The 121,896-nt window shown below is 42.6% G+C and overlaps 3 protein-coding genes across 14 annotated transcripts; 2 read left to right on the forward strand and 1 right to left on the reverse strand.

Annotated features, from left to right (window-relative positions):
- Window positions 1-18,643: 18,643 nt before the first annotated feature.
- On the reverse strand, window positions 18,644-37,048 carry TOR1AIP2 (torsin 1A interacting protein 2). 4 transcript variants are annotated; one of them, XM_088673711.1, is made up of 5 exons: window positions 36,423-36,693; window positions 31,455-32,219; window positions 29,429-29,521; window positions 24,915-25,490; window positions 18,644-22,265 (listed from the first exon to the last, which is right to left on the reverse strand). In XM_088673711.1, the coding sequence occupies exons 2-5, from the start codon at window positions 32,179-32,181 to the stop codon at window positions 21,475-21,477; spliced, it is 2,187 nt and encodes a 728-aa protein (XP_088529837.1). In that variant the 5' UTR covers window positions 32,182-32,219; window positions 36,423-36,693; the 3' UTR covers window positions 18,644-21,474. The 4 variants fall into 4 exon arrangements, with proteins under 4 accessions (XP_088529837.1, XP_088529838.1, XP_034979749.3 ...); XM_088673712.1 differs by having other exon boundaries at window positions 36,380-36,693; XM_035123858.3 differs by lacking the exon at window positions 24,915-25,490 and having other exon boundaries at window positions 36,423-37,048.
- A 3,387-nt stretch (window positions 37,049-40,435) lies between these two features.
- TOR1AIP1 (torsin 1A interacting protein 1) lies at window positions 40,436-55,094 on the forward strand. Its single transcript, XM_035123472.3, has 7 exons — window positions 40,436-41,719; window positions 44,526-44,600; window positions 45,393-45,437; window positions 47,037-47,120; window positions 47,883-47,951; window positions 49,676-49,714; window positions 51,361-55,094. Exons 1-7 carry the CDS (start codon window positions 41,257-41,259, stop codon window positions 52,179-52,181), a joined length of 1,596 nt encoding a protein of 531 aa, XP_034979363.3. The 5' UTR covers window positions 40,436-41,256; the 3' UTR covers window positions 52,182-55,094.
- A 590-nt stretch (window positions 55,095-55,684) lies between these two features.
- On the forward strand, window positions 55,685-114,400 carry CEP350 (centrosomal protein 350). 9 transcript variants are annotated; one of them, XM_035121771.3, is made up of 39 exons: window positions 55,685-55,708; window positions 64,799-64,884; window positions 66,205-66,248; window positions 68,476-68,590; window positions 71,530-71,653; window positions 72,572-73,155; window positions 73,868-73,981; window positions 74,280-74,396; window positions 74,601-74,747; window positions 77,183-77,826; window positions 78,794-78,915; window positions 79,851-80,833; window positions 81,209-81,362; window positions 82,525-82,676; window positions 83,012-83,198; window positions 83,936-84,144; window positions 84,258-84,421; window positions 85,094-85,204; window positions 85,871-86,011; window positions 86,271-86,404; window positions 87,642-87,755; window positions 88,283-88,446; window positions 89,539-89,732; window positions 90,195-90,379; window positions 91,696-91,783; window positions 94,230-94,376; window positions 95,005-95,156; window positions 98,828-98,950; window positions 101,514-101,713; window positions 103,689-103,867; window positions 104,205-104,349; window positions 105,033-105,193; window positions 106,398-106,534; window positions 106,796-106,878; window positions 108,293-110,007; window positions 110,424-110,816; window positions 111,315-111,461; window positions 112,165-112,287; window positions 113,562-114,400. In XM_035121771.3, exons 2-39 carry the CDS (start codon window positions 64,812-64,814, stop codon window positions 113,724-113,726), a joined length of 8,934 nt encoding a protein of 2,977 aa, XP_034977662.2. In that variant the 5' UTR covers window positions 55,685-55,708; window positions 64,799-64,811; the 3' UTR covers window positions 113,727-114,400. The 9 variants fall into 9 exon arrangements, with proteins under 9 accessions (XP_034977662.2, XP_034977661.2, XP_034977665.2 ...); XM_035121770.3 differs by lacking the exon at window positions 55,685-55,708 and adding an exon at window positions 57,998-58,289; XM_035121774.3 differs by lacking the exon at window positions 55,685-55,708 and adding an exon at window positions 57,998-58,289 and having other exon boundaries at window positions 79,851-80,452.
- Window positions 114,401-121,896: the final 7,496 nt, after the last annotated feature.

Below are 121,896 nucleotides of genomic sequence, written 5' to 3' on the forward strand. Positions count from 1 at the left end.
TGCATAAAATAGAGTGTGTCTCCCCTCCTCCCACTTTTATTGTATTTCTGCAAATGTGGACCTGAACTGTCAACTTTTTATAGATGTTTGTACATCATGTTGCCTGGGCAGCCCAGGCTTGTACCCCAGAGGGGTCACTTTGGTGCTGCTAACAGCAAAAACAATGTAGTTGGCAGCAGTTTACGAATTACAGCTACAGCGGGCGCTGTGATTCCCCAGTGGTTTGACTTCACCTCCACAAATGCACTCCATTGTCTCTTGAGATAGACGAATGCCAACCAGCATTCCCAACATTAACTGGACGTTGCCAGGAACCAAAAAGAAGAAGCTGGAAGCAGAAACATTTTGGCAAATTTCTAGTGGTTTCTTTCAATCCCTGAAATTAGCGATATGGTTAAAAGGAATCTTGCCATTTGTGTACAGAGGACCACTGTGGCAAAGAGCTGTAGTTCAAAGGTGAAGCAACTGTCTTTGCAGGCCCCTTGTTCCCTCTTCAGGCATGTGTGGCAGTGGTGAACCTACAATTTTGGGCCACGAAGCTTGAGATGTTATGGGGGCCACTCCCGTCACAACCAGCAACAAGGTCTGGGAAACCACTGTTATCTTTTTCAATGGGGTTGTTCCACAACAGATCAGCACAAATTTCCCGCAAGTTTGCATTTTTGGTATCCACGTAAATTAGGGTTGCCATGTTTCAAAAAGTGAAAATCTGGACACAAAAGTTTTCCAGCTATTTCTAAGGCTATACCCTTTGTGCTTATGGTTCACCCTCTTCCTTTGCTTCCCCCCCTCAAAACAGCCCTGTGAGGTAGGCTATGCCAGGCAAATGGCCTTGGTCCAGTATACCTGAAGGAGCGTCTCCACCTCCATCATTCTGCCCGGACACTGAGGTCCAGCACTGAGGGCCTTCTGGCGGTTCCCTCGTTGCGAGAAGCCAAGTTGCAGGGAACTAAGCAGAGGGCCTTCTCAGTGGTGGCGCCTGCCCTGTGGAATGCCCTCCCAACAGATGTCAAAGAGGAAAACAACTACCAGACTTTTAGAAGACATCTGAAGGCAGCCCTGTTCAGGGAGGCTTTTAATGTTTAATAGATTATTGTGTTTTATTCTTCTGTTGGAAGCCGCCCAGAGTGGCTGGGGAGACCCGGCCAGATGGGCGGGGTATAAATAATAAATTATTATTATTATTATTATTATTATTATTATTATTATTATTATTATTATTATTAATTTGCCAAAATCCAGACTTTCGATATGGGTTGCCATAGTCGGGATTTTCCTGGACATTTCAGCATTTTCTGCCCGGACACTCTTTCCGACTGCCATTTTCTGGCTATGTCTGGGAAATTCCGGACGTATGGAACCCTAATTTAAATACATTTGTGAACTCATTGTTATTCTTCTAGGGTCTTGACCTCTGTTAAAAAGGGGGTGGGGAAATTAGCCACAGCAGAACAGCCCACTTTATGCAACATTCCACCTTTACAACATCTGTGCTACTGACTCTCAAACTTTGGGATTGTTGAGATATATCCAACAACAACAAAAGAATCGGTTTGAGTCATGCGACTCAAATTGGGTCTTTTAGACCCCAAAATTTCAAGCAAAGTTGCTTCTGGGGCCCTGAAGCTTAAGCTCCATTAGTTTCAAAGGAGACCCACCCCGATGGCTGGGAATGCCATTTCTCTGAAACTCTGTCAATGAGTATCTGAAGAAGTGTGCATGCACACGAAAGCTCATACCTATGACAAACTTAGTTGGTCTCTAAGGTACTTCTGCTTCATTGACTATGCAAAAGCCTTTGACTGTGTTGACCACAGCAAACTATGGCAAGTTCTTAAAGAAATGGGAGTGCCTGATCACCTCATCTGTCTCCTGAGAAATCTTTATGTGGGACAAGAAGCTACAGTTAGAACTGGATATGGAATAACTGACTGGTTCAAAATTGGGAAAGGAGTACGACAAGGTTGTATATTGTCTCCCTGCTTATTTAACTTATATGCAGAATTCATCGTGCGAAAGGCTGGACTAGATGAATCCCAAGCCGGAATTAAGATTGCCGGAAGAAATATCAACAACCTCAGATATGCAGATGACACAACCTGGATGGCAGAAAGTGAGGAGGAATTAAAGAACCTTTTAACGAGGGTGAAAGAGGAGAGCGCAAAATATGGCTCAACATCAAAAAAACTAAGATCATGGCCACTGGTCCCATCACCTCCTGGCAAATAGAAGGGAAAGAAATGGAGGCAGTGAGAGATTTTACTTTCCTGGGCTCCTTGATCACTACAGATGGTGACAGCAGTCACATCACAAAATTAAAAGACGCCTACTTCTTGGGAGAAAAGCAATGACTTCTGCACAAGGCAGTGTCTTTTGTTCCCATGTGTAGTGTCATTCATACATTAACCCTTCTCTGTTTGTGAACTCTCTGAGTTGGTTCACAGATTTTTTGGGGGGGGGGCATGTGTCCCATGTTTCAGAAGACAGCCCTCTGAAAGGCTGCCTTGTCCTGATTTGATTTAAAGATAAGAGAACCATAAGAAGGGAGAGCAGAGACCTTAAAACTTCCCTCCAAATGTTAGCACCTGAACAGCATATTAAGGAGGCACATTAAGTGTCTCCTGATGACACTCTCCTGCCCTAGGGTCAGATGTATTGGGTTTCTTTGTAAATATTAGTAATTGTTTTGAAAAGCACAGATAGACATAGGCATTAGCATATGCAAATATATGCCTTTTTTTTTAGTAATGCATAAGTGTCGTCCCACCACCACCACCCCACCTCACCCCACCCCCATGCAGGTAATCACTTGATTATACTTGATGATTGACACAGCTGAATGTGTGAACTAACTCCATGGAAAAGTTCTTAATACAGAAATAATAAAAAGTATCTGGGTATGTAAAGATGGTGATATGGCCAGCCAAGCCATCTTTGTGGCTGGAGAAACCCCATCAGATGGGTGGGGTGTGAAGATGATGATGATGATGATGATGATGATTTTGAGTTTACTTAGCACTGGATATGTGTGTGCATGTCTGTATTTTACCAAGAAAGGCTCCCTATACATCTCAAAAGGGTCATTGGGAGGATGAATGGGATTATGCCACAAAGCACTTTGCACAGTTAAAGAATTCCATCAATTACTAATAATAGCAAAGGCTGGAAAGGAAGAGGGATCTGCTTGCCAGATGTAGTGTTGGCTGGTGCAGGAAGTCGGTCTAAGCCTCACCATCTCCCCCCGCCTCCCCCCAAAAGGTCTTGGCCTCATAGACACAGCAGAAAGAAAGATGAAAGATGTTTGTGGGGATCCTACGTCGGAAGGAGGCGATACTGGAAACCATCCGTCTGAGGGATGTCCTGGAAGCCAGTGCTGTCCGAGAACAGCTGAGAACAGCTTCTCCAAAGCTGTTCCTAAACCGATAAATTAATTCATCTGCCCTATGCTGTCTGATACCAAGCAACTCGTTTGCTCCTTAAACCTCTCCCTGCTCCATTTTCTGCTACAAATCCCCTCTTTGTTCTTCACCCGGTCCAATGCAAAACCCTATTAAAATGAATGGAAGTGGCAGAAGTGCAGTCTTGTGCCGTGCATTTTAATGGAGCTTGGCTTGTGCCCGAGATCTTCTTGGTAGATTGTCTCTATGGATCCTAAACCCACTGGATTTTCCCAAAGGCACCAAATATATATGGTCAGATGGAGTTCATTTATCTGAGTATCCCTGAAGATAGAAGGAAAACATCACCCTACCTGGCGTGGAGATATTTTTTATTTTATTTTATATTATATTACTAAGCAAGTAAAGTTGGGCTAGACTACAATCAGAGTGAGTGTTATCCACAACTTCCAAATGCGTTTGCCCCATCATTTCCCTTATCCCAAAAAGTCCAGCATTTTGAGGAAGCAGGTTTGGTGTCCAATCTAAATTTGCTGTCATGTGATTGAATGCCACCTGAAAATAGTGGCAGTCGGGAAGCATCCTTTGTGTCCCAAAATGGTTCACATCAGTGCGATGATGAGGCTTAGAGACTAAAAAAGAGACAAGACACACAAGGCAAAAGGGAATAGAGGGGGAAATGGGAGCCTTTGCCTTCAAGGCCAGGCCAAACTGCTAAACTATGGACTTATTTGAGAGATAATTAAACCCTGCAACTTTATTCCAAATGAAGATTTCTTTACCTACAGTGTGCACGCAAAGAAAACACAAAGTTCAACCCTAGACATGTTTGCATTGAGTTCAGACCTGCTATTCATCCCACGCAAGCATGTAACCTAAGTTCATGATGGCAGCCTTCATTTTGGACCAAACACCCTGTCCTGCCATCCAGCTCACAGTTGCAGCTATAGAGGGCTCTCTGTGGGCATTATAATCTGTGTGCAAATTTGAAGTTGTACACTGCTAAGAACATTTTCCAAAGAAAAGAAAAATAGACTGTGGTTCCCCTCCCCGCCCCGGCTGTTCTTTAAAAACAGAAATCAAAGAGAGTTGCGCTGCATGAATGCACCGTTACAAGATCAAGAGAGCACAGGAGTCTCAAGAGCTGGGCTCAAGAAGGACAAAATATTTCCGGAAAGAGGCCTTCAAGACCTTGAACCAAGACCTGGAGGACTCTATAACGTCTGGCTCACTATGCTACACCACGCCAAGGATTCCCTGCCCGAGCTGCTTCAGGTTGTGGCGGATGTTCTCCTGGAGACACCTAGTTTGGTTGTCCTAGGGGATTTTAACATCCATGCCGACACAGCCTTACAAGGGGCCGCTCGGGACTTTGTGGAAAGCATGGCCTCCATGGGGCTGTCCCTGAATAAGTCTGGCCCAACTCATAGCGGCAGACATGCCTTGGACCTGGTGTTCACCACTATGGATGTTGGTGATCTGACACTAAGCAAAAGCGAAACTAAAGAAGTGCCATGGTCAGATCACTACCTGGTGCAACTGGACTTCTCGGCGACCCTTCCCCTCTGCAGGGAGGTGGGACCGATTCGGATGGTCCGCCCCCGCCACCTAATGGATCCAAATGGTTTCCAGAGAGTGGTAGGGGATGCTTTATCCCATGTTGATGGCCTTTCAGCCGATTCCCTGGTGGCCTGCTGGAATGTGGAGTTAACCAGGGCTATTGACTGTTTGGCTCCGAAGCACCCTCTCCGATTGCATAGAGCCCGGACAGCCCCGTGGTTCTCCACGGATCTGAGGGCAATGAAACAATCGCTGAGACGGCTAGAGCGCCGGTGGCGGATAACTCATTCTGAAGCTGACCGGACACGGGTTAGAGCTCAATATCGAGCCTACCAAGTGGCGGTAGCGACAGCGAAGAAGACTTTCTTCGCCACCTCTATTGCATCTGCGGAAAACAGCAGCAGGAAACTCTTTCAGGTGGTTCGCAATTTAGCGGAACCACCTGCGCCATCGGGGCCCAGTACGGGCCACATGATCTCCTGCAATGATTTTTTTTTGCAGATAAAGTCGCTCAGATTCGGGAAGAGGTAGACTCCACTGTGGGAGCAGGGCCAGGGCGGGGGAGTGCTGGAGTCCTGTCTAGTCAAGTTGTGTGGGATCAATTTCAATCTGTTACCCCCGAGGATGTGGACAGGCTGCTTGGACGAGTGAAACCAACCACCTGTCTCCTTGATCCTTGCCCATCCTGGCTTATAAAAGCTAGCCGGGAAGGGCTGGGCAATGGGCTTCGTGGGTTGGTGAATGCTTCTCTCTGTGAGGGAGCCTTCCCAGACCCGCTGAAAGAGGCGGTTATTAAACCGCTTCTGAAAAAAACATCTTTAGATGCGGCCAATATGGCCAACTATCGCCCAGTCTCAAATCTTCCATTCCTGGGCAAGGTGATCAAGCAAGTGGTTGCTGAACAACTCCAGGCACGCCTGGAAGAAGCGGACCATTTGGATCCCTTCCAGTCGGGATTCAGGCCTCATCATGGGACTGAAACTGCCTCGGTCGCACTGGTCAATGATCTCCGGCGGGCTAGAGATAAAGGTGAGAGCTGTTGTTTCCTAGTCCTGCTGGATCTCTCTTTGACACCATCGACCATAACATCCGTCTAGAGGGTTTGGGAGCTGGGGGCACTGTCATACCGTGGTTCCGCTCCTTCCTCCTGGGCCATGTTCAGAAAGTGGTGGTTGTTTTTTCTTGAAAATGATCAACAGGGTATGTGTCCTATCCAGGGAGGCTTCTTATGAGGTGCAAGTCCATCCCAGAAACTATCTGAATCCCTTTCCTCACTAAACTGGTTTACTCTTGAAAGCCGAGGAGCCAAATATCTGCCTTCTCAATGCCTGCCTCAAGCATATAAGCCTGCAAGGTGTATTAGGATTTGACAGCAGCCGGCATCAAAGTTTATGGCTGCCAATCCATGCGACCCTAAAGGATTGGAAGAGAGTATTTTTCTAATGAGTCCTGATGGGATTTCCTTTCCCCAGGGCCCATCTGGGCATTCCCAGATGTGAAAGGTCTTCAAAAAGCATTGCCCTTGGATTATAAACATTGGAACTCCTTGAGCTGCACAAGAGAATTTAAATGGTACCTATAAAGCTCTTTGGGTCCATCATTCTTGGCATTCAAAGCACAATGTCTCTGATTTTTAAACGCCGCTTGGGAGATGCCGGTCTTCCTTTCTTAGCAGGTTTAACTTTCCGCTCTCCCTTTCCTTGACTCTACTTCTGCTTTCTGTTCTTCTCATTCTTGGGGAGATGCAGTTTCCAGAGCCGTCATTTATACATAGCAAAACAAGGAGGGACCAATTTCAAAGCTTGAATGGTTTCAGCAGACTTTGGCAGACTTTGGCCCTAAATGATCCTATGTTCGGACATTGTTCACACCCTTTCAAACATATATTGGTAACTTTACAGTCTTAGAAATCTTTTTTTTTAATAATTAAAAGCTAGGATGCATGCAGCTTTGAATATAGGTTGGGAGCTAGCATTGATTGTTCATGTTCTGTGATCTGACTGGGCAAAATCTCCGCAAAATCTAGTCTCTGTGGCACAACTGAGATGACGGCTCTTGGTTTCCATTTAAAACAAAGCAAGTGGCTAGTCCACATGATGGCTGGCATATGTCTGGAGATGTAAAGGTGGTGAATGCAAATAGTTCTGAGGAGTCCCTGCTTCTCACTGCCCCTCCCCTTCAAAACAAGGCCTAGGATTTCAATTCCATTAGAAGTGTGACTTCCTCATACCTTTTCTCATGTAGATCAGCATTAATTAGTGCTGACACGGTTATATGTACCTGCTGTTTTTTGGTAGATTTTATGCATCTCCTCAGTCCATGGGGCGAATCTAAATACATTCGTTAGTTATAATGTAAGAAATGTGTTATGAAATGTGACACCAGGAGGTGATCTGCCGGCAATGTCAAAATGCATTGAGCATTATATAACATTATTTAACGTTATTTTTAATAATGTTTTTACAGATCCATGTAGATCCAGCCATGCATGTATACGGATATCTCAAGGAGTTCTGCAGTTTCATACACCACAAGGATCCTACAGAGCCAATATGTGCAATGACCAGTGTGTGCATTCTCTGGGACCATTCTATTCTCCAAAGAATGACTGGTGTGTGTGTGTGTGTGTGTGTGTGTGTGTGTGTGTGTGTGTGTGTGTTTCAAAACCAACTCCTTCACAGGTGGTCCGGCTCCACAATAAAGGTTTGTATCATTTTGCAGTAAAGCCTTTAAAAAAGAGCGTGTGTGTTTCAGGCACAGTGCTGCATGCAAACATGTGCGCCTACATATTTTATAACTTATTGCATGCTGTATCCAAAATGATGTAACATTTCAGGCAACCTGGGAATATTTATAGTCTCTTTATGAGTGGAACTGTCAGCACTTTACCAGACTGACTGTGGACAGCCAGCTGGCCATTTCCGTTGCAGAATCCTGATAAGATTTGTGTGCAAAACAGACCTATCCTCCCTTTCGTAGGGAAAGTAAAATATATTAAGGCCAACCCCAAATCACAATGCAGTAAACAAACACTTGAGTTTCCCAAAATTCTTACGTGGGCTATATATATATATATATATATATATATATATATATAAAGACAATTTATTAAATTTTCCAATTAAACACATTTAAACAAAAACAAACCATACAACTTCAAACACAACACAACACAACAACACATAAACAAAATAAACACAATTTTTTTTTCATCTTAACATCTAATCAATTATTACAAATTTCTTTGCTCTGCCGAGCTTTGACTTCCCTCCTTCCCCCCCCAATCGGTTTCCTTATCCATTCCTATCTCACAGTTTCTTTATTCCTTCTACTTAAAGTCAATTCGTAGGATTTATTTCAATCCTGCAAGTGTCTTTAAACTTCTACAGTTCTTCTCCATATAGTCCACAAATTTACTCCAGTCCTTTTGGAACTTTGACTCTCCCTGGTTTCGGATCCTACGTGGGCTAGATATTAAGCAAAGGAAATAAAATTAAACAACCAGTCTGGATAAGAGTTTGCATGAACTTAAAATGAACCCGCCATATTGTGATTTTGAGTTAGTCCTAAAGTACTACTGTCTTACAATCCCTGTATGGGGTTCCTCCCCGCATTGGACAAATACTACTCCAATCTGTACTGGACTGTGGAGACAGCACCCTTGAACTACCTTAACAGCTTTTAAAGGATTTGGCGCCAACTTGGCTGCAGGCGTTGCTGGAAGGAGGTTGCAAAATGCCATCCAACCGTCTTAGGAATTCCACTCTGGATTTGTATAAGGTTTGTTCCTTAGCCTTTTATTCTGCCATAGACAGCAGGTATAGATTTTTCCTCCAGGTTTACTCATGGATGAGTAAAGCTGCAAGATAGCAGAGGTTTAGAATCAGAGTTTTCCTTTTCCTAAACCACTGATAAAGCATCAACTGACCATCCCAGGCAATTAAGCAGTAATTGCCTAACATAGGAATTGTTAATCAGCCACCATAACAATATCCTTATTATGCTTAGTAAGAGTGGGTGGTGACAGCAGTCACGAAATTAAAAGACGCCTGCTTCTTGGGAGAAAAGCAATGACAAACCTAGACAGCATCTTAAAAAGCAGAGACATCACCTTGCAGACAAAGGTCCGTATAGTTAAAGCTATGGTTTTCCCAGTAGTGATGTATGGAAGTGAGAGCTGGACCATAAAGAAGGCTGATCGCCGAAGAATTGATGCTTTTGAATTATGGTGCTGGAGGAGCCTCTTGAGAGTCCCATGGACTGCAAGAAGATCAAACCTATCCATTCTTAAGGAAATCAGCCCTGAGTGCTCACTGGAAGGACAGATCCTGAAGCTGAGGCTCCAATACTTTGGCCATCTAATGAGAAGAGAAGACTCCCTGGAAAAGACCCTGATGTTGGGAAAGATTGAGGGCACAAGGAGAAGGGGACGACAGAGGATGAGATGGTTGGAAAGTGTTCTGGAAGCTACGAACATGAGTCTGACCAAACTGCGAGAGGCAGTGGAAGACAGGAGTGCCTGGCGTGCTCTGGTCCATGGGGTCACGAAGAGTTGGATACGACTAAACGACGGAAGAAGAAGAAGAAGAAGAAGAAGAAGAAGAAGAAGAAGAAGAAGAAGAAGAAGAAGAAGAAGAAGAAGAGTGGGAGGTTGTTTAGTGAAACCTTACTGAGAAGTTCTTAGGTAATTTTAGACCCTGGCTTTAATATGATTACAAATCACTTCATTTCAAAATATGGTAAGCCAGCCCTGCTGCCTTTGAGGACCTTCCTGTTCCTCCTTCTGAATGTGGTCCTGGACTTCTGCTCCAAAACCTGCCCTAGCAGAACTGCTGATTTTTTTACAGTGTTGAAATTGGTTGCTGCTCATGGTTCCTTTCAGGTGGAAACAAACCACCAGCTCTGGTTTACACATCACACAAAACCAGTCTTTGGTTTGTTTCCTCCCTGGCATGCTGAAGGAAGAAGGGAGGGGAGCAAATCACTGTAGGGACAGCTGTAGCTTCAAAAACAACAACAGCTCCTTTGGCAGTCGAAGAAAAACATAATAGTAAAAAACATATATAATTTTGTCTGCACATACAACATGTAGACTGAGTCTCCAAGAACAATTAATTATAAATTCAAAGTGACAATGATCCAGCTCTACCCACCTACCCCCAAAGAACATTCATACCCCCCCCCCAGCTTCTCAAGGGAAAACTCTTTCATCCCAGTCCTCTGGTCCATCACCTCTTGAGTGAAGAGTTTCCATCTGCAGAATCTCAAGGACTCTCAGTGCTGGGGAAATAATGAGAAACACAATGTTTTGTCTAGCCTTGAGAGGAGTAAAATGTTACTGGGTTGATTGCTCAGCTGGTAGAGCATGAGACTCTTAATCTCAGGGTCGTGGATTGGAGCCCCACATTGGGCAAAATATTCCTGCATTGCAGGGGGTTAAACTAGACGGCCCTCTGGGTCCCTTTCAATTCTATGATTCTGTGATCTATGATTAAGAAATCTGTTGCGGCATATACAACAACAACAACAACAACAACAACAACATATTACTTATACCCCGCCCATCTGGCTGGGTTTCCCCAGCCACTCTGGGCGGCTTCCAACAAGAAATTAAAAAGACATTAAAGCACCAGTCATTAAAAACTTCCCTAAACTGGGCTGCCTTCAGATGTCTTCTAAACATCAGATAGTTGTTTATTTCTTTGACATCTGATGGGAGGGCATTCCACAGGGTGGGCGCCACTACCGAGAAGGCCCTCTGCCTGGTTCCCTGTAGCTTTGCTTCTCGCAACGAGGGAACTGCCAGAAGGCCCTCAGCGCCGTACCTCAGTGTCTAGGCAGAACGATGGGGATGGAGATGCTCCTCCAGGTATCCTGGGCTGAGGCCGTTTAGGGCTTTAAAGGTCAGCACCAACACTTTGAATTGTGCTCGGAAACGTACTGGGAGGCAATGTAGGTCTTTCAGGACAGGTGTTATGTGGGCTTGGCGCCCACTCCCAGTCACTAGTCTAGCTGCCGCATTCTGGATTAGTTGCAGTTTCCTGGTCACCTTCAAAGGTAGCCCCACGTAGAGTGCATTGCAGTAGTCCAAGCGGGAGATAACTAGAGCATCAGTCCACGGGCAGGTAGGGTCTCAGCCTGCGTACCAGATGGAGCCGCCCTGGACACAGATTGTTAGCTTCCGTGCAGATATCGACACTACATTTCTTGCAAAAGGGGTTCATTTGGGCTCCTGTTCTTTCCCTGTTTCATAGGAAGTATACAGGAAGCTGCCTTCTATTGGATCAGGCCACAGGTGCATCTAGCTCAGTATTGAGTACCCTGACGGGCAGTGGACTCAGTGGACTGTCAGTGCCAGTCCCAGCCTGCCCCAGAGATGCTGTGGATGGAGCCTGACTCCTCCTGCCTGCAAAGCAGATGCTCGATCGCTGAATCATGGCCCTTCCCCCAAACTTCAAGGGGTCCTTTCTTTCCAGCACCAATGGCTGAGAATCTATCCCAGACTTCCTCCTCTAGCTGGCCTCCAGATGTTCTTCAGCTCCAGCTCCCATCACTTGCAGCTGGACTCCAAAACATTGGGAGGGAACCAGTCTGTTGGAAAAACCTGTAGCACTGGGTACAGCAAATGGCACAGGGTGCTGGATTTTGGGACCTGCTCAGAGAGGAATAGGATAGGGTTGCCCTATTTCAAAAAGTGAAGACCTAGACACAAAAGTTGTATGTCTTTGAGCTTTTTCTGGCATAGTTGTTGAGCTTTATTGCAAAATCTCCAAAAGAAACGCCTTAGGTCTCAGAGGTAAGATATACATTTTGAAATGTTGTTTAGTCGTTTAGTCATGTCCAACACTTTGTGACCCCATGGACCAGAGCACGCCAGGCACTCCTGTCTTCTTTTTGAAATAAACATATCAATAATCCTTTTTAAAAAAAAAGCAGGAACATGCCTGGGCCATAATAATAATAATAATAATAATAATAATAATAATAATAATAATAATAATTTATTATTTATACCCCGCCCATCTGGCCGGGTTCCCCCAGCCACTCTGGGCGGCTTCCAACAAAACATTAAAATACAGAAATCAAACATTAAAAGCTTCCCTAAACAGGGCTGCCTTGAGATGCCTTCTAAAGGTCTGGTAATTGTTGACATCATGCCATGACATCATGCCGTGTGTGTGTGTGTGTGTGTGTGCATGCGTGTGTGTGTGTGTGTAATATGGAGGTTTTTTTGTATCCCTCTCTTCCTCCATAGATGTCAGGACTAACAATCATAGGCTAATTTCCATTTTATTCTTGTGAGAATCTTGTGAGGTAGGTTAGGCTGAGCAATAGTAACTTGAAACTTAGCCATTCCAGTTGTTCATTTCACTTCAGTGACTGAGCTGAAGAGCTTGGTCCTAACAGGGGAAACAGCCACATTAGCTTCCAAAGACTAATCCATGTCTCTTCTTTTCCTGAAACCCATTTAGTGCCTATTTAGACCTAAACAAATGCAAGATTCTCCACACTTTCAGAGTTTCCAATTCTAAATATAGCGCTAAAACAAAAGGGACGCCAAAGGAGAAGCGTGTTTAGAGGGATTTAACATGGGATGACAACGATCGACTCAAACCCTTTATCATAATTCTGACTCTAAGCCGTTAACCAAGCTCAAACTTCTTTTCTTCTCTGTTCTACGCATTTTCCAGAACTCTTGGAAATTGCAAACAGTAGGCCTGCTGAAGAGGGTAGAAGTGTTTCCCCCTCTCTCTTTTTCCCTCTCCTGTGCATTTAAGAGGAAATCTAATCAAGTCACCCACAGCCCCAACTGCATATGGGAAAATCATTATTGGATTAGATGGCTGACCTGCAAAGGTTGATGGGTTCGGCATGTGTGGTCCAGGAAATAATCCATAATGCAAAACAAAACTTGGATGGCAAGGCATTGTGTCCTTTAAAGGGCATCTACATCAGTTTGATTAATGGCACTTGCCTGCAGTGCCCTTTGTTCTTTGGCTTACTATTGGCAGCTGCTAGGGTACATTATCCTCAAAAAAAGGGGGGAACGGCATTGGTTGGTTTTGCCTCCCCCTAGTATTCCCTAAATACTACCGGTAGGATCCTAGTATTTAGGTAGGATCCATCAGTGGGGTGTTTTTGCTGCCAGTTGAAGACATACCTGTTCACCCAGGTTTCCCCTGGTCCTTCATCCTAGTCATTACCACGATGACATTATTGATTTCATTGCTGCTGATTGAGATGGTTCTTTCTTTATTATTAATATTGCGTGAACTGCTTTGGCATCTCTTTTGTAAATCTGGGATGGGGAACCTGAGGCTCTTTTGGAGTTGTTGGGACTCCCATCAGCTGGAATAGCTAAGTCAGTAGAGCATGAGACTCTTGATCTCAGGGTTGTGGGTTTGAGCCCCACGTTGGGCAAAAGCCCATGTAGGGGCTTAGACTTTTTTTTAAAAAAAATCATTTTTATTAATTTTCCAATAAAAATAGCCACTCCTCCTCCTCCTCCTCCTCCTCCTTCTTCCTCTTCCTCTTCTTCTTCTTCTTCTCCTCCTCCTCCTCTTTATTTCTGCTGTGTGTTTTTATTTAGCTTTTTAGTTTTGGTAAAAAGATATTCAATATTAATCTTTGTATTCCCCCCCCCAAAAAAAAATCAATATTTTTTTTTAGAGACAGATGCCAACCAATGTGTGTGAACTTTATTGTCTTTTGTAGGCTACTTTGGGAGGTTTTTGCCCTGAAAGGTACTACTGCCATACTTAGATAAATAAATACAGTATTGCAAAACATGTGGAGTTGCAATCCCACTCATAAATTACAGGGTGTGGGGTAGAAGCTCCACTGAATGCAGTGGGATGTTGAGTAGACATGCATGCTGTTGGAGGAGTTCAAGGGTTTAAAAGGGGGGGGGAATACCATGATTTATCTTTGTGTTAAAATAAAATATTTTCCTAATTAGCTATGGGAGCCTTTCGGATCTGAACATGCTAACATGCAAGCACCATAGCAATAGACCAGAGTTTCTCTGCTTCCTGATGCTCTCATTTGTTCATTCAGAAATAAGCAGTTTTGTTTTGCTTTTAAGCAGAGGAGCAGGGTGCCCTCTTGTGGGCAGACCTGCACAGCCCATGTTGATGGACCTCCTGACCTCCACAGGAATTTCCGTTGTGTTGCATGGCTGTGCCACCTGTGCCTCTTCGATCTGTTATATCTTTAACAGTGGAAGCTGCTTGGTACAGGTCCAAATCAAAGGACCAAAATAGGAATGGAGTCAAGTGGCTGGAGCAGGGTACAGTGAGCCCTGCAAGGAAGCATGCAAACCCTGCTTTGCAGCGGAACACTTTTCAGATCGCTTGATGAGTGGAAGGGAGCTGACCTCTGCAGAAGCTATGTTTTGATCTCATTTTTAATACGCATGTTCACTCATTTTAAAAGCATAGGAAAGCATAAAACAGTGGGGGGGGACATTCCATTACAACGAGCAAGCTACATGCAGAGCGGTATTATGGTTACGTTGCGAGAATGTAAAAGTTGTGTGTGTCAGCCTTTTGCAAAGTACTGGAAATCTGCCTGTTGCTGAGAGGGTGATCCAGGCTAAGAGGTTCCCTTTTTCACCCTTCTTACAAATGTTTACTCTTCTGTAAGTGGGAACTGTTTGTGATGCTAGTAAAATGCCCACCGTTGAAGTAAGCCCCTGTGAACTCAGTGGGGAGACTGCCGTTCTTAGACTGCACTGCAGTCTTAGCATTATTTGCTGTTTCCTCTCTAAGAGGCATGCTGTTTGGCAAGGGTTTTCCTCCCCGTTGCAGCGCTGGACTAGGAGGAGAGAACGCACATTCACCAGGATCAATCAATCAATCAAGCTTTATTACGGTCATATAAAGGTAAAGGTAAAGGGACCCCTGACCATTAGGTCCAGTTGTGATTGACTCTGGGGTTGCGCGCTCATCTCGCATTATTGGCCGAGGGAGCCGGCGTATAGCTTCCAGGTCATGTGGCCAGCATGACAAAGCCGCTTCTGGCAAACCAGAGCAGCACATGGAAACGCCGTTTACCTTCCAGCTGTAGCAGTTCCTATTTATCTACTTGCACTTTGATGTGCTTTCGAACTGCTAGGTGGGCAGGAGCTGGGACCAAGCAACGGGAGCTCACCCCGTCACAGGGATTCGAACCGCCGACCTTCTGATCAGCAAGCCCTAGGCTCAGTGGTTTAACCACAGCGCCACCTGGGTCCCTATTACGGTCATATACCAGCTATTAAAAATAAAAATGCTTTACAAGGCTATGGGGGTTGTCATTCGGGGTGGATCTAAGAGTCTATAAGTCATTCACCAGGATCTCCTACCCCTTTTCCCTTGAACGTGGGAGGCTAGCAGTACCTCAAACTTTCCAGGGACAAAAATGCTGCTAATTTCAAGCAAGTTGAGCCTATAACAGGGCATCAGTTTGATAAGAAAATGGGAAATTATTATTTTTAGACTATATATATATATATATATATATATATATATATATATATATATAATCAAAACATATAAAAAACAATCTAACATATCATATTCGAATCACAAAAACAAGAAAAAAATTAAAACATGAAAATACATCACTCATTCTTATACTCCCTTTCTTTGTCGACTTCCTCCTTTCCCTCCCTTCTACGTTTTTATATATCACTTACTTAGCACTTTCTAAATCTTAATAACATTCTATTTCTTAATTATCTATTCCAAATAATCCATTTTCTATCAAAAATTTCCGAAACCTCATGATATAATTTTAGTCTTAAGAGCTAAATAACATCTTATCATATAACTAAATCTTAACACATAATACAATAATCTGTCTTACTTCTGCAACCTCCTTATACTTCCAAATCCTTTATTAAATCTAACTAATCTTACAATTCTTTTCTAAATAAACTTTAAATTTCCTCCAATCTTCTTCCACTATTTCTTCTCCCTGGTCCCGGAGTCTCCCAGTCAGTTCAGACAGTTCCATGAATTCTATCAGCTTCATCTGCCAATCGTCCACCGTAGGTATATCTTCAGATTTCCAATTCCTTGCTAATACAATTCTAGCTGCTGTTGTGGCATACAGAAAAAAGGTAACATCTTTCTTAGGTAATTCCTTTCTTGTAATACCAAGTAAAAAAGCTTCTGGATTCTTAATAAACGTGTTTTTAAACACTTTCTTCAACTCATTACAAATCTTCTCCCAGAAGCTCTTTACTTGGGGACAAGTCCACCACATATGGTAAAAGGTTCCTTCCACTTTCTTACATTTCCAGCATTTATTATCTTGTTTATGATAAATCTTAGCTAACTTTACTGGTGTAAGATACCATCTATACATCATCTTCATCATATTCCCTTTTAACACATTACAAGCAATCAACTTCATATCTTCTTCCACAACCTTTCCCAATCTTCTATCATTATATTGTGTCCTACATCTTTTGCCCACTCAATCTTAACCGATTTTGTTTGTTCATCTTTAGTATGCCACTCCAACAACAAATTATACATCCTTGAAAGGTTCTTACTTTTTGGCTCTAACAATTCTGTTTCCAATTTTGACTTTTCAATTTGAAAACCAATTTTTTTATCCAACTTATACATTTCATTTATTTGATGACACTGCAACCAATCATTCAAGTGACTTTTTGTTCATATTGTTGTATATTTATAAAATAGGACAGAAAGGTAAAAGTAAGGAAGGATGGATTAATGCCAACCGTCCATCGTCATTCATTCATTTCCTCATCGTCATTCATTCATTTCATGAGGGTGTTTGTTGGGCATGCTATTTTATGTTAATTTTTGCTAGTTTCTTAAAAATGGGATCTTAAAAATATGTTTTTGGGTGTAAGAAAATCTGCTATTATTTTTGTGATTGGACAACATTTAGCTTGGTAAATCTACATTTCATGAAAAAGCACATATGGTAATCTACGTATTTATTTATACACACTGCATACAAAGGATTCATTGCGTCCTTTCTCTCCAGTGAACAGGCAGGCCAGAAGCAAAAGTACAGTGTAACAGTACACATAGCAGAAGAGATAAGACTGTCTTCCATTCCCACACTCTCCCAGACAGGCATGTGAATTACACCAATCACACCTGCAGCATTGGAGGCATGAAATACTAACAAAAAGGTGCCAATGTTCACCATAATTACAGAAAGTGCCACACTTTTGACACTTTTTTGCATACCCTCGAGTACCACCAGAAACAAAGCACTGGGCAGGAAGGCATGTAGAAACTATCCTACAGAGGGGGGGGGGGGAATGCATATTTCTTGCCAGTTTCGCCTCTGGCCCTGTCTTTTTCTGAAGATATGCCTGTGTAAGCAGATACTCAGTTTGTTTGGGGCAAAAATGTGTGGTCTGCTTGATTGGACAGCGCAACCCTAGACGACGTCCCAGGAACCTCCACAATGTTCAGGGATTCTGTGGCAAACATGCAGGAGCCCCTCAGCGGAAAAGTTCAGATGGGAAGAGGGTTCCCTAAAAGAAGGAAGTTTGAACACCGTGCGCTTGACACTGCAGACTTTAAAAAATAAAACATTAAAAACTTGCAGTGACTTTTTGCACAGAGCAACAGAGCTTTTTAGCTGATGCAGCAGCTAAAAAAAGCCAATGCAATTCTGGGCTGCATCAATAGGAGTATAGCATCTAGATCAAGGGAAGTAATAGTACCACTGTATTCTGCTCTGGTCAGACCTCACCTGGAGTACTGTGTCCAGTTCTGGGCACCACAGTTCAAGAAGGATACTGACAAGCTGGAACGTGTCCAGAAGAGGGCAACCAAAATGGTCAAAGGCCTGGAAACGATGCCTTATGAGGAACGGCTTAGGGAGCTGGGTATGTTTAGCCTGGAGAAGAGAAGGTTAATGGGTGATATGATAGCCATGTTCAAATATATGAAAGGATGTCATATGGAGGAGGGAGAAAGATTGTTTTCTGCTGCTCCAGAGAAGCGGACACGGAGCAATGGATTCAAACTTCAAGAAAGAAGATTCCACCTAAACATTAGGAAGAACTTCCTGACAATAAGAGCTGTTCGGCAGTGGAATTTGCTACCAAGGAGTGTGGTGGAGTCTCCTTCTTTGGAGGTCTTTAAGCAGAGGCTTGACAGGCATATGTCAAGAATGTTTTGATGGTGTTTCCTGCTTGGCAGGGGGTTGGACTGGATGGCCCTTGTGGTCTCTTCCAACTCTATGATTCTATGACTCTATGATTCTAAGTGCAAAGAAGGGCAGAGAGGGTTCTCCCTGTATCTTTCATGGCTCTGGGGAAGAGGGACTTTCAGTAGGTGAGAACAGCCTTTTTCTGCACAATTATTTAAGGGTCAGGAAATCTGTCCTCTTTTGCTTCTGGCCAACACAGGGCAGGATTGCAGAGCTTCCAGCCTGCAAAACCACATCCTCCCCCCGCCCGCCCCCCCGGTCAAAAACCCCCACACCTGTTCATCAGCTGATGTCACTGTGTAGACTCAGCTGATAGGCAAGAGTGTAGCCTGATTTCCTCCAACTTCTTGAATTATCCTCATACTGAGCAAACCCAATTTTACAGGGGGAAAGCATTGAGAATGGTGTTGTCTGAGGGTAACGTCATGTATGCAGATGAAATGGGTGCAAACACACAGAAAACTGTGGACAATACCGAAGTGTCACCAGTAATATGTGATAACTTCCACTTTGAATTTTATTTCACACAAAGATCAAAAATATTTTTAGTGCACTTCATTCTTATCCTTTATTAGCTCATATTTATTTGACTAGATTTTCAGTGTTACTTAAAATGACACATTAATTGTACTTCTTTATTTGCTGCCCAGTAGTGTTGCCAACTGATCAAAACCTAGGTGCTTTTGTGCCTCCACCAGCAGCATGATTTGCAGACATCGGAAGGCAGTTTTTTACAGGATGGATGTGCTCGTTGCTACAGTTCAAACTCCTGTTAGGTTGGCAATGCTATTCGCAAGTGTGGCTCCTTCAGACTGCAATTCCATGTTCTACTTTAAATCAAAAATAATGAGTAAGCCAAGAACCTGAACTTGCCTTCTGAACAACTCTAGATTGGAGACACAAAACAGCTGGATTCAAGCTATTTGGACCTTTAAAGAAAGCAGCATGCACAGTCTTAATGATCTGTGATGGTTCTCCTTTCTACTGCAAGCGAGGAGACAATAGTCGGGTTGTATCCAACCAAGTTACACTCACTGAAATTAATGAACTTAAGTTAGTCGTGTTCAGGAATTCCCGTGGGTTACTCTGGGTATGTCTAATGTTGGACATACCCTTTGTTTCCCAGGAGACAAAGCCAGGTAACAGAAGGAAAGAACGTTTTTTTTATCTTATGCATCCTTTCCTGGAAATAAGCTCCACTGAATATACTGGGACTTGCTTCTAAGTAGACATATGTAGGATGGCACTTGTGAGTGCAAATGGTGCAGATGTGAAGCAACTAATGTAGCAGTTAATACAGGGGTGAAATATGTTTGAAATAAGATTGGATGGTGGGTGCTGATGGAACTCAAGCTATGGAACCAGCTAGCACCTATAGCAGGTGGTATTCAATGAACTAGTTCCATCAGCACAAGGACTTTGGGCTGTTTGACAGAACTTCTCCTCCCTCTCCTCATGCACCCCCTGAATCTGTTTAGGGGTCCCCCCCCCACCCTCCAGAGCAGATTTTGGGAGGGTGCAGGGCACATGCAGGGAGAAAATGGGAGAGTTCCACAGGAATTCTTGAGCTCGTGGAAAAGCGTATTGAATACTGCCCCAGGATTCTACCAGCAAATATCCACTAGGATTTTAAAAAAAGGAGACACTTCTTTTGGTATGAAGTTTGTTCTCTGTTACTTTGGAACAGACAGATTTGCCTTCCTGAGAGATTCTCCTATACAAAGACACAGTCCTTTTAAAAAAATTCTTCCTACAGTTTCCCTCTCTCACTCGTGACTCCACTTACCATTTGCCCTTTTCTGCTTCCAGCATTTACCTCCTGCATCCAGACTAGCTTTGTTTCTAAAGAATGTATTATTCAATGGAAATGTGATGCATTTTCACATGGGTAAATGACAACTGCATTTATCTGCATCCTGTGGTTTCCGCATAGCACACCTGCCTTGCAATACTGTCTGGGGACATGATCACTGCTAGATTAAAGGTAAAGGTAAAGGGACCCCTGACCATTAGGTCCAGTCGTGACCGACTCTGGGGTTGCGTGCTCATCTCGCATTATTGGCCGAGGGAGCTGGCGTACAGCTTCCAGGTCATGTGGCCAGCATGACAAAGCCGCTTCTGGCAAACCAGAGCAGCACACGGAAACGCCGTTTACCTTCCCGCTGTAGCGGTTCCTATTTATCTACTTGCATTTTGAGGTGCTTTCGAACTGCTAGGTTGACAGGAGCTGGGACCAAGCAACGGGAGCTCACCCCGTCACAGGGATTCAAACCGCCGACCTTCTGATCAGCAAGCCCTAGGCTCAGTGGTTTAACCCACAGCGCCACCTGGGTCCCCCACCGCTAGATTATCAACAGTTAAACTGAAAAAACAACATTTCCCTCCCTAGCTACCCATGCTCTCCAGTTCTTACAAACATGACTTGCTTTTCCACTCATCTCACTACCTAAGAAAGAAAACTGTGCAACTGGCTAAGGCACACCCAAGACTAAGGTTGCATCATTCTTCAGGAGTTTTCCGATTTATTGCATTCAACTGTGTGAACCCCCGTACCCTGAGTTTAGCCTGTACTGGCCTCCCCCCCATAAGTACAACAGATGTGAACCATATTGAGGCCGGCTCAAGCAACACCATTTGCTTCTTCTATGTATTCTTTATGGTATTCTTTCTATGCTTTTGATTTACTGCCAGCACCAAATAAGACATACAGGATGATCCTGTGCCAATATATATTGCAGGGCAGACAGCCTTCCCTGTTTTACGGCTGGTCACAGGTGTAGGATTCATTGCTTTTTCTTTGCTTGTGAAGAGTTAATAGAAACTGCTAACGAGGGGGCTTCCAAATTTCAGGTACGTATTACAGGGTATATTCCCCACCCCTGCACACAAGGATTTAATCCATATAACGGAAAGCTTAGGCACACTGTGACATCAAAACTAACTTTTAAGAAGGGCAGAGTTTGCTAAGGGCAATTTCCTGGGTCTCTGCATCCATTCTGTTTTCCTTCAGTGACAAAAAACATTCTGGATGTGCAATGTGCAAGAGATAAATACCACCCACCTGTCCATTAGTATTTTTTAAAATTGTCCTTTGATTGCATCACCAAATGCTGAAATGGCTACAGAAGTAGCACAGTTAATATACTTGTTATTTTGTCAATCAATAGCAACATCAAAATGTATTATTGATATAAAATCAGCCAGCTCCTCATTAATGCTTCTAGACCCCTGCTTGGCTCACACAGTCTTGTAGAGAAAAAACAAGTTTCCTTGATTGGTGCAAATCCTTCAGAGCTTTTTGGCTTTCCTCGGAAACCCACCTTATTCAGCCCTGGGCTCTAGTTTGCAAAGGGCAACCAGCATCATCTATGGCTTGTACTGGGTAGACTGGCAGGACCAGGTGGGATATGCGGCTCCACAACCCACTCAGTTTGTCCGTGTCCATGTGGTCGTAGGATGTGGGCATGTCTGAGTTTGTGAACTTGGCCGAGAGGAAGTCCCGCACGTTTTCTTCCACAAGCTGCAGGCCAACATTAGGCTCCAGGTTCTCATCCTCCAGCAAGACTGTCAAAATGAGCGCCACGTCTCTGAAAGCTGCGCTCTCGTGGTCGCAGTACTTGTAAAAGATCAGGGTGGAAGCCGCAGGCAGCGACTCAAACTGATGCACCACGGCCGCCCTCCCCCCTCCACGGAAGCCAGAGGTGAGCTCCTCGTCGACAGCCAGCTTGGCCCTATCGCTGCTGAGAGTGGATTTCGATGCTCCATCCACCTGGACCGTGCTGCCGCCGAGGGATGAGGAGTAGGTATCGGCAATCTGGGAGCTCAGGCACTTCAAAGTTGCTTTGCCTTCCTGAGCAGAGGCAAGGAGCAGGATAGCTGGCTCCGTGTGGTGGGAAGCATTGAGGTGTTTCTGCAGGACTTTCCGGACCCGTCCCCACAGGTAAGGTCTCTGACCCGGGAAGCTCTCCTTCAGTGGGTCAAATCTCGACAGGAAGGCCTCCACAACTGGGTTTTGGGGCACATTCAGGGTGTGAGAAGTGAGGTAGCCAGAGGCGCCTATGAAAACAGCAGCCAAAAGCACCACAGCTCCCAGAATAAGCCCATAGGACACAAAACCTGATGACCATGAAAGACAGAAAAACATTGTTTATTATAAATAGCTCCTATACCTTTTGCAAATTTCCCCCCAAATCCTAAATTTACTATACATTTTTTCATAAATATCCATAATATTTTATCGAATGCTTTTTTGGCACCCAATAATAAAGGGGCCGCTTTTTTATTGATCTTAACACTCAAATATTCCAGAATGTCTATAATATTCCTCATGTTATAATACATTGCCCTCTTTGGCAGAAATCCTGTTTGATCTCTATTAATTAACTTTCCTAATATATTTTTCATTCTGTTTGCCAATATATCTGCGAATAATTTATAATCATTGATTAACAGGGAAATTGGTCAAAATTTTTTAATTTGTGTTATATCTGAATTAGGTTTGGGAATTATTGCAATATAAGCTTCCTCCCATGATTTAGGGATTGTCTCTTTTTCTAAAATGTTATTCATTAGTAATTTTAATGGTTCTAATAATACTTTCATAATTTTTTTATAATATAATGACGGCAATCCATCCACCCCTGGTGATTTTCCAATTTTAGCTCTTTTAATTGCCTCCTGGATTTCTATATTTGAGATGTTCTCATTCAATATTTTCCTCTTTTCCTCTTCAATTTTAGGTATATTGTTTTATATATATATATATACTTCCACCTTTAGGTGATCTAATTTCTCATCTGAGTATAATTTTGAATAGAATTGCGCAAATGCTTTCAAAATTTCTTTTGGATCCATTATCATCTTACCACCTTCTAATAATTTCATTACAATTCTTTCTTTCCTTTTTTCTTTTAACTGCCAAGCTAGATATTTTCCTATTTTATTAGAATATTCCAAACTTCTTTGTTTTAGATACCTTATCTTATTTTCTATTTCCTTATCCAGTATCATAGATACTTGATTTTGCAATACTTTAATATTCCTTTTCAAATCCTCTTTATCACATTTATTCGCTCTCACTAAATCTAATTCATTCTTCCTGATTTCTTTCAAAAGATTACTTAATATCTCTTCTCGTTCCTTCTTTTTCCAACTACTTTGAATCCCCTGATTACTGCCTTCCCCCCATCCCACACTGTATTAATATTTATTTCTTGGTTTAAAATAATTTCCAAAAATTCTTTTATTACATTTTCAGTTTTTTTAACTACATTCTCATCCTCCAATAACAATTCATTCAATTTCCATTCCATCGTTTTATTATCTTCTCTATTCCCGCTAATTCCATCAATAGGCTTTTAGGTAAAATATCAATTTTCTTACATTTCAATAATATATCTTTGGTTGTCCAAATCATATCAATTCTACTTTCTGAATTATTTGTGTGGGAGAAAAAGGTAAATTGTTTTTGTGTTGGGTGCAGGCATCTCCATACATCTATTAGGTCTAATTTATCTACTAGTTGAAAAAAGGCTTTGGGAAGCCTTCCTTCCTTTTTCCTTTTATCTTCATTTGATTTATCATACTCTGGAGTTACCACTCCATTTAAATCCCCCATTATGATGATTTTTTGATCACTGTACTCCATTAAAATATTCTCTAATTTTTGATAGAAAGCAGCCTTATTTTTGTTTGGTGCATATATTCCTGTTATAAATATATTATCCGAATTCTTTTGTATTTTTACAACAATAATTCTGCCTTCATTATCTTTATAAACTTGCAAAGGATTAAGTTTGGGGTTTATATACATTACAACTCCTTTTTTCTTTGTTATATCTGAGGAGATAAATTCCTCTCCTAGTTTTTTATTTATCAATAATTTACGATGTTTTTTAGCAATGTGTGTCTCTTGTAGGCACACTATGTCTAACTTTCTTTTAGCCAGCAGATGTTCCACTCTATTCCTTTTCACTTTACTATTGAGCCCATTCACATTCCATGTAATAATTTTTAGGTCCATTATCATTAACTCTCCCTTTAACTTGGTTTATACAAATTGTTTATCTTTATTCGTCCTTACTTTCAATCACTTAGAGTAAACCTTTAATTAACAAAGAAGAAAAAATATCACCAAGAATGAAAAAGAAAGAAAAAAGAAAAGAAAAGAAAAGAAAAGAAAAGAAAAGAAAAGAAAAGAAGAAGAAGAAGAAGAAGAAGGAGGAGGAGGAGGAGGAGGAGGAGAGAGAAATATATAAAGAAAAAAGAAAAGATAAAAGGGGGGATATCATCTACATTTTATCTCTACAATTCACTTTTTGTTTAAAACCCATTAGACCACATCCGATCCACAAAGAACCTAAGAGTACTTAATTGATGTCCTTTTTGTATCAGTTCAGTCCTTGTCACTATCCGATTTATCTTTGTCCCCTTTCTTTTCAGCCATCCCCCCCCCCCGGAAACTTTTCATATTTTCTCCAGAACTTATCCACTTCATATTCTGAGGATAGTTTTATCCAGCTTTGCTTGTACGTAAAGGAAATCCCTTCCGGGAATTCTCATTTGTAGAATATTTTATTTCTCTGCAGTGCCTCGGCCAGCATTTTATACTTAGATCTTTTCCTCAACAATCTTTGCAGCACCTCTCTCATTATTACAATTTCATTGTCCTCGATTTTCAGTTTCTGCTGGGTTTTTTTGCTGCATTATTCTATCCCTCAAGATTCTAGAGTTTTTTAAAAACTAAGCAGTCACTGGGCCATTTACCTGATCTTGCTTGTTTGGACTTTGTTCTAAATGCTTTGTCCACACAAATGGACACGTCCTCTTCCGCCAGTTTTTTGATGATAATAGCTTCCACATTTTCATTTGGGTTTTCTTTCAGGCCTCTAAATCTCAATGTCAGGTCGTTCTGTCGAAGTTCCTGCATCGCGAGCGCGTCCCACATGGACTCTTGCATGTCTTTTATTCTCTGTAATTCTTCTTTCACTCTTTCTTGGTTTCTTTTACATTCTCTGCGATCTTCTGTGTTTTTTTTCACGACTTCCGCCTGTTTGTTTAATTTTTCAGTCAAGTCCTGGGTAATCTTTTCCATCTCTTTACTTTCCCCCTGTATTTCTTCTTGTTGTTTATTCAGATCTGCTATTGCCTTAGTGTTTTGTTCAATCATTTTCAAATTTTCCTCTATCTTGCTTCCCATCTTATCAAATTTCTCATTAAGAGAGTCCATTTTCTCATTAATTTCTGATTTCATGCCTAATAGCAGTTCTCTTATGTCTAAGGGTTCTGTATCCACTGCTGATTGGCATCTCAGATTTCCTGATGCAGTGATGGTAGATTGACCTTTAATTTTAAATAGCGAATTAACAGAAGAAATCCAGATACAAAGGGGAACCAGGCAAGGTTGCCCTCTCTCCCCCTTCTATTTATTTTATGTATAGAATTTTTGTTAAAAAATTTAAGGGAAGATGAAAAGATTAAGGGAATTACAATTGAGAAAGATACCCATAAATTAAAGGCGTTTGCTGATGACGTTATACTTACATTGGAAGAACCAGAAGAGAGTATACCTCAGGTATTGGAGAAAATTAATGAATTTGGTGAATTGGCAGGGTTTAATATAAATAAAGATAAAACGAATATTTTAGTTAAAAATTTAAGGAAGGAGGAGATTGATAAATTACAAGAAAAGGTAGGCTTGAAAGTGGTACATAAGGCTAAATATCTGGGAATATGGATCTCTAATAATACTAACAATTTGGTGAAAGACAACTATATAAAAGTTTGGAATAATGTAAAAAAAGATCTAGAAACATGGAAAGGCTTAAATCTAACACTCCTGGGAAGAATAGCAACTATTAAAATGAACATCCTACCCAGAATGTTATTTATGTTTCAAATGTTGCCAATTCTGGGGACAGGAATAAAAATTTTCCAACAATGGAATAAAGACTTAACAAAATTCATTTGGAATAACAAACCAGCCAGAATAAAATTCAAGTTATTAACGGATATAAAGGAGAGAGGATTGGGGTTGCCAAATTTAAACATATACCATGACGCTGCAAGCTTTCTTTGGATAAAAGAATGGATCACCCTGGAAAATCAAGAATTATTAGATTTAGAAGGATTTGAAAATAAGTGTGGCTGGCATGCCTATTTGCAGGATGAAAAAGTAAAAGTACATAAAGGGTTCAATACTCATATTATTAAAAAAAATCTCTATTCAAGGTGTGGGAAAGACACAATTGCTTGATGGAACCCAAGACACCAAAATGGCTGTCACCAATTGAGATAATGAAAGGATTAAACAATGATGGGAAATGGGCAAAATATAAAGATTTAATAGAGGAAGAAGAGGGGGTAATCAAATTTAAAAAGTATGAGGATATTAAACAACATCTGACAGGGTGGCTCCAATTCTATCAAATACACAGTCGATTCCAAAAAGATATGAAGAAAAAAGGGTTTATGTCTGAATTATCTCTATTGGAAAGAAATTTATTACAGAGTGAACGGAAAATCATTTCAAAAATGCCATCTTAGAGTGGGAGGTGAAGGATGAAACGATTAAGGAGACAATGATGAAATGGGCGATGGAGCTGGGAAAACCAATAGAAATGGATAGGTGGGAAAGACTCTGGAGAGTAACATGGAAATTTACGGTGTCAGAGGCAATAAGAGAAAACTTAATAAAAATGTTTTATAAGTGGTACCTGATGCCAGTAAAGATCCATAAAATGTATAAAACCAAAGACAATTATTGTTGGAGGTGTCCAAAGGAAACAGGAACTTTTACATATATGGTGTCATTGTACTAAGATAAAACCTTTCTGGACTGGGATACTAGAAGAGTTAAAGAAAATATTTAAATATAACATTAAGAAAACTCCAGAATCTTTCCTACTAGGAACGGTTGATGAAGAATTGGACAAAAAGGATGAGAAGGTATTTCTGTATTCAGTGGCGGCAGCAAGAATTCTTATTGCTAAATTATGGAAAAGTCAGGATGTTCCTACCATTAGAGATTGGCAAGAAAAGGTAATTAGCTATATCGATCTGGTCAAATTGACACATTCGATTAGGGATGGTTCAAATAAAAAAATTAATAACAATTGGGAAAAATTTGGAATATATTTGAAAGAACTTGGGTTTAAAACAAATATTCTGTAGAATTCCTATGATGAAAGTAAATGGAAGCAGTAGGAAAGTTAATAAATTTGAAGTCAGGGATGAAGAGAAGGGGAAGTCGATCTGTAAAAGAAGATGTGAATATCGGAATGAAGATGTATAAGTAAAATAGACAAAGCATTGTAGAAGATAGGGTAAGTGTTGTTTGAATTTATATTGTTGTTTATTTGTGTATTTATTTTGTTTGCATTTTAGTTGGATGTCTTGTTTTATATTTATTTTAAATCTAATAAAGGTTATTTAATTAAAAAAAGAAAAGAAAAGAAAGACAGAAAAACATGATTCAGAAAGGAGCCCAATACACCACAAAATGCCTTATCATCACTGATATTTGTACGCCACTCAAGGAAGTCTCTCTCCCCAATCCCCAGCTGAAGAGCAGGATAAAAATGCTATCTATTAAATTGCTGTCTGTTGCACTGTGAAAATCAATAAAAAGCTTTATTTTAAAATCAATAAACGTCCATCAATCCACATGGCAATAGATTCAGGGTAACACATGGCTGACGGTATAGACTAGATTCACCTCGTACTGAAAATATTTCATGCTACAAAGGCTGTAGCCACCTCCTAACACACGCACACCAAGCTCCGTTGGCAGCAAAGTTGCCATCAAACTGCAGCTCTACCCCATGGCCAGCTTCCCAGGGGCCACATGCAAGTGGTGGGCAGGGCCAGAGAGAAAACTGGGGGGCGGGGGCAGCAATAAAATGAGCAGGGCAATGTCTGTGGCTCTTATTTTTCTAGCTGCATGAAAACACACCTGACCTCTGATCAGTCTTGTTACTGCTGCTTACCAGGAGGTAGAGGGAAGGAGAGGAGAGGTGTCGGTGAGGTAGGAATGTTGCAAGCGAAACAGCCAAGCCAAGCCAGGGCTTCTGTGGCAGAGTTTGAACTTTGCCAACCTCACCTCCACCCTCTTCTCTCTCCCTCCTGGTAAGCAGCAACGCAATTGACCAAAGGTCAGGTGAACATGGCACACCCACCATGCCATCCACTGCTTCCGCCTGGGCAGAAGCACTGGGGATGGTATAGGGCTGGGGTAGTAATAATAATAATAATAATAATAATAATAATAATAATAATAATAATATTTCTACCCCACCCATCTGGCTGGGCTTCCAACAAAGGATTAAAAATACATTAAGAATAGAAATAGAAATACTTTATAATAATTAATAAATAAATACTTTATTGCCACTGTACCACTTGTTTACAGTGAGATTAAACGAGCCCCACATCCCCCCCAGCAATCTCTCAGTCCTTGTTTCACTCTGTGTGCTGTCGTACGACCACCAACCTCGAAAGTCAGCTGCAATGTTGCTGTCTTCCATTCAGCAGCCTCACGGCCCAGGGGTACCGGTAGAAACTGTTCTTTAACCTGTTGGTGTGGCTTATCATGCTTCTATATCTCCTGTCCGAGGGCAGGAGATTAAAAAGGTGCTGGCCAGGGCGTGAGTCATCCCTGATAATGTTCCTCGCTCTTCTGAGGCAACGGTTTCCCGCAATAACATCTAGCAGACTCAGGACAGCCCACGATATCGTGTGCTGTCTTCACCACCCTCCGTAGGGACTCTCTGCCCGTGGCTGTCAAACCAGCATACCACACCGTAATGCAGTATGAGAGAACGCTTTCTATCGTGGAACGATAGGAGGAAATAATCAGTTGCTGTCCAACCTTGTTCTTTCGCAAGACCCTAAGGAAATGAAGTCTCTGTTGGGCCTTCCTAACCACCTGGGCTGTATTGACCTTCCAAGTTAGGTCTTCACTAAGATGGACTCCCAGGTATTTAAAGGAAGATTAAAACACTAAAACTTCCCTAAACATGTGGCCTGGGGTCCCAAGGGCCAGAGAGAGAGAAGGGTTGGTCTGGAAGACCACATTCGGCCAGTGGGACAGAGATGCCGCACCCCTTTCTTACACAAGAAACCCTGGCTGAAAAGGAATACTAAGAACTGGAGTAACATTCCCAATACAAGCACTTTTAACCCATTTTCTTGCAAAGAATGCAATTTCCTTTTTTGTCATTTCTTAATTGATATTCATTTGATCAGCTTTGTTGCTATGTAGAGAACAAAGGTATTCTCACCATTACCATGCTGCTCCATCGGTCGTTCTCTTGCGCTCTGCTGGCTTGCCTCTTCTGACCAGGGCTCAGCCTCTGGTTTGCATCCCGTGTGCCCTGAAAAGTACATCAGTGTTACCAGAAATAGCAGCAAGGAGGAAGGCCAGCCAGCCCAAAAGCAAGACCAGAAGAAAAAGAAATCATGCAGAGTTGCAGCTCAAACGTGAGGGCACTTGTCCCGAAAGCTCCCTTCTTGTAAATGTGGTGGTGAGTCAGCTCAAATTCTTGCTTCTTGGATTTACGTAGGGCGTAAGTTTCGTTTCCAATATGGCAATGCTTTTAACTACACTCTCGTAGCACACCTCTCTCCCCCTTTCCATCTTGCACTTAAATGTCATTTCTGCACCAGGTAAAGTAATTTTTAGCCCTACCCCACCCCACCCCGTCCTGACCTGTCACGTATTTTTGCCCAACCTGCCCTTTATTTTGCCCAACCAAACGGGGCAACCCTATGGTCCGGACATAGATAACGTTCATTCACATTTCATAAGAGCAATGGTTACAGTCAACATGGCACAAGCCGTATTCCACTCTCAACAGAATTTCAGCAGAATCTGTGCCAACTTTTAAACGCTTGCTGGAAATTTTTCTATTCTGCCAGGCATATGCAGGCAATCAAGAGTACAATCCACACACAATCTCTGTTATTAACAATCTCTGTTATTAACCTTTTTGTTTTTCTGTTCTTTTTGCCTTTATTGTACGGTTTTCTCTTAATTGCTCCAAACCACATTTGATACATTTTTGTGATATAGTTGTATATACATATTTTTTTTATAAATAAGTGAGCAAGCAGAAATCTCTTCTGCAAGCGGGGTGGTCATGTTGGATAAAACTCATGGATATTTTGGCCTCGTGGTTGCAGACAAAAGCCTGAAGGGATTTAGTACAGAACAAGATTACAAAAAGTCAGGTCAGGAGTTGTAATGGTGTTGTTGCTTCTGCTCTTGAGTAAAGATGCTCGACTCTGCTCTGTCTTTAGTAGTTTTATTGTGCATAATATTTACAGTGCAGAGAAAGCAGAAAACATGACCTATCAGTCACTCGCAGAATCCGGGAGTGGACGTTTCCGGCTGCATGACCAGCATAAGAGTTTGGGCACCCCGAAACGCCTTCTCCCGACCTTACGTTTGGTGGCGTGCCTTAATTCGGGCGCCGGAAGGGGCTGCCTGTTCCCCTTCACCTGTTGGTCAGGGCGTTGCAAAGGCTCTCCAACATCACTGAGCCCCGACACCTCCGTCCCGCTAACTTCCTGATTCCCCTCACCTGACCCGCTGCTGCTGCTCTCACTGGGCAAAGCGCTGGTGAGCAGGATGAGGGAGGGGGTTCCCTGTAGGGAGGTCCCCGGACAGGAGTGGTATGTAATTCCTCAGGCGTCAGCAAACTTTTTCAGCAGGGGGCCGGTCCACTGTCCCTCAGAACTTGTGGGGGGCCGGACTATATTTTTTGGGGGGGGATTGAACTAATTCCTATGCCCCACAAATAACCCAGAGATGCATTTTAAATAAAAGGACACATTCTACTCATGTAAAAACATGCTGATTCCTGGACCGTCCACGGGCCGAATTTAGAAGGCGATTGGGCCGCATACGACCCCCGGGCCTTAGTTTGGGGACCCCTGTAATTCCTTCTAGTCTATTCCTCTGACCTCCAATTCTAACAGCTAACTGCCTGTTTAAAATATGTGAGCTTTTCCACTCTAGTAACAAACAAACAAACAAATGCACACCAACCATCACCCATTCCATGCTGGAGCAACTTTTTAAAAATAATCATGCAACAATAATCAGTTTTATACTTTTGTGTACTGGTACTTTATTCCAGGTGCTTAATTTAAATCTGCTGGTCCTGACCCGTTTCTTTCGTGCGGAATTTTAGACTGGTCTCTTTCATATGTGTATGCAGTCAAGGTTAGTTACCATGGAATAGTTACTATAGAACAGTTTTAAAAAACGGTTGGATTTTCTCATCAAGGAGGCTACAGTCTTACCTTCAGTCAAAGATCTTTCCACCCCAGGGCCTCCAGGCTTTTGAACAACTGTTTCTCTTTCCTCGTCCAACAGATTCTCTTTTGCATCACGAGGGTCGTCCAAGGAGTGTTCCCTTTGCTGGCTCTGTGAACTCACTTTTTCCTGAGGGATGGTTTTGGGTGAACTGTTCTTCTCTTCCATTGGAGAATCCTGTAGGGCAACTTGGGTTGAACATTCAGCCCTTTCATCTGAGGAACCTGCTACATCTTCGGGTGCAAAACTGTCTGATAAACTATCTGTGCCCGAGGAAGGCAATACCGGTATATTACATCCTGGAGGACCACCTTTCTCTATTTCCTGGAAATTTCCGTCAGAATCTAATTCCTCTTTAATTCCCTCAAGATGTTCCAAGGAGTGCAGGCTTTGCTGGTCCTCTGAGCTCATTTTTTGTTCTAGAGTAGTGTTGAGCAAATTGTTTTCCTCTTCTGTGAGAGAATATTGCCGGGTAACCTGGGTTACACACGCAGTCCTTTCACCTAATGGGTTTACCACATCTGTATCTTCGGAACTGCCAGATATGCTAAACGAACCTGAGGAAAGCCTTGTGTTGCATCCCGAAGGGCCACTGGGCTCCATTTTCAGCAGAACTCTGTTAGACTCCGAGGGCTTTTCCTCTATGGTTTCTTCCGTTTCATTTTGTAGAGTATTGGGTGGGATATCGTCCATATTTGGGGGCTGAAGAGTCATCTTCCAGTGTGTTATCAGCTTCTCTTTTCCAGGGAAGCCTGTATGGGCCACAGAGAAAAATGACTGGCTGTTGTGCAATTATCAGGTGGTTCTGAGTTGCAACTTACTTAGAACCTCACAGGGTTCTTGTGAGAATAAAACAGGGCAAAAGAGAACCATATATGCCACCTTGAGTTCCTTAGAGGAAAGGTGGGACATAAATGTGATAGATAATAAAAAATAAAATAAAATCAGAGTCCCTTTGTATTAAAGAAATTTTTACAGTTCCATGCTGCACATCCAGTAGATTGCTACAAACCACAGCTTCTAACAGGCTAATATTTATTGTTGTTTTATTTTTATTGCTTTGTTATTCATTGTATGGTATGTTGGGGAGCCTTTGGCTGAAAGGTGGCCTGAAAATATCTTAAATAAGCCCAATAAAATAGTATCCAGTGGCAAAGCCAGCCCTATTGTTCACAATTTTATCCTGTCCTTCCTTTAAGGAGCTTTATTCCGTTTCACTTTCTGACTTCCCAGGATTACTCACTTCCCAGAAATGAGGTTACAGGGAACCAAGCAGAGGGCCTTCTCAGTAGTGGCACCTGCCCTGTAGAACACCCTCCCATTAGATGTCAAGGAAAGAAACAACTATCTGACTTTTAGAAGACATCTGAAGCTAACCCTGTATCAGGATTTTATTTTATTTTTACCATTTTTTATGAACTGTAAGCTGCCCAGAGTGGGTGGAGAAAACCAGCCAGATGGGCAGGGTATAAATAAAAATATTATTATTACCCTGTTACATCGCCACTGGTTCCAAATAGAAGGGGAAGAAATGGAGGCAGTGAGAGATTTTACTTCCTTGGGCTCCTTGATCACTGCAGATGGTGACAGCAGTCACGAAATTAAAAGACGCCTGCTTCTTGGGAGAAAAGCAATGACAAACCTAGACAGCATCTTAAAAAGCAGAGACATCACCTTGCCTACAAAGGTCCGTATAGTTAAAACCAGCGCCGTCTTAAGCGCCCCTGTCGCCATGGTGCGCCGCGTTTCGCGGCAGGCGGGTGGGCAGGCACAGCGCGATCTGTCCGGCGCCCTCCCGCCCCGTTTCCCAGCGCGGTGGGCAGGTGGGCGCCGCGCGCAGCTGCGCAGCAGACCGGCGGGCCGGCGCCATGGTGCCCTGCGCCACCGGGGGTCTACGAAGAGCCGGCCCTGGTTAAAACTATGGTTTTCCCGGTAGTGATGTATGGAAGCGAGAGCTGGACCATAAAGAAGGCTGATCGCCGAAGAATTGATGCTTTTGAATTCTGGTGCTGGAGGAGACTCTTGAGAGTCCCATGGACTGCAAGAAGATCAAACCTATCCATTCTGAAGGAAATCAGCCCTGTGTGCTCACTGGAAGGACAGATCGTGAAGCTGAGGCTCCAATACTTTGGCCACCTCATGAGAAGAGAAGACTCCCTAGAAAAGACCCTGATGTTGGGAAAGATTGAGGGCACTAGGAGAAGGGGACGACAGAGGACAAGATGGTTGGACAAACCAAACTGCGGGAGGCAGTGCAAGACAGGAGTGCCTGGCGTGCTATGGTCCATGGGGTCACAAAGAGTTGGACACGACTAAACGACTAAACAACAACAACATTGCATGGTTTACTCCAGGTGGAATATTCCACTCACTGCAGCACATTGGCTCTGAGGGCATGGTCTTCCAGGGCCCACACTGCAAGCTCGGTCCTTCAGGTTGAGGGGTAAGACTAGCTTGGGGCTGGCAAAGACCCAGGTTATAAGGAGCTGCTGATGTACCCACCCCATATTATGTGTCTGTCCACACCCACAACTGAGTTAGAGGCACTGCAGAGAGTACCGTGAATGAAGTATTTGCCTAGGTTCCTGCTTGGGTGCTTGCTATTTTCCAAACTAGGAAAAGCCCCTGTGTCTTTTAGGGCATCGCCATATGGAAGACCAACCAAGGTAGGCCATTTTCCTTTCTTTGACCTGTTAAGTAGCCATTGTCCAACTCTTATTAATTACAAAATAAATAAATAAACTGAGCTCAAATCACTTTTCTTGTATATTTATTTATTTGTATAGGCCACCCAATAGCAATGCTCTCTGGGCAACTTACTAGTGACAGAACAGGATTTGCCGAACTTGGGTCTCCAGCTGTTTCTGGACTACAACTCACATCATCCCTGACCACTGGTCCTGGTAGCAAGGGATGATGGGAATTGTAGTCCAAAAACACCTGGAGACCCAAGTTTGGCAAACCCTGCAATGGAACATTAAAATAAAATAAAACAGGAAAAACAGCATACAAATTTGTCTGTGACAAAAGAGTTTTTTTAAAAAAATATCTTTTTACAATTAGAATTAGAATAGTATTGCACTTTAAGATTCCTACATTTTAGGTGGCATATAGCTAATGTTTTTAATATATATTTTAAACTATAAAGTGGCACCCACTGCAAAAATTATAGGGAATTTGGGTTGAGCTGCGATGGATTCACCTGCCTGAGAATACATTGTCCCTGTCAAAACAAAACCCTACTATTCAATTCTTCAGAGCGGGGAGGGAGGAGAAGTTGGACTTAGATCTGAGAAGAGAAGGAAGAACCGCAAAGCAAATACAGGATGTCCTTGACTGAATGACAGCTTTATGTGGATGGTATGTAAAAAGTGAGGGAACAAGGCGTTGGAATTCCATTGGAACTCCTAGTGTGGAAGCAACCACAGTGAGTTAACCAGTTAATAATGGCTGACAACACACGAGATATGGAATATTAGATGTTAGTTGTGGGGAGGGGAGAAAATGGAAGGAAGGAGAGAGAGCATCCTTGGGGTAGGGTGTAGGGTTGTATCCAGGAGACATACACTCTGGATACACTAAAACACTATATTTCAGGGTGAAGGAAAGGGGAAAGAACACCTTTTTCTCAACCCTGCTCTCCAGAATTGCTACCCCTTCTTTTCTGCATCTCAGTAAAATGCTCAGATTTGGGGCTCACAGCTTATAACACAACAGCACGGAAAGTCCTACATGTGTATGTGTCCACCTGTTATTCCTCTCCTCTTCCTAATTTTTTCTTGCAGGTGGCACTTGTACCATAAAATACTGGGGCTGACTAGGTCAGTCACCAGAGGAAGCATATGTACGGTATGTCTCTGTATGTATCATAATGTTTACCCTATAACTAGCTTACTGGATTTCGAAAAACCTGCCTTCACAAAGACAATTCTTGAACCAGAACAATCTGAAGGCATAATGTTAAATTTCAGAAAGCAGCATTTGATGAATAACACTCTCACAGAACCCCAGCCCTGTCCAGATCATATGGCAAATAATATTCTACAATCAACGCCGGCAAAATACATTTTGGCACCTGAAGCAAGCCCCAAAATGGAGTGCCCCCCTCCCTGCCAGGAAAAAACAGGTGAGTGAAGATTGACATCAGGAACAGGGGGAGGGGGGGTGAAAGAAAGATTGGCAGCAGGAACTTATGTATCTGGCAGAGCTGTAGCTATGGGGGTGGGGGTTAGCCAGGTTTTTTGCCCTGGGTGACGCCTCCAGAAGAGTGCCATTGAGGCTCCCAGACTGTGCATGTGCGTACGCAAATGCACGTGAGTGAGGGTGCCAAACTGGTTCTTTGACCAGGGTGAAGTAAAGCTTAGTTTCACCTCTGCCCTGGGTACCCTGTTGCCAGAGGTGATCGCCTCATCTGACCTTATGGATGGGCCAGCCCTGTCTACATAGTGTATGTAGATGGAAGGACGTTTCTCTTGATAAAGAGAAATATATATAAGGGTGGAGGAACGGGGGCCACCCAAATGCTGGACTCCAGCTCCCAACAGCTCCACCAGACATGATGGAAACTGTAGTCCGATAACACTGGCGGGGGGGGGGTCACAAGTTGTTCACCCCTTCAGGGCACTCACATACACCCAGACCTAGGTGCTCACGCTGAGAGCCAACGTTGGCAGGCATTTTTGCTCGCACTGCTAGTTCGTGGAGAGGGTTCCCACCTCAGCCCAGCCCCGTTTCTTGCCTGCTTCGCGTTTTGTTATTTTCAGCACAACAGACTTGTTCAGCTAACCAAGCGCTGCAGAGGAACTCCCGGCCATGCATTTGGGAGAGCCAGGGGGTGGTGAAGAAAAGCGGGGCGCTCGCCTCGCGCGCCCCTCTCCCCCTGAACGCAGCGAATGGCGCGACCGAAACCCACCTTTCACGCGCTTTCCAAGCGTTGGCTATTTCTTCTCTCTTACCTCCTTTTGCGCTCCTCCTCCACTCTCTGACCAGGAAGTAAAGATGAAAACAGACTCTTTCCCTGTAGAAATTGACTTCAGGCAGGCCTTCCTTGTGTGTGTGGTGTGTGTGTGTGTGTGTGTTGTTGCTTACAAGAACGGGGTTCTTTTTTGCGCAGAGAGAGCCTCCCCAAACTTCCTAGCAGTTCCTACTGGTCCTGGAAGCCCAGCAGCGCAGCGCACTCGCGTCCAGGACTTTCTATTTCTACCAACGTCAACACCATTCATCCCTAATGGCACTAGGTCCCCCCCACCCGAGGGATGCTGGGATATGTAGTTTTCTCAACCCTCCGTGATCGATTTAATGAGAAAAGGAAAGCAGGTTGTTGACGTTTCCCGGTCGAGACTCGAGGAAGGAGCTGCAATAGGACCCGGGCAGTGTTCCTTCCAGCTTGGGAAAGTCCCTTTTGTTTGCGCTCTCCTCCTGCTGTGCTTTTGTGCTTTATCTCTCGAGAAAGAAGGAAGAGGAGGCCTTAAAAAAACCCTGGTCGCTTTGGTTGGAAGGGCAAAGTACTCCTTTTTTTGTAACAAGAAGAAACGAGGCTTCCTCTCTTCTGTTAAAAACTCGCGCGATGTTTGGCACAGCAAGTCTGGAAAACAATCCGAGCATAATAAATGGGATGGGGAGAATTTGCGAGGGTTTCTCCCGCCCACATGACATGACAGGCACAGTTTGATGGGGATGGCAAAGGAGAACGGCTGTCTTTTACTTTTACTTTTTGTTATTACGTTGTTTACTGCTCCGAGGTTGCACAAAAAAAGGGCCTTTTGGAATTATTTGGACATGGGCATAATCCTTCCAGTGAAACCTATGAGACTTTAATGAATGCATAGAAAGTCTTTGAGTGCTTTTGTCCAAATGCTCTCAGCTCTCCTCCTTCTCCGCCTTCCATGCCTGACCCACCACGCACTGCTTTCCCACCACCACCAACAAAGAACCAACAACTCAGGGGCTGCCCAGGCTCATGGAGAAAGGAGATAGAAGCCTCGGAGGAAGGGGAAACATGGCAGTTGAGGTCAAGGCGGTGGCCGCCCCTCTGCCACCGCCATCGCTGCAGCATCAACATCCCAAACGTGTGGTATTTTTTAAAAAAAAATTAAGTGTCCCCGGATTCATTGAAAAAAAATATGGTAACCTTACATTAGACAAGGAATTAAAAACAATCAATATGGTGATGCATTTGTACAAATCTATAATGCAACTGTGCTTGGCTTGAAATACAATGTTTCCATCGCTGCTTCTGAAAAAGGATATTGTGAATGTGGAAAAGGGTATCCAAAATAGTGAGGGGGCTGGAACAATGCCCTTATGAGATGGTTACAATGTTTTTGGCTTTTTTTTGTTGAGGAGCAGCAAGTAAGGGGGGCATCCCCGGCATATAGTCCGGCCCCCCACAAGGTCTGAGGGACAGTGGACCGGCCCCCTGCTGAAAAAGTTTGCTGACCCCTGGTTCAGAGCATCAGCACTGCAAGAAGGTCCTGTTTCCCCATAGGCACAGCAGCATCCTTGCTCTGTTGCCCTGCTTTCCAAGTCAAATCCCAGCCTACTCTCCCCACTATTCTAAAATCGAACCTCACCTAAAACACTGGCATTGTCTTTTTCAACTAAACTCCCAGTTGAGGGAGGGAGGAAATCCACCCATTTGCAAATAAGGTTTGTCCTTTCATATTTTATCTTGCTAACAGCTCATTACCCCAGGCTCACACCTCACTGCAAGCAGGAGGCTAGTCCTGACTTAATTAAAGGATTAGCAAAGTCTAGCACAAATACACACATGGAGCTAGCAAGCACCTCACACTGGAGACTAGCCTGTCTCAATAAGCTTCTAACACCCCAATACTTAACTAAATTCTAACACTAACTTGATTGGGAATTTAGAGTGTCTTGCTCCCAAAGATTCCTAACATTATGTTCTAATAATAATAATGATAACAATTTATACCCTGCCCATCTGGCGGAGTTTTCCCAGCCACTCTGGGGTGGGTGGCTCCCAACAGAATACTGTGCAGTATTAAAAACACAATAAAACATCAAACATTAAAAATTTCCCTATAAAAGTCAGATAGTTGTTTATTTCTTTGACATCTTATGGGAGGGCATTCCACGGGGCAGGTGCCACTACCGATAAGCCCCTCTGCCTGGTTCTTAACAGCAACTTATCACCTTTCCTTCTGTCTGAAAGTTATCTTATGGACTTAGGACTTCTTGCTCAGCTGTGCTCACTAGATTTAAACAAGAAAAATGACATCAGGATTGCACTTTCAGCAGTTTTGATACTTTTGGGTAGCAATTGCTGCTAACATGTAAGTAATTTGCTTGCTTTCAAATTTTATTTAACATTTTAACAGTTTAATTAAACATTTTAACTTGGCACGCTGCTTTGAGGGCTTTTGACCCCCCAAAAATAACAACACATCAACAGAGTTAACAGTGTTTGTTTGTCTGTACAAACTGGGCTCCTTTGGGAGGAGGGCCTGGATATAACTTTTGACAAGAATAATCAGGGCTTTTTTTCAGCCGAATTCGCCTGAACTCAGTTCCGGCACCTCTCAGGTGGGCACTGTGATGGGAAAGTGTTTTCTTTTTCTTTTCCCCTGCCAGCAAACGGTTAACAAGTGGCAGCCTCTGATTGGCCGGGGCTCCAGGAGAGGGGTTTGAAAAGGAGAGGCTTTGGAAAGACAGTTCTTTAGGTTGAGATAGAGGTTGGGAGATAGGGAGTGAGAGGAGAGGGATAGCTGGTTCTGGGTAGAAACATCCCCTCTGAGGAATATATCACAAGCTAGGAGCCTCTGAGCTTAGTGTGAAGAACAGTGTATGGTGTCCTGTAAGAGTAATTACGATAGGCCAGGAATTAACTGGGAGGCTGAGCTAGGAGAAGTAGAAGCTGTGAGAATGCAGTCTACTTAGGTCTCATTCCAGTCAGGAGGGGAGAGATTCTGCTACAAAAAGAGGAGACTCTCAAACCAGTTAAAAGGGTTGTGGAGACCCCTTGGGTCTGTTACTTGGAGTACCTCAGGAGTAGGGTTGTCTAACGGGTGTGTGACTGACAGAAAATACCACCTTGTTTAAGAACCAAAGTATTAAGCGGCAAGCAACAACTAAGAAAGAACTGAAGTGAAATAGCATTATAATATGAAGTATCCTATGTTTTACCCACTTGTGTCATAAACTTCCTTTGTTTAATAAAACCGTTCTTGTTTATTTGATCAAATCCTGCCTGCGACTCCAAATTATTAAGTTTTCTCTCACACAAGTCCCCCACAAGATAATCTGGGGTAATTTGTAGGAATTCATGGAATTGGTGTTCTGTGAGGGGGGTGCACTATATTTAAGCGAGGGGGGAAAGCGCCGTCGCAGGTGTTAATGGTGAATTCTGGCACCTATTTTTCTAGAAAAATAGCACTGATAATAATAATTATGGTCTTTTAAAAATTTCTATCTATAATTTTCAATTTTATACATTTCAATAATTTTACAGTCACTTTAACATTTGGAAACTCGACTTTCTTCCCCCTCTTTCTGCGGTTCCTTAAATTTATTTTTTATATTTTCTGCATATTCCAAATCAACTTAATCATTTATTCATCTACTTTAAATGTATGTAAAACTGCAGGTTATTACAACACCGGTAATTAGGGCTGAGCTTTGCGCTTTAGCAGATGCTTGTGAGCTGAACCATCATCAGGAAAAATGCTACCGGCTAGAATTTGAAGAACTTAATTCCAAAAGGGGCTTAAGTCCATTCTGATTAAGAAATAAATAAATTCCAATTTTGTCCGCCTGTAGATGTTGCCTTGAGACCAATTCTAAAGGGAGGGGGGGAAATCTTGTATAAATGTGCCCAAATCACTGTGCCTTGAAAAATAGGGTTTGCGTTTTTTTTTAAAAAAGAGGTCAGAGTCGGAAATAATTTCCTTCCAAAGGAAATGCCGGCCAAAACGGACTTTAAGCCTCTTTTGGAATTAAGCTTTTCATTCGCGAAGGGCAGCAGAAATTGGGATAGCGGCTCCCCTCGACAGGTACGAAGGCAAGGGGGGGGGCACCCTGTTGTTGGGGCCGAATGGCTGCCAAGGAATGAACCTGCGGGGATGTCGGCATATTCACACGTAATGAGGCTCCCGGCATCGCCCTGCAACCCGATCTTGATCTATCTAACTGTTTTATATTTACACGGCCTGCGGTTCTTGCTGCTTTAAAAACCTCCGCTCCCCTCCTGCCCGACCTATTTGCTCTCTCAGGCGGCGGCGGTGGCTGGGCCGGGCCTGGCCTTCATCCCGCTCCCTTCATCCGCCAATCCCAAAACTAAAGCGCCGCTTGGCGAAGGAGCAGCCCGTCCTTTCGCCTCGCCCAAGAGGGCAACCCTCATCTCGGCAAGGTAAACCGCTGCGAAGGAGCCGGGAGAGAGCCCTCCTCTCTTGGGAAGCCGCTTGTTTCGCTCCGAGGCCGGAGAGCCGCCAAGGAAGAATTTCCTCAGGTCGAGGAGGAGGAGGAAAGTTGTGTGTGCTCGTGTGAACGCGCGAGTTCCGGGGAGGGAAGGAGAGAGACTGGGCAAGGGACTGAGGTGGCTAAGCAGTTCGCGGAGGCAGAGGCGAGTGTGAGGAAGCGAAGTTTTGTTTATTTACTGTATTTGCACGGCTGAGAGGACGAGGCGGGTGGCAACCTGAGCCACCTTAGCAGTTCATCCCCCGTTGGCTGGCTGTGTATTAGCCGGGGGTTAGAAGCCAGCCAGGTACATATATAATCTCGGGCTGCCCGCGAAGAGCGGCCTGCAGCGCCCGGGGCAAGCGGGAGGCGATGCTGGGAGAGAGCCCGGCCGCTTCCTCAGGCTCCGGCGGCGGCGGCGGCGGGGTCTTCTGTCACGTGACGCCCAGGGCGCCCCTGAGGAGAACCGCCTCTCAAGATGGCGGCGGTGGTAGTGGCGGCATCGCCTCCACTCCGCTCAGCAGTTCCACTCCTTATTCCCGCCCGGCCGGGAGGAAGCCGCCGCGGCGGGGAGTGACTTTCTCCGAGGAGGTGCTGGAGCACCCGGCGAGGAGGCTGCGGAGGAGAAGGATGAGGGGAGCGGACGACGACGAGGAGGAGGAGCAGGAGCACGAGCAGGAGGACGACGAAGGGGAGCCGAGCGAGGAAGCGACCCTCGCCGCGCCCTACAGCCTGCGCTCGGCCCGGAGGCCCCACCCGCCGACGCCGTTCAGGAGGCCCGAGAGGGCGGAGGACCGGCAGGCCCCGCGAGAAGCCTCGTCCGCCTCCTCGGAAGGTGAGTGGGCAGCGGCGGGGGCGGGCCTGTCTGTCTGGGTCGCTTTGGTTTGGTCGAAGCAATCCTTCCTCCCCCAACCGACGTTGGTGGGACTACAGCAGGCATCCCCAAACTTCGGCCCTCCAGACGTTTTGGACTATAATTCCCATCTTCCCCGACCACTGGTCCTGTTAGCTAGGGATCATGGGAGTTGTAGGCCAAAACATCTGGAGGGCCGCAGTTTGGGGATGCCTGGACTACAGCGCCCATCATCCGTGACCTGTTGGTTAGGGTTGATGGGTTTTGTAGTCCAGGAATCTCTCGAGGGGCGGAGACGCCCAAGGTTGAGGAAGGCCGGGTTCGGGGTGGTGCAGGTGGTTTCCCCACACACATGGTCAAAACCAAGGGGGCACAACATTGGGAAGATTCACACGGGACTGTGCGCTTGCCCAGGGTGCCATATTAACGTACGAAAGGTTACTCGGAGCCTGCGTCTGCTGGATTGGAAGTCCAGTGGTTGGCGGCACTACACGCGGCCCCCTGATGGGGGATGAGAGACAGCGAGGCGGCCTTTGTATGGATGCTGTTTTTTGGGGGGGACAGCTGCTTTAAGACTCTATGCCTCTCACTAAAGAAGAGATGAGGAGGGCCTGCGGCTTTGCAGATGCTCTCAAAATCCCCGGCCGTGCTGGCCTTGGGGCTCATGAGCATGGCTGGCCCAGCCATGTTTGCAAGGTGAGGCAACGGTCTCAGGCAGCAGGAACCCCTGGGGCAGCAGATCCTGATGGTGATCTTTATCCCCACCCTGCTTGTTCCTGAAGGAGCTTTCTCCTTCTTCCTTGAGGGTGGTGGGGCACCATTTTGTGCCTTTCCAAAATGGCTTGGGCTGGCCCTCCTGATGGGTGTTAGGAGTATTGGCACCTGGAGTGCCAGAGGTTCCCCACCCCAACCTAAAATAGTGTCCTGTTAGTCCGGTGAGGCTTCGAACATGAGTTTGACCAAACTGCGGGAGGCAGTGCAAGACAGGAGTGCCTGGCGTGCTATGGTCCATGGGGTCACGAAGAGTTGGACACGACTAAACGACTAAACAACAACAGTCCGGTGAGGAGTGTGGAGCTGAAGCGGCCTCAGAGTAAGCAAGCAAGTGGCTGAGGGAGCCCAGCTAGCCAGTCCATTGCTGTTGGAAATGGACGGACAAGGGAGGCAGGCAAGCGCCATACTTGCCTTTCTTGTGCTTGCCGTGTGCAATGCCTGCCTGGGAGCTGAGTGCCTGATGCAAAAGGGCAGCTTCTGCCATGCAGACCCAGCAGTGCCTACTGCTGCCTCCCAAGGTGAGCAAGGTGCTGACCTCACTTTCACTTTTGGCCAGCCTCTGTCGGGTTGCTAAGGCTGGGGGCATCCTCTTCCCACATTTCTGTGGGGCAGTATGAGGAGGCAACTCTCTTTGGGGCAGTTAGGACAGCTCGGAGATCATGGGTGGGGTCTGCTGCCCGGAGGACTCCCAAGGAGTGGAGAGAGGAGGCTGAGGGAACAAGGGAGGGTGTTTAAAAATGGGTGACGGGCTGCCAGCTCTGTAGATGAAGGAGTGAAGTAACTGGGCTTCTGAGGCTCAGTGCACGTTTCCCCACAGCGGAGCAATGGAAAGAATGTCCTTAGTCAAGGGAGCTGTGGACTCAAAAAGGTTGAAAACCTCTCCTTTAAGCTATTGGATCCCTTTAATGTTTTTAGGGGTGTGTTGATCTGTCTATTAACAATACTAAAAGTTGGAAGAAGGGGTGCTAAAACCAAAATAGGTTTTAAGATTTAAGATTCTTTTTTCTTAAAATGAGGAATCTTTCATTTCCCCTCTTTTAAATTACTGTGCCGTATTTGGTCTCTCACAAGCACTCTTTCCAGTACAGTATATTGGGAGGGATTGACTTTTGCAGTTGTTTTTGTGTGTGTTTACTCTAAACACAGCTATACTGTGTTCACTGGATCTTTCTTCCAGAGAATTGCCAATCAAATTATATCATTGGGCTGCAAACCCTATACAGTATATACTTATTTAGGTGTAAGTCTATTTGAACTTGGTTGGGCTTACTGTTGAGAAGGCACAGTCAATTTCACAAGCTGCAACAATTCTTAAGTTAGGTTTCTGTTTCCTTTCCTCATTTTCATCTATTTTGAATGAACAGAAGGAAAGAATTGCATAAACGATAAGTGACTAAGAAAAATGGTACATGAGGGATGTCATGGTATGTAAATGGTTACTTTTGGCCATTGGCTTATGCATTGTGAGTTTCTAACAATGTCTACATGTCTTCTCAAAGTAAGTCATAGGCCCAGTTGCACATCATTGTAAAACAATAGTTAACTGTTATCAGACAATGTTGCTTAATTGACGTAACTATTGAAATTATTTTTAATCGGATTCTGTCAATTCTTCCCCTATGCCCCACACCTGGGGACTTTACTTGTCACAAAGTCATTGTTATATCTCCTTTGAAAAATATGCTTAGCAAGTAATGTTTTAATGATTCTGTGATCATTTGGCAGGGAGAAATTTGGCTAACCAGTACTAGATATTTGGAGCATTTCTTGATTACATCTTCAAAAATCTGCCTTGCCTACCTACATTTAATGTTGTGTCTTAATGACAGGTGTAAAAAACCTGTGAAGGCCAAATATTCAGTCTCTCTTTCAGAGTCCTTAGGGGCTCATGGGTTGCATGTTCCACTTGTGTTCTTAAGTTGACGCCTTTTCTCTGTAATTGAGGGATATGAGTTACTGCAGTAGCTGTTTGATTACTGAATTCTTTGCATTTCTACTTTGCTTTCTTTGGTAGGGAGTAAAAACATCTTGGGAATTGCAGATGACTCTGAGCTTGTTCGACCAGCTCTTAGAAGAAGTCCAAGGAGAGGTAAAATGTCTACAGCAGTCTTGAGCAAGCTCTGTTGCTCTATAATACTCAGGTGTACTGTAGTATGTACAGTGCTTAAATGTACATATTAATGGAAATTCAGAAATCTGACTCGATTCAACTACTGTATATTACTGCGTATAAGACTACTTTTTAACCCAGGAAAATCTTCTTAAAAGTCGGGGGTCATCTTATACGCCGGGTCGTATTTCTTATACGACGAGTATATCCTGAACTCTATACTTTAACTTGCTGCTGTGTTTGCATGAGTCTGAAAACAAGTATGGTTCCTTTCTGCATCTGAACTGAGAAACTATGGTTAGGATATGCTTCCAAGCAAGCCAGGATTTGGAAGTCATCTGTAAACAAATTGCTTCATATTTTTGCACGTCTTGAAATTGTTGGTTCCTTATTCAGATGCAATGGGAAGCTATGGTCAACTACAGCTTATGGCCCCATTTCCACAAAGAGTGGGATAATGTAGGGTCACAAAGGCTGTGTGCAGGTAAACAAAGCTCATGTATATCCTGGTTTATTATACCAGGATTTGATCGCCCAAACACATCATTTGTAACAGATACCCAGCTCCTAATTTTTGTTCCTTTATTGATACCAATAAAATAAAGGAACAAAATATAACTTTACATTTCCAAGAATTGTGGAAGCTAGAGCTGAAGTAAATGTATTTTCCCTTGTAGAATTATTTGAAATCTCACTTCAGAAATTTACCATCTTTCTTTTTTTTACCTCTTATTAGATTGAATACTAATGAATAATTTATTGTCTTAACAGGGATTCCTTATGACCAAGCCAGAGACTCTACAAGAAATAAATCAGGTTGGGCTACTTTCCTTTTGAATTCAGAAAGGCAGTCATTATAACCTGTGATTTATGGCACCCTAAAGCATATTGTGGCATATGCTTTTGTGCACTAGAACCCAAATTAATAGATACATGAGTGCTATCCCTACAGGGAGGTACATTCATGTCTACACATACACGTGGGTGTGAAGAAATAATATAACTGGTGGGACCCAGAGGCTTTTGAAATACAGTAGCCTGTAGTGTTGCCACACAGAACTCAAATTTATTTATATCTCACCCTTTTGTTATAAAACATTTCCAGGTGTATTGCAAGAAGGTAGTAACTAAAGAAAATAGCAATTATTCAACAGATTTCTAATGCTACCATTTTATCAAAGATTAAAATTGCAGGCAAATTAAAAGGTTATTGCCTAGATCCATGATGACAATAAATTAGGAGCTATAAGAGCTTCTCTTAATTGAGGAGCTACCTATTTCATTTGAGCTGGTGACAGCACTATTGATGATATTTTTATCAGCATGTTCATGTTGGAGGAGGGGCTTCTTACAGGGGGGATTTAATTATTTATTAGTCATTACTGTTGCAGTAGACCAGGCATCCCCAAACTGCGGCCCTCCAGATGTTTTGGCCTACAACTCCCATGATCCCTAGCTAACAGGACCAGTGGTTGGGGAAGATGGGAATTGTAGTCCAAAACATCTGGAGGGCCGAGGTTTGGGGATGCCTGGAGTAGACTTACAGTGATTCTGTCCCAATGTGTTGCAGCCCAACACGTGTAGCAGATCACACTTTGGATCTAGTGTTATCAATTAAATTGGAAGGTGGTCTAAATGGGATATTTAGCTAAACTCCCATGTTATAACCAGACGGCTACCTGTTGAGGCTTATTGTATATAATATAATACATACACGATATAATATTGTATATAGTGTGTGTTCTTTTCTTCACGGGTAGTACAGTGGTACCTTGGTACTCGAACGGCTTGGCTCCTGAACAAATCGGCTCCTGAATGCCGCAAACCCAGAAGTAAATGTTCTGGCTTGCGAATGTTTTTCAGAAGCCTAACATTCGACGTGGCTTCCACTGCTTCTGATTGAGTGCAGGAAGCTCCTGCAGCCAATAGGAAGCCGCACCTTGGTTTTTGAACCATTTCAGGAGTCGAACGGACTCCCAGAATAGATTACGTTCGAGAACCAAGGTACCACTGTAAACCTATTCCTATTGTCTTCTGGAATCTAATGGATTTCTGCATGTTCTTGGAGCTCCAGTTGGTCCTTTCAATACTTTGGTCACTTTGTGAAACATGGAAATGACCAGAACAATTGACAACTGAACAGTTGTTCCTGAGCATCCACTCCCGTGCTGTTGACTGCCAATATGAACCACCTATATTGAAGCAACTTTGCTCACTCAATTCAGTGTGGTCCTCTTATGTGCGTATTTCTTAAAATTAAGTTCTTTCTTGAAATATGCATTTAGTCCAAAGTAGCTACTCATCTAAATGAATTAGTTGAAGCACATGACTGACCTAAAGATGGGGCTGTCAGTAAATATGGGATTAAATAGTTTTATTGCTTTAGGCTCTGATTCAACGTTTGTATCTTTTCAGAACATGAAGCAAATGAAGTGGAGAGTGAAAACAGACCTGAAATCTGGCATGATAATTTTCAGTCAGTTAGCAGATTTAATGAAGGTAGCAGTCGCCTGTTTTTCTCTTCCTGGCAGGGTGTCAATTTGTTATGTGGTGCAGGATCTTTTTGTATTTTATCCACTGCTGTTTTCCAGAAATTTAGGCAGCTCATAATATAGAGCTTTTATCATATCATATTCCCCTCTTGCTTTTTTTTCTAAACTAAAAATCCCTAAACATTGTAAACTTTTCTCAGAAAGGAGTAGCTCCATCCACTTGATCATTTTGGTAGCCCTTTTCTAGATTTTTTCCCCAAGCTCTACAATTTTTTTAGGTGCAGTTACCATAACTATTCACAGTATTCCAAGCACACCAAATCAACATTTTCACTGGGTGACCATAAGGTCTCTTTCCTGGTTAGTCCCAGCAAGTGGAGACCAAATCTGTGATTTGGAATTTTGTTGCCTCACTGTGCATCACTTTATACGTGCTTACATTAATGCTTTGCATTGCCATTTTAATTCCCATTTCCCCAAGTTTACTTCCTTTTGGACTCCATGCTATCTTTTTTTGTTTTTTGTTCTTACCACTCTGAACAATTTGGTGAAATCAGAAAACTTTGTAAGCTGCTAACCCTTAACCCACAGAGATTCTTAACTCACCTGTCTGCTTAACTTTCTGATTGAACTATCATCTGTGCCTCCCTGGGCCCCTAGAGCTGGGCCTTCTCCATCTAGGGCTCCCTTTGCAGTCTTAGGATTGTGTTGGTTCCTTGTATCACTAATGTGATACCGTATTTTTTTTCCTTGCATCCTCTTTTTTTAGATGCACATTATTTTGTTCAGAAACCACAAGGGCTTAATCAGAAGACAAAGTTAAGAGTGAGGACGCAAGGTTTGTATGAAACTTCAGCTTGTGTGTGTGTATTTTGCTGCTTTTATTTTAAAACTTCCATGTTTATAGTTGTAGGTTAAAGGTGTGTTCATTCCACATAGAACACAGACAGGATTATATGGTAGATCTAGTTCTGGGTTGGAAAGTAAAAGAGGAGAGATTTAAGACATGGGTTTGGCAGTGGTATATAATGAAATAAATAAATACAACCAGCAGCATCTCCCCCACCTCCGCCGCATTCAGCGAGAAGCGGGGGGCAGCAGAGGGATGCTGCTCGTTCTTCCCCACTAGTCCCGTTTGTGAAAACAAGCCTGCTTTCCCCAACAGGGTTGGTGGGGAGTAACCAGCAGCATCTCCTCCGCCTCCCCCTGCCCCCACAGTTTAATGCAGTTAGCTCTGCCATGGGAACTTTAGTGGCTCAAACTTGTGAGTTTTGATTTTGAAGCTTTGTTATTCTGAGTGCAACGTCATATGGTCAGGTGTGGCAGGAAGTACTTATGCTTGCTGCAATTTTGGATAACAAGCAAAGGGCAAACCCCTGCAAATGCCTCATGGAGAGCAGCTCTCCATTTGTGTCACTTAGAAAGCCCTCCCTCCCTCCCTCCCTCTACCAACGGTGGCCTGTTCATGTGAAGATCTTCCCATTGTCCCTTGGAAGACAGATGAACAAATAAGAACAGAAATAGATTTTTGTGGCATCATTTGTTTAAAGCTGGCATTCTATAATTTAACTTGAAAAACAAAACCCTGATATTTAAAGCAGCAAACGATTCTATTTGCAGATCCTGGCAACTGATGTTTTGTAGCATTGGGGTAACCATATATCTGATATGCTGTGTGTGGTGTTGCCCTGATGCTTGGTCATAAAGTAGGTTGTGTGTAGATTTGACATTTGGGCAGTGAACGTTTGCTTGTATTCTGTTATTTTATTCTATTCTATTCTCCCCTATCCCCTTTATCTAAGGAACAGTCAGTGCTGCTCTTGGCCCCTGATACCTCTGGGTGATTCCCCTCCAGCGCCCCCTCCCAGCCTTTTAGAGGAGGAAAACCAGGAGAATTTTTTTTCTTGTTTTCCTCCTCTAAAAACTAGGTGCGTGTTATGGTCCGAAAAATTCGGTGATTGTTTGTTGTATGTACCACCTTGCACTGTTTCCTCAAAGTGATGCAGAGTTTTTTTTCTGGTTCATCTTTTGGATAATGTTGACTGGAATGGAGTCTGTTTTCTTTACCAAAATAATAATACTTGCTTTTATTTATTGTAATGTTTCCTGTTTTTCCAACTGGCAAAAATATACATTTAGTACAGTATCTTAAAGATGGAACAGAGAAAGCTGTTGCATTTGTAATTATTTGAACAAAATGTAGACACTTAAATTGTGCTATACAGTATAAACTAAGGCCTTTATACTGTGCTACATTTATTATGTAGTAAGTTATACAGAATATGTTTTATAGCCTTAAAGAAGCAAAGCAAATTTAGAACTGATAAAAATGCATGTTTGGGTTTTCCAGAAATTAAAAATATTTTAGTTACATGGGTTCAAATATGAATTCCTGTTATGCTGTTCTCCCGTTGCCTTTTGAATATGGTGAGAATATTCCTCTTTTTGTAGGAAGACAATTTGGATCATGAAGTTTATGGAATTTATTTATTTATTGAATTTTATTTGAAAATAATTGGATTGGTTTGCACTTAAATCTCTTATCTTTGGTTTGTATTCTAGCCCATGTGCCAAAGAAACAACCACGTGTTGCTCCCAAAAGTAAGGTATTTTCCTCTTTCAGACTATGTGTAGTTGTTTTTTACTGAAATGTGTTTGACAACCTTGTACCTCTGTAATTATGTATGCAGATTTGCTTGTCTAGAACAGTGTTTCTCAACCAGTGTGCCTCCAGATGTTTTGGGACTACAACTCCCATCATTCCTGACCACTGGTCTTGCTAGCTAGGGATGATGGGAGTTGTAGTCCCAAAACATCTGGAGGCACACTGGTTGAGAAACACTGGTACTCTAGAATCTAGGCTTTCAATCAGGAGTGGGGAACCATTTTGCCTCAGTGGGCTAGATCTTTCTCCACTTCACAGGCCAACTTTGGTGGGTGGGAGATGATTGACATGTTGGGATGTTCTGCCATGTAAAATTTTGTTGTTTAGCACTTGGGTACTACAGGGACGTGGGTGGCACTGTGGGTTAAACCACAGAGCCTAGGGCTTGCCGATCAGAAGGTCAGCAGTTCTAATCCCCGTGACGGGGTGAGCTCCCGTTGCTTGGTCCCTGCTCCTGCCAACCTAGCAGTTCGAAAGCACGTCAAAGTGCAAGTAGATACAGCGGGAAGGTAAACGGCATTTCCATGTGCTGCTCTGGTTCGCCAGAAGCGGCTTTGTCATGCTGGCCACATGACCTGGAAGCTATATGCCGGCTCCCTCGGCCAATAATGCGAGATGAGTGCGCAACCCCAGAGTCGGTCACGACTGGACCTAATGGTCAGGGGTCCCTTTACCTTTATAGCTCTGGTAGAGTACACATGCAAAAGGCCCCATGTTCAATCCACAACAATTCCAGATAGGACTAGGAAAGATCCCTGTCTGAGACACTGGAGAGATTCTGGCAGGTGGGTATAAACTACACATTACATTGAATGCGAATTTGTGCAATTGCACCTTTTTTTAAAAAAAAATGCAGACATCGGGTCTCACTACAGGTGGGGTCAATTGTTATTGGGCTGCACCTGTTAAGAGGAAATGTTACCCTTTTCCTCCCTAAGTCATATTTAGGATAAAGAAATTCCTTTAGTAGCACCTTAAAGACCAACTAAGTTTTTATTTTGGTATGAGCTTTCGTGTGCATGCACACTTCGTCAGATCTCCCCCCACCCCTGCAACTATGAGGCAGATCCCACTTGGCTATGAACAGGAGGTTGTTTCCATCCAGCGATCTTATCTGCAGATGGTCACATTCCATAAGTTGGTTGGGGAGAATATTTATTTCACTCACTTTAGCAGACAAATCTATTGGTTGAAACTGGCGAATTTTGACATAAAGATTTTTTTTCCAGCAGAAACAAGCTTGCAATGAACAATAATGGAGAAGCCATAAATACTGTCAAATACTGACTTTAAGAATGCCCGCTTGTGCCATGTGTGAGATTTTCAGTCCCAATATTTCATTTATGAACATTTTTCAAAAAGCAAGCTTGAATTTGAACTTGTTAAAGTTAACACTTTAGGGACATTAGCTTTTTGCTGTTTTTCTGGGGAAGTCCCATTCTTTTGAATTGTCAATAGTGTGCCTTCTAATCTGCCTGAAATGATGATGAAATCAGCCAGAATAATAAAAACAAATTCAAAAATTAAGCTCAGATGTATGCATTTTTCCTCATCCTTTGTTTTGTGTATATGTGTGCACTAGGTTCTAAACAGTCTAATCGGGGACACACATTTGCATGGATTCTGCCACTTATAGTAGCAGTAGTTGTTTGCCTTGCTGGTGGTGGATGGTATGTGCTTCAGTATTCATCATACCGTAGTTTGGAAAATAACCAAGTCCTGCGAACTGAAGCCCTGAAAGCATTTCAGAAACAAATGAGAGATCTCATGAGCAGCTACCCAAGTCAAGACAAAAAATTGTGGAAGAGAATCCAAGTCATCTTGGAGAAACACCTCAACTCTTCTCAACCGTATTTGAAACCAGCTATTTTATTGTTCACTGCTGCAAAAGAAGCTGAAGATGCCCTGAAATGTTTAAGCAACCAGCTTGCTGATGCTTTCTCATCCTCGCAGCACACTTCTACAATAAAAATTGATGGGGCCAGCAAAGCTACTCTAGACAGTGATGATGTCAAACTCCTTGTGGACGACGAGTTGAGTTCTGGGTTCAAGGGAGGCAGGAAGGTGGCAGTAGTGCATCGATTTGAGTCACTGCCTGCTGGTTCCACCCTGATATTTTACAAGTACTGTGACCATGAGAATGCAGCATTTAAGGATGTTGCTCTACTTTTAACTGTTCTTCTGGATGAGGAAACTCTAAGAAAGGACCTTAGCCCACTGCAAGTTGAGGAGAAAGTGAGGGACTTCCTCTGGGCTAAATTTACCAACTCAGATGTGCCAGGTTCCTATAAGCACATGGACACAGACAAACTGAGTGGGCTGTGGAGCCGCATATCCCACCTGGTCTTACCTGTGTGGCCTGAAAATGTCCTTCCTCAGGAAAACTGTTTGCAGGTGAAATAATATTTTTGTAAGAGAGAATGAAAACAATACAGCATGTACATCTATTAATGGCTGGATAGGGTGTGTATTTCCAGCTTGGTAATCAGAACTGACTCTTAGGTGTGTGCTTCAAAATTTTAAATCTGATTTATTCCTTTCCAAAGAAGATGGAAATTCACATATTAAGAACTTGTAGAGCTCTACAAGTTCTTAATATGTGTATTTCCAGCTTTATGTGACACTCCTGTAATTCGTAGAGGTCAGAACCTTTCATCTCAAAAGAATATTGATTACAATACCACTTAACAATTTGAAGTCCTTTCAGAGAATGTTGCAAATGGGAGCAACAAGTTAATGAATAAGCACATGGTTCTGTCTTCTTTGTACTTGAAGTGTATTAGAATAAAATGCAAACTCAAAGCTGTCACTAAGACTTCGTATATCTAGTAACAACTCTGTCATCCGTTTACCAAAATCTCAGATGGACTAAGTCTCCTGTAATTGCAGGCTCTTAGAGTTTGCTTTAGCCATGTCCTGTTGTTGGGTTTGATTAACATAATGATGCAATTCAAATTTCTAGTCAGGAGTGGCAAACACAAATGCCCTGTCCGGATTGTAACTTTGGGATTGACTTCACAGTGCCAGTATTTTTAATCCAGAACTACAAGGCTCGTCAATCTGTGTTGATCCACTGCCAGACTGACCAATATGAATTTCCTTTTGCATGTGGGAGTCCCAGGTGGACAAGATGCAGCCTTTGTAAACACACATTTATTTTTGCACTTGCCCAAAAAGGAGTGAAGGAAACACTGATTTAGATTAATCCATAGTTCAATCAACATTTTTAAAAGTGTTGAACTGGTGTGCTTCAGTGTCCTTTCTCAAAATAATTCACTCTTCTGAAACATATATATTAAATTTGAAATATTATTTTAGATAAGCACAGATTTTAATAGTGCCTTTGCGCTGGGCAGAACTTATTTATTGCAGAAATGAAGACTAAAGCCCCCCCCCCAACTCCTTGTTTGGATTCCTGCCCCGCAAGATAGAACTTTCCATGTAAAATTTGAATCTGACAACTGGTAAAGCGTGACAGCCCACATATTTTGAATGCTTCATTCCAGAAAGCCTTACAGCTTATGTCAGGCTATACTTCTTAATTGTATATGAATGTATGTACTTGAATGCAAATGGTAATGTGCAAACCTCAGGACTTTGATACTTACTGATTCTTATGTAATTGAGCCACTTGGATTTTACTGTGTTTGAGAAGCTTGCAAAACCTGCATTTTCGAAATATGTTCTCAGCACAATTGTCCTCCTTGCTTTTTGAAGATTCACCAGAGTGCCATTCTTTGTCCCCAAGTATATCTACAGTAAGTGGATTTTAACCGCAGAAACTATGGCCGCCTCTGGAAGTGCTAGAAAAGCCCCTGGCCATGTTCTGTAGAGTGTTATTTCTTTCTTTGGGAGCTTTTGCACATGGTGCAGCTACACATTCCTTCCTGACTCACAGTCAGAAATGCTTTATTGGCTTATATTAAAACTGGCTGTCATACCTTGAAGTGAAGATTCCTGGGGCCTAACACTGAATACACCTTTTTTGAGTGTGGAACACAAGCAGCAGCCAGAGCACATGAAAATGTTTATGTATACATGAAGGTCTTAGGAAAACATATTCCTGTAAAGTGGTTTATAAAGTGTAGGCATTAGTGTCTTGAAGTTTTCTAGGCCAGGAACTCATAACTCGCAGAGCTCAGGTCACCTGCACCTCCCAAAATGCCATTCGGTGTGAGAGGTATGCCCTTCTGAGCAATGGTGTTGCGAAGCTGCTACAGGAAGAGGGATTTGCTCAAAATTGGGTAGAGGTTCACCTTTGTACCATTCCCCCAACAGTGTCTCACCCCCCCCTCCCCATCCCATATTCAGAAGGGCCCAGTGCTCCAGAAAAGCTTTCAGAAAGGGGAAATCTCCCTTCCATTTACTTGTTAACCTGGGATCTAGTTGCACTGTATATAGTTAAGTTTAAATAATTTTAAAACATGAAAAGTCCTATTTGTTGACTACTCAGCTGTTTCTTAGGTAAAGGGACCCCTGACCATTAGGTCCAGTCATGACCGACTCGGGTTGCGACGCTCCTTTTGCGTTATTGGCCGAGGGAGCCGGCGTACAGCTTCCAGGTCATGTGTCCAGCATGACAAAGCCGCTTCTGGCGAACCAGAGCAGCACACGGAAACGCTGTTTACTTTCCCACTGTAGCGGTACCTATTTATCTACTTGCACTTTGACGTGCTTTCGAACTGCTAGGTTGGCAGGGGCAGGGACCGAGCAACGGGAGCTCACCCCATTGTGGGGATTCGAACCGCCGACCTTCTGATCAGCAAGCCCTAGGCTCTGTGGTTTAACCTACCGTACAGCGCCACCTGCGTCCCCTCAGCTGTTTCTTAGTGCTACTATAATTATATAAGAGATTTCATACATCCTGCCAGCACAATTATTAAATGAATGATTGGACAGAAAATCTTTATGAGGAGTGGCTATAACAGTTGTCTTCTCTGTTAAGTGTATGCTAAACATTTCATGTAGGACTTTTTGGTAGTGGCTCCTGGAGCGTCAAGGCTACTTTGTACTGTTCATGAACTGAACTTCCTAACAACCAGCAAATCAACTCAGTTTGCAATAGCTTTTAATTCATGGAGATCAACCAATAGGACAAATAAATAAAGTATAAACTTACTGCCATATATTGCTGATCAGCTTTTCAATACTATAGTATTTATTTTCAATATCCTTTTGACAAAAGATTGTTTCTCTGTTGTGTCTTTAAGAATTAATTGTACACATGATCAATATATGATGGAAACATTAATTTGATAGCTTTTGGCTGTGTTACAGAAGGGCAGTATCTTAATAAAAGTAGTGATTCCAAATCTGCGATGGAGTTACATGAATGCTCTGCTTTATTAAGATTCATTTACAGCACCACAGCTCAAAGAAGTAGTGTTAAAACTATAGAGCTGGAGACAGCTAAGAGGAATAGAAAGTTTGCCTTCTAAAAGGAAGAATGTACATACATTATTTTTGGCACCAGTTTTCATTTCGCAGATTCCCCCGGTTCTATCCAATTTCAAACCATGATAGTAGAATATGGATTTTTCTGAGTCCAATTCTCACCCCGCCTTAACAGGTGGAGGCAGCCCTTCCCAAAATACCAGCAGGCTTCCTTTAACACAGTTCATGGATCATCTTTGGTTTCAGTTGCAACACCCAGCTGCCACTTTCTATTTTTAGGAGGAGTGTGCAAGAGCACTGTGGAGTGGAAAACTTTCCATCGCCCCTGTTTTGCAGTCACAATAATCTGACTGATGTAAAGTGATAGCAGGCTTCTTTACATACAGCCCTCCTCCTCTCTTTCCCTGCCAGCATTTAGATTGCCCAGCTACGATTTACTTGCTTTGTGAACTTGGTAGGAATTCACCCGAAACAGCTTTAAAATGCAAGCTCTCTTGGTTCTTCCCTTACTTGCCACCTGTGCTTGTTTCCAGCAGGTAAAAGCTTTGTTGTGTTTCTTAAAATTCTAATTATTTTTCTCAAAAAGGGTCACTTTAAAAATGGAATATGACTTCCCTACAAATGAGCAGGGTTGTCTTGTGTCTTCCCCTGCTGCAGGCCTGTAGGTTTTAACGGGGAAACACTGGAAGCAAAATCTCTGGGAAGTGGAGCGTCTGTTTCTTTTGGTTTCACTCACTAGTAAAGCAAAAGCAAATCTTAAGTGGATTTTAAAAACTATATAGAGGGGGGAAGTGGAAGTCACTGTGAGTAGGGAATTATGGTGATTTCCCCCCCTAAAAGGTACATTTCTGAAAATTCTAGAAACTGGTTTCTAGTTTATCAGCATAACTAATACATTTAACAAGCCATGGAATATTCAATGGTGCCCTATTACAATCCTATTTAAAGTAGCCTTTTGCAGGAATTAGAATGGGGGTAATCGGCCTTTGCCAGTGATTTTGTATTGGGGTGTGTGCTTACAAGTGCCCTTTTTGCATATGTGCACCACTTTTTCCTCATTTTTAAAAAAGAATCCATTCTGTACTAAGATATAGGATGTAGACACTGCAGGGGAAATTTTGTGTACAGTGGTGCCTCGCTAGATGAATTTAATTCGTTCCACAGGTATTTTCTTATAACGAAAAATTCGTCTAGCGAATCCCATAGGAATGCATTGAATTTTTTTGATTTTTTTTTGCCCATAGGAACGCATTAATTGAATTTCAATGCATTCCTATGGGAAACCGCGATTCGCTAGACGAATTTTTCGTAAAACGCATTCGTCTAGCGAGGCAACCTCCGCTCGAAAAATCCTTTCGTTAAGCGGAAATTTTGTTAAGCAGGGCATTCGTTAAGCGAGGCACCACTGTACTTTGGCTGCTGTTATACCCTTGGCTGCTTTTGTCAACTTCTAGGGAAATCAATGGGATGGATTTATGCTTGTGTAGATCAATATTACTAGCAGATAGCAGATTGACTAAACATGCCACAGTCTTGTTGGATTCTCTCCCCTATTTATGTTTGGGAAATGAGTTTGTGATTATGTTTGAATCAGGACTATAACAGCATACCTATAACGGCATACTGCTAACGGTCATTTAGAATTCGAACTTCAGTTAGGGCATTTCCAGTCCTGGCATCGGAGGGGAAGGTATGGTTTATGCTTACTGTAGCCTGTGTACTTTGACTTTCATAGCAAACTATGGTTTGCTTAACCTCCAAGGTGAGGAAGTTGGAACATGCAGGGGGAAGAGGCATATTTGGGGTAGTCATGGCAAGTATGGGCTGGCTCTGCCATTACTAGGCAGAGTGAAGCGGCAGCTTTAGGCGTTTGATTTCAAGGAGGGTAGCAAATTCTTTATATTTTCTAGTTTGTTGCATTTTTACTACCAAGGAAGGGGAGAAGTGCCTCCTGCAATTTCTGCCTTGGCTGCAAAAATGACTTGGCTTTGTATACTGCACACCTTGATGTGTGTTTCTGTGAGGGGTTGTCATTTGCAGGTTTACTGCTTTTAAAGAGCCAGCTTACATTTTATTACAGCACCGCAAGTGCTACCTTGTTTAGTTCTTTGCTACCTTGATAAAATATGTCAGTTACATGGAGAAGACAAACAGTAATTTCTTCCCATCAAGGAACCAAATCAGTGGTCTTACTGTGAGATTCTGATGCGTACATTTTACTATCACAGGAAGGCAGCTGCCAACATTGATAATGTTTGAATTAGTCCTAAATTAACGACTCTTGAACTTTTAAAAAAAGTTCCTACCCTGAATAAGACCAGTTACAACCATGCTTGCATGTATGGAAGTCTGACGAATGTCACTGGATCTTTAGTAATCTCAAGGTGTTGCTGAGAAGTGCAAATATTTTTAGTTATTTCAGCCAGATACCTTTTAGCAGCACTGGGACTAGGTGCTATAGAGCAGGCAGATCGCTATAGACTGCGATCTACTCCCAGTATAAAAAACTGGCAGTTTTTTTCATTGGAGGGAAGAGGAGCGAGGGTGGGTGGAAAGGGAGGATTGCACAGTGTTGTTGAATTATTATTTTTTTGGGGGGGGAGAGGAATGACCAGAGTTGTTTAGTTTCGACCGGTTGGACTGTTGGACTTGCCTGCTATAGACTACCAATCCCACACCGGTAGCCCTTTCCTGCTCTTCCCAACCGCCTCGCGAAGCCGGTGAAGTGGGCGGGGCCAGGCGCTCAACGTCCGGAGAAGGGCGGGGCGTAACGGCCCGGAACCCCCGCCATGTTTAGAAGGTCTCTGCCGCTCTTCCCCCCCCCCGCTTTCTGACATCTCGCGAGGCTTCCGAAGGTGGCTCCCGCCCTGCTGCGCGCCTTCGCCGCCGCCGCCGCCGCAGCCGCTTCTCCCCCGCCCTCCCCGCGCGTCCCTGTGTGTCAGTTGCTGGCCGGTAATGGCGCCGGGCTGGCGGCGGCGTTGCCGCTGAAGCCGCCTTTGGGCCCGCCGCCGCCGCCGCCCCTCAGCGGCCTGTTCCCGGAGGATTACAAGATGAACCGGCTACCTCACCCGCCCCGCCGGGAAGGGGGAGGGAAGAATGGAGACGGCGTTAGAGCAGGTGAGGCGAGGCCTCCCGGCTGGCCGGACCACCAGCCTCGACCCTGGGACTGGCCCGGAGGCCGAAGCCCGAAGCGGGGCAGTGGGCTTTATGAAGGGAGGGCGAGCGGAGCCGGGGTGCCGGGTCGCTTCCCTTCCTCGGCCGGGTGTGGTGGCCCGACTGTGGTGTCGATCGGTGTTTTCTAATAGCGGGGAGTTCCGCGGGTGAACCTCTCGTGTCCCGCTTCCCCCTCGCTTCCCCTCTCCTCTCCTCGCCGCCCCTTTTCTCTCTCTGAGGTTCGGCCCGGGCTGTCACTGCTGCTTCCTGGTTTAAAGGGACAAGTTCTCGCTTCAGGTTTCCTGTTGGCAGTATGCTGGCCCTGTTTTCAAAAGCGCTGCCCTTTAATTTCAGGGAGCCCGTCATAGATTCTTGTTGTTACTTCTGTTGTTGTTTGTTTGTTAGTTTCGTGTCCCAGCCATTGTGTGGAATTCAGTTGTGGTGAAATTCAGCCAGATGGGCAATGTATAAATAAATTATTATTATTATTATTATTATTATTATTATTATTATTATTATTAAAGTGCCTGCTGACAAACATGAAATGTTGGGACTGGGAAGAGGAAGAAATACATGTGGGCTCAGAAGTTTGTGCAGAAGTGAGGTCGTATCCAACTTTGGGATTCGGATTGCAAATTGCCATTTAAGCCACAGGGAGGATGCATAAGACTGTGTTTGTGCGTGGGCAGGTACCCCAGGCACACATGTTTGCCTGTGTACTTTTAAAAAGTAAGATGAGAGAGAAAGAAAAGGCAGGTCTCTGCCACCAAGAAATGTAAAGTCTAAGGGCTCGATATAAGCCATACACATTAGTCTAAAATACTTCTGAGTAAACATGGATTTGGATTGGGTGTCCGTTCATCTCTCCTATAAGAAGTGTTCTGCTGCATCAGATCAAAAATACATCCAGTCCATTTCTCACCATGTCAACCAGATGCCCCAAGTACCCGACAGAGTTTGAAGGCAACAAACTTTCTCTTGCTGTCTAGCAAATGGTAGTGCATACTGCTTTCTGAATGTGGAGGTTCCATTTAGCTGTCATGCCAAAAGACCTATATACCTCATGCATTCGTCTAATCTTTTAAAGCTGTTTAGGCCAGTGGCCATCACTGTATACTGTGGCAGTGAATTCCATAGATCATGTATTGTGCAAAGTAGAACTTTTCTTTTACGGTATCTGTCCTCAGTTGTCAGTTTCATTGGGTGACTTGAGTTTTGATATTCTAGGAAGTGGAGAAAAAGTTATGTCTCCACACCATTCATAAGCCTCTATCATGCTTCTTAATGGATGTTTATCCGAAACAAAAAATTGCAAACACTTTTCATAATTTTAGTTGTCCATTTCTGGACCTTTTCTAATTCTACAGTGTCCTTTTCGAGGTTGAGCATCCAGGACTGCACATAATATTCCAGATGTGCCTGCGTATTGAATTCATCCACACTATTACACTGTCAGACTTAAGAAATTGATTGAATGTGACTGCTAGCATTGAATTCATGTTTTTATTTTATGCTGCACACTGACTTTTTAAAGCTTTGCCTCAAGATTGCTTTCCTAGTTAGTTACTTTTGGTTCTGACCCCATCATGAATGTCAGCAGTGGGGAAGCTTTTTCAGCCTGAGGACTACATTCTTCAGGGCAGTGGATGCAGGCAGTGGATAGGGCCAGAGCCCAAAGTGGGCAAGACCAAAGCCACATCTATTCACCCCTATCCCATTCACACACATCTGTACATACACGCACACCCTGATTTGGACAAATCTATATAGAGAAGAAGATTCCCTTTCTCAGTCCTCAGCATAGGGACACACTGAGTTGCTGATGCGGAAAGAGATTGTGCTCTTTCTCCATTGGCTGTTTGCTGCATTTCTGTGATGGGTGCTGAGAAGCAGGCTTCGCTTTTTCAGCATGCAGCACAGAAACACAGTCGGCTGCCAATGGAGGAAGAGAGCGATCTTTTCCCATAAGCAGCAGGATTCTACAGCCACACACCCCTTCCCTGCTTCTCAGCTGCTTCATAGATGCCAAACCTCTCCTCCACCCCCCATCCCAAATCTCCCACAACCACAGCAGCTACTCAGCAGCCACAGCTGAGCTGAAGAGGAGAGAAGGCAGCCTAGGAAGAGGGCTAATGTACCGTACCAGACGGGGAGGCCCTGTGGGTCTCATCTAGCTCATAGGCAGATTTGGCACCCCGATGCATGTGAAGTTTGGATTTCTTTGCCCCATTTTGCATCACTTTTTCATTGTTGGTCTTTTTAGTGTCTTTTTAGCAGTTTTTAGTGTCTGCTCACCCAGTTTGGATAAATTCTTTTGATACTTGGGATTTCACCATCTGAATAACACGGTGTCATTTATATAGCTGGCTTCCTCACTTCTCATCCCTGACCCCAGATCATTTATGAAAAAAGTTAATTAATACTATATCAAAAAACAGGTAGATTTTTTTGTAGTGTAGCAACACTGGAAAGCACCAGAACCATGATAATTTGGGTTCCATCAATGGAGACAGGTGATATGTGGTGTGTTAGGGTTGTGGGGAGGTAGTTTGAAAAAAATATGTAATTTATGCAAGTTTGACTGGAATTGACTTTGTCTGTCTTTGAAACTCCATTTTACTGACTCCTATGACAGCTCTACTTTCTCAGCTATGGTCACTCCAATTTCCTCCTCCCAATCTTGCAGATGAATCCCTCCCCCCCTTTCCTTCTGGCCCCCACTATTGCTCTGCTTTCTGTTCAGCTGCTCAGGTGCTGTCTGAGCCCTGGGAAGTGCATGATACTAAAAGAGGAACAGTGTCACTCTTGAAACTTCCTCCATCAAGTCTATATGTTTACAGTATTTCAAAGGGAGAGTGGGAAGATAACCATCCTCACCACTTCATGACAAAGGGGGCAGTGAATGGCAGGATATGTGGGTGGGTGTGGGTGTGTTTCAGAGGCTTCACAAGCAGAAGGGGAAATCCTCAAGAGTACCATTGTGCCCATGGGCTGCACATAGGCAACCCCTGGTTTAATGATTATGTATGCTTAATCATTCTATCTTTATTTATGATTCCATAATCTGACCTGTAAATTCTTGAATCTCCCCACATCCCTATTTATAAAATTGATGTCATGTTGGCTATTGTGTCCCTCTTATCAGAGGTTTGTATTTTAGTAACAAGTTGCCTTTCCCCAGTCAATCAGGAGTTTCTTATCTGAATTCTTTAGGACCTCTAAATGTGTGTTCCCCTCAAACCCTGTCACTTGTTAAAAGTTAGTGTCAATTAAAAATTGTTTCCCAGGAGGCATACCCAATATCTACATTGATGTCCTTTTGGTGACAGGGGGAGGGCACCTTAAAGAATAACAGTATCAATTCCAATAACAATTCCTGTCATAAAATCCATAAAATCCAGGAATTGTTATTGGAATTGATACTGTTATTCTTGTCTGCTATTCTAGGCATTGTTGTTGCTTTAGTGTTTTTATTATGTTATTGTATTTTCTATTTTTGTTCAAAGCTGCATTGGAAAAGTTTATTGAAGGATGGCTTAGGGATCCATTCCTTTATCTTTAAGGTGCCCTCCCCCTGACAATTTTTATGGATTTTGCTGCTTCACTTTCATATTGGTCTTTGCTTTAACTTCCTTCATTGGCTTCATTGAAATCAGTGGAACTTATGGTAGTGCTATCCTGTGCATGTTTATTAAAGATAATTCCTGCTGAGTGTCTTGAAGCTTATCCCTTGCCTAGAATTGCAGCTGAGCAGCATAATCATGTTTACTTAGAAATAAATTCTAAGTTATTTTTAAAATGCAATAAAATACTACAGATGCAACAAAAATATCACTTTAGGTTTTGGAAGAAAACACATATTCTGAACTACAGAAAGTGAACATGGTGTTATCTTTACGTTTCATAGACAGGTGACATGAGTGTGAGAGAATAGTTGCTTGCCATGGACAAGGTGAGAGTTCAACTGGGGGTGAGGTCCTGACTGGCAGCTCACATTCTTATTCATGTGACAACCCTATACTGGTTGTCAGCACTGCAAATGAACAAATACCTATGGCTCTGTTTGATAGGAAAAAGCTTAGTGTCTGTAAAGCTTCCCTACAGTTAAACTAGTATAACAAATGCAGTACTATTAATCTGGACTCTGTTCGTTTGTTTTAAAGTATTTACAGTGGTACCTCGGGTTAAGAACTTAATTCGTTCTGGAGGTCCGTTTTTAACCTGAAACTGTTCTTAATCTGAGGTACCACTTTAGCTAATGGGGCCTCCTGCCACCGCTGCACAATTTCTGTTCTCACCCTGAAGCAAAGTTCTTAACCCGAGGTACTATTTCTGGGTTAGTGGAGTCTGTAACCTGAAGCCTCTGTAACCCAAGGTACCACTGTATATGCTGCTTTTCATCAACAAAGATCACAGGATGGCTTATCCATTTTGGAAGGAGTCATAACTATTCTTTCCAACAATATTTCTGTTACAGTACTGTATAAAACTTGAGGCGTATGCCCTCAGTTGTATCTCATTTTGCTACCTCTTGCCTTATAAATGGACACAAAGCTTCACAGTTACGCTTTTCAGCTGACAGAGTTACTCTGTGCCAAAATAAAGGAGGCACCAAATAGGGCTCTGATTTGGTTCTATGCCCTGCATGGCAGTGGCATCCTAAGGGCACAGAAGTGAAGCGTATGCCTGATTCAGTGTGTTCTCTTCTGCCTTCTACCCCAATATTGTTGTGGGTATATTCATAGTATTTATGAATAATATGGGAATGGGTAGTGCTGTGGTCTAAACCACGGAGCCTCTTGGGCTTGCTGATCGGAAGGTTCTGCCAACCTAGGAGTTCAAAAGCACACCAGTGCAAGTAGATAAATAGGTACCGCAGCAGTGGGAAGGTAAATGGTGTTTTCGTGCGCTCTGGCACTTGTCACGGTGCTCCATTGCACCAGAAGTGGCTTAGTCATAATGGCTACATGACCTGGAAAGTTGTCTGTGGACAAACACTGGCCTGAAAGCGAGATGAGCGCTGCAATTCCATGGTCACCTTTCACTGGACATAGCCATCCAGGGGTCCTTTACCTTTTTTTCTCTAGTATTTAGACAACTGGTGGAGTCACTTTGGCTGGTAGCCAAGTATGTAGTACACAGCATAGATAGACCCATTGTAAAATGTTTTGAGGTTTGTTTTTTTACAATTAAACAGTATGTGTATACAGTGGTACCTCGGTTTACAAACTTAATCCGTTCCGGAAGTCCGTTCTTAAACCAAAACCGTTCTTAAACTGAGGCGTGCTTTCCCTAATGAGGCCTCCCGCTGCCGGTGCCCTTCCACCGTTCGGATTCCGTTCTTGGACCCGGGTAAAGTTTGCAAACCGGGACACTACTTCCAGTTTTGCGGAATTCGTAAACCGAATCGTTCGTAAATAGGACTGTTTATAAACCGAGGTACCACTGTATATGAAATAAGTTATTCATAGCTTACGTAAGATATTGATTTAATTGGGTATATTCTGAGTATGACTTAGTCAGATACTACCCTAAGAGTGGAACTGAGAAGTCCACAGTTAAATCTTACTTCAACAAGAGAAAATTTAAAAAACCCAACTCTTACCATCAGAAAGTTCTTCCTGATGTTTAGTCGGAATCTGCTTTCCTGTAACTTGAAGCCAAAGCCTGTAGAGCAGGAGAAAACAAACCTGCTCCATCTGCCGTGTGACAGCCCTTTAGATGTTTGAAGATGTCTAGCATATGTCTTCTCAGTCCCCTCTTATTGAGGCTAAACATACCCAACTCCTTCAACCATTCCTCATGAAGCTTGGTTGCCCTTCTCTACGCACATTCCAGTTTGCCAATATCCTTCTTAAATTGTGGTGCCCAGAACTGGACACAGTAGTTGAGATGTGTTTTGACCAAGTCAGAATAGAGTGGTACTATTACTTCCCTTCATTGGGACATCATATTTCAGTTGATGCAGCCTAGGATAGCATTAGCTGTTTTTGCTGCTACATCACACAGTTGACTCATGCTAAACTTGTGGTCTAGCAGGACACCTAGATCTTTTTCACATTTACTGCTGGCAAGCCAGGTGTCTCTCATCTTACATTTCTGCTGCTGGTTATTTCTGCCCAAAATGTAGAACCTTGCATTTGTCACTACTGAAAATTGTTAGTTTGTGCCCAGTTCTGCAATCTCTTAAGGTCACATTGAATCCCAGTTCTGTCTTCTGTGGCATTAACTACCCCTCCCAGTTTGGTGTCACCTGCAAATTTGATGAGCATCCCCTCAATTCCTTCATCCAAGTTTATAAAGATGTTGAACACCAATGGGCCTGGGACAGAACCCTGAGGCAGCATCCCACTTGTCACTTTTTCCAGGATGATGAAGAACCATTAGTTGTGCATGGTGTTCACTGTACCCTTTGTATGCACTTGTGATTTTGTTTTATTTGATTTCTCAGTGAATATTTGTTTGTGTTTTAGGAGGATTGACAGGATGTGGAGGAACGAGTTGAATGATGTGCCTTTACAAAAACCAAGGTCATTCAAGAGTAGAATCCCCGTCAGAGGTTCGGATTTATTTTGTTGCCTAAGTTTGAAAGCAGTTTTGCCAGACTCTCTCTTAAATTTTGGCAGCATGTGCCTATGTTGTGCAGTTTGCCATGCAAGGCATAATGGCTTCTAGATCTGCTTTGAAATTATTATTATTATTATTATTATTATTATTATTATTATTAATTTATTTATACCCTACCCTTCTGGCTGGGTTTCCCCAGCCACTCTGGGCAGCTTCCAACCGAATATTAAAAACAATACAGCATCAAACTTTTAAAACTTCCCTAAACAGGGGAATACTGTTTCTGGGAAAGTGGTCAGATGATGTTGGCTTTCTTTCTTTACCCCCAGCTACTGTTAATACGCATTCAGGTTGCCACTTTCAAACTTTGCAATTAAAATTGCATTTAAAAAGTGTTGAAACCACAATTGTCACAGCTTTTAAGGGAAGTTGCATTTTCTCTGATTAAAAATCTTCTTAAAGCTGTTTGCATATGTCCTACAACTAGTTGAAAATAAGCTGTTCAAAGTAAAGGAATCATAGGTATAAAAAGGTAGCGGAAGTAAATTATTTTGACTACCCAATTAAGTCCTTTTTCTTAGCATTTCTCTTGATAAACCAGTGCTAGTGCAGTTTTGAGTTTGAAGGACTGCTTCTTTGCATGTTATCTAATTTCTGTGCAGTTATCCTATGCACTTGGTATCACTGCAATAAGTTGCAAAAAAATATAAGCACATAAATTAAAAGGTAAAGCAGGAGCTTCTGAATGTTTCTCCCCCCAAAGGGAGAGAATGATAATGTCAAGCAATTATGCATGCAAGCAAAAAATTCCTGCTATAACTGAGTTATACTCATTTTTAAAATATTATTGAAGCATGCGGAATATTTGCCATTGAAGCAGTGTTCGAAACTCCCATTGTTCTAGGTGCATTTTGCGACAGGGAACTTCATTAGCGTGAGCAGTTTCTGAGCTCTGGGTGCAGTACTGCGCCTAAGATTTCAGATTTAAAAACTGCAGAGTGGAAGGAAAGGAGGACCTCCCCCCGCTTCCAGCTACTCTCTGAAGACTGGAGGAGAGGCCCTCTTGAGAATATTAGGGGGGTGGGCAGGGGAAGGGCTAGACCATGTGAAAAATGAATATAATATTTTAGCTGCAGTTCATTCATTTTCAGTTTTGTATTCTTGCTATTAAAAGTATGCCTAGACATTCCGTTGTTGCACCCATAACCTAGGTTCAAGGTGCCATTTAGCTCCTAGCTTTCATATTTCAGTTTCTAACACTGCATTGAAGCTATCATGAAACTAACAAACTTGTTTTCATTTCTTTGTGCAGTCTTAACCTCAGCACGGGATGCTTTTTCACAGACTAATGCAACAGTAAGTATTATTTTACCAGTGAAAGAGGAAAAGGCCTGTGAAAATAATAGTGTATGCACCAGTTTTTCATAGTTCTAAACATATTAAATGAAAATTGAGAATTTTTGTGGGTGACTTGGAACTGGTAGGTGGTTGTGGAAGATACAGGTTCCCGCCCCCCCCTTTCAGCAATATAAGCCACATTTGGATGATCACATACTTAAGAAGCCAAAGAGGTGAACATGCCTTTTGCCTGCACGCCATAGCTGCCAAGTTTTCCCTTTTCTCGCGAGGAAGCCTATTCAGCATAATGGAATTTCTCTTAAAAAAAGGGAGAACTTGGCAGCTATGCTGCACGCATGGTCCCAATTTTCTTCCATTTGCAGTGCAAGCAATCAAACAAAGAGGTCTTTAATTAACCATAGTAGACCAGGATATGAAACCACATTTTGAAATGTGCAGGCAGAAGGTCTGCAGTAATGATTATCTGAGCCAGATCACTGTGTTATAGAAAATTTGCCTCAAATCCCAACTTTTGTAAGTTACAGGTAACATATACCATGAAATGATAAGCCAAATATAATACCACACACAGAGGACATTTTTCAGCCAGAACTCACTGGAACTCAGTTTCAGCATGGTGGTTGCCATTGCCATTATAAAAGAAGAACGGAGGCATTTATAGTGAGTTCCAGCACCTCTTTTGCTAGAAAAATGGCACATGCACACACACACACACACACACATATAAAACACTCTCTGATAAATCCTGCGAGGGGGGGGGGAAGCCTCTTCTGTCCCACTTGTTATCTAACAACTCAGTTTTATGCTTGACACTCTGTCACCAGATGCAATAGGATCAGAAATAGATTTCCAGATTGGAGTTGAATGCATTGAAGTTGGGACCACCCTAGCAGCAGAAAATGGGTGTTGCATTGACTTCTGACTCAATGCAAGTGTACCACACTAATAATGTTTGAGATTCATGGCAAAGGCAGTATATACAATCCTAGTACCTCAACAGCTTTGGGGAAAGCCAATGTGTGACCAGTCCATGAGTTTCTTGAAAGTAAAGAAACTGTGTTTCTTTGGCAAGGAAAACATCTGGATTGATTAATCCGTCTTTCACTGGTTCTTCCATTCGTATATCATGAAGCAGGCCTTATCACAAAACAGGATCTCCTTTTGGATCCTAAAATAGCACTTTCACCATATTATTCAGAAACTGCACAACAAATTTCCCACAAATATCTCATTACAGTATAATAATAATAATGATTAATATAAATAATATATAAATAATAATAATTTATTATTTGTACCCCACCCATCTGGCTGGGTTTCCCCAGCCACTCTGGGCGGCTTCCAACAAAAATTTAAAATACATTAAAATTACTCACCTGACAACTGCTGCATGGCTTACAATGTTGCAAAGCATTGAAAGACTCTAAATGCAGATCTGTTTGGGATCTGAATATCACAACTTTGCAACTTAATGGACAAACTGACAACTCATGGCTGAGAGAGTCGAACAAACAAGAAAATCACCACCTTGGCATAGTTTTAGTAATTATATAAACGTATGGTTCATCTGTGAGGTGGAAGTGTTGTGTGTGTGTGTTCTGTGTATGAATCACTGTTTATCCTCGATATATATTGCAAATAAAGAAAAACACAATGGAAAGAAAGAAAGAAAGAAAGAAAGAAAGAAAGAAAGAAAGAAAGAAAGAAAGAAAGAGGGCTTTGCATTAGTTGCAGCAGTGTAAACCACTCTTGCAGTCCCTGAAATTGTTTTTAAAAGGTGGGCTATTTAGCCTTCCCCCCCCCTCCAAGTTGAGCAGCCAGATGAACAGGAAGCTCCTCTAAGCAATGTGCTGTCCTACTTCATCTAAACTAGAGTCTAAAACTACTGTACAAGTTTCATTCCTAGTGCATATATTTCAACATGAGCAAATATTAAAATATATTTGTCTTATTCACCTTTGGGAAAATGCCACTTATGTCTTCAATGAAACCTACTTTGAACTCAACTTCATAATTTAACATGGATTCCACATTAGATGAGACTAATGATTGTACAAAGTTACAAACTGAACTCCATTCTACTTTGATTGGTAGGCATTTCAGCCTTCTTTTATAAATCTATCCAATCTGTACAGCTGTGGCTTCTCTGCTTTTTTGTGGATGTGATAAGTGATCTAAATATTTAATTTCTAATACACATATTTCTTATATATCAACATCTTAGTTGCAACATATTGAGAACAAATTGGAAGTAGCTCCTAACAGCACAGCTGTGTTGGAGTCTGTCATGGACAGCAAGAAGCCTTCCGCAAGTACTACCAGGAAAATAAGTCGGAAAGGTATGTATTTGATTAGAAGAGTCAATACACAAATAAGCTTGTAGGTGGTTCACACTCTAAATTGGGATGCCCATCTCACACAACACAGACCTTTGGCAAATTGGAAGACTAAAATATTTGGCACAGGAGGCAAACCTTCTGTGATGTATAATGGTAAATGGTAGGTGCTCTCAACTCCTGCAATAAGAAGATGCCTCTTCTAGGAAGTACTTTTTCTTAAATTTTTGTTTGGGCACTACCATTGTTGACTGATGCTTAGAAGCACCATAAAGAACAAAAATAAAGATAGCATTTGGGGTAGTTTTTAGTACTCATTAACCAGGTGTCAAAACTTATAATAGCATAGCATTTTATTTTCTGCCATGATTTTGGCATGTTTTAACACTAAACAAACTTCTGTTTTGCTCAGAAAACAGATTGGGGATTGCCAATCTGTGTAACTAACCCTTGGTTATTAAAATGTAGTGCAATGTTACTATGGTGTTTTGCACCTCTTGGCTCAGTTTGTGTCTGTCTGTCTGTCTGTCTGTCTGTCTGTGTCCATTGGACTTTTTATTTATTTAACATCTTTTTAAATCCTATCTTTCCAGTTAAATCATCCAAGATGGCTTACATCTATAAAATAACTTTTCTTTAGTCCAAAATCTTGGTAATAGTATGCTTGGGATGTTAAAGGTAGAGTATCTTGGCAACAGTGTCTGCGTTGTCATAATAGATTGGTCGTCACAGCTTTTCCATTCTGACATCCAGAGTCTATGTAAAACTAAGGTTCCTTTGAGCATTTGTGTTAGATGGTTGGAGTCGTTTGGCTGGAGTCTGTCTCATATCTTCACTCATCTGCTGGATGAATATTGCCTTGGTAATGGACTGGATGAGAGCCAGTAAACTGAAGCTCAATCCCGATAAGACTGAAGCTCTGTTAGTGGGTGGTTCCCTAGACCAGATGGATGGGAGGTGGCCTGCTCTTGATGGGGGTTACACTCCATCTGAAGAAGGCGGGTACTTAGCTTGGGGGTTCTTCTGGATCCATTCCTGTCACTTGAGGCTCAGGTGGCCTTGGTGGCACAGCGTGCCTTCCAACAGTTTTGGGTGGTGGCTCATCTGTCCCCCTATCTGGACAGGGATAGCTTAACTTCTGTTGTCTACACTCTGGTAATCTTTAGATTAGATGAATGCAATGTGTTTTATGTGGGGCTGCCTCTGAGGATGGTTTGGAAACTTCAGCTGATGCAGAATTCAGTAATCAGTTGCTCACTGGGGCAAGACAGCTTGAGCATATAGGGACAGTCCTGGCCCTCCTGCACTGGCTGCCAATTAATTTCCGGTCCCAATTCAAAGGGCTAGTTTAACCTATAAAGCCATCTGTGGCTTAGGACCGCAATGCTTCAAGGACCACCGTTCCCCATATAAGAATTATAATTTATTATTTATACCCCATCCATCTGGCTGAGTTTCCCCAGCCACTCTGGGCAGCTTCCAACAGAACAGAACATTAAAATGCAACACTCTATTAAACATTAAAAGCTTCCCTATACAGGACTGCCTTCAGATGTCTTCTAAAAGTCTGGTAGTTGTTGTTCTCTTTGACATCTGGTGGGAGGGCGTTCCACAGGGCGGGTGCCACTACCGAGAAGGCCCTCTGCCTGGTTCCCTGTAACTTCACTCCTCGCATTGAGGGAACCAGCAGAAGGCCCTCGGAGCTGGACCTCAGTGTCCGGGCAGAACGATGGGGGTGGAGACGCTCCTTCAGGTATACTGGACTGAGGCCGTTTAGGGCTTTAAAGGTCAGCACCAACACTTTGAATTGTGCTTGGAAACATACTGGAAGCCAATGTAGGTCTTTCAAGATATGAACTGACCTAGATCCTGTTGATCATCACCTGTGGCTCTTCTTCGTGTGCCTCCTCCAGGCAGGTTCTGAAGGGGGGAAACAGGCCTTTTCTGCAGTGATTCCCCATTCATAGAATGCTGTCCCCAGGGAGGCTCGTCTGGCAGCATTGTTGCATATCTTTAGGTGCTAGGTGAAAACTTTACTCTTCAACCTGGACTTCAGCTGTTAATCAATTTATGGCATTTTTAAGTTGGGCGGGGTATTGCCCTTTTTTCTTTTTTATGTATTTTGTGTTTTATGCTGTAAACCACCCTGTGGTCTTTTGATGAAGGGTGGTATATAAATGTATATATATAAATGTAATAAATCATTATCACCATCATGCCTTTGGGAGTGTACCATGGGGCTTTGAGAAAGGCAGAGCTGGTCTTTCCCCTGCTTGGAACCAGATCCCATAAGTAGTTCATTGGCACAATAGTTAAGGCCTTTCAGTTAATGGCTCACAGGGCTGTGGCTGCTTCCCCACACAATTCATTCTTAGTGCTTTAAATGTTCCCCTTTGCCTCAGCCTTGAGGCTAGGGAAGATGGATGTTCAGTAGAAGGCCTCATTGAAAATACTTTGAGATTGGAAGCTAAAACTAATTTTAAAATAATACAATGTAATCCATATAATGTGATTCCCTCTTACCCCTGGGAATGATGGATGTTATGCTGCCATTTAGACAAATAGCATAAAATCTGTAAAAATTCTTTCTCATAAACTTTCCAGCGAGGTGGGGGCGGGGGAATGTGGACATTATTGTTTAATCATCTGTTGACTGGGAAGTGAGTTCACAAAGCTGTCCTTTAAGTGTTCTGAAATACAGGCAACCCCCGAAATACAGGCTTTTAATATATTTTACAATAATTTTATAGTAAGTTTGTTACTTTACTCCAGTTCCTTACCATTTATTTCCAAGCGCTTGAAACTACGTTCTAGAGACTCTGAGGAATTATTTAATGTACTACTCTTTAGTGCTAATTGAGCGCGCGCGCACACACACACACACACGCACACACACACACACCCCGCAAGATGCATACAGGATTCCTTGGTTTCTGCTTCAGCTTCCAGGTCTTCCAGCCAGAAGGAGAGGTCCCTTCGCTGCCCCCTTCGTGTCACCACTTTGGATAGCAATGTTGGAAAGAGTGGGCATGTTGAGTTTCATGAACCCCTTGTGGCTTCTTTCAGGTCAGTATGAAATAAGAGGAAAGTTTGCTAACTCATGGAATCAAACCGTAAGCACAGAACCTGCCGTTTTTTAAGGAACGAATATTTATGAACTTCCTATCCCACCTTTCGATCCAGGCAGGCTTTTGTGAACTGGATGTTGCACAGACTGTTGATGATTTCAGTTAAATGAGGGGTGAGGGAAGGGAGTGGGGGGGGGAGGGAATTGACTTACTAACTGTGTTGTTTGTTAGAGCAGACTGTTAGGAGTACTTGTATCCCCTCCCCTGTATCCAGGATACAACAAAGATTTTGAGGGCTCTTCCTCACTTCATAGAGAAAATCCATGGTGCAGGGGAGATTAATTAGTATTGAAGGAAAACCAACACCTCTAATTTTGAATAATTCTAAGCTATGAAGGAGCAGAACCTCTAAAACCTAAACCACCCTGGAAAAAGGACTGGTTCCAGTCCCTCACTGCCTAAGCCTTCCATGCATTATGGGCAGGAATAGATTAATATATACCCCCACTGTACTGTTAATGTTCAGTGTGCAGTTGTAGACTGCTGAGGCTCAGCACTACATAAGTATGAAAGTATTTGTCTAGCCCTAGAGAGAGCAGCAATTTTGTACTGCTGTGCATTGGGAAACATTCTGGTTTCAGTTGATGCTTGATGGAGAGGTTAGAGCCCAGGCAGCTCAGTTTTGCAGGAAAAAAGATTATGAAGAGGAACCTAAATTTCTTGCACATTCTGTTGTTTTACCTTCAGAACTGCATTATAAGAAAATCAACAAAAATAAGAATCATTTGGTAATTGGATACTTGCACTGTAATAGCGATTCTCCTTGCAAAAGTCTTGTTACAGCTTTTGTTTTGTATTTACTATATGTTTTTAGAGCTGATTCTCACCATTTTTTCTCATGTTTACTTTTTTTTAGGGGCACTCCATGGTCCCCATCTTATAAAACATCTTGCCAACCGGAGGCTAGATGTTTAAAGCTTAAAGAAGTAGGAAATAAGACTGAAAGAATGAAACATTTTACCTATGAAAAAAGCGAATCAAATTTGAACATCCGAGATTTCCAAAGCCCATCTTTTGCCGATGAAACTGTTGTCAGATATTTAAATGACCGACCAGCAATTGATGCCTTACAAAATTCTGAGGTTTTCTTCAAATCTGTATCAGAGGAGGAAAAGGCTGAGAAATCCAGAGATGAATACAGTAAAACTTCTCAGAGTACCACAACCCTGAATGTTGACCTAAAAGAATTGCAGCTGGCAGAATCCTCAGCTTCTTCTACCAGTACATCCAGTGCACACAGATTAGATATTTTAAAGCAGCATCAGCATGAGGCTAAACTGGAAAAACTGAAGGAACGGATTAGGAAGCAATTGGAGCGCCCAGAAGAGCTGAGCAGCAGAGGAAATCATCTGGGATATGATGACCATCCTATACCAGCTGCAGCTGTAACTCCAAAAGTCAGGAAAATTGCAGCTGCACATCCTGCTCCTTCATATAAAGGTACATAGCTTGTAAATTGAATCTGTGTGAGAAGAAATACATTTATTTGGTTTGTGAAACCAAGAATGCACCCTACCTTAGATAGGAACACATTAAAGACAAAGGATTGTTCTAATTCTTATTATTTATTACCTTCCATACTTTACCTGCATTTCCATCCATTAAGATGTTTTTGTTCTGATGCACTGTATATGTTTAGAGTTAAATTCACAAACATTGTATTGTGACTAACTGTATGGAATAATTGCTTTTATTTAGTTAGTTTCCTTGTCATTGGTGCTAACTATCACAGCTGCCGCCTGTCGCAGTAGCACAAGAGATTTTTCTGATAGAGCTTATAGGAAACCACTGGCTGTACATGCACAGCAGTCACACAGTACAGTGTTTACATTTTAGCGGTTCTGTAGGCATCAGTCAGTCATGTGTATAAACTATTCTGAAGTGTACTTGCCCCCTCATTGCAACTTTTATTTTTATTTTTGCAGGAATGTATCTTATTTTTCTGTTACGTAATAATTCTGTACAGAAATTTCTCATTTAATCTATTTTATGCAACATAGATTTGGAATCTTGAGTTTCTTTATTTCTAGTAACAAATGTATTGGATGTTTAAAACAGATAAACTTTGTCCGCATGATGCATTGGTCACCTTTATGTTAACCAATTGTCTTAAGGCAAAGTCAGCTAAATATAGGTGTACTACTTTTGTTAGGATTCAATCCATCAGAAGCCAAGATCCGTACACCTGATGGAAAGGTGTGGCGTGAAGAGGAATTTATTAATCGCAGTAGAGAGTTATGTCCTGACTTAGAACTGCAATTAGCAGGTAAGTAGAAAACATGATCATCATCATCATCATTATTTACATAGCTATACCATCCTTCATACCTCCTACATAATTAATCTGTAAATTAACAAAAACTTATAGCCCTACTTCCCAGACTTCTTAGGTTAAAGAAAAAACAAAAATGAAAGACTATGAAGTCTAGCTTGAAAGCCTGATGTTGTATATTTAAATTCTGATAGGCTAGAGACTAGCTAAGAAGGCAAGCTGCTACAGTTCTGATACATGTCTTTGTGTGTTCTTTTAGTTGTGGCAATGATTCTCTCACACTGTTTTTCAGAAGACAATTTGGCTGTGAAATTGACAACTGCTGAAAAAAACAAGGAGAAAAAAGCAACCAGACCAGTGCGCAAAATCCAGAAAGTGACACAATTTCCAAGTCCCGATTCCAAACCAGGTCAATTCAAGTTAGCTTTTAAACACAAGCTTTGGCTTGCACTCTTTAAACATTGTTCAGTTTTTTCTTCTTTTGATCCAGACACCGCCCTCCACCACTGGTGGCACCCCCCCTTTTTTCAATCCTTGCTGTCTCCTGACATTTATATTGCTAATGAAGCACTGGAAAATGACTCCGTATATCCTTCTTGGTTCTTTGTTTTAGGCAGTACCAGTGTAATAAGTACATCATCCTGGCGGGAGGGACTGAGACTTGCAAAGAAGCTACTGGGTCCAGCACCTAAAGTAGGGCAGCAGGACCAAGAGCCATTATCCATTGACAGAGCTGGCAAGGATAAGCCCACTAAATCTGGTAAGCTCAGCCTTGTGTACCAGGTACGGGGCGGATAATAATATGACTGCGGAGCAGCAATCATGCTGTCGATGGTTCCTTGACATTTGTGGCCTTTCAAATTTGGTGCCAAACGCAAGCCCCATTGGAATTGGTTCTGCTCTTGAGCTCCCAAGTACAGCCTATCCCTGCCGAAAGCAGGGTTCAAATCACTGCTTATAACTGCTGGGATTGGCTGCACTTGAGAGTCCGTGTTTGGGAATGGGGTGCTAACATTCTGCAGATACAGGCCACCCCGATTTGCACAGGGGTCGTGTTCTGGGTCATCGAGCGCAACAAAGACCGCTGCCTATCTGACTTGCTCTTGTTGTTGTGCTGTAGAAAGGACATTATGCATTTGACAAAGAACTGTCAACTGGAAAAGGAAGCAATAGTGCACATTTGCATTGTCTCCACATTAGGGGCGGGGAACTTGTGGCTCTCCAGGTGTTATTGAATGACAGCTCCATCAGTCTCAGCCATCATGGTCAATGGTCAGGATGATTATAGTCTAACATAAGTGGAGGACCACAGATTCCCCATCTCTGATCTGAGGAGCTTTTCACCATATATTTAGTTTTCTGAGATCTCCTGAGGCTTTAACTCAACCATTACCTTGGAAATTGGTTCTGGTTTGGCTATCTTGAAGGATCTTGTTTTCTCCCCTAGCTGACACCTTTGTTGTCACTGCCTATTTACTTTTCTCTTCTCTTCTGCTAGAACTGTAGGAAAGTTCGGAAGGGCAGATGATAATACCCCAGCATCTTTGACAACTTGAACATTAGACTAGTGACAGTTTGGTAACTTCTCCATCCAGTATCAGATGAGATAGCTTGTGTGCAACAAGTCATGTGTGATTGTGATTGAAACAGAACAATGGAATTGGGACCCAGCTGGTTTCAAGTTGTTTATTTCGTTTTCAATAAGTGAAATGGCCTATGGCCATGAGCCACTAGAATTAAATAGCCTTGGTTACCTCCCACCCAAGGGACTATCAAAGAGATAAAAATAACTACTCTCTTACATGAGATCTTGGGGCTTAAATCATATTGCATTGCTCAAATCCAATCAGTTTAATTTTCACCTTCCTTGGCTGTGACTTGAGCTCCTCAGTATTGTTGAGTTGCTGTTGTATACAGTCTCAGCCATTAATCCCTCCTTTGCATTCCACTGTCAATGTCTTTTCCCACAAGAACTGTTGAAATTTCTGACTGCTGATCCAGCTTCTATACACCTTATCCGAAATCTTCAGATTTGCCTTTAAAAAGTTCCCACAGCTGAAGTTTTTTATAATATAAATGCCCTTCAGTGCTTGATTCAGACAATTTTACTCTAGAAATGCTGGAAATCTATGTGTAAGTTGTTTTAAGCAGCATATGCATGGTGGTCCATGGGGTGCTGGTGCATAAGAGGGACTTTTCTGTGGTGGACCCCAGATTGTGGAATGCCTTCTCCTTTGAATGGTTTCTAGCCTTGTCACTATATACATTTCAACATTGGGTCAAGATGCATCTTTTTGCACTGCAGGTGGAAGATGTTGCATGGTTTAATTGTATTGAGCTGCATATTACCTGCCCTGGGACTGCATTTTGGCAGGTCGACTATATGCCTATTAAATAAATAAGCTAAAATTGGAAACTCTTATAATCTTGGCCCCGGTGCTTGGTGACAGATTAAATTAACCTAAATGTTTTTTTTCACTGCAAAAGTTGCTCTAATTCTTTACCAGTGAATAAACTGATACCCTTATCAGAACTATGATCCAACATGTTTACCCAAAGGATCTTGATATGCTGTGCATAGATGCAGGGCCAAGCTTCCGGATTAGAATTAATTCGTAGAAGCTACTACTATTTGGTGTGGGTGTGTTTACTTGTATGTGCTCTGTAAGGAACCATGTTCACATAGTGTCCCATCAGTACGGCCATTTCTAGTGAAAATCTGAGAACAACAACACAGTAGCCCACTTGGCAAAATATACATTGCATTTTGGCTTCAGTACAGGATGAAATTTGACAGTGTCCATTTACAAGTGGAACAGATTCCACTGGCAAGGCCCTCCCCCTTTCTGCTGCAGAACTTTCCAAAACTGCTGCAGAAGGTTTGGGCACTACAGAGCAGACAGGGAGGTGCAGGATGAAAGAGAGGAAGGAGTAATTCTGCTTCCATGAGCTGAAGTCCAGCATCAACCAAATGCAGCCTAGTTCTGTTTTTGATGTGTTCAGGTTTTTGCAGCTCATTTCTTGTAGCACTTGCTAGAATGTCTCATGGTTTTTTGCCTTTCTAAAGTACTTAAGTGAACAGGCTTTTAACACTTAACAAAAAGCTGCCATATGAGAGGTCAAATAAATAGATCCACCTTGCCTAACACGTGGAGTGTGTCTAACACTACTTTTGTCCCCCTACCCTCCCCCCAGCTTTCCACAGTGAAAAGACAGACACTAATTTCAAGTTGGATGTGACCGTAGAAACCCGATCAAGAAATACTGAAAGATCACAAAGTAAAGTAAGAGTGGAGAGTAACACGAAGAAAAAAGAATCTACTCTTCCTGATTCAAAACAGAGAGAAGACCATGTAAACAAGGACTTCTTGCCAGTGGAGATCCGTGGAATGCTTGATGACCTACAGCTAGACTCTGTATCTCAGGGTGCAGAACGAATGAGGGAGGAAGAAAGGCAAGATCAAAAATCACCGCCTTTTTCATTTATTAGGAGCCATAGTCCAACCAAAAGAAAGCCAGATAAGCTTTCTGCCAGTGAAGAGCCTCAAGTCACTTCTAAGAAACGCTATTATGATACAGATGAAGTTCGCCAGTATATTGTTAGACAAAAAGAGGAAAGGAAGAAGAGGCAAAATGAAGAGAAGAAAGCGCAGAAAGTGGCAACAGAACAAAAGAACAAAAGACTTCAGGAACTTTACAAGAAACAGAAAGAAGCTCTTGCTAATAAGACAAAGGGAACATTGGCTCCTGAATTAGCCACCAAACAATTACAAGAAACATACTCAAAACTGTTTCTGGAACAAACCTTACTGGAGGAGCCCCTGGTCCCTGGACAGGAGGTACAGGGATAGCTATTTTGCAAGAGTTGTTTGGGTTTTTCTTGCAGTTTGAAAGTTTGTATTAATGTTGTTTTTTTAAAGAAAAGATTTGCAGCAGTAAAAGATAGGCATTATGTTTGCACATGCCGGATAATGCTCAAACTGAGGTTTTGTTTGCGCCTGCAGTGTGGAGCACTGGCAGGAGCAAGAAATATGGCCAGACAGAAGTGAGTTAAAAATGGCTGTAGCTGTGGCTCACAGCATTTGTCATGGCATAGAGTAAGAATCCAGACCTTGGGCAGCATGGCTGTTGATCGATATAACCATGTTGCTCAATATAACCACCCAACTCGTATTCTGAAGAAGCATTGATGAGGGGAAGGCTAGGAAGCTCAGGCACACCAAGGGGCAAATTATGTAATGTGTGTGTGGCTGCCCCTGTGAAGGGTGTAGACCTTTAAATGACACCTCAGCATCCAGTTGTGCCTGATTTGGTACAATTTCCCTTCATCCCACACCAGTCCCCCGTCCTGCTGTATCCCACCTTGTTCAGGAGTGTCCCCTGACTGCCCAGGAAGGCTTTTTGGAAAGGAGTGTTTTGGTGTCCCCTTGTGAGACCTTCCTTTTTTGCCGTAGTTAGGATTAAAGCCGTCATATATTCTAATAGTGAACTTGAATGACTGAGTGCCAGACACATGTAGCCAAAATAACAACATCCACCCCCCCCCAATTGGCAGCCTTGGGAGAACCCCAGCATTTGCAGAAGTAGAAAAAATGCTGACTTAAATATAAGGTGTTCTTGCCAAAGGACCAGCTAATATGTCTAATATGTTGTTTCCTGTGTCTAGCCTGGTTTTTATAAGTGCGGAAAACAAATGTCAGCTGTTTGCTTGGTCACTTGGGACTTCTCACATGTTTAACTTTTTTTATCTTGATTAATTCTAACAGAATTTCATGTTTCAAAAATATCTCCCATTTTTCTTCCCAGTCCAAACCTGGATATCAACCGTCTGGAGAATCTGATAAAGAAAACAAAGTGCAGGAGCGCCCACCCAGTACATCTTCCAGTAGTGATATGTCTCTCTCTGAAGCTCCTCATCCTCTTATTAGGTAAGAAAGCAGGAGTATGTTTAAGGCAACTTGTAAGTATTTTAAAAGAACTTTTAACACTATTTTTTGTAAAAGACACTGTTGCAACCTTAGAAACTTGGTATAGTAGGAAATGGTCTTAAAATGACTTAGCAATATGCTCTGTGTAAGCAGCAGATTTTTCTCTTTAAAGTAATCTGTAATTTTTTTCCATTCTTGGTTAATTTTTTTCTCATCTTGATGCCTGATCTTCATGGTCAATTTTGCCTTTTCAGCATAGTCCATTATCTTAGTTATCCATTCTTCCTTTGTTGGGACATTTTCTTCCTTCCGCTTCTGGGCAAGTAGCATTCTGGCCGCTGTAGTAGAATACTTAAGTAGTCTCTTTAAATTCTTTGGTACTTCTCCTGTTATTCCTAGTAAAAAAGCCTCTGGTTTTTTTTAGAAAACGTTAATAGATTTCAGTCCTCTTGGTGCAGGATTTGGGAAGCTTGAATGCTAGGTTCCTTACAGTTCAGCAGCTTGTATTCCACTTGCAACAAAAGTTTAATCAGTTTGTAATTATTATCTGGATAATCTGTACTTTTAATACAGCAGATATTAATTTATGATGAACCATTTTTTGCATAATGCATCTTACGGTCCTAAAGTAACAAAGTGGCTTTCAGTATGTATAAAGAAAAGTATTGCATTTGTTCAGCTTTCCCCCCCAAAAAAATTCTTTCCAAATCTCACACCCTGGATAAAACATGACCCCTACCCCACGGCTTCAAATTTTACACCTTTACACTGCTCCCACAATGTGTATGGGGGATCAGGGAAAATTTAATCTGGGCTAAGAAGTCTAGTTTTTAAAATGATTTCCAATACGTTAACCTATGTGCACATTTAATAGTCAAACATTGTTCAGTCTTCATTATTCCAAGTTTATGAGAATTCAACTTTTTTGTTTTTAGGAATAATTTCTTGGACCCTTTATGGATTCAGCCAGATAGGCTGACTTCAGAAGCCCAGCTTTCTTCCCAACAACCTTCATTTGTCTTGACTGGGGGATTTGTCTCCCAGCTTTTGGCCCTGGATCACATAGATGTCTTGCAAAACGACTCTGTATTATCAAGCAGAAGGGGTCACAACACAGCTGTGGGATCCATACCTTTGGCATCTCAACCAGTTATGGCATCTGCTGTGCAGCCTACCATTAATCAGTATAAAAATAAATTGAACCGCATTGAAGCCCTGAAGGCAACAGCAGCCTCTTTGTCGAGCAGAATTGAAAGCGAAGCCAAGAAGTTAGCCGGGGCCAGCATTAACTATGGTGAGGTGTGGAATACTGAGCGTGACTTGTTGCAAGGAGATCAGGGTGATGGCAGTTGGACAATGGCCAGCAGCCCCCCTGTGGACGAAGAGGATGTATTTTCAGCCAGGCTCCAGAAGATGTTGGGTACTTGTACCCCACATACAAGTTTTGATGATAACCTCCCTGGAGTCGGGAACCTTGGTGAGTTCAAAAGGCTCCCAGAGACCCTCAGCCCTCGGGCTGCAACTATCAGCCTTCCAGGTAACTACAGAACTGAAGGAATGCTAGGAAATCTATCCAAAAAACAAGCATGCTCCCCAGGTGCTGAAAGTAAAGTTGTAGCTATGCGTGATGGTAGCATAGAGTCAATAAGTGAGGGGCCACTCAGTGATGGCCTTGCATCTGAGGAGGAAGGAGAGAGGCGTGAGCATCCGACTTTGAAGACTCTGGAAGTGTTAAAGGAGAAAGAATTCTGTGCTGCAGATATAGCTGGCTGTGAGCCCATAAAAGAAGTTCAGAAGGAGGCAGAGAAGTGTTTGCTCATTTTTAGACATATCAGGAGTACTTGGGAAGAACTGATAAGGGGGAGTCCCCATAGTGCCATCAACATCTTTACAAAATATTACCAGCTTTGTGGGAAAGGTAAGGCAATGAGAGACTTACTGCTGCCTCTGGTGTTTTGTTGGTGTAATTGTCAAAATGACTGCACTTCCATGATAGTTGAAATCCTGAGCTCTTTAAGTTATGTTATAAACCTGTAGCTCAGATTTTGTTTTTTTATGCTGATGCCAGTATTTGCTGATAAGCGAGAAGTTTCCAGTCCTTTTTGAAAATTTTGGCAACTACGTCTTTACTATGAAATCGCTTAACTGTCTTCAGATTATAATTGAACGTTGTTGCATATAAAGGAAAATTTCCAAAGCTGCTCTTAATGGGCTTTGGATCTCTGTCAGCAAGCTTATTTGGCATGCTTCTGAAATACAGATTACTTTGTTTTTGCTCTTTCACCTCTTGCAGGATTTGAACAGTGGTCAGGGCAAGCACCACCAACTCAGGAACCTTTGCTTCCAGTCATGAGTCCCCCAGCTAGCATTGATTCATATGAAGATGATTTCATTTCCTCCCAGGAAAGTGTAACCATTGCAGATAAAAGAGTTCCTCTTCAGCCCAGGTACTTATTTGAGTTGAGTTGAGTCGATATAGCAACCGAGAAATTTCGTTGTTCCCGCAAGGGGACAATGACAATAAAGATTTATTCTATTCTATTATTCTATTCTAAATGGCAGCGAAAATCAATGAAGAATCATGTTCATTAAATAATGAACTATTACAGGGTTGTTTTTCATCCCTCAATGGGAAGGGAATGCTTCCTTGTTATAGAGTATGACAAATCTGAGTTGTGGCATAGAGCAGAGTAAATGAGTACTTTGTCTATTTAAAACAGCTTTCGAGTCACAACCTGGTACTTTTTTTCAAGGCACAAATGACACTCAGCTCAACTGTTTTTGAAAATCTTGAATTAACAGCCTGAAAATTATTTAAGAACTACAGAATTCCCTTTGCTGGTGTTTCGAATCAGGATTGACAAATATTTAATCTATTTAAGAGAACTTAATTTACTAATTCAGTTGATTTTTAAGTATAGATATTTCAATATCCTTAAGGGTGTTGGAGAATAGGAACTCAGTTTTGAACACAAAAATTATTGCATTGTTAAAAGGAAAGATGTCTGTAATAGTTTACATACAGGTCCCACTGTCCACCCACTGGATACCCACCAGTTCACTAGTCCAAACATAAAGAATTATACACTCCGCAGAGTCAGATATCTGAACAGCTGGAGCTTGCCCACTTTGTGCTTTGCTTGTCAGCGGCATTCATTCTGGGGCAGAAACCATGGAGAGAGGAAGAGGGAGATAGATCAGACCAATCAAGACAGCAGGACAAATCAGTTTTTCTGTCTCTCTTTTGCTGGCTGGCTACATCCATTTTAGGCAGAAACAATGTTGGGAGGAGGAATGCATTGTGGGCAGATGGCTGTTCCTGCGTGTAATTCCTTATTGCGACAACATCCACTTAAAAAAATAAATATGCTTTTAAGATTCAGCCCGAATATTAATGGAGTAAACCATAATTCAGCTGTACATTAAAGCTTGCAGGTCTAGCCCATGTGCAAAGTTGTCTATAATTCAGCTGCTTTTAGAGGTAAATAGAAGTCCTGCTCTTGTGCCTTGTAAGGCTTTATTAAGTAAATTAAAATGCTCATTACACAAGTAGTATAAATGTAACTGAGAAAGTCCGGCAATATTTTAGTTGCATGTCTATATCGACAGTGGCAGCAGCCCCAGCCTCAAAGAGGAGTTTGCCACCAGAAAGTCGTCGTATGAGCAGCAAGCTGTAGAATTTACCCACCATTCCTCAGGAACACTTTCTGCAGGTTCTTCCAACTCGTCTGCATCATCTAAAAAAAGAGTGAAAAAGGAAAGTAAGTGCCATTTACTATGCTTGTGTTTTTGCCATTGTTATTATGGTTGAACATACAAATTGTTATGATTATGATTATTAGAATGGAGTGTCCGCCAACTGTGTTTCCCACAAACCCTTCCAGAACCTTGCCAAACCTTGTGGAATAGCCCCTCTTCTTTCAGCCAACTTTGGCCCCTAGATAGTGATCAAGTACTGATATTGTTGCTCTCAAATCTGGGTTGAAACCTTTGGCAAAGTTTTAAAATCTGAAAATGTCAAGTGTACTTGTCAAGTGGGGGAAAGTATATATTTATTTTATATTTAAATCACTTTTTCCCAAAATGTGTGTTACAGAGTCAGAATCTTTCAGCACAGTTCCAAGTGCCTCTCTGAGGGAGGAAAACAAAATGTTGCCAGGGTCAGAGTATGGATCACAACAGGTGAAGAATGTATTACCTAATAATGGAATACCTCATAGAGAAGACCAGAGCCCAGATTCTGACAGCACTTTAGAAGAACTTTCTGCTCACTCCTTGATGAGGTAAAGTGAACCACTTCATTTAGTTGTATATTACCAAACCATAGCCACATTCAGATAATCATATATTGGCTTAATAAACTGAATGATGTCAATATGTCTTTTCTCCATGCAGTCAGACTTTTTGCTTGTGCAATGAAACAAAGAGCAATATTTAACAGCTTTGGAACAAACCAGGTTTTTAAACCGCAGTTTGAAATTGATCTAATATCCTAACCTGTTCCAAAGCTAGTAACCAGAATGTCCTGGTTTAGATGAAATAGGAAATCATGATTGATTAGAGATTGCCTCATTTGATCATATAACAAAGGGAAGAGCGAAGGTGGCTGCTTGTGTGGGCAAAACAGTAATTTAATATCTCTGTTTTAAAACAGAGGTATGATAATCTGAACTATACCAATGTTTTTGAAGTAACATATAAGCTCTTCAAATAGTTGGAAGACTGTATTTTGTGTGTGTGAATCTCAAGTATTGCCAGAGCTTTTTTTCCCCTGGGGTACTCAGGGTATGCAGTCCTGGCAGTTTTTTCCCCTAGAAGAAAATCACAGGTTAAAAGTGTGGCACACAACCTGTAACAACTTCATGATGAGTACCAGCACAATTTTTCTAGAAGAAAAGCACTGGCTATTACTCTTTTCTTTGTGTACTGCTGGAGGTATATGATACTTTCCAAACTGGTTTTGCTGTGTGACTACTCTTTCTTGAAAGAATAAAGACTTCAATTCTTGTTTAACTTTTAGTCTCCCAGATAAGATAAGGTCCCCAAGGACTCCAAGCTCTCCTCATTCTCCAAGCCTACAGAAACCATTGGATCCTGCAGTAAATACGGCAGAAAAAATTAGACCCCTTTCAAACTCTCTGGGGACTATAACTTCTGGACCCAAGGCAAACCATGCCTTCTCTGATATGAACCTTGGAACCAACAGGACCGGGGCAGGTAACATGAATGGTGAGCTGGCAAAAACTATATGGCTCATGATGCTGCTTACTCTTGCTACATTTCTTAAAAAATGTGATTTGCATGAACACATAGGTGTTTAGTATTTCATATTTACCTTACAGGTACCATGCGCTTCTCACCTGCCGGTCTCCAACATCGTATGTCAGCAGAGCTTAATTATTTAAGTGCAATTGAGGAGTCTGTTCGCCAGATCTCTGATGTCGAACGAGTCCGAGGCATATCACTTGCCCAGCAGGAAAGTGTTTCACTAGCTCAGATTCTAAAGGTAACCGTAGTTCTTATCTCTGCCTTATTTGCTGTATACACTCCTCTGAAGTGTCTGTCAAAGATAAGAGTGGTTGCGATCAGATGAATACAGTCATACCTTGGTTTAAGTACGCCTCGGTTTGAGTATTTTCAGTTTAAGTCCTCCGCGGACCTGTCTGGAACGGATTAATCCACTTTCCATTACTTTCAATGGGAAAGTTCGCTTCAGGTTAAGTACGCTTCAGTTTAAGTACAGACTTCCAGAACCAATTGTGTACTTAAACCAAGGTACCACTGTATTGTTATATTTCCATTAAAACTACAAAATTTGTAGGTTCTTGTTCAAAAGAGGGAACAAAATCTGTGGTTCCTGAAAATGATAGCTGCTTGTGATAAATGTGGTTATGTGCAATTTCAATACTTCATACCAAAAGTTTTATTTATTGCAGTATTATTGTATAGGGTGGAACTTGTGAACTTTGTAAAAATAGACAATGAAAGGCATGAGATACACTATAAGACGCAGAAGTATAAGTGCTAATAATAAATGAAATATTTAGGATTTAGTGACAGGGGCAATAATATCCTTATGGAAATATATTTTAAGTGTAAGGTACCTTGAATTACATTGTATGTAAAAATGCAGGATATAAATTAATAAACTAAAACTAAACTAAACTTAATCTTGTAGGCACAGCAGCAGCAACACGAGCGCGACTTGGCTCTTCTGAAGCTCAAGGCAGAGCAAGAAGCTCTGGAAAGTCAGAGGCAACTGGATGAGGCAATGAAGAAAGCAGCTCAGGTAATGAGGTCTTTCAAACAGTATGTAAAACTTAAAAGTAGAATTCTTTTCCTGTGGAGAAATTGGTGCTAATGGATGCTAATCCAAATCTCACAAATAGCAGGCAACAAGAAATTGGGTCATCTCAATGTACTGTACTTCAGAAAAAGATCTTGTTCTAGAGGTGCAAGATTTTAGAAGATGCCAACATTAGTGAGTCAGGGGGCACTGTGGGAATCAGTCCCAAAATAGCTACCATGTGGGCCATGACATATCCCAAAATAGCTGCCATGTGTTAATTTGGAGATCCAGTCAAGGCCACTGCACACCATGCCAAATACTGACACTCCTTAAGCCAGGGAAATGACAGGAAGTGAGGTCTTTGGACCTAGCAGATCACACAGACAGAATGTCTCATTTTTTTAAAAAAAGTACAGAATAAAACCATATTGTATTCAGAACTCAAAAGCATCAGTTCACGCTGATCAGTTCATGCCCAGCACCTCCACTTCTGCCTGACACTCTCCCTACGCTCAACAAAATTTAAACTGTATTATTACAAAGTGTGTCTCAATATAGGATCGTGCCCTAATAGCAAAGGTGCTGGGCATGTCATAATAATTTATAATTTACTAGCTGGCCCCTTTGGCACATGAAATAAAGTAGAACTTTTTTTAAAATACATAGGGCCATGCAGAATCTATCCAGCAGCTGGTACAGTCACAACAGGAGACAGTAGGTGCTTTACAGGAGACCACTTGCAAGATTGCAGCTCAGCAGATGGAGACTGCTCTGCTCACCACAGATGCTGCTCGCCAGATACGTGAGGTTAGATTCTGCTCTGGAATCCTTGGCAAGCTTGGCCTTGTGCAGAATGGTTGCTAAAGCTAGCTTGCTGATTGTAGCTAAGAGCTCTTCAGCAGACTACTTTGGGAAAGGAAAGCACGCTGCCTGTTTGAAGGATGGGAGAGAGGGAGAGAGAGAGAGAGAGAGAAATATTTTAGTGTGTGTATATATATTTGAAATGTGCGTAATTTCTCAAATATTAACTTACGAAAAGTACATCTGTCTGTGCTTCTTTATTCAGATGACAGAGCTTGCAAGAGTCCAGATCTCTGGTGCCATTGGTGCTCCGGCAACCCCGATGACCACACTGATTGACCAAGAGCGGAAGCAGCATTCAGCATTCATAAAGAAGCTAAAATCTCATAATACAAGCAGGTATTTTAGATTACATTTTAGTTCTTAGAATAGATTGCGAGCAGTGTTTCACCAAAGGCATGAAGGCAGACTCCAAAAAACACCCACCACCACTGATATGCGTACTTGCGTAGGTGAGGGAGGGGAATTTGATGTCCGCATGAGTACTAGGCAACTCCCCAAGAGCTCTTACTTTCTTTTCCCTGTCTCATCAATAAAGAGCAGTTTCCCTCCCCCTTCCTTTTAGCCTTTGTGACCTTTTATTGTTTGATTTTTCTAAACTAGCAGCCAATACTGTAGCAAGGCAGGTCATTTGGCTCCAGCATTAGAGTGTAGAAGGGAATTCTTAAGGAAAGGGAATACAGTCAAACCTTGGTTCTTGAATGGCTTAGTTGCCGAATGTTTCGACTCCCTAACGTCGAAAACCCAGAAGCGAGTGTTCCAGCTTTCGAACAATTTTCGGAGGTCGAACGTCCGTCGCAGCAGACAAGGCTCTTCCAATTAGAAGCTGCACCTTGGAAGTCGAACATTTTGGATATCGGACATCCTTCTGGAACGGATTACGTTCGACTTCCGAGGTTTGACTGTATGTGCATTTGTACTTGTTGGGTTTACTTGATAGTCCCTTGATTGACTTATTGTAGGCATCAGGGAAGACTTTGTGCATAGGGCTATAACACCAGTTTGCACATCCTGTCCATTTCTTCCCTGTGGGGAATGGAAGAATGGTAGGTTCCTGCCTTCCATATTGAAATCCACGATCAGAGGCCAATGTATCTGTTGTTGGCTGCTCCACACACCTTTTATCCCCCCCCCCCAAAAAAACACTCCTGGAGTTAGAAGATTGATACGTCTACTTTCTGCCTGCCAAAACAGAGGCCTATTTCACATGCCACTTGGCAGGAGATGCTTCCTTCCCTGTCAAGTGACTCATCCTGAGTGGGAAGAAGTCCATGCCATTTTATATTGGGTGCTCTAGAGAGTGACAAGTGTCAGGAAGCGTCGCCTGCTCTCCATTTGTTCTGCACACAAGAGAAACTAAGCCTAGTTTGGATACACACAAAGCTCTTTATGCAGAGCTAACTACATTTTTCTGACTCATTTGTCATTACTGATACTTAATTGGATGTTTCTCATTCATTTATTTCACTATAATCATTTTGTCTTGTAAGGCTTTTTTTCAGCTACTTATGACAATCAGCTTGAACTTTCTTTTTTATTTTCAGAATAACTCACGCTTGCTTATTTTCTTTAATAGGAAAGCAGAATCTATACCTTCACAAAGTAAAGAGGAGATAGATGACTCAAAACTCCTTTCTTCCTCATTTGATAGTTATACAGAATCGCCAAGATCAAAGGCACATGATCAGAGGTAAGAAGCAGAACTCAAACAGTTACTGTCAATTATAAAGGGAGCAGAAGAAGACTTTGAGCAGTACTTGATGTCTGGTGTTTCTTCTTCTAGTCCAGACCTGCAGATCTTTTGAGCCTGCAAACTCACATGGGCTCAATAAACTAGGGCAGACCATAGCTAGCTGTTGGATCACAAGTCATGCAGGCCTATCCATGGACCATTGCATTAGCCAAGTTGCTATATTTTGGAGTGGTGTTTAATGCTAATCTGATACCCCATGACATGAATATGAACTGAATTCTTCTTCATGTTTTCTGTGCAGTCACATAATATGGTTTTTGCACTTATGCAGAGTCTCGTTCAGGAATGATCTAAAACTAAACTTGAGTTGTTTTTTATTGTGCAGCAGCACTGTTGGTATTATTATTATTATTTTAATTATTATTTTAATTATTATATTATTATATTATTATAATGCAGGCCTGTTTTACAACCCTAATTCAAGATTCCCTTCTGTGCTTTTATTATACCTTTTTATAAAACAGTAGCAGCAGCAGTTGCCAGGAAAGTCCATTTGTTTCATCTTCCAAGGGGACCAAGAAACTTTCCCGTCGTGAAAAGTCAGGCAGCTCCATTGAAGAGCAGGTTCCTATGGCTGTGAATGATTCTTTAATGAATGATACTATTCCATCCATTGCAGATGAGAGAGGTTGGTTCTTGGACGAGTACTTAAACTACTTCAGTGTTTACTCCTAGTTCTATTCCAATCTATTTGCTGCTTGTGTTATGTCCCTTGCTCTATTGATTGTTCTGCTGGTGGAGTCACATAGAAGAAGTATAAAATGGTGAAATATTTACCAGGCTGTTGCATGCAGCACTCTTTCCCCATCACAGGCAATCCACAATTACTTTTATATGTCATTTTCTGGTTAGCCAGCCCCTTGAGCTGCTGGGGAATCTGCAGTCTGATAATGACACCATGATAGCCACATTGAATCCTGGCTAGCTGTTGCTTCCAGCCTCCATTGTTCTGGGAGCCACTGACTGAGTGTTCCTCCTTCCTTTGTTCTGGGAATCACTGAGGTTGGTTTTTTTTTTAAAGTCACGAGTCTTTACATCAGTGTGTGTACTTGTTTACAAGTGAGTGTTATGCAAGATGCGATTTCCTGAGCTTAATTTCTAATATCTTAAGTAATGGAACGTCAGGTGGGGCTTGGTTATTATTGGCTGGCAGCATGTTTTATGGAGCAAAAAATATGTTGCAATTTGAAGTTCTTTTGTGGGAGGATAAAGCCAGCTTCCTAGTTCCAAGAAACATGGGCCTCCAGGAAGCATATTTAGCTCCCATGCTGACATTGCTACTTATTGATGTCCTTTTAGTCTTTGACCTCATACTTTTTGACATTTGTTGTAAGCGGGGAAAGTGCTGCAGATTGGAGATAATATCTACTCCATCACCCCAACTCTGGGTGTCCTGAATACCATTGAAAGGGCATGTGCAAATATATTTATGTATGTGCAATATATGGACCCTTTCCGTCATATGGACAGGTGTTTTGCTAGTTTATTTATACATACATACATACATACATACATACATACATACATACATACCCCACCCATCTGATGGGGTATAATTCAGTCATCTACGATACTGATCATTCAGTCAGTATTCATTTACTTGTATTGCCCACTTCGTTAAGCCATACATTCCAACTATTACATGAAACTAGTTTATACATTACTTGTTCTGTAATGCAAACTTTCCCTTAACTAAAATTTTTTTGGGTGTTTTCTTCAGACTCCGCCTCTGTGGCAACAGAATATTCTCTTAAATTTGATGAGTCCATGACGGAGGATGAGATTGAAGAAAAGTCGTTCCGGTCCTTGCTACCTTCTGAAAGTCACCGCCGGATCAATTTGAAGAAACGAGTTCACCAGGATTATTCTGATGAGGAGGCTTTCCCTGGAAGGTCTACCATGTCACCTGTTAAAGTAAGTTTTCAGTACTCTGCAGCCGCATGTTTGTTGAGGCTCCTCTAGTTGCTTTCAGAAAACCATTCAGTAAATTTTAGTGGGGATGTCCTGTACATAAATGAACAGCATAATTGTATAGTATCTGCAGACTTGAAAAAACTGTGGGCATGGTATACCATGTGTGAAAGTCTGCAGGGTACAGGAACCTCCTTTTGTGGGCAAAAAGAGTCCAGGGAAACAAACTGCATGATGCAGTTGTAAGTGCATGTGCATTTTCAAAGCACATGCATGCTTATTCATGGCCTGAACTTGGTTTTTTAAACCAGCTATTCATTCCATACCTGTTTGGAAGGATGCTTGATCAAAGCGGTGGCATCCTCTCTAGCAATGCTTCTTATTTTAACAAAAGCACTCGCCCTGTTATATATAAACATTTACATTTGGCAAATGTATGTTTTAAATTTGCTTTCTTGTCATTAGGAGCTAAGCCTGCCATTCTCAAGAGGGCAGGATAGCTTTTCTAAATTTACCATGGAAATGGTGCGGCAGTACATGAAGGAGGAAGAAATGCGGTCAGCTCACCAGTCATCACTGCTTAGGCTGCGTGAGAAAGCACTGAAAGAGAAGGCAAGGGCTGAGCTAGCCTGGTTGGAACACCAGAAAAAGTAAGAGTGTTCAGAAAACACAATGACCCCAAATTTAGTAATTTGTGCTCCATCCTAGGACTTCTTTGGTTTTCTCTCAGTTTTGTTAAACTCTGCTTTCCAAACCCCTTTTGCAAATGTTCTGTATGCCATGAAATAATAATTAAACAAAGAAGTGTGTTTGTAGTTACACAAATAGAATCCCTGGGGGCAAGGTTGGTGCACAGTTGTGCTGCAGAAGCAACTACAGAAGCCAGATGGAGTTTAAATGAAGTGTGATTTTTTTTTAAAAAGCATAGCTCTGCTTCACTTGTAAGGTCTTTCTGTATATTTCATATTAGCTTTAATATATTCTATCATGTGGGTTCTTGAAAAGCAAAGAATTACTGTCCATCTTTCTTTTGAGGGAGATCTTCCAGACAGTGCAATCCATTCTTCAGCTGATCACCTTACTCTTTTTCACACATGTGCTCCATAACAGTCAAGCACTTATTGCTTGCTGGTTCTAATATTACGGAACTTTGATCATCTGTAATGGGATTGGATAGTTCCATTTCTTGGCCTAACATCTGGAGATTAGAATTTCCTCCAGGCAAGGTTGGCTATTTCTGCCCCAGAAAGGCCCAAGTTCTTTATCTGATAGGCCCCATGTTTTGGGGTATATGGTCCAACTTGAAGTAATTACGTAGCTAGTACTAAAAAAATGAGTGCTGCTGCTGCTGTCTCATCAAGAACAACCACAATGGCCAAATATGAGGTACCAGCATTTCATAGGGTTATTGCCCACCTGGTAAGTGAGAGTGTGAGTGTCATGGTTGCTCTTGGATCCACCCTTTCAGGTGTTGGCTAGTGTAGGCACAGGAAGAGCATGTCCTAACGCCATCCGACATGATGTAGAAGCATGCACACTTCTTCAGATTAGATTTGAATTAGTCTATTAGAACAAGAATATATTGGTTATGGGGCTCCGATGTTTTGTGCTCCAGTTCCCATCACCCCCAGCCAGCCTGAACAATGGTCAGGAACAATGAGTGTTGTAATCCAAAACATTTGGAGTAAAGCTGTCCAAAGTCTAGCAGAATTGGGCGAGGTGGGTAGTTGAAAAATTCCCCCGTGGGCAGTGGGATCCTTTTGGGGCAGGATCATTGTGGGGTGAAAGATGCTTTGTGCATTTGCACGCACCCCATAGTCCCCTTTGTTCAGGTGTATTTTACCTTCACCTGTGCATAAAACTGTATTACCAATACTTAAATGAAAATGAAAATCCATAAGTACCAAAACAGAATTGCAATGCAGACGTGAGAGAAACTGAACTTTCCTTGCCTTGATTCTCATAGGCGTTTACGAGACAAAGGAGAGGATGACAAAATGCCACCTATCCGAAAGAAACAGCGTGGTCTACTTCTGAAGTTGAAGCAGGAAAAGGTAAAAATTCATTTTAAATCCACCTGTGCTGAGTTTCTTCTTAATCACTGAATTTTGATCTGGTGTATAGGGCTGGGCAATATCTGGTTTTCAACACAGTGATATATCACCACCTAAACATTGTGATATACTGATACTGATCACAATATCTGAAATAAGGATGGAGCTATGCAGAGGCACTGGCTGGCTTAACGGTTTTCCTCGCATCATGATTTTTGCATAGCACACGCTCTCACTCTCTTTCTTTCTTTCTCTCACTCACTCACTCACTCACACACACACATCATGATTCGTGAAATATTGCCAGGTCAAAAGTTAAGAAACCAATATTACAATATGGCCTTCAACCCAGTTTTGGATGATATATCAATATATTGCCCAGCCCTATTGGTGTAGTTAGGATTAGGAGTCATATCTGATCCTGCTGTACGACTCCAGAATATTGCATGCTATGAGAACTGAAAAGAATCTTTAGAGGTGTGTTCCCTTTGGCTCTTGAACTGGCTCTGTTTGATAGTAAATGTCTTGTAGCAGAAACCCTAGCAGCATATTTGTTGATCTGTACAGCGCATCACATTCCTTACAATTCAATACAGTATAGGCATTATGTTCTTAGTAATTGAAAAGTCTCTTTTCAACCAAGGAAATTACCATGTTTCTCCGAAAATAAGACACTGTCTTATATTTATTTTTCCTCAAAAAAACACACTATGGCTTATTTTCAGGGGATATCTTATTTTTTATTAAGTATGGTTCAGTTTAACCTACAAAGTTAAACTGCCTATCACTATGGCTTATTTTCGGGGTATGGCTTATATTCCTTGAATGCTTAAAAATCCTGCCACAAAGGATAATTTCAAAAAATCTTCACAAAGTTTTATTCAGGATAACTTTGTGAAGATTTTTTGAAATTATCCTTTCTGGCCCGAGTTCTTGTAATTTTTCGTTTACTTCTGAACTTACCAAGAACTCCAATTTCTACTGTAAAAATCCTGCCACGGCTTATTTTATGGCTACGTCTTATTTTCGGAGAAACAGGATATTCATATAAATTAGTATTCATAAAAATATTTGTAGAGCAGGATATTTTCTGGACCTGCAGAAAGTATGTAGCCTATGTATTTCAGTAGCCATGCCATACAAAAATAAACAGTAGTTCAACATTTCAAAGATTTAATGCTTGTTTGTACGGCTCAGCTGGGGCGCAGGAGGGTTCCCCACTCCCAGCAGAGCCATCCCTGCTGCTCCCCCTGCTTGTGTGGGAGCCAGTGCTGGGCTGGGGGATCCTTTAAATGCTCAAAGGGGAGCGGCAGCTGCACACTCCTTAGCTGAGCAGTTGAAAGATGCAGAGGCAGGAACAAGCTGTATTGGGGCCTCGCCAATGAAGCTTTTTTCTCCCTCTGCGCTGTATGGGGGCAGAGTGGGGTGGCAGTTTCACTCAGCGATATACCACTGAGTGAAGCCGACATCGCTGTCTGCTCCTCATACTGGTCCTGGGCAATATATTGATATATCGCCCAGGCCAATTGTAAACTCCTTTGGGAATTTATTTTTGGCTAAAAAATTAGACAGATGCATATAAAACATTGCCCATGCTTGAAATCTTTGAATCTGAAGCAGACATGATGTATGAGGAAAGTGGGAGCGGATGAATGAAGAAAATGAGTACAGTGGTACCTCGGTTTAAGTACACAATTGGTTCCGGAGGTCTGTACTTAACCTGAAGCGTACTTAACCTGAAGCGAACTTTCCCATTAAAAGTAATGGAAAGTGGATTAATCCGTTCCAGACGGGTCCGTGGTGTACTCAACCTGAAGCGTACTTAACCCGAAGTATGAGTGTAATTGGTTCTGGAAGTCCATACTTAACCTGAAGCGAACTTTCCCATTGAAAGTAATGGAAAGTGGATTAATCCGTTCCAGAGGTGTCCACGGAGTACTTAAACTGAAAGTACTCAAACCAAAGCGTACTTAAACCGAGGTATGACTGTATTGGAGGTGAGGTACTGAATTCAGAAAGGGGCAGAGGGGAGGAACAAAAACCATGGGAGAAAACATAAGTTTCAACCAGTGCATCATAGAAAACACACAGGAATAGGACATTGCAGAGAGAAGATAGGTCTATTTCAAGAGGGTTAGAGCCAGTGAAACAAAGGAAGTGGGGAGGAACATTGATTGACAGAAGAGAAGATGAGAAGATTAGCAGAAAAGTTGAGAAAGCTAATTACTAGAATAAAAAGCTTGCAATGAAAGCAAGAAGTATAAAGTAGGGCTAGGGATGGGGGAAGGGGAGAGAGATGTGGTCCAAGCTGCAGGTAAAGACAAAAACATACCAAGCAGCATAATGAAGAGCAGAAGTGAAAGGCTGAAGATAAGTAAGAGAGAAGCCTACAAAAACATTACTACTCTCTTTTTTTTTTTTTGCTTTATTGTTCTTACTCATAAAGGCAGAAATCAAGCGTCTTAAGGAAGCCAATAAGGCAGCCAGAAAGGAGAGGCAACTAATCCTTAAGCAGCAGGAAGAGATAGAGCGAATACGGCAAACCACTATGAAACTGCAGGAAAAACTGAAGTCTGCAGGGGAAAATAAACTGGTAAGCTTCACTGCAAGAGCTGGAAACATGCACCTGAGAGTTAGCCCGTTACTTTTATTTGTAGCACTGCAGTTTTCAAATTGAATGAAAAATAATTGGCACAAAAAAGAGGGGTATAAGTTTTTTAAATAAATAAGCTGATCCTGAAAACTTTATTGCTAACATTTATGGTTGAAAAAGACCAACCACACAACAGTGACTTCTAAAATAATCAGAACTGTTTTCGTTGTTGGAACTGCAGATTGTGCTCATAAGTCTAGAGTTTCTCAGTATTATTTCTGTCCCACCCTCCCTCCCTAAGGAGCTCAGGGTGGCAAACAGGTCCACAATTTAAAAATGAAAAAAGCAAAAAACATACTGAAGCAGTTAAAATGTTCTAAAAACAATTGCATCTAAAAGCATTTACAGTTAAAAATATTTGCATCCAGTGATATTGGAGTTATATTAAGATGCTGATCAAAGTACATATAAAATTGTTATAGGAAAATATTCTGTAAAAAAATGCAAGGTACATGGATGTAGAAAGAGAGAGATAATAGTTAGAGAAATATGTATAGATAATAGAAAATAGCTTTTTCATGTTGACTATCTGTTTGGAATTTTTAATTTTATTTTTTTTTGGTCATAGGAGCCTTGCAGTGAGGATGATATAAAGCAAACACGTTCTTCAACCCCGCTGCCATCAGATGCAGAAACATGGAGCCTATCCTCTGTTTCCGGCTCTGAGACCAGTAGCATTATGCAGAAACTAAAGAAAATGCGCAGCCAAATGGATGAAAAGTAACTATTGGTTGTTTTTTTATTGATGAGATCAGTAACTGGCTATAAGGATGACTACTTCTTTGGGGTTTACTTTTGCTTCCTCTAGCTGTAGTGTCATTTCAGTTTAGCTAGCCTCGCTGTTGGCTTGGCATTGTACATTGAACACATGAATGAATGCGAATTTGCAAAGTTGCCTTGCCATCTCGTCACGTATCGCCTATTCCAGGGGTAGCCAACATGGTGCTCTACTGACGTTGCTGAACTCCAACACCCATAGTCCTTTACCACTGGCGGTGCTGGGGCAGATGGGAGTTGTTGTTACTTCGTTTGTTCAATTTATATCCTGCCCTTCCTCCCACAGGAACCTGGGGTGGCAGACATAGCATTAAATAGGACACTAAAAACACACACACAAAAAACCCACAAACAGTTGTAAAACATTCTAAAAATAATCCAGTTTAAAACATTCTCAATGAGTGATCTCAGGGTTTCCAGGAACAGTGTATTCTGATCAAATGCCTGGGTAAACACAAATATTTTTACATTTTCCCTGAAAGTCCGTAATGAGGGAGACAGACCTACCTGTCACAGAAAAAGCCCTATCATGGGTCACCACCAGCTGAGCAGTCCCCAGTCTCAGCACAAGCGACAGGTTCTCAGCTGACAATTGTAGGTTCTGAGATGGTTGATCCTGAGAAAGGGGCTCTTTTGGATACTTTGTCCCCAAGCCATTTATGGCTTTGTAGACTAGTACTGTACTGACACCATGAATTTGACCTGGTTAGCTCACTGGCAGCCTGGTGACACATTGTTCCATTGGGTTGCCCCACTTGCCAGCCTAGTCGCTTGGATTCTTCACTAGCTGCAGCCACCAAACCGTCTTCAGGGGCAGCCCCACATTACAGTTGCCCAGACAGGAGTTCACCAGGGCGTGGACAACTGAGTCCTAGCCACTCCTAGCCACTTGAGATTCCAGTGACAAGTTGGAATCCAGGAGTACTCCCAGACTATGAGCCTGTTCCTTCGGGAGGAGTGCAACCCATCCCAGGACAGTTTAGACACCTAATCCCCAAACAAAAGAACCACCCGCCCACGGCACTTCAATCTTGGTATCAGGATTCAGCATCAGTTTATTAGCCTGCATCCAGCCTTTCACTGCTTCCCACACACCAGTCCAACCAACACCTTCACAGTCTCTTGATTTAGATGGAATGGAGAGAGAGAGAGAGAAAGTTGTGTGTCATCAGCATACTGATGGCATCATGCTCCATTCCCCCAGATGGCAGCTCTCAGCAACTTTATATGATGTTAAATAGCAAAAGAGACAAAATGCACCCTTGTGGGACCCCATAGCCCAAAAGCTATGGAGCTAAGCAACATTCTTCTGATACTAGTATCTGATCATCATGCTGCAGGTAGGAGCAGAACACTGTAACAGTTTTTCCACCTCCCTGAGTCGCTGCAGAAGAACACATGGTCAGCCACTGAGAGCCTAAGGTGAACCAACAGGGTTGCATTCCCCCTGTCTCTCTCAGTCTGGGTGACTAAGGCTGTTTTGGTGCTGGCCTGAAACCAGACTAGAATGGATCTAGATAATCTGCTTCCTCTGACATCATCTGGAGTCCAACAATGTCTGCAGGGCACCACATTAGCAATTGCTGGTCTATTCTGACAGGCAACGAGAGACTGTCTAAAGTCTTGGGCAGGAAAATCTCTCTGACATCCCTTTTTGACTGGACATGTTGCACATTGAGCTTGGGACCTCTTGCATGCAAGGTGCATGCTCTACCACTGAGTTATACAAAGCATCCTCTATTGTTGAGCGTACACATCATCTGCAGGGCTGCAGCTGTATAGATACATTACTTTAATGCATAATGCTTGCTATTTAATAATGTGATACCTATCTCAACGCACCTTGTGAAGAGATGGTCTTTCTCTTCAGCTTTTGCTACCTCCAAACCAAATGTGATCTTTGAAGCTTAACCTCGAAGGCTCAAATTCATCAGAAGAACAATACATAACCTAAAATGGTGCAGCTTGAGGTTGTGTGTTGGGTTGAGTACTTGCATTTTTTTAAAAAAGAGGATTTCCCCCCCCCCTGCCATATGTAGTCTTAGACATCTTCCCACTGGTAAGGACTTTAAACTGAAATACTGTAGTCACAGTAAAATTTGTTTTTATTAGTTCTATGCAGGATTTAAATTCCCATGCGGGGCTTTGGGTGGGTGGGGCAGGGAGACACAGGTGTCAGGGTTTCCATAAATGCACTGGGGTTTGCCCCCATCGCTGCCCTTCAAAAAGATGGCCCTGAATGTCAGGATGTTGCCTGCCACCAGAGCCTGCAATAAGAAGTGGCAGTTTGGAACTCTCCCTAAGACACACACTCTGACAGCCTTTTGACACACACACACACACACACACCCCACTCTATTAGGGTCTGCTGTCCATGAAAAGAAGAAGCTGGTTTCAAAGATGGAGGCACAGTGTGTGTGTGTGTTTTGTTTAAAAGAAACATATATCTGGCATATAGTGTTTCAAACTATTGCATTTTTTGCATGTGATTAATGTGAGAGTTCTTTAATAAATTATTCTGCTAAATTACATAGAAGCTTATAACATATTTACAACAACAGGCAGCTTAGCCTCCTGTTTCATGTCTGGAACTGTCAAGTCTGTATGGAAAAGCAGAATATTTTGTAAATTGTCAAATATGCCGACAAATTAGAGAATGATGCTCTTGGTTTTATCTGACAGTTTGTAGGATTCCTCCTCTACGGAATGATCAGGATCAATGTTTGGTTAGAGGAGAAATAAAAGGCTTTGTCTGTAGTTTGCATGTGAACAGGAGCATGCTCTGTCAAAGAATTAACCCCTTGTGATCCTGGCATATTCAGCCCCTTAACATGGAGCCATCCCAAACATAAGTGATACTTCATGTTGCTGTACCTTAGTGAGTTCTTACTGCGCATGTATAACTGATTAGTGCCTATGAGTAGCATGGCTTTTACTGTTTACCAACTTTCTCAGCCAGGTGCTTTGTTTGGCTTTAACATTTTTACCATGTAGACATTTTAGTAGAGATGATGTCCTGTTGTAGAGGAGTATTTGAAAAGGAAAGTGTGTGTGAAGTGTGACATCCCAAGAAAAAAACCAACTTCTAGTGAAAAAGGGCAGCATATGAACTCTTCAACTGACATTAGTTTTCCACATCATTCTGAAGTTTTGAGCCAGGAGGTTCTGTGCATTGAAATTTCAACTTTTTTCTTTTTCTTTGGCATTCATTTGCTTAGCTTGGGGCAGTTAATTAGAATTCTCATTAGCAGGAATGTGTCTACTAGAACATGGCTTGAAACCCTGTTCAAATGATCAGAATAGCAAGCCTTTTAAAATTCAGTACTGAAATGGATAGGTGGAATGCCTTCCTCTTATAAACAATGGGGGGAATCCTCCTAAAATGCATCAAGGGTAAGATATGTTTCATAGTGTGGAAAGTGGCAGGCTTTTGACAGGGAACGAAGGGTTGTAGGTAATGCATGGCTACGTTCTGTTGCCTTTGGAGTCTTCTACTTGTGGAAAGACGATATGTTTGACATTTAAGACCCATTTGTGCAAGATGCTCTCCTGCTCTCATTTTTCTGCCTGTTTCTTGCTATCTTGGCTTAAAACTCTTCCTCCTTATTTTGTAGACACTGCTCTCCTGTTCACTACTTCTTCTCTGTCTTTACGTCTCACCACTGGGCTTCTCTCAGTGTCTGTTTTCCCAACCTCCATCCCAAATTCCAGCTGTATATCTACAACCAATTGGTCAGGTAACGTTCTACCTTTTTCAGTGGTAGACTCTTTGATCGAGCATGCTCTGTTCAGTTTTAACCGTACATGACTAGGAGGCTCTTCATGAATTGGATGGATTTTTCACAGCTCTTACCTGGTAATTCTGTAGATGTGACTGGCAGTCTTCTGCCTCTCTTAGTTGCCCAATGCATAACTTAGTGTTAGAGAACAATGGTTTAGGCAGAGATTCTGAGATTTAATTTGTCTTTTAGCACCTCCCTTTCAGCTGAGATCACCAGTTTTGAGATTTTTAACTGTATATAAATAAAATATATTTCAGTTGCAAAGTGTCAATTATTTGCTTTTTAAGCTGATCAGACTGATTTGAAAATAATTCTGGTGCCTTCTATATGGCCACATTGGTTGAAATTTATCCTGCTCAAACTAAATTGCTTATAAATGAGCCCAAATCAGAGTTAGGAATAATGATGCAATCTAACCAAATGTGCTTCTGTTTCCAGTAATTGCATCTTCCACCAAATAATGGGGGGTATTTTCATGGTGGTCTGATTTTTAAAAAGGCATGGATACTAGGATTAGCAGAGGGAGGTACAGCAAGCAAAGATTGTTGACTTGCAAAAGCCATGTGGGAAACAGAGACACAATATAGTTCTGGACTCTTTATTTCCTTGACACATGATGACTGCTTTGCCTAGCTCCTGTTCTTAGAGGGTTTTTAACCTATGTTTCCAATATTTTCTCTCTAATTATGAGGTTCAGACTTACTATTTTTTTAAAAATAAAAGTAATGTGTCTTAGGTTTTTACTTAGCACAAGACTTTAAATTCATTTCTTTCTCGGTTGAAAGACATCAAAACGGAGAAAGGATGCTCCTTGGCACCAGATCCTCCTTCTGCTTCTAACTTGGAGAATAGAGACCAGTGGGATCATGAAATTTCCAGTGTAATAGAATGGAAAAAAATCAAATGATCAGAAGCAATCATCACCCCACTGTATGTTGGGTTCTGACTTATGGACCTAAGCCTTTGGCACGTAGAACAATAAGCTTCCAATTAAAGCTTTGCCTGAACATCTCTATTTTAACTGCAGGAGAACCCAAACCTAGATAACAGCGTAGGGCAATTGTTTAGGTATGCTTTTTTAGCTCCCATGGAAAGTGTGGTTTCCATAAGCTGGCTACCTGGCAATTGACACTACTGTGGTTTTAGGTTATCTGACTTCCACCCATAGGAGCCCAATCCCTAGGAGCCGAGGTTCCTTTCCCCCCCCCCCCCCGAAATATTTGAGGGGGCTGAGCCCCCAAAGTTGATGGACATTGCCATTCAAATGTGTTGTGCCACGTCTTGTTATTGATTGGCATGTGTTGTGCCACGTCTTGTTATTGATTATGCCCCAATATTTTATTCACGTTGGCATCTGTGCACATACCTGAGCATTTGGTTCTCCGTTGTCAAATTTCCTTTTTCTGCTAAGGATAATTAGTGAATAGTCTCCTTAGGAGGAGATCCCCCCCTTGTCCCAGTCTTCTGCTTCCTTTTGTAGTATATGAAACTTGAATATTTTGGCTTTGTTGCTTAGAACTTTCAAAAACTGCTAGGAAAGAAGTTCTGGAAATGTAATTGATATAGCTTTGTGTCGAGGTTTATTGGAAAGTCACAGTAATAATTACCTTTTAAATATCTACTTCAAAGCTTTCTGGATAATGTTTTTGCGGTCTTCATTTTGTGCCCCATTTATCAGAGGATGATGTGGTCTGTCTCCAGGGGGCACCATTTATGCTACCATTAAACAGCAATTATTTATTAATTCATACATACATACATACATACATACATACATACATACATACATACATACATACCACAATAGGGAGGCACTATTCAAATGTTTTCTTCCACCAGGGTTTGGCTACTTTTGTGTTCACTATTTGTATTTCTTAAAGCCCTGTTCTCATGGTTGACAATATTTCAGAACTATCTGTTTCTTCAATCTCTTGTAACTTGGGACAGTGGGAAAATGTATGGCTTTGTGGAGAGGTGTGCATTCCATCTCAACAACTTCTTTCCAGAAGATTACATTGTGATGTTCTGGGCAATAGAGTCTATTGCAGTTCCTGACACAGTTTGTTGATGAGATAGAAATCCTGAATTCTATAATTGTTTTCAAAGCATCAGATATGGAGGTGAATTGCTGTATTGCTAGCAATGCAGTTATATTAAATTGTAAGCCTAGATTTACAATTATCTGTTACTTCAAATAATCTAGAATTTATTTGTAACATTCTTCAATTCTGTGCTGCTTGCTCTTGGTTCTGTTGAAAGATCAACCTGGATGGGAACTCCCCCCACCCGTTATATTTTAGGGCAGGTTGTGCAGAATTATGTGACATGTATTAACTTCTGCTGCCTCCTCTTACTTTCTCATGTATTCTTGTTGTACTGAATTAGCAACCATGATACTAATTGGAATATTGTTATTAAATAATGTACATTAAGCCAAACGTGTTAATGGAGGGTCAGGTTCCTTGTCTCCTACACTTCATGGCACTTGTAACCAATTTCTCACTGTTTTGTTTGCCAGGTTCTTGACAAAGCGAGAACAAAAACTGATGAAGCGTCGCCAGCACGCTGAAGAACTGCTGCAATGGAAACGCCGCTTAGATGCAGAGGAAGAAGAGATATGTCAAATAGAGAAGCAAGCCCTGGCTGCCTGGGACATGGAACTGCTTAAAGCAAAAGTAAACAGAAAGGGGGCAGGAGACCAGAAATCTGATGCAAAAGGTACAAAAACGAGAGGGTGCTTTTGAGAAAACCTTGATTTGGCTCTGATCATGGAGGAAAGACTCATGCAGTTGGCCCAAGTCACAGGAGCAAGATGATCCTTTCCTGCGACATGGGATTGCACCACAGTGGAGCAGCTCTCACATCTTCCAGAGATAGATAGTCTGATCAAAGGGTTATGCCCATTTCACATGATTATTAGACAGATTCTTCTTCTTCTTTTTATAGCAGCCACCACTCAAAGGGAGGAGATCATCAGTTAAGCATTGGTTTAGCTGCTGTGTGACGGTTCTTGGTAGTTGTCTTTTTTTTCTGGAGGGGGGAGAATACTTGGTGTACAGGGCCGGCCCTATGGCGAGGCTGGGTGGCGCAGGGCGCCAGGGCGCCCGCCCGCCAGGGGGGCGCCACGCAGCTGCGCCCGCCCGCCGTGCAGCAGCAGCGGCTGCGCGCTGCGCCCACCGACCTGGGAAACAGGGCGGGGGGGCGCCGGAGGGATCCGTCGCATTAGGGCGCCAGAGGTGCTTAAGACGGCCCTGGTGGTGTGCTGTACTTGATATAGCCTTCTGCACGGGTGGCGCTGTGGGTTAAACCACAGAGCCTAGGGCTTACCGATCAGAAGGTCGGCGGTTTGAATCCCTGTGACAGGGTGAGCTCCCATTGCTCGGTCCCTGCTCTTGCCAACCTAGCAGTTCAAAAGCACAAAGTGCAAGTAGATAAATAGGTACCGCTCCGGCGGGAAGGTAAACAGCGTTTCCATGCGCTGCTCTGGTTCGCCAGAAGTGGCTTCATCATGCTGGCCACATGACCCGGAAGCCGTATGCCGGCACCCTCAGCCAGTAAAGTAAGATGAGCACCGCAATGTCAGAGTCGTCCACGGTTGGACCTAATGGTAGGGGTCCCTTTACCTTTTTACCTTTTCTTGAATGGTTGATCTTGTCTTGAACTATTCCGGTTCGTTGCATTTGGTGAAGAACTAATGTCAGTGCTTTGATCTGGCAGGATAAAGATGGTAACATCCACCTTTTCCTTTAAAATAAATTGGGGGAAATTGAGAAATTGCACTCTGTGTGAAAAATGAAACATTAAAATTCCAGTATCAGTCTAAATGGCCCCAAATGTAGTGAAAATTCATGGTTAGCAGCATAGCAACTTTGTTTATTCCGTATTGGAAGTGAGGTATATACCACTCCCATCAGCCCATCACCCATTCCCCCCCACCCCCCCACCCTCTGTATATATATAGGGTCTGACACTTCTGTTTCTAGTGTATCTGAAGAAGTGTGCATGCACACGAAAGCTCATACCAAAATATAAACTTAGTTGGTCTTTAAGGTGCTACTGAAGGAATTTTTTTAATAAAATATTTGTAACATTTAACTGAATCATTGTCAGATACATCTCATTGGACTGCAATACCTCAAGCATCACCTCTCCCCATATGAACCAATCCAGACCCTGCAATCATTATCTGAAGTGCTTCTTTATGTGCCTTTTCCGCAAAAGTTTCGGAGGGCGGCAACATGAGAACAGGGTCTTTCTGTGGTGGCTCTCCGCTCGTGGAATGCTCTCCTGAGGGAAGCTCACTTGGTGCCTTTGTTACGCACCAGGCAAAAACATTCCTTTCCTCCCAGGACTTTGGCTAATTTAATAATCCATGGTCGTTTAAACTGGGGGGTGGGTATTGCTTTTGTGTGTTACTATGGTATGAATTTTGTGCTTTTATATTGTAAATATCCCCATAATCCTCAGATGAAGGGTGGTGTAGAGATGATGATGATGATAAATTACTAATTACAATTGCTTGTTGTTCAATTGTGCCTGTGATCTTTGCGTGAGGATTCATTAATTTTGTGTGTGTCCCTCACCTCAATAAAGGGGAATTAAATTTGTAGTCAAAACATTTGCATCATCTCTGTATGCGAAGGTGGCTGTAGTTATTGCTCTACTGACTCTACTCCACTGTCTTTTCTCCCAGAAATAGCCAGCGAGGATGACTTTTCAGTGCCACCATGTTCTCACCTGAATAATGAAAGTTCTGTCCCTGAAGAACTGGGCAGTGTCGCTGTTGAGAATTGCCCATCAAAGATCTCTGAGGACCAAGAGCAGTTGGAAAGCCTGGATCAGAAACTTACTGAAGAAATTGTTTATGAACACGTTAGTGAACTTGTTTATCACTGTACTAAAACCATGTTGCACCACGACTAAATATTGCATATAGCTTGTTTTCTTCTTGGAAGAAAAAATAGCGTTAATATTCTGATTTCAGCAACTTGTAGTATATCTAATTAAAGGGCTGGTTAAAGGGCTGCAGATGGAATTCTCCTAAAAGTTCGTAGATGCTTAGCAGTTTGCTGTAACTAAAGAACTATGACCGGAAAATGCTTTCCATACTTGTAATTAGTCTATTCCAAATGATTATCATGATGCATGTTTCCCACCCACCTCCCATGTGAATTTTACAAGCAGATTACTTTCTTCCCTCTTTGAATAGTCTCCATCCAAAAGTAGCACATCCCTGTCAAAGCAAGAATCTGGCAAAGGAACCCACAGAATTGCGGAGCAGCAAAATTTATCTACAAAATCCCAAGATGTATCTTACAGTTGGTCCGATGAATCTTTTTCCATGACTCAGTCAGGTAGGCTTTAGAGATTCGGGTTTACAATCTTGTATTTCAAGGATAAGCCACACTCAACATTTAGGCATTAATACAGTATTTCTTTCTAAAACTGTTATATAATATTGCTGGGTAAAGTACATATTGATTGTTTCGGTTTAGGAAGCTTGTTCACTATAGCAGTGTTTCTCAACCAGTGTGCCGCCAGATGTTTTGGGACTACAACTCCCATAATTCCTGACCACTGGTCTTGCTAGCTAGGGATGATGGGAGTTGTAGTCCCAAAACATCTGGAGGCACACTGGTTGAGAAACACTGCACTATAGTAAGTGTCAATGTCAGTCTGTCTTCTACATGCTCCCCCCCCCTTGTGCTTTTTGGACTAAATCTTTTAAAAAAATAGGTGTGAAGGTACGTAAGCTTGAAAAAGCTAGGAATTCTACCAAAGTTCCGTTGATGAAATCAACATTACCTGGGTGCCTAACTCCACTGAGCTTCATTGATATATGAATGGGTTTGTGAAGATTGCCACATTAAATATTAGCTTACTTATGCATCACCATCAAACTAGGTGGAACTTTACATGATCAAACAAGAGAAGGCCCTGACTCAAAAATCATATGATCAATCAATTAGTAAAGCAGTAAAAAAAAAAAGTAGTACTACGCATTTGTCTCTGAAAGTATGAAAACTTTCCTTATCAGAAACTGCATCTGATCAAAGTGATATTGAAAGCCGGATTCAGGCTCTGCAGGATAAGTTACGGAAGAGAAAGTCTGTTGTTTACCAGCTGAAAAAGGAGCGGAAGAAGAGGTACAAGGAGAGACTGAAAGCCCAAGAGGCTAGTTTGATCAAGCAGTTAGAGGTAAGGATAACTTGAAAGAGGTGTTTTAAATAGTCGTGGAATCTATAAGAAAAATCATTTTCTCCTCCAACTTGGTAGTAACAGTGCCACTGTTTCCATGTTTCCTTTTAAAATGCATAATTTTAAAATAGTAATCACAGCTTAAAGGTTGCAGTTTTTAAAGATTCTATAGTCTTGGTGGTGCTGGCAATACAAATAGGGAAGAATAATGTTCTTCCTGGGTACAGTTTAGTTAATATACAAAAGCTATTTGTAAATAAAAAATATTTTCAGTTATAGCATGCTATATTGGCATATGTTCAGTAAGACTGTCAAGGTAAACTTAATTAAAATGGAGCAAAGAGAATTTTCACAAGAATCTCATCCTCTGTTTATACCGTATTTTTCGCTCCATAAGACACACTTTTTTCCTCCTAAAAAGTAAGAGGAGCTGTCGGTGCGTCTTATGGAGCGAATGCATGGTCCCTGGAGCCGGATTGCCCAGGGGGGAAAAGCAGATCCTGCTTTTTTTTTTAAAGGAAGAGCTGAAGGCTAACAAGAGAGAAAGAGGGAGTTGAAAGGAACCCGCTCAGCAGCTGATTGCAAGAGATGGGGAGGGAGATAAGGGACGCTAGCTCCCTTCCAGGCCCCGCCCCCTTTCCCAGCCCTCCATTGTTGAATGTTCTGCAGAGGAGGCTGCAGCCACATATGACTGGCTGATTAGATTATCTATCTGGAAACTGTAGAAATGGCTCCCTTTCCTTTCCTAAAGAAAATGCAGAACTGTGAGTTGAACCCCATAAAAACACGATTTTTTCCCCTTTGCAAGGTAAGGTCAGCAACTTTGAGCTGGTGCTCAAAAAAATGGAGCTTTCCCCCTTTGCAGAAAAGCTGCACAACTGTGAGCTGATCCACCCCCAAAGGGGGCTTTTCCCATTTGCAAAAGAAGCTGCACAACTTTGAGCTGATGCTCAAAAAAGGAGCTTTCCCCCTTTGCAGAAAAGCTGCACAACTGTGAGCTGATCCCCCCAAAACAGGGCTTTTCCCATTTGCAAAACAAGCCGCACAACTGTGAGCTTATCCCAAAAAAACCAGGGCTTTCCTCCTCTAAAAATTAGGTGCGTCTTTTGGTCAGGTGCGTCTTATGGAGCGAAAAATACGGTATTTGTTCACTGATTTTCAAAGTAAGAATTAAAGTTCTCAGACTTTCCTCACCTCTTCTCAGACTTATGATGAATTCATCAAGAAGACTGAAGCAGAACTGAGTTGGGATCTGGAGGCAACGTCTACTGCTAAACCTCAAATTAAAACCCCGTCTTCAGCTACTGAGAAACCAAAGATCAAGTCATCTCCACTTAATAGGTAATACAGTTGTCTTTCCACATGTATGCCATTGTATATCTCAAAAAAAAGTTTCTATCTCTTCCAGATACCAAAGTTAAATTTGTTTGTTGTATCACACTGAGTTGGAGATTAAAACTTATGGGGAGATCTGTTGTTGTTGTTTTTAATGCCCTGGCCAAATAGCAAGTTTTGGCCAGGTTTTTTTTTACCTTGTGTCTTTAGTGTCTTTAGCGTATCACACTTTCACATACTTGTTGGTTTCCCATTGATTTTTTAAAGGTCCGAATCAACAAAAAGTTGGAAATCAATAACTGACTCTGAACGTCCCAGAGTGTCCTTGGAGTCCATTGCAGAGCATGTTGGTACGTAGCTTGAAAAACAAATGCTTGCTGCTGTTGTCTCTGCTGAAACCTTCCTGGATTTTTACAATATGCAAACTGTATGAGGGGTGTTGTGGGTAAACCATATCCAGGACAAATGATTCTTCCTTCTTTGGGGCTATAGTTTTTGAAAGTAATGTCAATTCAATCAACACTTTCCCCAATAATTAATTGTAACAGGGCCTTCACCGCCTTCACTGGTTCCGATTTAAAAGAGAGGTAGAGCTGGGTATCATCCACATATTGATGGACACCCAGCCCAAACCCCCTGATGATCTCTCCCAGCGGCTTCATGTAGATGTTAAAAAGCATGGGGGAGAGGACAGAACCCTGGGGCACCCCACAAGTGTGAGCCCAGGGGGTCTAAGCACTCATCTCCCACCACCACTTTCTGGGCATGGCCCAGGAGGAAGGAGCGGAACCACTGTATAACAGTGCCCCAAGCTCCCAGCTCCTCTAGACGGTCCAGAAGGATGTCATGATCGATTGTATCAAAAGCCGCTGAGAGATCCATCAGAACTAGGAAACAGCTCTCACCTTTGTCCCTAGCCCGCCGGAGATCATAAACCAGTGTGACCAAGGCAGTTTCAGTCCCATGATGAGGCCTGAATTGGAAGGGATCCAAATGGTCTGCATCTCCAAGCATGCCTGGAGTTGTTCAGCAACCACCCGCTCAATCACCTTGCCCAGGAATGGAAGTTTTGAGACTGGGCGATAGTTGGCCATATTGGCTGGGTCTAAAGATGTTTTTTAAGAAGTTGGCTTAATGACCGCCTCTTTCAGCGGGCCTGGGAATGCTCCCTCACAGAGGGAAGCATTCACCACCCCGCAGAGCCCATCGCCCAGCCCTTCCCACCTTGCTTTTATTAGCCAGGATGGGCAAGGATCAAGGAGACAGGTGCTTGGTTTCACGCGTCCAAGTAGCCTGTCCACATCCTCAGGGGTAACGGATTAAAATTGATTCCATGCAATTCAACCAGACAGAGCTCCAGCACTCTCCCGCCCCAGCCCTGCTTCCATGGTGGTGTCTACCTCATTCCGAATCTGAGCGACTTTATCTGCAAAAAAACTTTGCAAAATCGTTGCAGGAGATATTGGGGTCTTTATAAGGACCGCACTTCTGTGCAGGTGCAGAACACACACGCGGCGAAAAGACTTCTGGGGTTGTCAACTTCGGAAGTCGAAACCTTCGGAAGTCGAGTTGTTTGGTTGTCGAGGTACCACTGTAAATGAAAAACCTCTTGACTGCACAGTTGTTTAGCCTGGCCATCAAGGATTACACTTTTTCATTACAACACAAGCATTATTGACTTAACTGCTTTAATAAGGTTAAATTGCAAATGTTATACAAAATGATGTAAGTCTTTCATGTCTTTATTCCCACCCCACACCCCAGATGCTGCTTCTCATGAGAAATCTGTGTCTGCGTACACCAAGAAATTCATTGAAGCAGAAATTCAGACCGAGGAACACTCCCGAACAATATCCTCATCTGTACACTCCACAAGAAAATCTAGAGCAGAACCTGGTGGTTCATTGGAGAGTTTGGCCTCATCATCTCTCTTCAAAGACTTAGGAGACTTAAACAAAGCATCCCATGTGTCACAGGACAGGTTTGAAGATGCAGAGAGTTATGATTCTACTGTTTCCACTAATAGATCTGTGATACAAGAGGAAATTGAATCTTTAAAATCAGAAGAATCGGAAGCAGAAGTTTCTCAGAAGGTTTCTGAAAGATGTGATGCTTATAAATTGGACAAAGAGCTGAAGAGTTCACCTCCAGCTTCCCTAAAGGCAGATGTATGTCCTGAGGCTGAGCTGTTGGGAAAGAATCAGATTGAGTTGGCTTTTGTTGAGAGAAAAACTGAGATGCGAAAGGAAACTAACAAGGGTGATAAAAGTGCCTTAACAATCGAATCCTCTCCAACGTTGAGCAAGGAACTGCTGAAAGGAGATGCCTTGGTTTCAGAAAAGATTTCCATTTGCAAAGAGCCAACATATTCAAATGATTTTGAAGTGTCTTCCTCAGGAACAGAGATGTCAAAAGATGAGACACCTCTTACTGAATATTATAAGGATGATTTTGACACATTTTCATTGTCCCTTGAAAAAGACTCTATGTCACAGGGGGAGAAATCTTGCTATACAAAAACGCCTAGGAGTAGTATTGGAAGTGATGATGAAGTAAGTGAATGCCTCAGTGATAAGTCTTCGTCTGTGGCTGGCAGTGTTCATTCAGAGAGATTATTAGAACTGAAGTCACCCACAGAATTTATGAAAAGTAGGGAACGCAGTGATGTGGAAGAGGAATCTGCTTATGTTGATTCATCACTTTGGGTTTCCATTTCCAAGGCAGAAGAAGAAAACATTTTGAAAGGTTTCAACATTGGTGACAGAGTTCTTGTGAGTAATGTCCAGCCAGGTACGCTGAGATTTAAGGGCCTGACAGAGTTTGCTAAAGGCTTTTGGGCTGGTGTAGAGTTGGACAAGCCTGAAGGAAACAATAATGGCACTTACAATGGCATTCACTATTTTAATTGTAAGGAAAAACATGGTATTTTTGCTCCTCCACAAAAAATTTCTCGTATTTTGGAAAGTTCCAATAGTTTCATGGACACAGCTGAAAACTCTTTCTGCAAGCAAGAGCTAAATCACCACAAAGTGGATCAAAATGAAAAAGAGAATCTTGAAGAGGAGAGCGAAGGAAGAAACATAAGTAAGGAATGTCCCCAGAATAGTTCTCCAAGAGATGCATCTGCCGTAGAGGACTCACCTGCAGCTGAAGATTGTATAACATTTGCCTCTCCGCTCTTGGACTTGCTGACAAAAGAAAGAAGCCAATTAGAAGCACAACTTAGAGTCCCATCCCAAGAGGAGGAAGAACTGATCGAGCAAAAGGAAAAAGTTGGCTTGCTGGCCGATAGCCTCCTGCAGGCTTTTGTGAAGGACACAGTTGATGAACTGCAGCAAATCGGGAAGGTCAAGAATGAGAAAATCCAGTGTAGCAATCAAGACCTCTGTTCTGTCCAAGAGAAAAGATTGCAGAGCATTTTAATTTCTGAACTGGATGATGGCGAAGAAGTTTATTCTCCAGATATGTATCCCAGGCCTGTAAGTACAGTCAATCTCTATTGGGGAGGGGGGGAAGACTTCTGCAGAGAGCTCTGCAAAACCCTTTCCAAACCTTCTCGCCTTTCATTTCAAGCTCTGGTTGTGGAGCAGACTTTGGAAGCATATGTGATTTTGACAAAAGGATGGGGCAACCCAGCTATCAATCATGTGGCATCACAGTGACATAATATGATAGGTGGATTACCTGTCGAAGTATGCCCACAGGTTCCAGCCCCTGGAGCTAAGAAAGGTTCTCCACTTCCAGTCTAGCCATTGAGTCTTATGACTGATGAATGGAATGGGGCTTATCTGGGGCTGATGCCTCCTAGATTCCACTGTGTATCAAAATGTGATGTACACTATAGGTGGAAACCACTACTGTTCTGAGTAGCAACCACTTTCTTTTTATTCTACAGGAAAGCCCTGTGTGTTGTGCCAGTGGTCAGGAAGAGCTTGCCAAGAGGCTGGCAGAACTGGAGCTTAGCCGGGAGTTCCTGGATTTATCGGAAGATGAGCAAGATTGGTTTGAAGAAGACTTTGGCTTGAGTTCTCACAAACTCATTCAGAAGGAAGCAGGGGACGTGGCTGAAACAGAGCCCCCCAAAGTGCCTTCCAAGCCATGTGAAGAGCTATTGGCTGTCCCACACACTGCAGAAGAGGTGGAGGAATTGGTGCATGCCGCAGCTGAGGAATTATGGAAGTGCAAAAAGCTGGGGCATGAGATCCAGGCTTTCAGGCTCCCCAGAGACATAACTGATTCCTCCAGAGATGATGACGTTGAAGCTGTTAGTGAACAGATCTATAAACAGGTACATCAAGAGAGACAGTTGGGATTGTTGCTCTCAGATCCATGTGAAAAATACTTAGGAATCCTTTGGAAAAGAAGGAATATGCTCTTTTGGCCTCCAGCTTTATGTATTTAGTTATTTAGCTAATACATCTATCCCACCTTTCCTCTAAGAAGTTCCAGGCAGCTTCCATGGTTCTCCTTCCTGCCCCAATTTTATATTTACAACAACCTGTGATTAAGCTGAAAGGTAGGAAGCAGCCAATGGTCACCCTTAGTCCAACACAAAGTTAGGGGTGCATGCAGGGGGGTTGTGTAGGCGTGAACTAGAGGGGGACCATTAGAAAGAAATTCTAGGTTGTACCTCATCAGGAAGACTCACCTTCCACATTGAGAGACATGCACCAGAATAGCTGTGGTCACTATGCAGGTGTAATTATAAATCACAGACTGCATATTGATAGTCCTGGAGATACACCGTCTGAAGCTATTTTTATTCTACATTCTTTTGTTTACCAAGGCTGTGTTTGACTTAACAAGAGAGATTTTTGAAGAGATCTTTGCAGAAGATCCAAATTTGAACCAACCCATGTGGATGAAATCCTGCAGAATTATTACTGGTTATTACCATCGAGTAAAAGATCCAAATGATCTAGAGGAGATCAAGGTAAGAATGAAGCTGTTAATTTCATTTAGGGACTTGGCACACTTCATCTGAAAGCCAAAAAAGTTGTATAGATAAAGCTTATCATTTTATCTAGAATTTTTTAAAAAAACAAGCCATGACTTAGTGTAATCCTAAGTGTGATCCCCTCCATTTGCCAGTTTGCACCTATGCCCCATACAATGTTTATTATCTTTTAGTTATAGCAAGAAGACTTAAGCTCTACCATGAATACATGGCTGCTCTGACCTGTATTCTGCAATGTAAAACTGATGAGCTTTATGATTCACAAATACGTTTATAATAGTTACTGCTGCAGTTAGGTATCAAGTTGCTTTATTGTAATTGAACTAGCACAATTCTGAGAGTCCTTCCTGGATAGTATGTTAAATTTCACTGCATTTTAGTTTCTGAGGAAGAGGTTTCCTAAAGAATATACTCTTGTCACCCCTTGAGATGACTATTCATAGCGAATAGGATTTATCTATGTTTAACTAACTATATCAGCCGACAGCACATTTTCAGAATTTCCACAAGGATGACCAAGGAAACATGTTATATCTTCTATTGTACATCCCATACCCAACAATACAGAATTCTTCATTGGATATCTTCCACCTATGAATTGTGCTGGTAGAGAGGATTCTGTGAATAGGATATATTTCTTTCAAATATATTTAGCTCATTTTTTTATACTTTACCCTAGTGTTTCATAGCAACGGAGGTGCTAAGACTCTTAAATTTAAAGAAGGAGCCAAACCACAAAATGGAGTGGCAGAAAACGATGAAATTTGGACGCAAGAAACGTGACAGAGTGGATCATATACTGGTCAGTAGATATTTTTAAAATTAGTTGCTGAAACATTTACTGGATCAAAGGACAAGGGAGTTCATCTGCTTATCAACAAAAATAATTTGCCCTTCTGTTCTTATACTGAAACTCCTGGACATGCTCCAACCAAAACTGAGCACATAGTCTAATGGGTTTTTAGGCTATAAGGGCTTAATGGAATCTACAAACTCCAGAGCAGAGCATTTGCTTTGTATTAACTTCATGAGTAGCAAGAACCCGGTGTTTGGGGTTGCCTTGCTAAACCAAGCCAAAAATTGTTGCCACCAGCTTTGTCTTCCTTCTATCCTGCCTTGATGGAGACAAGCACTTTCATTCAATAGCAGCCAATCAAAACACACACACACACACACCTGCAGGAAAGAGAGGTGGGGAATACACCAGATTCACGAGATGCTTGATGGCAGTGTTCAGAACACCCATCACTGTGCAGAAGCCAACAAAATCACAGCCACCCTTTCCTGCTCCAAAATAGAAAAGTGTTGGGGGTTTGGGCCCTACATGTTTAAAATGATCCAGGTGTCTTAGCCACAAAGCTATCAAGCTACTTTCAGCCTTCTTTTCAAGGAAGGGGGAAGGGAGAGGATTCCCATGCAGCTCTTGGGACAATTCTCCAACCATCTCTTAACTATGATGTTAGAAGGAAGGCACACTGTGCAGAGTAAATACTGAAGCCTGGCAGGTAATTTTACTACAACTGGCCTAAAGCCCTAGTGTGAAGTGAGTGTAGTCACTGGCAAGCACAGGTTATTGCAATATTTTCAAGTTTACTTTCAAGCTGTTACATAAATGATGACTATATTATGTTGTTCATAATACAGCGGTGCCTCGCTAGACAAATTTAATTCGTTCCACGGGTCTTTTCTTATAACGAAAAAATTCGTCTAGCGAATCCCATAGGAATGCATTGAAATTTTTTTGAATTTTTTTTTTGCCCATAGGAACGCATTAATTGAATTTCAATGCATTCCTATGGGAAACCGTGATTCGCTAGACGAAAACGAATTCGTCTAGCGAGGCAACCTCCGCTAGAAAAAAACCTTTCGTTAAGCGAAACTTTCGTTAAGCAGGGCATTCGTTAAGCGAGGCACCACTGTAAAACACTTGTGTTGATTTCCTGAAGCCTGTCCTAAGGTGGGAGGAAGCAAAGGTAGCTGCAGGCTTTTATAAGAACATGCTTGTTCTAAATATGTATAAAGATCTGTGTTTAATACTAGGAACTTTCTCTCCCTCTGTCCCCTCTAAATTCTAAGACGCAGGAGTTGCATGAGGAAGAAGCTCAATGGGTGAACTATGACGAAGATGAGCTGCAGGTGAAGATGCAACTGGCAGATGGAATTTTTGATGCCTTAATTAAAGACACCGTTGATGTCCTTCACCAGATTAATGAAAAACACGAGAAGCTGCTGCCTGTCTGACAGTCTTGTTACTGTAACAAGGAACCCCAAAAACCACTCACAGAGGTGCTAACTGGGTTAGAGCACGAGTTATCCAGCAAGGGAAACTAAATAGTAAACATTGTTCTTCATTTTAATAACTCCAATTTATTAAAGGGGGAGATGTAAAACCATATTGTACTCCAGTGACAGAAGCTATATTTTACTTGGATGTACTGAGTGAGCTGAGCTGCAGAACCAGTTTGACAAGGTTACTTACACAGACATTTACACACATGTTTCGTATCTGCAGGGACACAGTACACAGGGAAGAAGGGTCTCCCCAAAAAGGCTCCGCAAAAAATCAAGGAAAAACTCCAATTGTTCCTTGATTTTTTGCAGAGCATTTTTGGGGAGACCCTTGTTCCCTGTGTACTGTATTCTGCAGATACAAAGCGTGTGTGTACTGTGTCTGTGTCAATATACCTGTCAAACTGGTTCCCAGGCCAATTTCTGCTACCAATCACACCTCCAGCTCAGCTCAGTAGATTATAATTACAACCTTAACACCCTGTAAACTGTATGGTATCCAGGGTAGTCCCTGTGTATACCAATGTAAATATGTTTGTTAATTTGAGATGTACTTTAAGAGAATAAAAACTGTAAATAAACTGATTTATAAATTATCAAAATAAAAAACTCTTTTTGAAACATGATCCTAATTCTCTCTGAGTGGTGCATGCTCTAGTTATCTCTATTTATCTCTAGTTATCTCTTATCACTCTATGTGGGCCTACCTTTGAAGATGACCTGGAAACTACAACTAATCCAGAATGTGGCAGCTAGACTGTTGACTGGGACCGGCTGCTGAGACCACATAACACCAGGCTTGAAAAACCCAGTACATTTCTGAGCACAATTCAAAGTGTCGGTACTGACCTTTAAAGCCCTAAACGACCTCGGTCCAGTATAGCCTTCTCAGTAGTGGCACCCGCCCTGTGGAACGCCCTCCCACCAGATGTCAAAGAGAAAAACAACTACTGTACCAGACTTTTAGAAGACATCTGAAGGCAGCCCTGTTTAGGGAAGCTTTTAATGTTTAACAGACTATTGTATTAATATTTTGTTGGAAGCTGCCCAGAGTGAAAAAAATTTAATTTGTGTTCAGCCTGAGACACAAATCTTAGAAAAATTTTTACCACTGAATCAGAGCAAATTGTGATTGGGTTTTCTCCAGATTGACGTTTTCTCCGATTTAGCGTTTGAGAGCGGGTTTTCCAGGGGAACGTGGCGGAGCAAAGGCAGAACCGCTTGGACCCGTGCTTTCTAGACATGGGATAAGCAGAAGTGTGGACGAGCTCCAAGACTGGGTAGATTCAGGTTAAAAATGGACCCTGAGCTATGCAACTCACTGGGCTCCCCTCCCCTTTGAAACTTTGTCCCCCTTGCCATCTCCCAGCCTAACCTACATGACAATTTTAAACAGTTATCAAAAGCAGCAGAATTTAAAAACGGATATACTGACAACTTAATGCACATGCCTGGGTAGCTTTGCTGAAACAAGAATGCCACAATGAAACGCTGGACTCCTCACAGATGCCCCTTGCATGATATTTGCAAGAGTGCACGTTCTGTAGATCGAAGGGCCAGTGATCTAAGCATACTAAGACCTTGAACATGACTTGGTAGCAAATCAGGTCTTTAAACAGGTGTAAATATGGTGCTGGACTTTTCGACTGATTCAAGAGGAGACTTCCTGTGCTTTTACATAAATTCCAAATTCCAATGCAGCAGGACAAACATCACTGAGACTTTCCCCCATTGTTTCCAGCTCTCTCCTCAAGGGGAGGCCAAAGAGGCTTGCCGAACTCCAAACAGAGAGCCCAAATAGAGAGACAAAACACTTTTTATGGGGGAAGTTTTCAGCAAAGGCGTTGGCTGGTCCCCTTGCGGGATGCGATGCCAAGTGAGATCAAGTGGCCACTGGCTGCAAACATGCCTGGAGATGCAACAGTGGCCACTAGTGTTTCCACCTGCCTTGGAATGTGTCCTGGGTGGAAACCAGCTACGTACTGATTCCATCTGGGTTGGAATTCTGCATTGGTGGGGTTTTACTTTATGGTCAGATCACATCAACAGCACTACGGCAGTATAGCTTAGACCCTCTTTGAAAACGTAGCATGCAGCAAGCCTCTCCTCCAACAAAACTCGCAAGGAATTGACAGATCAACACCCATCTTAATCTGTCTTGACATTTAATTTCTAGAATAAGAGCTGGCAAGAATATGGGCAAATGGTTCTTAGAAGCAGAAGAGGATATTTAGGAGAAATCTTGACTCAACTGCTTGGGTCACCTCCCTGTTTCAGAGACTGGCCAGATTTCCCCAGACCAGGCATCCCCAGACTTCGGCCCTCCAGATGTTTTGGACTACAATTCCCATCATCCCTGACCACTGGTCCTGTTAGCTAGGGATCATGGGAGTTGTAGGCCAAAACATCTGGAGGGCCGCAGTTTGGGGATGCCTGCCCCAGACAATGAGAAACTCTGAGAGCTCTCAGGAATCTGTCCTCTCAAGGTGGAACCATTTTAATGGGTTTTTCCACCTTAGCAGCAGTTTAGGGTGGTTAAAAAGGCTAAACTCTGTATTGTTCCTTGCGCCATGAAGCAACGCTGGAAACTGTTGTTACATTCAGTTGTATGACTCCTTTCTGTTGCTAGCCACACCTCTTCACTTTCAATATATCTCTTACTCCTTCCAGCCCATCTCTTAAAGGAGCCCTGTCCACAGGTTTGTCTGACTTCTGCAACAGATTCACCTACCCACAGATTGTGGCAGAACCACATGGAAATAAAGACAAAGAAAGATGGCTTTTGACCAGCAAAGAGCCATGAGGGAGGGAGAGAGAGAGAATGAGTCCCCCTCCTCCCTCTCCAGGCCATTTTATTATAATTAAGATGGCACCCAAGATTCAAATGCTCCAATAAGATTCTAGTACAGTGAATAATTAACAAAGCTATCCTGAAATCCTACCCCCTTCTCACATTACCCTGATCGACACTACAAAGCATGTATACACGAAGGGAGGGGAGAGAGGAAATTCAAGGAGGAATTAACAAGTCAGGAAACTTCAAGGAAACAGGAAAAAACAGGATTTACCACCTCTGAGAAGTTTGCCAGGAAGAAGAGAATTGTAAATGCCCCCATTAGGCCAAACAGACACCAAATGTTTAGGACAGCTGGAAGACAAATGACAACAGATGCTTTGTCTTTTGAACCCAGACTGAAACGTGATTTAGAGGGAAAGAGAAATGGAGTTTACCAGCACACCAAGGAATTTATACCAGAAATCAAGCATTTCGTAACCCAGGTGGAAAAAGTCTGTCCAAGAGCCAGGGGCTCTGGACATCCTTCTCAACCACACACGTGGTTAAAAATTCCTGATTTCCTACAATAAATCCCTGAAATATTATCCCTACAACAGATCACACTCTTTTTGCCCAGTACAAAACACCAAACCCATGGTCTGCTAGATGTACTGGATACTAGATTCCATTTGAGAGACTTATGGTTGTCATGGAGGCCATGAACCCCATGGCTGTTTTGCATCTCATGTATTGCTTGCGGACTTCTCACAGGCGTTTGGTTGGCCACAGTGAGAACAGGATGCTGGACCAGATGGGCCTTTGGCTATCTACAACAACAACAAATCTTTATTACGTTCTCCGACCAGCACAGTAAATTACCATTGCATCATCAAGATTAATTTTAAAAAAATAAACTAAAATAATTTATCTAAAAAGGATCAGCCGTCATTTGATCTTTAGATAATATATAAAAAGTTGTTTACAATATAAATTAAAAACGGAATCTTATCTAACTCTGATCAAGAGTTAATTTGAGTGCCTCCTGTATAAGTGCATCGGATTTTAATAGCATTGGTGCAAAATCTTGCCACCATGGCGGTGACATATGGGTTGGAATCTGAAAGGAGCCATTTTGTATGGTATTCTTCGGATCGTCCAGGGAGCTCATCAAGTATCTTTGAGATAGATTCATTTCACAAATCTCTATAAAGAAAGCAACGGAAGAATACATGATCAATGGTCTCAACTTCTCCAGAATTGCACGGGCAGAGTTTCTTCTAAGGGGATCCTTCTAAACTTCCCGTATAAAACAGCTGAAGGCAGAATGTGATATCTGGCCAGAGTGAACGCCCTTCTGTGAGATGGTATCTCAAATATTCAGCTGGAAGCAACAAGTATCTTCGTTCTTCCGGAGTCGGAAAAAGGGGGGACCTTATTTTGTTTGGCTATCTACATCACCAGCATAGGGACAATGAACTTGTCCCCCCCAATACTGCCAAACCCCAAAGTTTTCTGACACAAGCACATGCAACACTCATTTCCCAAAATAAAAAGGTGTGGTGTCTACTCCTTTACACACTTATGCGGCAGGAGGAGGAGCTGGCTACTGAAGCTGCGCTCGGCTCGATGCTTGGCCCAAGTTTTTTTTTAACATGGGGGGCAGGCCCACTCCCAAAAATATTGGGGGGGAGGGTTGGGTCCCCAGGCATTGCCCTGCACATAAACACCACAGCTGTAAAATCTTTGTACTACGTTTGATGTCTGTAAAGCTTAGGTTCCCTCTTGTTGGCCTCCAACTCTCATCTACTCCTGTCACCATAACCATTGATCAGGAATGATGGGAGTTGTTGTCCATTGACAACTGGAGGGCAGCAGGTCTCCCTGATTTAGATTTTTCTTTTCTTTTTGCTCTCTTTCAGGGTGATTTTGTAGCTTTTTGTTGCTCGTGGAGGCAGGGGGCAGCCAGTCATGTTTTACCACCTGGGGCAAAATGGAACGGTGCTGCCCTGTGTGCCCCCTGCCCCTCCTTGCTGCCCCTGCCACCACCAGCCCATTACCTCGGCTTCCGGGTTCTGGAGAAACTTAATCCGATTTTGAGGGGCTCTTATAATCTCTCACTAGAACACAGAAGCCACCGCAGCCCCTTCTCCTTGCTTTGGGACCCCTTGGATTCTGCCACCTGAGCTAGCTGCCTCAGTCTGCTTCATGAATGGGCCGACCCTGTACTTTTGAAAAAAATTAAGTCATTGGCTCAGCAGCATACCTGCCAAGTTCCTCTCTGAAAAATAAGGGACCGGACCGAAAGTAGCATACCGGAAGTAGAGCGACGGCCATTTTGGAACTGGGCGGAGCATGCTCAGAAGTGACTTTTGATTCTGCTTTGCCCAGTTCCAAAATGGCCGTCGCACCAGAAGTCGCGCTGCAGCCATTTTGGAACTCGGCACAGCAGCAGCAAAAGTCGCTTCTGAGCATGCTCCGCCCAGTTCCAAAATGGCCACCGCGCCAGAAAAAAACCGGGGAAAAACAAAAAAATCTGTTTTTTCAGCTGGGGACAGCTGGAAAAATGGGGGTTTCCTGGGGAAAACGGGAGACTTGGCAGCTATGCTCAGCAGGGCTCCAAAGCATATGCTAGAGCAAATAGTTCACTTCAGTGTCAAGGTGATGCCTGCACAGAGCTTTCACCAACACAGAAGCAAATGAGGAAACCTTTCTTGACTTTCAGGAACTCCCAACTGCGCAAAAAGCTGCTGTGTCGGGAGCAGCGTTAGGGCAGAGCAAGAGAGTGGCACTCCTCTAATCTGCATGGTTACTCATCCCCTGTCTCTTGGAATACCAGTTCCATTTCTCTCTGCCAATGGCTCCTTCCTAAACCAGTATTCTTCACCTTGTTGAAACACAGGGCCTTAAAGCGCGCAAATCGCAATATTCTGCAGAATGCGGAATTCCTGCTCTACAACAAAGCACGTGGACTGATACAAAACCAATGTATTCTTCCGAGGGTTACACTTATACATCCCTTGTCCAGAAGCTTGCTTTTTTTTGTTCTCTGATTAGGCTGCTGTGCTGCTGATGTTCCTCTTTAGCACTGACTTTAGTGTGCAATCCTTTCCTGGCCTCAGCTGAACTATTTGCTGTCGCCTTCATGGGCATAGGCATGGGGGGCAGGAGGGGGCAATTGCCCCCCCAGAAGCAGGGCCGCTGGCCAGCCTGCCCCGCTGCCCACTGCCGCCCGGTGCCGTCTCCCTTCTAGCCGGCTGGCTGTGGGGCAGGTGGAGGGAAAGCCAGCCAAACGCTTTGCGCGGCTCTGGGGCTTTCCCTCCACCCACCCCATAGCCAGCCAGCTAGAAGGGACATCTCCTTTCTCCCTTGCTGGCTGTGGGGTGGGTGGAGGGAAAGCCATCTTTCCCTCCACCCACCCCGGCGATCGCGGAGGGGGAGGAGGGGATCGGAACAGCCCGATTTCGGGCTGATCCTGGTGCCCCCTCGCCCCTGAACGACCATGGCTTTCCTTGCCCCACTGTGGCCCCTCCCCCTGTGCCTTGCCCCTGCGCCTTGCCCCCCCCCCAATTTTATTCCTGGTCGCCTTCCTCATGGTTCTATTGCAGACGAGATCCCGGAATAATTATACTGTGTTCAAGTTCCTCGCCACTTCATCTCTGGGAATAGTCCGTCCTTTTATGTCTGCAATACTGTTGTGTAACTCAGGAATGCCCCAGAGGCATCAGGAGTTCGGCCGTACTTTACAGCCACTTAGTTTTGGTAGAGCAGCTGCTGCCACAGCCAGCTGCGGGAGGTACCGTAATACCGTAGTTTTGGCTTAGCCTCTCGGTGGCTTTTGGAATTCTAATTGCCATGCAAAAATTCTGCCTTCCTGCAGCAAACAGAACCTGTCCGCACTGAATGGCTGGGTGGAGCCCTGGGACGTTAATAAGCCTAGGAAATAAACAAAGCCATAACAAGCTGTGTTACCAACAGTTAACAAGTCCCAGGAACTCATTGGCTGGGAGGAGCTGAATGCTGAGGGATTGATCAGGGATTTGCCTGTGACCCAGAGTTTCATTGCTGCTCATGGTCTTCCAGTGCTTCAACAGAGTGTGTGAGACAGGAGGTGTTATGATTATAGGGTTTATGGCCCAGCCGACTGAAAGTGTGTGTGTGAGTTGGCTCATGTTCCAGTGGGTGAGCGTTACAATGAGGGAGAGATCAGGACCAAGGAGGATACCGCTGACAGATCTACAAATATGCAGTGACTAAATTTAGCCGATTGTATGTCACAACCTTCGTGCAGGGTGCTCTTTTAAACAAAAAAACACATGCCGCAAAGGTGTTGAAAATATAGCATAATGGATGTTTTGCGTATGTGTATATGTTATTAGGGGATTGCAGATAAACGCAGTGAGAATGTATGTGTCAAGAGGAGTGTCTTTGCAGGGAAATGTTTTAGAGGTGGATCAAATGTTTTGAGGAGAGCTGGAATTGACTCAAGAATAAGAAGTCAAAGCAACTTCTACCTCACCGTCAGAAAATGCCTAAGGAAGTGAATATTTCTCTTGGAAGATTTACCACCAAAGGGCACTGAGCTGTAATTGGCCCATGGATAAGATGGAGAACACCCGCAATCTATTATTTAGGTAAAGGTAAAGGGACCCCTGACCATTAGGCCCAGTCGTGACCGACTCTGGGATTGCGCGCTCATCTCGCATTATTGGCCGAGGGAGCTGGCGTATAGCTTCCAGGTCATGTGGCCAGCATGACAAAGCCACTTCTGGCAAACCAGAGCACCACATGGAAACGCCGTTTACCTTCCCGCTGTAGCGGTTCCTATTTACAGTATCTACAGTACTTGCATTTTGACGTGCTTTCGAACTGCTAGGTTGGCAGGAGCTGGGACCAAGCAATCTGAGCTCACCCTGTCACAGGGATTCGAACCGCCGACCTTCTGATCAGCAAGCCCTAGGCTCAGTGGTTTAACCACATCGCCACCTGGGTCCCCAATCTATTATTTAGGCAACTCAAATGCTTTCTTGTCTTGAAGCGCAGTTTCAGGCTAGCCATGACTGAAGCAGGACACCGCAGGAGGTGGAAGTGCATGCTATGTGATCCCATATGGTCTGTAGGGCTGGACTATCTCTGATTCAAACTGGGCATCTGTGAATCCACAACTTCTCTTGGTCTCCACAGGAGACTTCGCTCCATGATGATCTCCCTTCCTTCAACCTCAAGACACAAGGCAAGAATCTTCCTTGGTGTCTTCCACATAGAAATGAGCGCCTTAGGGGAGCTATTCTGATCCTCCTGTCCAGAGGATGGAATGGGGCAGAAGTTCAATTCAGTTCACATTTAACA

The sequence above is a fragment of the Zootoca vivipara genome, chromosome 7, assembly GCF_965207765.1.
Source record: "Zootoca vivipara chromosome 7, rZooViv2.hap1.1, whole genome shotgun sequence".
NCBI classification, from domain to species: Eukaryota; Metazoa; Chordata; class Lepidosauria; order Squamata; family Lacertidae; genus Zootoca; species Zootoca vivipara.

What these genes read in the sequence shown, in the direction of transcription:
- TOR1AIP2 (XM_088673711.1), bottom strand. Translation starts at nt 32,181, where the DNA reads ATGACTCTTCAGCCCCCAAATATGGACGATATCCCACCCAATACTCTA. An exon ending in GATGGAGCAGCATGGTAATG is followed by an intron (nt 25,491 to 29,428) that starts GTGAGAATACCT and finishes TTAAAATTAAAG; the next exon opens with GTCAATCTACCATCACTGCA. An exon ending in GTCCAAACAAGCAAGATCAG is followed by an intron (nt 22,266 to 24,914) that starts GTAAATGGCCCA and finishes CATGGTCATCAG; the next exon opens with GTTTTGTGTCCTATGGGCTT.
- TOR1AIP1 (XM_035123472.3), top strand. Translation starts at nt 41,257, where the DNA reads ATGCTGGGAGAGAGCCCGGCCGCTTCCTCAGGCTCCGGCGGCGGCGGC. An exon ending in CTCTACAAGAAATAAATCAG is followed by an intron (nt 45,438 to 47,036) that starts GTTGGGCTACTT and finishes GTATCTTTTCAG; the next exon opens with AACATGAAGCAAATGAAGTG. An exon ending in AGTTAGCAGATTTAATGAAG is followed by an intron (nt 47,121 to 47,882) that starts GTAGCAGTCGCC and finishes CTCTTTTTTTAG; the next exon opens with ATGCACATTATTTTGTTCAG.
- CEP350 (XM_035121771.3), top strand. Translation starts at nt 64,812, where the DNA reads ATGTGGAGGAACGAGTTGAATGATGTGCCTTTACAAAAACCAAGGTCA. An exon ending in CTTAGAACTGCAATTAGCAG is followed by an intron (nt 73,982 to 74,279) that starts GTAAGTAGAAAA and finishes ACTGTTTTTCAG; the next exon opens with AAGACAATTTGGCTGTGAAA. An exon ending in ATCTACAACCAATTGGTCAG is followed by an intron (nt 98,951 to 101,513) that starts GTAACGTTCTAC and finishes TTTGTTTGCCAG; the next exon opens with GTTCTTGACAAAGCGAGAAC.